General features: G+C 50.5%; 1 protein-coding gene across 10 annotated transcripts; it reads left to right on the top strand.

The window, feature by feature from the left end:
* The first annotated feature begins 76,203 nt into the window (after nt 1–76,203).
* MVB12B (multivesicular body subunit 12B) lies at nt 76,204–140,200 on the top strand. Of its 10 annotated transcripts, none has more exons than XM_054083928.1 (11): nt 76,204–76,222; nt 82,186–82,270; nt 83,304–83,426; nt 88,593–88,700; nt 92,233–92,329; nt 95,323–95,452; nt 95,749–95,871; nt 108,297–108,394; nt 129,133–129,188; nt 130,959–131,018; nt 135,493–140,200. In XM_054083928.1, exons 3-11 carry the CDS (start codon nt 83,316–83,318, stop codon nt 135,577–135,579), a joined length of 870 nt encoding a protein of 289 aa, XP_053939903.1. In that variant the 5' UTR covers nt 76,204–76,222; nt 82,186–82,270; nt 83,304–83,315; the 3' UTR covers nt 135,580–140,200. The 10 variants fall into 10 exon arrangements, with proteins under 10 accessions (XP_053939903.1, XP_053939896.1, XP_053939900.1 ...); XM_054083925.1 differs by lacking the exon at nt 76,204–76,222 and adding an exon at nt 76,748–76,888; XM_054083926.1 differs by lacking the exon at nt 76,204–76,222 and adding an exon at nt 76,752–76,888 and having other exon boundaries at nt 82,154–82,270.
* The last annotated feature ends 1,983 nt before the right edge of the window (nt 140,201–142,183 follow it).

The raw sequence follows: 142,183 nt of genomic DNA, 5'->3' as shown, positions 1-142,183 counted from the left end.
CTAAAGCAGCCTGTTCAGAAGAGAACAACTTGACAAGCCTGGTGGTTTGTGATTGACAATTAATAACATTCTGTGTGTCACAACACAGATACTGTGACTTATTGGTGCCAGTGTAATGCAACACTTTTCATCTGAGCTCTTCAAAATGGTACATAGAAATAGGAGAGAAAGAGCCTAATCCAGCCAGCTTTGATTACAAACAAAACGGAGCCAGTGCAGATCTCTCCATCCCCTGCCCAGAGCAGACCGGCAACACTCAGCAAGACAGACCCTCATCTTCCATCCCCTGCCAGAGAAGGGACTTTGCTGTCTTGTTACACCAAACTCCTGTGCAAAAACTCAGTATTAAACTGCACGGTTACAGCAGGCATTCACAGCAGTAAACTACAAATCTGCTTATTTAACAAAAGAATAGAAAGAACCCGTTTCATTCCCTTATATATGAAAATAATTTGTAACTGGGAAGATGATAGGTCAGTCCAAGGCTTGGCTGGAGACTCTTAATTGCATGCTACTGCAAGCGACATCCAATGTCTGTATGTCAGTAGTGAAATTCATTAAAAATACGTAAATTACCTTCTTTGGAAGTGGTCTGGAATGTGCCATTGCAATTGCCTTTGCTAAGCAAAGGTGAAATTCTGACAAACTTTACACTCTGCCAACACTGAAAGAAAGGTCAGCAGCACTGACCGCAGTCCTACCCAGGCACAAACAGTGCTGCAGATCCCAGGGCTGCGTCACAGCAAGCAGAAACACAGGCAACTCCGGTGAGCAGCAACCCAGACCTCGGCAGATCCAGCAGACCCCATCCAAATGGGTCCATGTCATCTTTGATTCATTTATTGGAAACCTCCCCAAACCCTACAGGGCAATACACTCTTTGCTCAGAGGCAGCAAAAACGCACAACTTCTGTGGATGGAGCAGGACAAGTGCATTGCCTATGCAAAGGTCCCCTCACACATGGGTGTAAAATGCCATTTTCATGGACTGGGGCATGGGAATTTTCTCCTGGAGAAGCTACTGAGGCACAGCAGGGACCTCATCCCTCTCCAGCCAGGCACTGCCATCCTGGAGCAGCCTGTGCCTTCGCCACATCTCCGAGCATTGCCGTACCTGCCCAGTCCCAGACCCTCCCACCACAGAGATCGCTCGCTGCTCCTGCCTTCAGCACACAACCAGCTGCTGTCCCGCTCACTCCTGCGCCCAGAGCCCTGTCCCCAACAGGCTGCTTCTCGCGGCTGCGTGTGGCCAGGCTTGCTGGGCTGTGGAGCGCGGTTGCAGTTCCATGCTGAAGTAATGCAAACACTTTCCCAGCCCTAATGCAGTAAGCAGGGGAAATAATTACAGATTTCCAAGGTTCAACAGGGAATACTTCTGAGAAATGCGTCCTCCACTGGGAGTTTCATAACCATTTAATCTAATTTTTCTTGATGTTTTGATCTTCCTTTTAAACAAGGCATTTGTCATTAGCTTTCAAGGAGACAAGTTGCTAATACATTACACTCTTAAAAGGCCCACAGTTAGTGTCAATGTCTTCTGATGGCTGTTCACTAACAGCACATGAAAGAATTGCCAGTGTCAGTTCTCCTCCACTTGGCTGCAGCAGCAGCACCATCCCCTGACAGCAGCGCTGGCAGGGGCACCGGTCCAGGGGCACGAGGTCCCAATGCTGCCTTCTTCCCTCCACCCTTCCTATCCCGAGTGCTCTTAGCAGTTCTTTTGCCACCTGGCTTGTGCTTGGCTGACTCTGGGGTCTCCTGACCATTTCTAAGCAGACATAAAGCAAAGATTTATTAGGAAAATGAAACATGAGAATAAATCCTCTCACACAAAAGTCCTACTCTCCCATCCATCTCAAGAGTGAATTTCACCCCTAAACCATAGACTCATAGAATGGTTGGGGTTGGAAGGGACCTCAAAGCCCATCCAGTCTCACCCGCTGCCATGGGCAGGGACACCTCCCACTGGATCAGGGGCTCCAAGCCCCATCCAACCTGGCCTGGAACCCCTCCAGGGATGGGGCAGCCACCACTGCTCTGGGCAACCTGGGCCAGGGCTTCCCCACCCTCACAGCAAAGCAATTCTGCCTAAGGTCTCATCCGAATGTAAAATGAAGGTGAGAGTCTGACAATTTCACCTAAAGTGAGTTCAATTACTAATTAGCTCCAACAAGGAGACAGAGACAGAAGCCACCAGAAGGGAGGACAAAAACAAAGAAAAGGAGAGGTGCCCCAGGTGGTGTTGCTGGGTTGGGTCACTTGGTAGCACAGAGGTCTCCAACACAGCAGCACCCTGCAGCCGCCCCATGGCCTTAGGCAGCCTGGAGGAAACACAGTCAGTTCTTGGGAAAAGGGATTTAAAGTCGGAGAATAGGAAAAGCAATCAGAAGCCCATCCCAGGCTGGAAGGGGACAATCTCTTCCTTCAGTTCCTTTCCCAAAGGGCAGGGGCATGAAACCGCAAGGGAAGCACCATGCATGAGGCCCACCACAGCCATTCGTGCCCTCCGGCACACTGTCCTGCTGCCTTCCATCAGCAGCACCAGAAACCAGCAGCACCCTCTGTGCCCTCTGGCAAGGTAGAGGAAAGGCTGGGCCAGCCCAGGCAGAGGGGCAGAGCCCAGCGCTGCCGCAGGGACGCTGGGCCTTGCCTCTCCGCTTCCTCTGCTCTCTGAAGGGTGTGAAAAAATATTTTGTTAACTTCTTGGATGACATAACTTGCATATTAAATAATGAACCAATAAATTACAAGAAACTGAACAACCAGAAGAATATGTATCTGGAGTTTGGAGTATTTATAAATGAATAAATCATTCATGATTTATAAACCCCATGTAGCTAAACGCATCATTTACTGAACTTCAATGCATTTCACAACACATCCACCCCTAACTAGCTGTTTTTAAGAGCAGGCATGCAGCTTCACAGAAATATCTGTTGATTAGTGAATTATAGATATTAGCAAGACTCATTTACTCCAGCATCAGTAACAGCAGCAGCACATCTATGGCCATTCTCAGCATCAACATCTCCATAACATCCCATGGGGCACCACACACTGATTTTCCAGGCAATTCCTGAGATGGGCATGGACCAGATGGAGTTCACATTCCTTGGACACCCTCAGACTTCAATGGAGCAGCCCAGGCTTCAGGTGGGGCACAACCACCCTATACCCCAGAAGTAAGAAACCAGCAAGAGGTGATAAGTCCAGGAACTGTAACTGGTGCCTGGGGAGCTGTGCAATCAGTCCTCTGTTAGCTCCGAGTTCTTCAAACCTTTCAGTGTTTGTTCCTTACCTCACAGCCCAGGCTCATTTCGAGCAGCCTCAGCCTCCTCTGCAGGATCTGGAGAACATAAACCTGTTTGAACACCAGATTCTTACAGAAGTGGTTAAGATGGATTTAAAATTGTGACCTGAGGCTTCCCTGCTGAAGCCCACGAGCTGTGCTGCCACCAAAGAGGCTGGTCAGAGTGTCTCCACTGGCTCACAACGGCACCTGTGGCAGGGCTGCCATTCCTTATGCGTGATGTGCAGGTGGTCACACGTCTGCCACCATGTCACTTCTCTGGCTGCATGACTTGTTTAAACAAGATAACGCTGAATAATGCATAGCAGGTACATCTTTTTCAACAAAGAGACATTTCACAAAGGTGTTTTTTAATTGGGAAGCATCACAAACATTTCTAAGCACCCAACAGCCGCTGGAATACCTAATGCTGGGGCAGGTGGCAACCCCTCCATCCTCAGTAAAATCTACTTCTGTCTAACACACCTGGGTCCTGTTTCTTAACCTCATATTGACCTCTCAGTGTAGAAACCTAAGACTTCTGCCATCACCCTCACAGCAATGGTCACGCATAGATAATTCCAGCCACTCCTGCAGGCTGCGCTAAGAACTGCTGCTCAGACACAATCCAGGAGGAGAGAGGCAGGTGCTTGGGAGGCAAAGACATCTCCGCTGCTCTAATGAAGGCCAGAGTCATTAGAGAGACCTCGGTGACCAAAGTCTCCACCCTCTGGGGTCTCATCTCCCAACAGCACAAGTGCTGTCCCATTCCCAACCAGGCTGACTCCGGGAACGCTGAACGGGAAGGTTTGCCTCCATCCCAGGCACCAAGCCTGTGACAACCACTGTGGCATTAATCATAGAGGAACCGAATGGCCAGTGCTCATTGTTTTAAGCACCACACCTGTCATATGGTAATAAATGGGTGTGGAATTCCTTTTGACAGGAATTCAATGGCCTGGAACAGACTTTGTGCCATTCTTTTGTGCCTCAGGCAAAGTGCTTACTAAGTAATTTTATAGATACCAAGCTCAAGCATTTTACAGTTAGCACTTCGTTTGCTTTAGTTTTGAAAGGCAGTGCCTTACCTCTCCCTTTGTGGCTGACAAACTTCAGCTCCAGAAAAGCTGTCTTCCCCCAAAAACTATTTTCTGATATTAACCTGGGGAGCAGGCTGGATTTGAGCTGCAGATAAAGGGAGGTGGCAAATGCCCCCCAGGCAGGGAAGAAGGCTGAAGGCGTTGCCTGCATCCCACCTGAGAATGCTGCGACACACCTCTGGCTCCTGAGCCACCAGGAAGACACTGGCAGAGACCCCAGGGCAGCAGCTGGTGCAACAGGCAGCTTCCCCCACCAGGGCTGCAGGTGTGTCTTACAAGCCCAGGGTGGAATCAGACCCTGCCTGGAGGCAGAGCCGGTGCTGGGATGGCAATAGCATGGAGACTCCCCACATCTCACCAGGAGCAGAGCCACCAGCCTTCCTGAGCCTCCTCCGTCCTTCCACCATGGCATCTCACACCTGCTCCTGTGTCTGATAGATTTAAGACTGGGCACAGAACCAGGTTTGCTGTCAGAAGAAGTGGCCGAGGGGCTTCCAGCATATTGCCCCTGGGTACCACAGGCAGAGGGGCTGCTGGGGAGCCGCTGCAGCAGGAGCCTTCCCCAGGAACCTCAGCGCACTGAGGAGGGCAGAGGAATATCTTAGAGTAAACAGAATATTGTTTTATATGAAACCATTAAAAAGGTCCCTGAGGGCAGCCCTAAGTATATATTATATTTTACTCTGAATCCCTGTTTTGACTTGACTTTATAACAAACCCCTGTTTTCCGTGTTTAAGCAGATGCAGTAAAGGAAAGGTCATGCCTGGTGCCGACATGGAAATCTCATTTGGCTCATGGGTCCCCTTAGGGTCTTTATGCTGTGTTGTTCTTTAAGCATATTTCAAAGTACAACACTAAATGTCACACTTTAATAGACAGAGGCACTCCAACTGTTTCTTGAGTTTCCTTGGAAAGTGTTTTCCCAAAGCCAAGGGCTCAGTACTGGTTTGCTTCACACCCAGCACAGCACGGACACCTCCACGGCAGCCAGGGAGCAGTTCCTTCTGTAAGCACCAAGAGCAGCACCGCAGGGCTACATCTGCCCCTTTCCCTGGGGTTAAGCCTGGTAGGGGCTTCTTGGAATAGACAAGAATGAGGAAGAATTGCAGAAAAAATAAAGTAAACAACCCAAATGCCTTTCTTTGTCACATTTGCCATATTTTGAATTAACTTCCACCTCTCCCTTTCCTCACCCTGTTCTTCACAGTCATTCATCAGCTCTTTGGGGACATTAAAAAGTAAAATTAAATAGTGTTTAAGGTCTAACAGGGTCTTTAAAATCCACTACAGCCCAGTCCTCAGTCCTGAAGACCCTTGAAAGGGCAGTTCCCACTGCCCAAAGGCTCTCATCCTGCTGCCCACCCCAAGATGCAAGGACAGTGAGTCACTGGCCAGCTGGCTGGGAAGTTTACTTGAGTTTCAGAGAATTGATTTAGTTGAATTCTTCAACAAATATGGACTCTTCAATGAATTCTGAGAGATGGACACTGGTCAGGAAGAACTGAACTCTGAATAATTTCTGTCTTGAAAAGTAGCTAAAGCACTGAAAAATATAATTTCATGTTGGCAGTCAAACTGGACTCTATTTGAAACTGGACATTTTCATTTACAGTTTATCCTACAAGGGGGAGAGACTGATGCTATGTAAATCTTCAGACACCCTGATGGCTCCTGCTCAGCCAAACCCATCCTGCTGGGCTGAATCAAAACCAAGGCTCTGTTTCCCACTTTTCCTTCAGCACAACCAAGAGAAATCTTTTCAGTTTTTCAGTTTATTCAAGGAAAATCAAGAGAAAGCAAGTGGGCTGTAGCTGTGGCTGGCAGTGAGAGCCACCAGCTACAGGCAAACAGCCTGGACAGGGATCAACAGGCTCCTCTGTCACTCTCCGCAGAGTTGGGATTTACAGCCAGTTTATGTTGTGCGTACAGTATGCAAGCTTATTTTTCTCTTAGCTGCAATAAAAATTAAAGATTTAGGTATATACTGCAAAAAGGTACTACCAATTTTATGTACTAGCATTTCTCTCCTATGATCAGGGTATAAATTCAGCTTTTCCAGCACATCTATAAATTACTCTATCAACAGGGCTGCTGCAGGTCAGCCGAGCAGAGCCAGACAAGCCTCCTATAACTTCATGCTGTGGCCATTGTTACCATAAACTCCACGAACACTTCAGGACCACTTTGTCATCTGTCCTCAAGATCAACCACATCTTCCCCATAGGTGTTGGAAAGGTCTCTTAGAACATTTTCTTACTTCTGAGCAGACACTAGTGCTTTGGGGCTCATTGGAGCCAGTTCTGCCAGAGCCACGCGGTGGCTTCTTGGGGTGGAGGTGAAACTCGGGGACTTGGAGTTTAAAAACAGTTCTGAAATTTCACCTGCTAATTCTGTTCCCTGCGAGGGAGGCAGCGGCTGCCTGCACGCATGTGAGACATGGGCTGTTGCTGTCACGATGCTGCCGGAATCACCCCATGAGACATCACAGGAAAACTAAGGGATTTGTCACCAAAAACAGAAAAAACTTTAACGTTCTTGCCCAAAGAAGGACACTAATCATCCAACATCTCTGCTAATCCAAATTCCCACTCTGAAATCTCCAAGTGGGGTGAGTAGGAGCACTCTCACCCGAACAGCCACCTCTTCAGTTATAAGAAGTTCCCAAGTCGCATCCCATGCCTGGGCAGAGGTGAAGGGCCAGGCCCCTCGGCACAGGCTGCCTCCTCCTCTGCACCAGGCAGCTGCCACCACACAAAGAGCCATCACCAAAATGCTCATCAAGATTCAGGCACACATGCGGGCAGCATTCACATCAAAATGGTGCTGCAGTTTCAGAAGACAAAGTGTGACAAAAAAGTCAATAGGAACCTCCAGTAGAGCTGGGGCAGGTTCAGCCCTACCAACCCTACTGAAAGCATCACTGCACAACTCCCACTCTCCATCACTGTCCTGCCTGTCCTCAGAAGTCTCAGTTATTATCCTTGTGAAAAACAAAATATTTTTTCAGTGTAAATGGAAGCAAATATTTGAAGTCACATGGTGCTTTCTTTGCATTAATTAGCAATTTGCTGAACAAATATTGCTGTGTAAACCAACAATCAGTATCTTGTAATTAAAAGCCTGTTCATGTTTATCTGTAATCTTTCCCCGAAGATAAAACCCTCTGAAAGCCACACTCTACAGATGTTCCCAAAATGGAAAACATGTCAATGTAAAGAAACTCATTGAAATAAGTAAAATATTGTCATCTATGTGAGGTACCAGAATAATCTGACGGAGCTCATGGCCACCTTTGCAAGCCTTTGTCCAGCCTGGGATATAGACAGTGGGGAGGAATGCGTGTCGCCAGGGCCTGCTGCAGGTACTCAGCTGCAGACACTGCATGCATTGCTGCCTCTGCTCTGAGCAGCGCTGGCCTGCCCAGGAATTCCTGCCTTCAGGATTCAGCCCGCGGGATCTCTCCAGTCAATCTCATTCCCTCTCAGGTTCACACATAGCACAAGGTTAACACAAGTTCTGTTCCTGCAGGAAAATCCCCCAAACATTTGCCAGTACATCCATGCCCTATTGAACATCCAACCAGCTGCACTGGCAGTTTGCAAAGGGTTAACTTTAGGATACACTTCCACATTTCCACAATTAATTTTCCCCAGTGGAAAAATTCCTGATGCTGATTAATATTTAAGAATGAAAACACTGAGTATTCTCAGTAGAATGAGACACAAGGTCAAATTAATCCGCAGGGTCACCACCGAACTCCCCAAGTTGCTCCAAAGATAGGACTCCCCGGTTCCTTCTGATCAGAAGTGAGGGTAGAGACCAGGCTGCAGGCCCATCCCTGGCATTATCTTGCACAACTCCCCACTGATCCCTGGAGGGGTTTGCCCACAGGTATTTCCGTCAGGATTTGGAGCAGGTGTGACCACTCTCTAGCCATCCCAGCTGCCTTTTCCTGGCCACACTTCAGGTCCAGGCTCTCACCCACTGCCAGGCATCACCAAGCCCAGGCCAGTTGCATGGGACTTGCTCTCCTGCTGGAAGGTGAAACCAGCCTTTAGCTGGTAAAGGACCTGGGAAGGTCTTTCTGCCCATCCTCTTCTCCTCAGCCCCAGGGACAGGCAGAGAAATCCCCACGGGAGGCTGCTGGCCACACATGGATGAGAAACCCAGCAGATTTAAGTGTTAGTAACAAATCCTTCCTAAATAGTTATAAGCCTAAAGGTTTGTTTCATTTTCCCTAAATACAATGCAGGGCTCCCGTGCATTCACATGCCTGTGGAATAGCCTGTAGCAGGGATTTCTCTGGCTTTCCTGGGGTACCAGACATCCTCAGTTGATCAGAACAGGGGGGAGACCTCCCAGTATGAGCAACCACCACCCGAGGGGGGCAAAGGCTCAGGGGTCCTGTCCCACCTGACAAAAAACAGGCGATTGCTCCCTCCAGCTTTTACGCACAGAACAGCGCACGCTCTGGCTCTCAGGCACCAAATAATGCAGCACAGTTATAGATGGGTGGAGTGAAGATTAAAAACCATGTGTCTTAGCTTGAAATAAATATATTCCAAAGGCACAGCATAATGAATTGAGTCACTGGGATTTGGGAGTTGCTTTGTTCCTGTTTAAAGGTAACCACACTCTGGTTCTGTCTGGGCATGTGCAACAAAAGAAAACCCTTCTTTAAATCTGTTCCACATTATTTCCAAATGTGGGATTCTCCAGCCCTGTGCTTGGTTATCAAGAACAGTTCCCTCACAACTTTCCTCCCAGGGTACTCGCATTCTACCAGTTAATGGTTTGCAGAGTCAAACCATAAAATCCTTATACTTTGTAGAAGTCAGACATCAATAAAAATAAAAATTTGAGTCCTGGTCCATTTTGACTTTGACCCATTGCTTGTTGCCAAAGCCCACAAAGATCTTCAGCCTCTAGATTTCCCATGGTCAAAGAAAATAAGGTCTGAGTGGTATTAAATATCACTTTTGCATTACACACATTTTTCTTTCATATGGAGTGTCATAAGTGGATAAAACCCCTGATATTCTGGGTACAACACAGCTTCTGCTGAAGGGACCTTCAGGGATCAGAGGCTGGTGCGCTGTTAAAGATTAAAACCCAGCCATCTGCTTTTATGGTTGAGAGTCCTTCGCGACTCCCTGGTGACATCACATTCATCTCACTGTATTTGAAAAATGCATTTAAATGTCAAAACTAAAGTACCCAAACAATGGCTCCTTAGCACACTAACTGTTAACACATTGCTTAGCCAAACGCCTTCCCCAAGACATATGGGGCCAACTCTATCCATAAAATATACCACAAGTAACACAGAGTCCCAGAGGAAATAAATACTCTCTGCTGTACTCTGACCTGCTTTTTCCTCCCAAAACACACTCCTGAAGATGTGTTTCACTGCAGAAATTGGCATCAATTCCAAATACCTTCTCCTGGCCGATGCTCCCAGGTCAAAGCTGCAGGGCTGCAGTTGCCAGGGGGAAGCATTCATGGAAGGGCTTTGGCTGATCCCACTCCTAAGCCCCACTCTGGCAGGAGCAGTGGCTCCACATCTTTTTATCTCAGGAGGAAAACAGGTTTCTGACAGCAAGAGATCCCAGAGAAGCCGCAGAGCACCGGGCTCTGTACCTGCTCCCAGGTCCCTCAGACCTCCTTTGCTCACCACACAGCCCTGGCAAGGCACAGCATCTCTCGGAAGTGCTGGCACACCAGCACCAGCCTCCCAGCAGGGCTTGGTGGGTATGGCCATCATGAGCATGCTGGATGCACAGTTCCTTCGGAGGCCACCTGCTGGGTGCGTTCCATCCCAATTGAAATAAAACTGTTCAGATCAATGAACTCCATAATTTACTTCAGACAGCCCTAATCAGAGCAAGGTAAGAGAGAGGCAACTTTGCAAAATGTAAATGACCCTGAAGGCAGAGATGCAAGTAATGGGAATTCAATGGCAGCCTGTGTCAGAGCAGCAGAACCATTAGCTGCCCTTAATTCCAGCTGCTTGGAATAGAGAAAGGATAGGAAGTGGGCAAGAAACAAGCTCCTTCCTCTGGCCCTGCAAAGCTATGAGAGCAGGATGCTCAACTTGGTGGTTTGTTAGAGGCAGCTCTGCCCTGCCTTCCCTTCTCCCAAGGGCTGGCCAACACCACACACAGCCCTGACGTGACCAACACTGACCTGCCTGGATCATTCTCCTCCCTGGACAGGACCCAACACCTCTGAAAGCACAGAACAAAACCAAGCAAGAGCATCCTCAAGCCCAGCTGGGAAAGAGAAGCTTCTTGCAGCAGGGCTTACTGAGCAGCCAGCACCCGTGGGAAGTGCGGCAGCAGAAAGAAACCCATCTGCCCAGCGGATCTTGGTTCATCAAGCTTGGCCCCGAGTGGTGCAAATGCCGTTTTTCTGCCAGAATGGAGCATTTCCCTGGAGCAGGGCTCACCCCTGGGCAGGGCTGTGTGAAGGCGAGCAGGCAGCTGGGTCCAAAATGCCAGCAGAAGGCTGACACCAGGGAACATCCTCCTATCAGGAAAATAGCACCAGTGAATGCTGGGGAGACCCAGCATTGGTCAGTGCCCCAGGGATTGTGGGAGAGAATAAAACCCGTGTGCTCTGGGAAACGGTTTTCCTTGGGCGATGTGGAAATGAAGCTGGGGATGCAGTGCTCAGATCACAGCACTGGCCCCACTGAGAGAGCACTGGCTCTGTCAGAGGAGAGCATTCAGGTCTTCATAATGGACTGCAACTTTCTAGAATAATTTAATTTTTTCCTACTGTTACGATGCCAGAATTTCAATCAGACTAAACCATATAATGGATTTCTTTTGCTGGGCATGTTACATAAATTGCATATTCAAGTACTATAAAATATTTGTAACAGACAGGTACTTTTCTAAATTGGGTCTGACAGTAAGCAATAGTGACTGGAATATTTATGTGACGGCACCTATGTAATGAGGCAAAATGCAGGGTGTGGGACTCTGAACATGCCAGCAGGAATCCCACGCAGAGCTTTGCAGCTTCTCTCCCTGCCACACGGATCCCAGAGCAGCTGAAGCTGTGATCTCTGCCATTGTGGGACTCCTGTAAAGCCCTTAGGCAGAAATTTGGACCAATTCTCCCTCCTCTTTGCTAAGTTTCATCAAAACCTGGCACAGTTATTTCAAATCTTGGAGCTTCTGTGCTGGAAACAGCTGTCACCACCTCTTTAGGTGGATCACAAAAGCTGGCCATGACCAGCAAGCCAGGGCAGGCTGAGCAGGCTGCTCCAGGGGGCTTATTTTGCCTTGGATGTCCTCCACAGTAGGGACGCCTGGGAACACCCCTTCACTGCTCTGGGCTTCCTCAGCCTTTGGAAACGCATTCATCAAGCACCCCAGCTTCACCAGATCATTTTGACTGCATGGTGACAGTAGCAGTTGGCCTGACTTGCTTCTCCCATCCATCACCATCCCAGAGCCCAGGACATTCCCATTTCCACACCGTGCAGCCTCCACACGATGGCCAGTGTTTTGCCTCTATGAGAAGCTGGACCTACGTCCAGAGTCCCTTGGTACCAGAGCAAGGCCCAGCCACGAGCAGCATCTCCCCAGCACAAGGTGGTTGGAAGGATGCTCCTTGTCTAGTGCAGCTTCCCGAGTCCTTGCCCAAGGACTTGCTCTGTTGACAGAGCCTCCCTGAGACTAAACACTGATTTTGGTAACATTTTCTTGACAATCACAGTTGGCAGGGCCATATTTAGCCTTTTTACAATTAAAATATTGTATTGATACAAATAGGCTCTGGCAGCCGCTTCAAGAGGTTTTTAATTGAATGATTATTGTATTAAATAACTGTTTTTAATGGAGCATGAACTTGTCTAACTGATGACTGTGGAGCTGCTGAGGGTCCAAAGACTTCCACAGGTATTTCCAACTTTTCACAAATAAATATTTGTCTCACCAGCAGCAGGGTTTTCAGGCTGACCACTGAGGGTTACAGGTCAACGCTCTCCAGAAGCGGAAGCCCAGCCGGGGTCTGAGCTCTGGAGCTGTGGATGGCAGCTCCTCCAGTGTCCGGACCCCAGCCCTGCTACAGGGAGGCTGAAGCCAAGCCACTTACTTTGCTCTCAGTCACATCCCTTCTCCATTGAGGCATCACAGCAGATGTGCTGGAGGAACACACATCTTGGCATAATACCAGTTTCCAGAGTAAGAATCTTTCCCCTTGGAAGGGCTTTGCAACAAAACCTACCCAGCAAGAGCAAAACTGCTCAGTATGCAGAGCTCCCGTTGCAGGGGAGGGCTGCAACCTCTCCCACATAGGAGAGTTGCAGATGCCTGTGGGCACAGGGAAGCAACAAGGCACAGGGTCAGCCTCCATGCAAACACTCCTCTTGAAGCACAAGTGCTGAGTGGGCAGCAGGATGAAAGGAAAGCAGGACAGCTGCAGCTTGTGCACACTGAAGTGCACCTGAACCACCAAGCCTCAACACAGACTGACCCACAGCCTCACCGGATTTCATCTTCTGCCCCAACATTTGTAGTCACCCCAGCCCATCATTAAAAGCTCCTTTGGTGCAGACACCTCTGCCTATCTCCCTTCAACAATAGCTCACGTCAATTCATATTATGCATGAACAGCAGAAGCAAACATGAAGATGAACCCTCCAGAAAAGGCTTGCACAGTTCTTCAGCATGAGCAGGATTAATCACAGCTAATAATTACCATACTGAGTGATAATACTTCCAGCAGAGCAGCCTCGCCTCCCAGCTCCCAGGCAAACAGGACCTATCGAAACCAGGGGAAACAGCCATTTTGGTGCATCCTAGCATGAACACCCCCCCCACACACACACACACACATTTATTAAGTCATCACTCACAATAAATCCAGATTTCAGGATTTATCAGATCAGAAGCATGGCACCAAGCCAGTAAAGCCCCAGCCCTGTTCAAGGCTTGGCTGCCTTGAACCTTCTGCTCCCACTTACAGCAGTACCTTTGCAGTCGCTTGCGGCCGCCCCAGGCTGCTAAGCCAGGGCCCACTCTGTCTGCAGAGCACTGAAACCCTACCAGATCAGCCAAACGCTCTGGGAGAGCCCTAACAAGACCTGCAGGAGACATTCCATCAGCCGTGCAGTATTTCAGACCAGCATGTTTCAGATGAGCCATGAAATCCTCAGCAGCAAATCTGACTGCAGAGCAAGACAGGACCCCATGCACAGGAGCTTTGTGCCCACTGGGTACCCAGGTGCTGCCGGCAGAGCCCCGGGTTCACTGCAGGGTGGCCACCACTGGCCACCTCCTTTGCATGCCAAGGCAGGCTCACTTAATTACTCTCCCAGCTTATGCGGCTGTGTGACAGCCGTGTGCACAATTGGTTTATTGCCTCCATTAAGGCTCCAATAACTTAACAACAGATCAATAAACCATTATCACCCTCCAGCCTTGAAAATCCAGTCACCCCCAAATCCACCCAGCTCAGATAAGTTCAGTTCCTCACCACTAAAGAGCAGAGGCAATTTGTTAAAAGAATCCACACCATCAAAACACCCCATCCTGCGTACAGGTGGAAGGGGCTGCCCCGACCTCCAGCCTGTCTCCCCCAGCATCACCTCTCCCAAGAGTCAGTAAGTATCCCAAGACAATGGGGTCAGGTTGGAGGTAAAGTCATTCCCTGTGCACCCCTCCAGAGGGGACAGACCTGCCAGCAGAGCCCCATGCCTGCCCCTGCCCTCAGCCCACAGGCACCAGGGGCGCATGGGGCATCAAAAGAGCAAATCCCACATCAGCACGGCCACACCAGCCTGACGCCCACTCCTGATCACCGCAAGATGAAAATCAATATTGCTACTTTAGCTGTTCAACACCTGTACAGTTCTTGCTTTAAGAGAGAATTTGCAGTTTGAAGTGCTAACAATTTACTTTGCTAAAAAATTAATACAGGAATTTTCCATAAATTATACGCAGCTCAATAACAGAAATACCATTCCACATTTGGATGATTTCCATTACCGTGCCTGTTTGTCTTCAGAATAAAATAGCTTTTTAGAAACAGTACTACCTAAAAGAGTGTTCTGAAAAACGATATTGAATTGATACATCAGAGGAGAAAGCTGGGCTCCTTATGTAAGAATCATATATTTCATAATAGTCTTAAAGAAAGTTGTCTCTGAATGCAGTCATTTAGTCCTGGAAAAGTGACAAACAAATAACTCCAACTAAACTAGAGAAAGAAAAGAGTGACTTCTAATTATATAATCTATTTTGATGAATTTATTTCTGACAGTTTTATAGGCTGACAAGAGAAAGTATTTTATATGCAAAAAACATTATTCAGTCTCAGCTGTTAAAGCATTAAAATTGTCAAATGATTTTAATACACCTTTAAGTTTAATGTTTGTTGTCAGAAAAAAGTCCACCACAATTACCCAGTCACATGGCCCCCATCTTTGTGTTTCTGACAGCAAAAACAATAAGATATGGTTTTGCCCAAACCTTGTACTGTACAGATTTATGAGGCTTAAGAGACAGCTAGTTTTCCTATTTTGCCTTAAAGAATCTAAACTTCCAGCCTTTTTCCAGCATGAGCAAGTCTTCCCTCCTAGCTGAGCCAGTAACAGTCCTGCCCCTGCCCCACCTGCGGGGCTGGGACTCCTGCACCACACGTACCCTTGCCCTCCACAGGCAGCAGGATCAGAGCCACCACTTGTGGAAAGGAAAGCAAATTTACTTCCTAGCAAGCAGCCCCGCTTCTTCCTAGAAGGGTGTTCTGCTACAGAATAAGGCCATTTGATCCTCAGCAATTTTCCTCTGTCCCAAATGCTTCAGAAGGTCAAATATCTTTCATGGAGAGAGGGGAAAAGATTAAAATCTGCAACCTCTCATTTGCCAGTGATAAAATTCTCACTGCCTGCGGAGCTGGGATTCATATGAGAGGCAAGGCAACTCAGAGTCAGATGTTGGGGGTTAGAAGCAGTTCCATCTTTTCTCATCCAGAGCATTGTCAGAAACACAGATGTGTCCCCCATTCACAGTGTGGGCCAGGGGTGCTGAGGAGGGAGGACTTTGCAGCCGAGGTGCCACCAGATGCTCTTGCCATGCCCTGCCAGTCCCAGGGGCTTGCTTTGTTTTGCTGACAGGAAAGCCTGTGCCCAAAAGGGCACATTAAGGCCTGCAAGGGCTAGGAAATGGTACATAACTAATGATTTTTAATATCAGAATAATGAAACCAAGCTGCGAAATATTAATCTTTTAAAAAATGTAAAGAAATAGGGCTCTGTTTCCATGGCAAACCACATTCTGCACATTATCTATCAACTGGGGATTATGGAGCATGGTAAATAGAAGGGGTAAATACAGGAGAAAGGCGATGCTTTTCTATCTGCAGAAATAAGCCGTGCTGCCAGTATCAAAGCATAACAGTATTTTCTAGAGCAGATAGCAAAGCTCAGCAAAAAGCCAGGGTTCTGCCCACCCTCCCCTGTGCCTCGGCTGGCCAAGCAGCACCGCCAGCCCTGAGACCCCATGGACCCATCGGTCAGTGCAGGACCCAGCTCCACAGCCAGCAGGTGACTGGATTACATGGGTAGCTTGTTTTAGAGTTTTTCATGTCCCCACACCCTCACCAGCTAGGCAAAAATCCCCCACAAAACCCCCTCCAAACTTCCAGGAGTTTGCAAAGCCCTGCTATAAATAGACCCCTAATAGGAGGCTGTAATAGGATACAATTTATTTCCAGATCTGATGGGCTGACCTTCATCATCACTCGAGGCTCTACTTGTCATGAATTATGGGCAATTCACTCACTAGTGGAAATAAATTGTGTTACTAGTGCTCAGCATCGTGTCCTCTGTACCAGGCACGCAGATGGGCGGCAGCAACTCGCCAGCACTGCTGGGGAACAGCTTCCCATCACATCACTGAGACCTCTGGGGAGCTGCTCCACTCATTGGACAGGACAGGAGCAGCCATGTGTATAAGGTATTTCTGGTGGTGCTGCACGAGGGTCCTGAGCTGCAGCTGGCGGGGCTGGTGTTCATCTCGCCACTTGAGGACCAACCTGAGGCACTACCATCCACAGCATCACTGCAACCCACAGCGGCAGCGCCAGCTGAGACGCACACTACTGCTCACCGCCACTTGTCCAGCCCTGTGGCACAGATCCATCATACCAGTTTCAGTGGGGAGTTTTGGACACAGTGGGGACTAGGTGGAACAATTTTGGCCCTTCTTCAGCCCTCATTCTCACATCGATCATAAGATTCTGGCTACCACCACAGCAGGATCAGCTACCAAGTGCCACAGCCCCTGCCTCACTCCACCTCCTCCACACCAGAAATGAGATCAGGAATCATAAAAAAAGAGGTCATAGTGTTAATCAAGTGCAATTAAGACCAACATAAACAAATCCACAATATCAAGCAAAGCCATATAAGTGCTAGAAGTAGAGGCTGGCACAGGAAGTTCTGCTGGCCCCAGGTCACAGAGCCCTTGTACCAGCCTCTCCTTCCTAACCACCCCCTCGCACTTAAGCATCTGCTCGTGTTGTCATACACTGCTTAGTGGAGGAAAACAGATGTACAGAGTGCTTTGAGAAGCTGGCCGCTGTCATGCTGTCTGTCCAAGGCCCTGCACAGCTCCCTGACCCTGCTGCAGCTCCAGTAGCAACACAAGTTTGACGCCTCACACGGGGCATGGCAGAGCAAGACACTCCAATGTCATCAGGCTGGCAATTAAGTGTGAGCCTGCGGGTGCCCAGCAGTCAGCCCTGCACTTCAATGGGTTGAAAAACAGGGTCAGGGGCTCTTAACAGCTCTGCTGGAAATAGCAGGAACTGGAGTTGGATCAGAGCGTCCAAGGGGCTTCCTGGGCAGCGCTGTGAGGCACTAAAGGTGAGCGGCACAGAAGAGCTAAAGATAGGCCACTGCAGTGTGTGAACAAGAAAGGGAGAACAGCAGTGCCCTGAGGAGCCATGGGCATCCAAGTGATCTAGTGCCAAAGAGCTAGACCAGTGGAGTCCCAGGTATGAGATGCGGGTGAACAAGAAGTATAAGAACAATTAAGAGCCAACACAAGGATTTCTTACAAAATAAACCCTCTTCTTCCTTTTACTTTTTAACAGTCAAGTGGATAACTCCGAACCAAAACAAGTTTGTGCAGAAAACCACCTGTGCCATCCTGCCCCAGAACAGGGAGATGATCAGAAGCTCTCCCCCAGCTCTCAGAACCGCACCCCACAGCAAAGATGTGGCCCAGAGGTGAGAGCTGCCTTCACATAGCACGCAGCCCCTCTGTGGGCTGTCAGGCAGGCTGGAAGTTATTGCCAAGTTCTATATTCATAATGTGCTTGTCCATGCATATACAATAAAGGATTTCTTGAGCTATGTGGTGATGAGCTCCCGTGTAGCTCCGCTTAGAGAGGAGCTTGTGGTTAGTATTACAAAAGGAACACACCAAGCAGGACCTTGCTAAAAACTAGCAATCCCTCTCTTCCCTGTGAATATTCCCAGTCCCTCTTTCTCCAATCATGGCCTCATCCTTGCCTGCAGGTGCTCAAATGGTCAGCCCACACCACAAAAATTCATTAAAGGCAGCAGCCTACATCACAATTCATCAACAATTCATCAAGGCCTCGTCCAACAGCTGACCAAACACAAGCTAAATTATAAGCTCCAGCATCAAGGAACAACCCATCCATTAGCAGGAGAATCCCTGTGGCCCTGCCAGGGGTACAGGGGCATGGCAGAGGTCCCTCTCCAAGGAGGCCCTCCCCACAGCATCTTAGCCCCTTCCCTGCAGAGCTGGGGCTGTCCTGGCAGGACAGCTCAGGGAGGGCTCACCCATTGCTTCCAAGCTCCCCACAGTAAGAATGTCTTGAACTTCAAAGTCTTCAACTCCCCTGACTTAGCTTCCCAGAGCCAACTAGTTATTGAGCTGGCAGCTGTCTCATTAGCTGAGGGGAATCTGCTGTTCCCTTTTGGATGCACAAAGGTGAGCTCTCACAAGCAGCCCCTCCCTCACCTGGCTGCCCCACAACTAAGCCTGTTTTCCAGGTATGAAGCTGCTGGTGGGAATAGAGACCCCACGCAATACTTCAGCACTCTCTTGCAACCTCGACTTGCTGGTGAATTAGCCAAGCAACAGAAGCATCTTCTGCCTCTTCTGATAGAGGCACAGAAAGCCTCTGCAAGTCAGCAGTTCAGTTTCAACCTCAGGTCAGGAAGATTATCCATGCTCCTCTGCTCCCTGCGCCCTGCCAGCTCTAGGATGAGTGAAGTGCTCCCGCTACCAAAGCCTGGGCAGTAAGTCACAAATTACTTACACAGAGTCTAAAACGGAAAGGATTTATTAAAAGTCAAGCAGCAGAAGAAAACAAGTTTTGTACTACAGTTTGTCCTTACACACTGCGAGGAGCAAGGCTGCAACAATGACAAAGTTGGAGAGTGGATGCTTTCTCTACAAAGAGATTCAACAAAACAGAGTCTTTATCCTCCCTAAACACAGGTGGGGGTTCTTTGTCTTGAAAGGTGCTCCAAACACAGGCCTCAAAAAGTTCCAGCTGCATCCACCTCGGAGTAACTTTTGGAGGTGGAGGTGGGCTGCTGCTGGGCGACGGCTGTGTGAGTGTTCCCTGCTCTTACTAGAACCTCTTTTCCTGGCTGTGATGCTTTCTGGGCAGGGGGTACTGCTGTGAGGTAGGGACAGGATTCTCTCTGGTGAATGGAGGTTTAAATGCTAAACAGCACTAAATACTTATTTCTTTCTCTGTCCTGCAGCAGCCTAGTGTGGGTTTCACCTTGCCCTGCATTAGTGCAACCTGGAAGCTATTGGGTCTTCTGGCTATGGCCCTGAGGGGTCTGTGGGGTGCAGGTAACCCAGTGATGGGGCTGAGCCGTATCCTGAGGGCTAACTGACCTGGCTGTTCTGGGTGACCAGAGCTCCCATTCCCACCCCAGAGAGGTGAGTCCCTGGGTCCTTGTTGCAAAGATCTCCCTTTGTCTGAAATAATTTAGTTTTAAATTCAGTAAAAATAACAGTTTACTTTTAATAGTAGGGTTTTATTCTTTACAAGACAAAAAAGCGTCACTCCATTGTTTTTGCAAAGCTTCTTTCCTGATATGTGTTTTTCAAACAGTGAGACAGTACAAGGATATTTCTCCTGTTTTCCCAGCTGCAGATGCAGAGTGAATCCTAATTAAAACCTTTAAGTCTTACTCCAATTACAAGGAAGAGTGCATCATTTTTCTTTTAGCTTTTTTTAAATACAGGGTCTCAATGCCCATTACAAAAATTCCAATGCATCTTTGAAGTTAGCAGATAATTATATTTCTCCAAGTTATATATCTGGAGTTCTAGATGGGGAAAGGCAATTACTTTTTTTCTCATTTAGCATAACAATCTGCAAAGCTTTATTGGAGTTCCAGTGAGTCACGCTATAGATCAGAACCCAGGCTGGGAAAAGGAGGAATTTGGGGGGAAGGCAGGATGCTTACTCAGCTCTGCCTGGCTCAATCCCTTGTTAGTATGCTGTCCTCACCAAGACACTCTCTAATTGTTTGGTGAATGACCGTGGCGCTTTTTGCCTCAATAACTTTGCTTGGTAGGTCATTCGACACATTCATTACGGGGAGCCTGCTAGTGCTGCTGCAACGAAGGGTCTGTCAGCATTTTACAGGAGTTTATAACTTGGCTGTAAATGTTTGTGTGGAGCTAAAAATTGTTGCATGATTCCTCCCAGGCAGCAACCAGCTCATTCAGCCCATTTGTTACTGTGTCACCTTGCCCAGGTGCTGTGGCGGCGGTCCGAAGAGCAAAGCTCCTCCATGGCACGTGAAGCCCTGTCCTGGGACAGCACCCATGTGTGTAGGGATGCTGGGGCTGTGGTTTCCTCCAAAGGCTGCGAAGAGAAAGCCACCCTAGCTGTCTGCAGCTCGGGCAGCTGCGATGGCTGCAGGGGGTTTGGTGGTGCTGTGGGATGGAGGGCTCTGTCCCAGCTTGGCAGATGCAGGGAGTATGATCTTGGAAAAATACACTGCTACAAAACCCCATGCAGTGACTCATTGTGCTGGGGTACAGCTCTGCAAAAGCCTCTGGGGAGCAGGGTTGGCTTAGGGTGGCTGGTCCTGGGGAGAAAGCCTGGTGAGCTGCTGGCCAGGCAAGCCTTGCCCTTTGTTAGCTGAATTGCTGTGAGCTCTGCTTAAATGCTCCTTAGCCATATTTTCCAAAAGCTCTATTACGCTTGGAGCTTCTTGCCCCTTTTACAAAAGTGAACTTGATGGTTCCAGAAATGCCTGAAATTTCTGCATCGGCCCAAGGAGTTGTGTATTTGGAGAAGTTGTATCCTGACCATATGGGCATGATAAGTAGTTTTGCAGGTTTTCTTCTCATCAAGACTGCACTTGTGATAATGTGTAAAAAAAAAAAAAAAAAAACAGAAATAAAAAAAATCTCTAGCACATGCTGGAACCAAGGGAGAGACTAAAGCCAATTTCCAGCTGGTTTACAGCTCAGCCCCATATTTCTGCCCCTAGGAGAAGTAACTAAGGAGCCGAGTCCCTTTGCACTAACCCGCACCGGCAGACAGCATGTTTACCCCCTCCGGCAGCTGATTTATTCCCTCTGCTTGCATGTGTTTTACTGCTGGGGCTGTCCCAGACCACTGACTGTTTCTCCAGACTTGTATGTGACACCGAGTGCAGAGCACTGATACCAGGGATGAGTTCCCAGAAGTGGTTTTTGGAAGGAAAGAGATGGAAAAGGACTCAAATTGAAGGAGACCAAAATTGCTCCAGGCAGCTCTGTTGGCATCTGGATCTCTTTACAGTTTGATCTCCTGCAGACTCTTACCCTCTTGGCTAACTGAAGAAATATTGGTGGCTTCAGGAACAGGATCAGGATGCCAGGATTTCCCTGCTAGGGGCACAGAGCCCCAGCTCCCTGATACACCCCTGGTTGCTGCACTGGTGGAACCGCTCTGCAGCTCCTGCTGGGCTGCTTTGCTGCTGGGCTGAAAGTGGTCCTCAAGCTCTGCTCTCCCATGCGCTGCTCTGTGTGCTTAGCCCAGACTGCCAGCTGTGCCGTGACAGGTGAACATCACCCTCCAGCACCCTGTGTCAGGCAGAGCTGTCTCCCATGAAGGCCAAGGCCCTCTCTAGAAAATGAGAACAGCGTAGCCCCTTCCCTACCTGCTCCCCCCACCCCGTGGGTGATGGTGTGGCTGTGGCCACTGGGTTGGAGCTGTCAGCGCGTGTAGGACTGTGGCACGGAGATGCTTCTATGCTGGGGAACCTGAAAGAAATTAAATTCTCCACTTGGCTGGTCAGGTTGACTCGGCTCTGCTCTGCCGACTTGTTCCTTCATTATTTTTTCGGCCGATCACTGACTGCAAGCTTGTCTTGTCTGTTTAATACCAGCACAGTGGCTCCAGGAGAGGCACGGGCTTGTCAGTCTCGACGGGAGTGCACTGTATCACTCTCCCTACTTCATTTACTTTGTGGACAGGAGGGGAAAGCCTGAGGCGCTGTGGATCCTGGCAGTCGGGACGTGGGCTTGCTCTGCAGGCTGGGTGCAGCCTCCCCAGCACAGCCCTGCACAGGGGGACGCTGGCGTGTGTGGGGACACATGTACACATGCCATGTCCAGGGGACACCTGAGCTTGGGTCCTCTGTGATGGGTCTTTGGAAGACAGGCTGCCTGGGATCTGCTACAGGGACACTGCTGCTGACCCTTCAGAGCAAGGCTTAGCAAACACAGTAGGCTTTTGTTTAATTAAGAACAAGCAGGGAATTTAAAGATTGGGTTTTCTCCATCCTGTGATAAATTAACCTCCTCCTTGCTCAGGAGGACAGGTGAGAGCTCCAGATCAATGATCTTACTGATGCCTGGCCTCTCCTCCTTTGGAGGGAGAAAGGAACCAAGTGTGTCAGCCTCTGCCCCTGCTGCTGCCTTTGGGGCAGTGAGTGGAGTGACTGCAGGTAATGATGATGAATGGCATGATTAATGCTGAAAGTTGGGCCTAAAGCTGAAATTTTAGACCCTGTTCACGGAATAATCTGGCTCCTGCTGTGCTATTTGGTGGCACTTGGAGAGCTCCAGGTGAGCCCCTGGATGGATGGACTTGTTCCTGCCTTCCAGGGGTCACAGGGCTCCAGTTCCAGTGCCGGACTTGGTTTGGAGCTGCCTGAGGGGAGGCTGTGGCCAATGACTGCCAGCATCCTGTGCTGGCCATGGCAGGGGTGTGGGGCACCCGCAGGTGGGATGTCCCAAACAGAATCAGCTGGACAATGGCTTTTATCTCCCCAAGTCCCAGACAGGAGAGATTCCTGGGCAGCCTGCCCTTGCCAGCCCACTCGCAGAGCCTTGGCACGGGAGTTTAATTACCAGGGGAAGCAGGAGACAGTGAACAGTGCAGGGCTGTCTTTGTGCTGATGGCAGTGCTGCTGTTCCGAGCAGCTCCAGCTCCACGAGGACAGCTTGTGGTGCTCCTGCTGGCCACGGGTCAGTCACTAGTTTTATTTTGTGCTAGCACTGATCACCAAGAGCAGTATTAGCTAAACTGCATCCAGGAAAAAGCTGCTTTGGAACAGCGTGTAATAATGACAGAGTCTGGAAAACATTGATTTAAGCATGAGGGAGCTGGCACAGTCGTGTGCTGCCTTAGCAAGAACATGCACGTGGGCCAGCAGCATCGGGCTGCATGTGGACTGCTCTTCTGCTTTGCAGCCACAGTCCTAGGACACCAGGGATGTGGCGAGCCTTGTGTCTGGCTCCCTGTCATAATCCTGATCCTCAGGGCACCTCCAGGCAATCATGAATGTGGTTGTGCTTCCACACAAGGGATCAGGCAGAGTCTGCTCCTGTGGGTCCCTGGCACCCCGGCTTGCCAGCACTGGCCAGAGATGGCTCCAGGGCTCCGCATCCCTCGGGAGCTGGGGCTCTGTGGGGATGGGGTCCCTGCTGCCTGACCCATGGCTCTGCAGGTGGCTCAGTCACCTCCTGGGGCTTGAGCATCCATGCTGGGTGCGGGGGTTTGTGCTGGCCTCGCTTTTGCTTGGAAAACCTTGTCTGAAGGAGCAGTGTCTGCTAAACCCAAACCTGCACCACCACACAGCAATCCTCGTCTGCATCCCATCGCCGAGGAAAGAAGCTAACAGAAAATAAGGCTCTGACTTGAGCTTTTTAATTCTTGAGCATTTAAAACAAAATAGTAGATTTATAAATTTCTCCGGGGTTGCTGGAGAGAAGGAACACCTGCAGCTCTGCCCAAACAGTGCTGGTCCTTATCTGTAGTTTTCACTTTTCTAAACTCCATCTTTAAATGTATTTTTATACAGCAGTGTTGACCTTTTCCACCAGCCCCTGTGGAGCGAGGTTGTATCTTGTGTAAAAGTCATATCAAATGGGCCACAAAAAATCACTCTTGCCTGATTAAAATGAATAGTCTAGACAACGTGTGCATTTTCCTTCTGTGTCGTTAGCTTTGTGTGAGAGCTTGCAGCAATCAGGGCTTTTAGGGGAGAAATACAGCTACAGGTACTGCCGGCTGCCTTAGCAGATACTAATTACAGTCCTTGGAAGGATTGATTTGCAAAGAAAATGTCTATTGCCTCAAGGACAAACGTTTGTGCAAATTATATTATTGTGCATGGAGAAATTGGTAGCACTTTATGAAATGGTTCATTTATAAATACTTTACCATTTATTAAATTAAATGGTATTATAACAGTTCTTTTGCTAAGTTAAAATATAGGAAGTCTTCTGGTTTGGCATAATTTCTGCGCAGTGGAGCAGGCTCAGATCTCAGTTGCCATCACCCATTTTAGAGTATGGTACCACTATTTGAGTTCCTATGGTGATGGCTCTGTGTCCAAACTCACCACTGTCCGCCTGACCATGTTTCCAGGATGACAATCACCCAGTTGTTCTGTTTCTATTGTGTATTTCGCCCAGAGAAATTAGAAGCGGAAGATGCGTGAGTGAGCTGCACTGCAGCCCGGGCAGATCAACGAGTGTGGTGGTCACCTCTATCAGTGACCACGCTTGTGTTCATTCTGCACATCAAAGGTGCTGTGCCAGTGCTCCCAGGCTGACTGGCCCTGTTCCTACTTTGAGAAGTTGACCTTGCCTTCTAAAATTCTTGTCCTCTCTGGAAAACAACCAGACAAGACATCTTTACTGAGCTAGAAATTTCTCTTGAATGTACCCTCTTTAATTTATGTTCCCTCTCACTTCATTGCCTGCAGCAAAACCCATTAATGGTGGCAGTTTGTGACACAACTGAAGGCTCCTCTAATGGGCAGCTCTCCTGCAATTCCACCACGCTCTGGCTTCTGAGGAATTTGCTGGGGTTGTGAAGCTCGGCTTCTCCCCCTCCATTTCCCAGGCCCCAGAGACTAATCCTTCCTTCAGCCAGCGCTGCGGCTGCTATGGCAATATTTTCTCCCCCATTGTGGTAATCATGCAATGGTCTCTGTGAACAGCAGGAGCAGCAGTGCCTGTTAGATGCATAAAAGGTAAGATGAACTACATGTCATAAAACTTTTAGAAGTTCCTTTTTTGTGTTTGTGCGGGGGTTATTTTATATGGCTTTTGATATGAAGCTAAAATTGCACATCAAAAAGGATAATGCATCTTTAAGCTGTTACAATGACTTCTAAATTTTTCATTTAATGTCAGTGAGGAAAAAAACCCCTCAGTTGGCTGAGTTACGTTGGTGAGATGGCTGTTTCATTCCATAAAGTGTCTGCGGTGGATTTGAACAGTAGGAAATCCAAGGGTGATAAATAGCTATTTCTAAGTAAATTTCATGCAATTGCCCTTTGGTTAAAGTCTTTCCTCTCAGCACTTTCCTGTGCACATAGCCCAACTAATAATATTCAGGAGCAAGTGCTTTCCAGTGTGACAACTGATTGCACTTTGAAGCAGTAAATGGCTGATTTCATAATTGGTATAATTTTTCACAAGTACCTGAATGTCATATACAGAAAGAATAAGCAACCTGGACTTAATACGGGAGCTTTTTCAATTCTCCTAAAAATCAATAATGTATTAAACCCCTCTAACTGATTAAAATAATGTGAACCCTGAGTAGGTTTTGTGAGGAAGGCAGGTTTCTTCAAGGGTGGCAGATTTATGGCAAAAGGGTTAATACATGGGGAGAGTGGGGATATGTTACAGATGGAGCCCGTTTTCCTAATTAAACTTTTATCAAGATTTTCCTGGTTTGAATTGTTTCACTTAGCGCGATGGAAAAGAGCATTTCCTTTAGTGTTCAGGGCAGCACTTGCGGCGCTCGCGTGCGATGCCGAGAGCGCTCTCCTCGCAGGAAAGATCACAACTGAGAGAAGAAATACGGTATCTGTTCCAAAAATCACATGCTGGCTCTGGAGCATCCCTCTGCCCGTGACAGGAGGCACAGGGCAGTTTTCCAGAGGATGCCGTGGTCTCCACATGGAGCAGAGCCTGTGCCCAGGGTGCAGGATCAGCTCTGCCTGGGGAGGAGGCTGCCACGGGAGCGAGTCTGGTGGGCATGGGGGCAACTATTTGCCCAGGGGCCTTTTGGTATTGAGAAGTTTGATTAGTGTCACAGCGTCATGGGTGTTATAAGCAGGGACACGAGAGAAAGAGCCTCTGCCGGGAGGTGAGCGGTAGGTATTTTTTCCCCAGGTTTTTAAGATTTCTTGAAATCTTTTAAGCTGTGGTGGGGAAATGTCTGGCAATCTATTGGGAAAATCTTTGTAAAGATAAAGCAAAGGGTGGACTGTTAGCAGAGACATGGAGGTGGCAGGAGCATCAGCGGGGAGAAGCGTGCTGGGGCTGGTGAGGAGTGTGGGCTCCCAGTGCCCAGGCTGGGGTGTTGGAGCTATGGAAGCACCCCCTGACCCTCGCTGGTGGCACCGCATTTGGCAGGCAGATCAGGGGGATGCGCGTGGATGCCTCAGAAGGAAAGGTTAAAATCACTTGTGTTAAAGCCTGGGCAAGCTGCTAAATCCCAGTAGCGCATCGGTTCCCATGGGGCATCTGCCAGTGCCCGATGAGCTGTCACTGTCCCCTCTCCCTGGGGAGATACCTCCCCACCTGCCCCTACACCGGGCAGCCGGATGGGAGTGTGCGTCGCTGCCAGACCTGCAGAGCATCCCTGGCTCTCCCCAGGAAGGGCGCTTTCCTCCCAGCATGGTCACATGCAGGTGAATTGAGGAATCTATTTAAACTTCACTTCTCGAGATCAAGATCAGACATCTTAACCTCTGTATTACTCACATTTGTCTGTTGTTTCTAACTCATTTCCTATTTTCCAGCTGAGGGACTCTGCCAGAAGCACTCTTTGCCAGAGATTAAAACAATTTAGGAAGCAGACACCCAATTCCTTTCTTTGGATAGTAGGCAAATTGGATGTCTGTGAGAAGCAAGCAAATTTTATTATCAACAGATAGTTTGCTACTTAACTATCCTTAAGAATCCCCTAGTATTTACCAGCTTTTCTTAGTTGTCCTGAGCCAAAAGGCAAACACCATGCCTGCCTTGCAGAGGTGCCCTGGCTGCTGCGGCATTCGGCCCCGTGCCTGCTGCCTGGTACCCCTGTGGGACTGCCGGCAGCACTGGGGGGTGGCATTTGATGGGAGCAAAGGTGCTGGAAAATGAACCCACCTGTCGGAGGGGAAGAGCCTGAGGTTCTCCCCTCTGCATTGGGTGCAGTGCTCCCTGCGGTGGGACCAGCCCTGGGAAGCTCTGCACAAACTCTGGCCCCACGAGCGCCAAGCACCAACTGGTAAAGTAGGAGCAGGTCGAAACAAAGAGCAGAGAAGAACTCTGACCACAGAGTTAAGGGTGGCCGTGAAGCATTCGTGGTGGCCCCATTCTGGTTTAGACTGTGCAGCTTCTGCCCACCTCAAAAGCCTTTTGCTTGCAGTCTGCTGGAGGCGCTGCACCACTGCCCGATGCAGTTTGTGCTCCGCATGCCTCCTTCCACATCTGTAATGAGGCCAAGGGACATGCAAAATAGCATTTATGTCATTAGCCGTAGCTCTCATTGATTCGTATCAAAATAGCTGTTTTAAATGTAATTACCACTAATTTGTGAAAATGTGCCATTAAATATGTAAATTTATTGGCTAATGCATGCACGTGGCAGATTACAGTGGATGGGGTGAAGTGGGCTAATGTGATCAGGATCATTCCTCAGCTTGTGAAGCATGTTCCAGCGTCTGGTTTGGGTACCTGGACAAGCTAGGAGTCTCCCAAGCACCGTTCCTGCCACCCTTCATGCAGGGTGGAGGCTCCTTGGACCTGGATGTTTCTGCCCAAGCAAAGATGCACATCTTGCATTTCCCAGCGTGCTGGGGGTGTGATGGCAATTCCGCAGGAGTCCAGGGAGACAAAGGCGACAGCTCTTAAAATTATACAAGGATCAAAAAAAAATCACGGAATCATTCATCAGGATTGCTGTAGTTCTTGACCACACAGTCAATGATTTATTTAATCTTAATATATTCCATAAAGAGTCCCCATATTTCCATAAATATGTCATATCTACCTAATACATAGTAATGAACCTGCTCCAAGGGTAAATAAATAAGATCTAAGCTCAGCAAGCCAATGTTTATCAAAGGGAGATATACAGATATTGAGTCCTTTAAAGTACCATTCTTCACAGCAATCACAGCCAAGTTAGGCAATTTATAATGTGTCAAGTCAATTAGAAATCCCAGTGGGCCCAGTGTGCGCCGGGCACAGGGGGCGGCTCTGGCGAAGCGGGTATGTCCGCGCTTACGCAAGTGGGTGTGAGTGCGTTGGTGTTCGGCTGCTGCATGGATGAGCGCGATGCAGCACTTCAAACCCTGCAGGGCAGCACCGCGCACCACTGCTGCTCCGCCAGCACTGCGGAGCTGCTGGGGAATCGCCTCTAAAGCATTATTCCCTTTACACGGACGGCTTCGTGTTGGTGTTCGTACGGGGGACTTCTAGGTTTTGGGTACAGAAAAATTTCTTAATGTTCGATTTGAGGATTGTTTATCAAGAAAAAGTGAAAGAGTTTCAAACTGTAAATGTTACTTGGGCTTTTAATTTTTCTTATTTCATTATTTCATGGAATTGCAGTAGCGGTGCATAGCATGATGTAGCACACCAGTCTAAATATTTTTATGCAAATACATTGAAAACACATACAATTGCAGTAGCAAAGGGAAATAACTTTACTTGTTATAGGTTGCACCTCTTTAATCTTATTTTCTAGAGCAAATTATTTCCTGTCGGTGTTGTAATTAGTTTGACAAAGTCAATAATAATAGAATATTCTGATTATGCCAATATGACATGTAACATTATGCACTGCTTCTACTCTTATGCATATTATGACATGACTTGACATGATATGACAGGTCACATTATGCACCACTACTGATGTCATAAAATAATGTAAAAGCAATGAAAACAAATTTTGAAACAAAAAAAAATTTAAATGAATTCATGACTTTTTCCTAAGGGAAATGCCCAAGAAAATCTTTTTCATTTCTACTTTTAAAAGTTTGTTTCATTCTCAGCCAGAAGGCAAATGGTTTCTGAGGAGCTCGTGTTTCCCACAAGGACGGAGCCATGCTGTGCTCCTCAGCATTGAGCTCGTTCATGGTCCCTGCACGCCGTGTGCCCACAACCCCGCATGTGGCAACACATCCGTGTCTCCGCCCGGGCACCACGCGCCGTGATCCCAGCTGCACGCATCGGGGTGCTGGGTGCTATGCACTCCTGCATCCGTGCTGTGGTGCTTCGACGGCTCATGGTGAGCAGAAAAACACAGGTCCCACTGGTCTCACAGGTATGAAAAACATTCGGTGTGTTAAAAGCACGATGAAAGAAAATACAGGTTTTTTTGCTTTAAAAATGAAAGCATCTCATCCTTTCAGTAAGGGTGCTGGGGCATTAGAGCAGAGGAGGGTGTGTGGTCTCCGTTTCCATGGAGGTGCGGTTCCCTGCTCTTCCCAGTCCTCTGCCTGGTGCCTCCAGTCCTGATGCCGCCTTCTGTGGGGGTTGCAAAGGAGGGGATCACTCTGCTTTTTTCCACAAGTAAAACATTTTGTCCTTTATCCTTTGCTTTGCTGCTGCTCGCTGCTTTGCTCACTCACAACAGTCGGGTTCTGTGTTGGCTTTTAAAAATTCTCAGAAGGAGCATGCGGAGAGCACAGAAAACCCTGGAGAACGGGGGTTCTCCTGGCAGAGGACGCAGGTGATAGTGACGCTGGCTGACACCAGGCTGGCAGGTGTTTTACATGTGAGCTCCTCATGTGAAGTGTGCAGCATGCTGATCCTAATTTATAGTCATTTTTACAGGGATACGATGAAAATTCTCACTTCCTGGAGACACAAGGCAGTTTGGAAAACATTTATGTCAGGCCGCTGGTGAGCTGGATGCTCCCAAGCTCGAGTCTGTCCTGTGTTCGTGTCCGATGTGGCTGTGAAGGTAGGAATTAGCTCTGCAAATCATTAAGAAAAACTGGTGCTAGCTGGCCGGCCGGAGTTTCAGTGGCCTGGAGACTAAAGCGGGAATCAAACATGGGCATCAGGGACCACAGACTGTGCTCAATGTTCTCCTGCCTGTGAACCAGTGAGAAAATGCAAGGGCTGGGATTCAGATTCATTTTTAATGAAATACTTTTTTGCAACAATCCTACAGCAGCCCCAAATGGTGGTTGATAAGAGGACTGCCAGGTGGAAGATCTCCTGCCTCTGCTGCTCCACGAGCGCTGCTGTAAGCGAAGCGCTCGCAATGGCCGCACCGTGTGGTGACAGGGCGCTGGGGACAGATGCCGGCAGCAGTGGCCGGTGGCTGGTGACCAGCGGCAGCCACAGAGGAGCTGTGTTGGTGCTGGTGAGTGGTGCGAGGACAAGGGTGACAAAGGGAGGAAGGGGGAGTATGGGTGCAGTGGGGACCCCCTGACCCACGAGTGCCAGAGGACAGGGCAGGGAGCCAGCCTTCACACCTCTCGCCCTGTCCCTGCCATGGTCCTGTCCTCAGGATGGCACCCGTGGCATCGGGGCAGAGGCTGAGAGGGTGCTTTCAGCATACTGCCCACAAAAAGAGGGCACCCCTGCCTCTCGCTTGGCTGCTGCCACCTCTGTGGTGCCCATGCAGGACTCTGCCCTGTCCCACTGGCCTGGAGGGGTGGGAGGCGCGAGGATCCCTGCAGCCCACAGCCACTTCTGTCACCACTGGACAGACGGACATGGCTGCTGAGCCCACAGTGCGGCTCTCTCTGTGGAGCTGTCACGGGGCATAGGAGGCTTCGCATCTCCAGTGCTTGGAGGAGATGGAGACTGGAGCTGCATCCCCTGTGAGGGGGTGTGCCTGCTGGCGGCTGCCGCCCCTGTGGCTCGCTCACTGCCCGTCCTCCCTGCCACGCCATGCCTCGCTGCAGCTCTGTCTGGAGCACATGGGACAGGCAGCGCTGCTGACAACTCCTCCCAGGCACGAGAGACCCTGGTGATATGAGAAGGGTCACCCAGGAACCTCAACAGCATCGCCTTCAAATGGAAATGTCATTTTCTATTATTTAGTGCTGATAGAAGTCTCAGAATAAAGGCAGCTGGGAAAGCATCGGCTCAGATGGGCTCCGGCCTCTGCCCCCAGCCCCGTCCTGCACACACCATGGCACGGGAGCTCCTCTGAGCTGCCCTGCTCCTCCTGCGGCCTTCCCGGCCGGAGCAGGGCTGTTAGCGAGGGGCGAGCGGCTGGGTGGGCACCTGAGTGCCCGGAGCCGTGCGGGAGCTGCTCCTCGCCAGCCCATCTGCCTGCCCGGGCCCCAGGCAAGCGCGCGGGAGCAAGGGGACCTGGGGGTCCTGGGCACCACTCCGGGCACGGAAACGCGGTCTCAGAGTAGAAGTTATCTTGTGTTACAGACTTTGTGCTGGAGTGCCACTTCCATCTTCATGAAAGCAAATGAAAGGGTTTTGATCCAAATTGCATTTCCTCTTGTAGTCTGGAGTATGACGGCACATTAGAGCCTGTAATATTCCGCTGCTGCTCTTTTGCATGATTTTTTAATTAAAAAACTACGGAGTAAACAAACATTCTGCTCTGGAGTGGCCCTGTGGAGACCCATCCGCGGGCACATTTACATCCCAGCACTTTTTCAAGAAAGTTTATATCTTAACAAAAAAAAAATAATACTAATATCCCCCTCACAAACAGTTAGTATTGGGTAAAAGTTTGAAGTGAAAGGCAACTGGCAACCTTCTCTAGCCGGTGAAATGATATTAACATTTTATTATTCTAAGGTGAGCTTTTTGAAACAGAATTTTAAATGTTACCCTGCTGTTCCAGAACACAAAAACCTTTAATTTTATGCAAATGAACAGCAAGGAGCTGAGCGCTTAATGTAAACCAACACTTTCTTTGTAGGAGAGGTTGGAAGAGAAAAAAAAAAAATCCCAGGGATTCTTTAATTGCTGTCTGAAATTATGTAAATCCCAGCGCTAGGCAGAACACAATTATCCTGTGCCCCTCTCTGCCAGCATTGCTAATGTCTAACAAAATATCGGTGGGTGACATTTAGTTGAGGTAATGCAAATGAGAATTAATTTTTTTCCAAGACAAAGGGCAGCTAAAAGATCACCTCATGCGTACCCAGTGGAGCGGACAGAGGGCTCTGCTGGAGAGGCAAATCCGTGGGGCTCAGGGGCACCGGAATGTTGGACTGGTGGCACTGGGGGCAACTGGGCCCCGGACAGGGTCTATAGGCACTGCTGCATGGTTTTATTTTTCCAAGGGGTGAAGCCCAGGGAGGTGGGGGGCAGGCTGGTTGGTTGTTTTCCTGTTTAATTCATGGTCATTCTGACATGGGGGCAGGGTGGGAATTGTGATGGAACCCCCTAATGGCTCTGCCTGCTGTTGGGTACAGGCATCTCATGATTTATCACCTACTTGTGCTGATAACTAGCAATAATTCTATTAAATATTCAGAGTGAGGCTTTTGCAACACAATTATCAAATGGGATTTGTTAGTGCAGAAATGCTTCACGTGCACAAAAAGGTGCTGCAGGTGTGGGGAAGGGGAAGCTGTGTAAAGAGCTTCGACCAAGGCTGGGGTCACCTCCACGCTTGGAAGGTGAGGGGACAGTTCCTGGTTTTGTAGCATCAATCAGGGAAATCATACAGAATTTTCCTTCTTTTCTCTTTTTGTCTTCCTTTCAGTGTTCTACTTTTGCTTCTTGTATTTCACAGCTCCCTTTGCTTCCAAGGCCACATTGAAGAGCTCATGACTCCGTTTACCTTCTAAAAGAAAGAAGCCTCAGCGGGAGCTGTTGCAAGGCAGGGGCAAGTCCATGTGCAGAGTGACTGAGTGTGTACATCCGCTCAGAAGGCTCCGGATCAGGGTAAGAAGTGCTGGTGGAATTATGCTTTGAAATGTACCCGCTCTGCAGGGAGGCCCCGGGGATCATTCGTGCTGGAGGAGCTGGGCTGAGTTGCACCATCTGCTTGGGATTTAGGACAGGCAGAGCTGTGAAAGTATGAATTAAAAATACAGAGGAGCAGGAAACAGCTTCCTCTTACCCTGTCCTTTTGAAATTATCTCAAGCAAAATGGGATGCTGGTGCCACCTGTGTGCCATGGCGTTCCTGGGACTGGGTGGCTGGTGGCTAGTGGGGACCCTCAGCCCTGCACGGCAGGCTCTGCCAGCCGGCACCAGCCCCACCTGAGTACAGCTGCTCTGGCAAAGCTCAGAAGTGCCCCCATTGTGTGTATTTGGTTCCCCAAAGTCTCGCTAAGGCAGCTGGATAGGGGCCAATGCCCGTGAGGAGCCCCCAGCCCCAGCAGGCTCACCTGGGCAAGCGTTGCCAGCACACTGCATCTTGCTCCATGGTCCTGTTTATGAGCGTAGGTGCTCCAGTGCTGAAAGAGTAATGGATGTATCATCTGTTTCTCATGCATCCCCTTCCCTGGAGCTGCTGGAGCTTGTGTGTTGAGAAATGCATTCCCCTGATGGCCACACCGTGAGCCTTCCCCAGCCCACAGGGGCTGCACACCGGCACACTGCTGCCACGCCGGTACCAATGGGCCAAGGGGGATAAAGGTGTAATGGTGGTGTAACTGCAGGCGGTAGCTGTCCCTCGCCTGCAGGACACTGCTGCCATACAGGCAGAGGCTATCCTTGTCCTCCTAAAATTTATAATCTTTATAATCTAAGATTTAGACTCTTCAAAGCTTTATGCCTGTCTTTAACCTGAGCACATGCATAGTCTCAATGGGATTTCTCATCTGCTAAGAGTTAAGCACGTACATAAATCTCTGCAGGCCAGGGGCCTAAGGCATTCCCACGCACATGCACACACATTCCTCTATACACGTGTCATGGAACAGCCACCATGCACACTCGCACCCACGGAGCTGCCTGTGTCAGTGCAGAGAAGTACACCCGATCCCTGACACTCGCATCAACCTCCTGAGCATTTCTCAAGCATTTTGGATGCCATGAGGGTGTAGAAGTGCTGATACCACCATTGGCAAATTCTCTTTCTGTGTCCGCCCCCCCCCAGGAAAGGGGAAAGTTAGCAGGCAGTAACTGTGCCGGTGGTGAGCGCAGGCGGGGAGCAGTCGTGCACAGTCACAGACAGCATTTAGGTCAAACTGGGAAGATAAAAAAGCTCAGGAAAGCAGTGGCATGCCAGGTACTTGGCATGAAAAGGAAGGCATGTGGAAGGCTAGCTGTGAGCAAGTGTTTCCCTCGCCTCCCCCCCCGCCAGACTGCTCGCTCGCAAACATGGCCAGGGCAGCATGCAGAGGACCCAGGGCTGCACTGCACAGCGGCTCCGCTCCAGCCCAACTTGTCTTGTGCAGCCTCTTGTGCTTAAACACTGTTTGGAAGATTTGTTACCACATTCAAATACACTAGCTTCATTTTCACAAATGCAAGCTGGTCCAATGGGATCCAGAGTTAAATTGATGTAAGAAACCAGGGCAGGTTTTTCATGAACTGGTAGAACTGACAAAATGCTGCACCAGCTGCAGTACGTCCTCCCGATAGACAGTGTTTGTGGGGTGATTCCCTAGCTGCTTCCATTTAGCAGTATTACATTTGCATTGTATTATATTTGCAGTGGTTTGGTCTATGACACTTCATTGTATGCATCTCCAAGCTTTAATTTCCTTGCAGCAGCTTCTACCATCAAAAGACAAAAAAAGAAGGAATACACTTCACATTTAAAATCGCCCCTTTTATTGTCCTTGTGTGATGTTGCTTTAAGTCAGGTGATATGTATGTCCATGAAATTACTCCTTCCACTTCATGTCTGGCGTTTGCCATGGTAATGGACAAGGCCTCTTTAATTTGGGGCTGGAGAATCTAGGCAAAATCATCAGGTGAGAAGCAGCATTTCATAAATGTCTTGTGTTCTGCAGCGTTCACTTTATTACGGACTAAATTGCATTAGTTTCCCTAAAACATCATCTGCACACTACGCAGTTATGGCCATTAGAAATGAATCCCGAGCAGCGGCAGCAGGCACACGCGGTGGTGATGAAGCTGGCAGCGCGCTGCTGGGCCAGGTTTGCCCCTGCGCTGGGGCTGCCTGCGCCCACAGTGGCTCAGGTCAGCTGCAATTTGTCAAGGCAGCCGTGGCCGCAGCCCCAGGCAAAGTGCTGATCGCAGCACAGCACCCTCTGAACTGACCAGGGTGTTTAGCCTTTTCGGAGAAGTATTTACAGAAAGGTCATCAAATGCTTTGTGACAGGATGCCAGCACATCCCCAGCCCACTCAACTCCACTCCCCACCTCGCCCCACGTGCCAGGCACAGAGCAAACTGTGACCAGAGGTGCCTTGTGCCAAGATTTGTCCCCTTGGATGGCGCAAGCACTGCAACAGGCCCCTGTGCAGGCAGGGATGTGTTTCTGTCTGTAAACCCATCTGTTCCCAGAGGATGCTTTTGCATCAGCCAGATGATTTCCCCATGCCCCACAATGGTTCTGCTGCATGGAGCAAAGCCCATCTCGCCGTGCTCTGCCTGTCCTGACCACAGGCTCTGCTACCATCTAGACGTCTAGGTCCCATCCCTGCTTCACCCCCACCTCTGGGTTAAGACTTGGGAGCTATGGTTGAAAAGAAACGTCAGGACCCGCCACCGCAAAATGCTGGCAAGGAGGATGTTGCACAGGGTTATGAGCAGGGTGGCTCCGTGCACTGCACTGTGGCAGCACCAGCTGCCTTTTCCTGATGGCACCAGGTATCCTGGGCTCTGGAGCCAACTGCAGTTCTCCATTCTATTGCCAATGATTTCATCCATCAAACATGCTTTTGCTGTTCCCACTAGGAGTGTGTCTAGGTAACCTCAGCTACCGGGCACTTACTGACCCACCTGCTTGCTTCCCCATCCCACAGTCAGCAGAGTTACTGCTCACCCCGGCAGCAGCCAGTTACTGCCTGCGGTGAGGCAGGCAGACAGACAGAGGAGCAGGAGGAACCAATCACTCTAAACAGATTCACCAGCTAGAAACTTCCTTGCAAGAAAATAGAGTGGAGAGGGACACATGATCCTGAGGAAGCGGCAGGCTTACCATCCCTGAGCCCTCCGTGCCCTGAAATGGCCTGGGTTTCTAAGCAGATCAGAGTAAAAACCTCCTGGAGCTGGGTAATTCTGCCTCTTTCCGATAAGCCAGTAACCCCATTAATAAAGAGTCTGGCATGGAGGGAGCTGTGCTGGGAAAGCACTGCACCTCAACATACACGGCAGATTAAAAAGGACTTAATCACAGTGCAGCCACAAAGTGCACTGCATGGCATTATTCCTCTGAAATAAAATTTATATACAGCCTATCTGAGAGCAGCACAAAATAAATACTTTAAAAATCTATGATTACTGTAGGGTTTTTTTTTTTTATTTTATAGTGGTGGCTGAGTTCTGCTCTTGCTCCAAAGGATTAGAGGGATAATTCCATTACAATTTAGTAACAAGATTAAAGAGCCAGTTATCCATTTATGGGGGTCTATGGAAATGAGCAGTGGCTTCTGGAGGTCTCAGGCTCTGGGTAGGTGTATCACTCACATCACGGACACATCCAAATCAGGTTAAGGACATGCCTGAGGTGAAAAGGTCTCCGGGGCCACCAGTCCCAGCTTTACCAAGAAGTGCTCACAGGTTTGCATGGCAAAAGGATGCAGATGGGGATGACTTTCTAGAGTGAACAGTCATCAGCTGGAGGAGAAAGAAAGGAAGACCAAGGATTGCTCTAGAAATAAACCCGTTCAAGCAGCTTCCCTAGGATCAAAGCGCCAGTGCCACAACTGTCAGCGCTGGGGAACGGTTTCACACAACCTCTGACGCAAAGGTCCCCAGGGCAGGAGGAGCTGTGTCTGGCACGAGAGGCAGAGGAGACCCAGTGCTGACCTATGGGGTGGCTTCTCCCAGGGCCAGAGTGCATCCCCAAAAGGAAAACAGCAGCAGGGTGCAGGGAGGGGCTGGAACAGAGCTTGCTGGATCTGTTCAGCTGCGCAGAGCACGTGACAAGCGCGTATCAGCCAGAGGCCTGGAGAGTGCCAAGAACTGGTACACCAGGAGCTTGGCAGCATTCCTATCTCCACAGCTGGAAGAGGAATTTGTGACAGCTTCCATGGCAAATTTAGTTGCTTCCTATTTAGAGGCAAATTCCTAAACTCTTGCACATTTTTTTTTCTCTCCAAATTCTTTCTGATTTTCTGCATTAACAAAACCTTGGTTCTACAGGCCAGGAGAGCCCGGGATCAGCAGTGGGAATTCCTGCAGGGTGGTGAGTTTTCTGCAGGACGTGTGATTTGTTTCTTATTCCTCCTACCTCACACAGGTAACAGCAAGGACACAGCCTTGTAATTACGCCTCTGAGTGTCGACTTCACCCTGATGATTTGTTATGTGATTATTAGGATATCTGAGCATTTGAGTTTAAACAGCACTGTCCAGGAGCATTTACTGAATTGCCCTTGCATGGATATTGGCTGAAACAACCACAGCAGAAGATGCAAACACAGGCGGCAGAGACAAAGGGAGTTATTTAGCTGTTCTAATGAGAACATGTAGGAAGGATTTGCAGCGCTGATCCAGCTCTGCCCCGCAGTTTGGGAACCCCACTGCCTGAAATTCCCTTGCCGAAAATAATGTACCTGTCCATCTGCATACCTGGAACCGGCATGAAACACTCGGAGTTAGAAAGTAGCCATCACTGTCATTGCTCTGTGTATCCTCTCTACTGATTAATTGATTAATTGATATTTAATTGATTGCTCCGTCAGAGCAGGACTTTAGCATATGCTGATTGCCTCGCTGACTATTGCTAACAAGTCTGAAGTGCGTTTGGTATAAATTCTTAGGAACTGTGCATACAAAAGATACATAAATGGCTTTGGTCACAACAAAGACCTGAGTCCATGGAGCCCAGTCTGTGAGCAATGTAATTGTTCTTTCAGACAGAAAAGTCTTCTTGCGTCTGAAATAATTGTTTAGGGGAATTTAAATTTAGCTGATGGGGTGGGGGAAGAAGTGGCCTCGTTCGGTTGCCCCAGCATCTGCTGTGCTCTGCTCTCTGCTCAGAAAGCTTTGTGCCATTTTTGCTTTCTCCCGTTTGTCCCAGGAGGTGCATTCCCACCGCCGTGGGGTACCGGTGCAGAGCGAGGGTCTGTCCGTGTGCCACATGGATCAGCCGAGGAGGCAGGTCTGGGGGAGCAGCCAGGACGGGGCTCTGCCCTCCCCTCCAGCCCCGAGCGGGGAGGACAGGGTCCGATCCCGGTGGGTGAGCTCCCTGCCCTGGGAACGCTCCTGTGCACGCGCTGCGCTTCTTTGGCTGTTTGTCAAGAGCTTCTTTAAAGGCCTCTCACTCAGCAGAGTTACAGCCTGCAGCAATCTGTCCTTTTCTCCTCAAACCCTTTATAGGCTTGTTCTTGTGAAATTTATGGGTTCTTGGGTGAAACATTAGGAAACATTGCATCAAAAATGTAGAATGCTTTTCCCAGCCCGAGCCAAGGTCTGTGGCAAGCGCTGGCAGCCGAGATAGGCTCCGAGGAGCCCGTTCTTCACAGCAACCAGGGCTCCCAAGCAATAACCACCTGCCCCGGCGCCGCTTGCTCCTCAGCCCCTGCCAGGGCGAGGGGCCGCGAAGATGCCCCGCACGCCACGGGCCCGGCTGCTCTGCAGCTGCACATTCCGGTGTGCCGCGAGCCCCACGGTTCGCCGGGGGAGCGGGTCTCGAAGAAACACGGGGGTCTGAGAGTCCCGAAAGGTTTTCAGAAGAGCCACCGGACGATTCTAACAGCGCTGTCTTGCTGTATTCGTTTAACGTCCACTTGAATCACTGCCCTTACGGGCTGAAAAGGACTAAATCTAGAAACAGATGATTTTTCCCATGCAACATGACAGAAGGGCTGTGGCCGCCCCTAAATGCAATTGTGCGTTAGCTTATGGAAATGCATTGTTCCGGCTGCTCCCGGAGCGGAGCCGCTGGGCAGGGGCAGAGCGGTGCGGAGCCTTTGTCTGCGGCAGCGCCGAACCAATGCTACCCCCTGGTGACCGCCCCGCGATGATCCGCGCTGCTCCGAGCTCCTCTGCCCTGCTCCGAGCTCCTGTGCACTGTTCCGAGCTCCTCTGCCCTGCTCCGAGCTGCTCTGCCCTGCTCCGAGCTCCTGTGCACTGTTCCGAGCTCCTCTGCCCTGCTCCGAGCAGCTCTGCCCTGCTCCGAGCTCCTCTGCCCTGCTCCGAGCTCCTGTGCACTGTTCCGAGCTCCTCTGCCCTGCTCCGAGCAGCTCTGCCCTGCTCCGAACTCCTCTGCCCTGCTCCGAGCTCCTCTGCCCTAATTCAGGCTGCTCCAAGCTCCACCACGCTGCCCCGACCGGGCACCCTTGCACTGGGCATCCCTGCTCTGGGCATCTCTGGGATCAGCATCCCCACACTGCGCAGCCCCTGACTCTGCACCCCCCGGGCTGGGCACCTCTCACCCCACGGGCTGGTGGGGAGGGCACCTGCAGAAGCCAGAGCATCCGTAGGGACCATCCAGAGGTGCCTCAGGGAGCAGGGGGTGCAGGAGCCCACTGAAAGTGCGGGGAGTCAGGGCTGGGGCACAGACAAGGCCAGGCAGAGAGGCTTTGCCAGCCAGGGCACCACTGCCAACTCTCCCACAAAACTTCTTGGGAGAGTCCCCAGGACTTTGCCGGGCATGGATGGCCCCGGACAGAGCCACGGCAAAGGTGCAGCCAGGCCTGGGGTGCCATCCAGCCTGGATCTTGCCTCTCTCTGCCTTACACTGCTCACTCTTTGCATCTTGTTAATGAAAAGCATGGATGTAATTTCAATTAAAGATAATTACATATTTAAACTTAACATTAAATTCTGCACTAAAACAAAATTACATGAAATCTCAGTGTGCAGCCGTGCTGCAAGGCAGCATGTGAGGCGAGTGAAGGAAGAAATGCTGTTATGTAAAGCAAGCTGATCCTTTACACGCATATCTCCTGCCTGTGTGATACTTCCCTGTCCAGAACGTTCAATCTGATCCATTCCCAAATGCCACCATCAGAGGTGGTTCCTCTCCCTTGGTTTGCTGGGCAGCCCTGCACTACTCACTGTAACCGTCACTGCACTGTGTGATGCAGACAATTTAAATACCCCATGAGTGAGACTGTCCATCCGCAGGGTCACAAACCAGTGAGGTTTCCCATTCCCAGATGCTGCCTGGACCAAGTAGCCAGGTCCAAGCGGTCTCTCGCATCCATGGGAGGAGGCTGAGGGACGCTGCTGTTGGATAAACTCTGGTGTTAACCTGGGCTCTGGGTCCTCAACAGAGCTGGGAAAGCATTTGGGATTATTGGTGGAAAACATAGTTCCTGGCCTATTGAATTTTGGTGCAAAATCCAACAGATTTGCTCACTTCAGAAGCAGTTTTCTGAAAACTGTAAACTTTTTTATTATTCTTTCCAATTCCCACCAAATCCCAATCACAACATTTCCTTCTTCCAATAGCAAATGCTTTATTTTCTGTCCCCAACATACTGAAAATCACTGGTGTGAGATGGCATAAAATTGCTTTTTGCTCTCCCAGCTCCCTGTTTGACCAGCAAATTCAAACCCCACAGCTATTTGTCCTGGCCCGTGATGGGCTCAGACCCCAAGCACCGCTGGTCCCAGCTTTGAGGAGAGCCAGGGCCCTGCTTTGCCCCTGCCGCGAGACCTCCACGGGGAGGGGACAACACTCATGCATTGGTGGCTCCACTTGGAGACCATGCAGGGATAGTTTTTCCCTAGTTTCATACACTTGCTAAAAATAGATGGCCAGAGGATGAGCAGGTTAAAGCCAAGCTAATTCCAACCAGCTTAAAGCCATGCTAATGAGCCCTGGAACTCACAGGCACAGCTGAGCGGGGCTCCTAGCCTGGCTGTGGACAGACCCTTCTCCTGGCTCAGCTGAAGGTGGTGGCTCTGGCCCCCGAGTGGGTATAAGCCCCTCATCCTGCCCGAGCTGTCCCCGTGCACTGCAGAAACTGGGAGGAGACACACAGGGTGAATGTTTGGGTTGTCCTGTGCAGGGACAGGAATCAGACTCGGTGATCCTTGTGGGTCCCTTCCAACTCAGGACATTCTATGATTCTATGGTCGGCTCACCTCTGCCAGAGGAGCCCAGTGGTGTCCCTGTGCCTGACTGGGGTCCATGCAAATCCTGCACGCAGTGCAGCCATAGGAAAATGGAGAGGGAAACCAAGGGCATCCATGCCCAGTCCCTCAAGAGCAGGCTTGTGCTTGGGTCTCGTGTGATGCCCTGCTTGGCAAACCAAAGACACTGTGGCACTACCCAACCTCTTCAGAGAGAGGCTGTTGTTTTATTAAACATGAAAATTATTAATTGTATGATTTAATTTGATAGGGAATTCATGCTGCTCCTGTAACAATTATTATAATTATTGATTATTACAGTGTGGCTGAGCAGCCGCAGCCAAGGGCCAGAGCCCCACTGTGTACATTGTGCCAGGGGACAGACCACCCCCACGGACACATTTGTGACACTTCTTACCCTCAGACAGACACAAATGGGATGTTGAAATTGTGCATTTGTGCTGTGTGGTGGTAGAGCTGCCAGCAGACTTCCGAGCTGCACCAGGCAGTGCAGTCTGAGGGGGAGAAAATCAAGACATCAACTGAGCAGACGTGGTACGTGTGAAACGCTGAGCTGTGCCACACTAGTGCTGCTGTCATTAAGCTTCAGTGTGAACGTCACCTGCAGAGCCCTCTGCTCCCCTCATTGGGCTGCAGTTGTTTTCCAGCCTTAGAAGATGTCTGTTCCTCAGCACACACCAGGATGGGCCAATTTGCTGCCAGGAGGGAGGCACTGGCAGGGTTTGCTTGTTCCCTGAGTGCGCATGGCGAGCGCAGAGGAGCATCACCGTGGGCATCGCGGGCACTGCACACGGCACAGCCGCCACACTCCAGCACTGGGGTTTCTCCTCCTCTGTTAAATGATTGCAGTTATCAAGCACTGACAAGTGGCATTAAAATTTATTAGCCAGCATAAAGTTTTATTTAAGGGATGGCTAGAGATTTAGTGGGCTCTGCAAGTCCTTACTTAGGCTGCTTGTGTCGCCTTTAATAACTGCTTGCAAAGTGTAGGAGATGGGGGGGCGGCCATGGGTGCCCCAGCTCCTGCTCCCCAGGAGCTGTCCCCTCTGCTGTCCCCCATGGCACCTGAACTACAGCAGCCCCACATCCTACTGCAGCCAGTGACGTGTGCCCTGCATTGTTGAGAGCGCTCCTCTGGCAACGCTTCCATTAATCAGTTTGGCAAACGTGAAATACGCGACATGCGTGCTGGAGTTTAAATCCCAGACTCACTAATGGTTTACTGCCCACTAAATCCCCCTTCATGTTATTTAACTTTTAAACCCAAGGAATATTCCAAATCAAAGAAGCTCTGTGTCGCACTTAGTCCATCTCAAAGAGCCTGGAATTAACATCCCTTCATGGCTCGACAATGCCTGCTGCATGGAGCCACTGCTTGCTCCTTATTAATATCTATGATGGGGAGAGAAAGTTGCATAAACCTTGGTTGATACTGAATTAAACCCCACTTCTTTTGATTTCTTCTCTTTTGGCTTCTCTTACTGTGGACTGTACAGCCATTAGATGCTCATCCTGCAAGGAACAGCCGTGGCTCCGGGGGGTGCAGTACCTGTGGTCCCCCCCACTCACCACCCCAGGCACCCCCGTGCCCCTCGCTGGCCTTTGCCACCCTGGCCTGGTCGGTGTGGCCGCGAGCAGGAGACCACAGAGTCCCCATGGGGCGCTGCGAGCCTCGGCCAGGCAAGCACCGCTGGGCTCCAGCCCCGCTGCTTTGGTTTATCTGCACCTCGTGTCTGATTTTGAGCGTGATTCATAAGAAAACAGTTAACACACAGCTGACATATCTGTGATACGATGCTCATACCGAGGAAGCAGCTTGACCCCCGCAGGCTCCCACAAACGGCGGGATTGACACTTCACATTGACTTTGCTTCAGGCTTATCAACAAATCTCAGCCAATTTTATTAAAGAGCCGTGTGTGGCATGTGGGACGCGCCGGGCTCCGACAGCTCCATCCAGCCGCAGCTCAGAGACCAGGCAAGGGCTCAACTCGCTTTCTCCTCATTCCTGTTTTCACTTTGGTGGTGAATTTAACCTTACAAAGCTCCTCATGGGTTCCAGTGATGGCTGGAGAGCTGGAAAAGCCTGTGACACTTCCTGGCCCTTCATGAAGAGGAGGGGGAGAGCAGGTAGGGACTGGCTGGGGCGGTGGGGGCTGCAGCGGGCAGGCAGTGCCTGGTGGGACAGGCGAGCGCGGCAGCGTGGTGTGCGGCAGTGCCTGGGCAGCGAGTCCTCGCGGAGGCTCCCACGTGCCAGCTGGACTGGCGGGAGCCACTTGCTTGGCAAAGCCTGCCTGCCATGACGGCTGGCCAAGGCGTGAGCGGTGCCAAGGGATGGTGACGAGTGCTGGCAGCAGGGCAGGGACACCCCGGCATTCCTGGGGCCATAGCCCCACACCCTGGGCTACCCGGGCAGCCTCTGCCCATCCTGAACTACAGCCCCGGGAGACAATTCTAAAATCCCACCCAAAGCCCAGCCAGACTCGTGCGGGCCATGTGGATAGTGCATACTTTTATAAACTGGTTTGCCTGATTTAGGGTGTATTTTTTAGCTCAGTTTAATGTGTATGTAGTTTCTTTAGCACTAAAAGAGGGCTGGGGCAGGGTCTCCCAGGACAAGAATCAGGGCAGCAAGCAGCCTGCAGGATCCACTGCTCTGAGGCATCGTTTGAATTATGTCTCTTTTTACAAATGCAAATTTCATCAATATTATTTATATATTCAAAGCCATTTATAAATAATATATACATTTATGCTAAGGTAATTGCCTCAACTAGATTATTTGTCCCAGTTTTCATTGTCTATCCAGATGCTGAATATTAAAAGTATGTTTTCTTGTGTGCATCAGTAGTTCAGGGCTGGCTGTCTTGTCACAGGAACAGCCCTTCTGCATCTGCGGGGTTGGTGGGAGAGGCAGAAGGTGGAAGATGGAATTGGTGAAGACAGGGAAGGGAGAGGGGGATGAGGCGAAGCACAGAGGCGAGCCTGGGGCTGGCGGCGCCCTGACCCTCGGGTGCCAGAGGCAAGGACAGCGGTGCCACTTTGCCCCAAGCCCCCCCCGCAGGGCAGCAGCCCCCTCTGAGCTCCTGCCAGGAGGAGCCAGGCTTCAGGAGCGACTGTGGGAACTGGGCCCTGTATTGCTCACATCCCATCCCACCTCCCACCTCTTCACTTACCAAAACTTGACATCGCAATGAAAAAAGATTAGGAGCATTGACAGGCCTGCAAAGGTGACAGCTACAAAGAAATATGGAGCAATCACATTGTCAGAGCGCCTATTAGGAACCTAAAAAAATCTCAGTTCTCCTGCACAAGCAAAACTGATTTATTGCACAGTACAGTTCATGAACTCATCAGTGGTTTTGCATGGAGAAGAGATGGATTTTCTTTCAGATGTTTATGGTGTGAGTAGACTGTCCTGAAAGTTATTGTTTGATTTTATAAACCAGCAGTGCTCGCTGTGGTGAACTCACCATGGGCTCTCCACCCAAAACTCATCCCAAGGCCTGAGAGAACACCGTGCATTTCTAGGGTGGTTTTTCCTGGGAATTCTCGGCATGGCCTTGCTGACTGGAGGAGTGCTCACACGTGTCTGGGCTGTGGTGTCTCCCGTAAAGCCAACACAGGCAGCTTTTTCTGACCAGCTTCCAGATCACAGCACAATGTCCCTGCACGTTCCTGCGACGCGTGGCACCAGCGCAGAGGAGCAGTGCTCCGGTGGCCGTGGCGCGCGGCTGCCTGGAGCTGGGTGCTGGGTGCAGCAGCCAGCGCCGGCTCCCAGTCAGAGGAGCAAGAGGGGGTTTGCACATGCAGATGCAGGCTCGGCTTTCTGACAGTCTTGTACTTGTGTTGAACATGTAAATGTTTCCTCTCCGGCACAGGATTGCGCCTCAGATGCCCTGGGAACAGCTGTGGTTTATGTAGATTTTAAAGGTGAACTTTCATGCTCAGTGAAATTTTAAAAGCAGCTGATTTACACATGAATCCATTTCTCGGGAGCGTCTATGTAGCTGTTTCTCCTCCTTAATGGTTTGTGACTGAAGAGCTGGGCTGTAAACAAGCAGCTCCTGCATGGAGTAGGCAGCCAAGACCACCCCGTGGGCAGAGCCTGCGGTCAGAGCCAGGGTGGCTGCAGGTCATGGGGTGCAGCCCTGCTGGGACACGGTTGACATCGGGGTGCGCAGACGGGGGGGGGGGGGGCTGCTGAGAGATCGGCACTGTCCAGTGAAGAGCATCCTCAGAGGTCTGTAATGGGCTGCAGGAGTGGGGATATCCCGCTCTGCCACTAGCGGAAGGGACATCCTGGTATCCCACCTCCATCATCCCAGTTACTCGCCCACCTGCACAGCCACTGGAATCAAGGATCTGTGGGCTGACATTGTTGTTTAATATGCTTTATAGCAAAGAGTTCATAAAAATTCCTGTCTGCACCCAAGCTGCTCTGTCCCTTCACACGCTCCTTCGGGGGATGCACCTCCTGCCTGGTTTGGGCACTAATGGATGTGACCACACACCCCTTTGCAGGGACCCCAGCCACGCGTCCTGCTGGAGCCCCGCCTCGAGGCCAGCAAGTTGCAGCACCCAAAGTGTGGGCAGGATCAGGCACCCATCTGTCCTGCCCAGAAACCCGCCCTGCTCCCGGGCCCTGCAGACCCGGCTTCAGCAGGGGTGGCCACTGGCACATGGAGCTCCCACGGAGCCCACGCTGCAGTGGCCATTGTGTGAGCAGTGGCCAAGGCAGAGCGCCGGTGGGAGCACCCAAGGCGCTGGTGAGCCTCGGCTGCCCCCGTGCCAGCATCCCGCTCGGCAGTGCTGCCGGCTCACCCATCCACTGGCCCCAGCAATCCCATTTAAACCCCAGCATGGAGCACAGGTCCCCGAACCCTCTCCAGCCCTGACCCTTTAAAGACTCTCTTTCTTTTTCCTTTATAAATGCAAACTTTAAATGGCTCTGAATAAAATAAAAGAGAATAACTGAACTGTGAAGGGTGATGATTGTATTTCTTTCACTTGTAAGAGAGACCTTTATAACTCTCTTGGGAGGAAAAAAACAATAATGGTCCTTCATGGATGAAGTGCTCTAAATATGGTGTATATTTTTTAAAATATCAGTTCTACAGTTATTGAAACAAATTATTGTTAAATGCATTTACAGCATAATAACTGTGCTAATTTGCTGATAAAAAGCATCCAGCCTTAAACCCCCCATACATTATTTTGTCATTAGCATTTGTTAGCTCCTCGTAGGTATTTTCAGACAGAAGGCTTTGTTCTGTATTTAGCACACAGGCCTCACGATCCTCGCACTCCCCTCCCGGTGGGAATTGCTTGTGTGCAGAACTGCAGTTTTTTAAAAAACTTCATGTTTAAAAATGGAGAATTTATTTCATTTCATTAATGGGCAAGGAAGGAATGGAGGGGAGGGAGGAGGGTGCGTGATTTAGTGAGCAGTGCATCACGTGCCGTGTCAGTGCCAGCACCAGCCGGGCCAGAGATGTGCGTGGCCCCAAGCCAGCCCCGCAGATCCTCAAGGGGTACAGACCCCATCGGACCATCCCATCCCACAGCCTCCCGTGGGCTGGGCTCTGCCGCCGGCCACGAGCAGGACTGTTGTGCTGGGGTAGGACTGGAGGTCCCAACCAGCTCCCACCTGCCAAGACCAAGGGCCACCAAGGATGCCGTGGGCCACAGACCCCTCCCAGCTGCATCCGACGTGCGGGTGACACGGCAAAGCCTGGACCCTCTGGGGATGTGGAAGGGGGCCAGGGCATGGCTGTGCCCTGAGGGCAGCTGCAGGGCTGGACTGGGGGCTCTGTCCCACGGTCCATCCCATGGTGGCTGCCTGGCATCCTGGCATCTGTGGGGGCTGCGCAGGGCTGGGGTAGTGGAGGCGGTCCAGGCTGGTGAGCAGGGGATGGGGCGGTGGGCAGAGGATGGAGTGGTGTTGGGGGACAGGTCAGTGGGCAGGGGATGACGGTGTGGGCAGCAGTTTGGGGTGCAGGCAGTGGATGGGGTGGTAGGCAAGGGATGGGATGCAGACAGGGATGGGGTGGTGGGCACATCCCGGCCTGGGAGAATCTGGCAGCCAGCCGCTTTCTAGAGCCACCGTTGCCATAGCAACCCTGCTCCGATCATATCATCCCAGGAAAAAAGCAGCTTTATTATCAACAACGATCTTCCCAAATTAACCCTCACATGCCCACTTGGCTCCAGCCCAGTGCTCCCCCAGCCCAGCACCGCTAGTCAGCTGGTGCCCTGCTACACCGGCCGAGGCTCACAGTGGGGCTGAGCGATGAAGCCTGTGTCCTCCCACTGCCCCAGAAGATCAGGAGAATCTCCAGGGTTCTTTCTAATCATGGGTACTCATTTTTTCCATGCAAGTACCAAAATTTTAATCCATCCATATAACCAGCCCCAATGGAAGTGCAGGTGGAGTACAGTGTGCATCTCCTGTGCCACACGGTGCTGGGGAAGCCATCGAGGTGACAGGTGGATTGAATGGAGGGAAGAGTGGGGAGCTCAGGCTCAGCTCCCAGCCCATGTACCTCTCCTAGCTCTGTTTAAACCAGGAGATATATATTTTCCCCTGAAATATTACCACCAATTCTCTGTACGAATGTTCCCTGACCCTTCCCATGGCCTCCAGATGCATCCGTAACAGATAAATAATGATAATGAGCAGCAAGGAGGGGGGGGTCAGAGCAGCAATGGGCAGTAGGGACCGAAGGAGGAACCTGGCAGAGGTGTTTATAAAGGGCCCAGAGCCAGTGTTTTCCCAGCACCCGGTGCACCTTGCCTTGTGGGGACGCCTTGCACCCACTCCCCTGCTGCACCCACAGCCCTGTCCCTCCTGGTAACTGATGGTCTGTGGACTGAAGGCCTTGGACAAATCAATTAAGATAGCTATGGTATATCGACTGATACCCCTAGCTATAAAAATATAATTGATTACCTGGAGAAGAGCAGAGGTAATGTACAGAACAGACAGAAAACCTGCCTGAAGAGTGATCAATACTTACATTCAGGAAATTTGCCCAGGGGTATAATTGGACAAAGCAGAATTTGGGCCAAATTTTGCTAACAACAAGCCATTAGGAAGCTCGCAGGCTTGACCACCATCTATCCAGGGTGGGTTTACAGCCACGTTATCTGCAGTAGCATTTTTTATTTTTATTCCTTTTGGTGAAGGAATCAAAATGCTGTTTTTCTGCCCAGCCTGAAGACTGTAGCTGAACTGAGCCACCTTCCACGTCCCAGAACTTCCCACAGGGATGTGCCATTCCCAGGGACATTTCCCAGCTGTCTCTGAGTCCTGACAATGTTTTGCTTCTGACTCCCGGGGATGCTCTGACCCAGCCCTGCCTGGACTGAGCAGTTTGTTCCCCTCTCCTCATACACATGGGAAGCACACACTGAGACCAAGCCGGCTGGTCTGCAGCGGAGCTGCTGCCCCACCGCAGCCACAGCCCGTGCGTGGGACAAGCATCGCCCTCACCGCCCATGTGCTGGGGTCTGCACTGGGGCAGATGTCGGGCACCCCCCTGCGCTCCCCAAGACCCACAGGAGAGATCAGGTTCCACCACGATAGCCGAGCACCCGAGGTGGGGCATCGGGACAGCCTGTGCTGGCAAACCCCCTGAATTCTCACTCCCCGAGAAAAAGGTGCTCATCATTTGTGGGGTGTTTGCTGTCTGGCCCAGGTACCAGGCACGCTCCTGCTGCACGGAGGGCAGGGCGATTAGCAAGACACGCAGCAAGATTACTAAACGCAATGAAATACTTAAAATCTGCCCTCCAGACTAAAGTAAATCAGACATGACTTTGACAAGGTGAAACCAAAGTGATGAAACCAATCCATTGTGCTTGGGGAATCGATCTCCCCAGCAGGGAGTAGAGAGGCCATCGATTCACAGCCTCAGCAGTCAGGAATGTCAAGCTGCCTGATCTAAATTTCTATATGCATCACTCCAGATTAAATGATGGAGGAGCACGCCGTGTGCAGGCATCCACCTGCCTGGCCTCACCGCGTGGCACTGGCACAAACCTGCCAGGTGTGGGAAATCTCGAGAGGGGACATGCAGGTGTTGGCGGTGCCTCTCTTGCCACAGTGGGTGCCCACTCATCTCTTCTCAGACCTCTGCAGCGCAGACCCCAGAGCAGTGGGCAGATGCTGGGGGGGGGACATTGCGGCGGGGCCGGGTGGGTGCAGGGACCCCGGCTGCTGGAACATGGGGAGGGCACCAGCATTGCAGCTTCCCTGTGAAACCTGGTGTAGTAATTAAGATTTCATTCTTAAAAATTAAATATTTATCTGGAAACATGATCTCTTGCTGCGAGACGCCTGGGCCTGTGTCAGCATGTGGACAACTTGGGCAGAGAGCCATGCCTGAATCAGGATGGGGGTCTGACCACATCACGCGTAACACCACGTTGGTGGGGCCAACGCCATCGGCCACTCTGTCACTGTCGGACCCATCGAGGCCATTAATTTTGTCAGTGTGAGAATAAAGAGCCGTCTCTGGGGAGAGATGGAAAAACTCAATCCAGCTCCCAGCAGCCCTGAGGGTGTTGTGTTTTACCATTTCTTTACGACTTACCAGCTGGAACATGAGCAGGCTTAGCCGTCGCGAGTGGCAGGAGCATTTTCTGCTTCCAGCTCCCACAGGGAGCCTGTGACAGAACATCAGGGACTGGTGCAGGAAGCTGAGAAGCCAGGGAACAGATTGAGGGAGGGAGGGAAGATGGTCATGCTCTGATGTGCCAAATCCAAAACACTTCTGGTGCGTGCCTGGCCCGACACATCCCACGCCCTCTCTCTCCGGGAGCATTACTGGGATGGGCACTGCAGAAAGAGGAAAACCTATGGAGAATGGTCCATCTGCTTGATGCTGCCTGCGGAGACATGGCCATGCTTAGGATGGTCCAGGTATGAGGTCTTGAACTGGTCTCGGATGACAAGACACCTCCCAGCAGCTGGGACAGCTGCTTTCATGTAATGGGTGCAAACCTGTGCACAAACAGATTCTGGTCTCTGCACTCAGAAAAAACATGGAACTCACCAGAATAAATATGGTTCGCCTCAACTTCTTTTTTCCATCCATTGAAGGAGTAAATTGCTCTTTTTCAACAGTTCTGTCTCATGACGTATTTAACCATTTTGCTATAATAATTCAACAGTAATGGGGATGATAAGCTAATATACAACAGTAATTAAAGGTGGCCTTGACCTCTGTCCCTGCTGATAGTGGAGCTGCAGCCATCACCGGACATCCCCCGAGTCACCAAACAACCTTTTCTTTATTTCTGTCCCTTTTGATGCTTTCACACACAAATTTGGCACATCGCTGAAGACATCTCTGTGTGAAGAGTGGTCCCAGCTCATCACTGTGTCCCAGGACGTGCCGCCCAGATCTGGGACAGCCTGAGGGCTCTCTCAGGACTCAGCGGGTTTATGGGGCACCATGGAGCTGAGCGCCCCGGGATCCCAGCACCGCCTGTGGGCTGAGCTCCTCAGTGGGGCTCTGCAGAATTGGCTGGAGAGATGTGTCGCAAGGGACTGTCCTTCCTGGGCCTTTTCCCATGAAAAGCCAGGGCAGGATGGGGCTGTGAGGAGTCTGCAGGCAACTGCCAAAAAAGGGGTCTGCAAAACGATCATGGAGACCGCAGCTCTTGTGGGGAAACTACATGTGATGGACAGGGAAAGCAGGCTGGTATCCGTCAAATAATCCCTCTCATTAGTCTTCTGTAAAGCGGGAGATAAGACAGTGAAAGGGGCAGCTGCTCCTGTGGCACACGGTGGGTGGAGGTTCCGACGGCAGATTTGTCAGTGCCAGAAGGGTTTTTGCAGGGAGGGGTCCCTGCAGCAGGCACTGGGATGGCTGCATTGGTGGCAGTGCTCCGTCACCCTGCCGGCGCAGAGGGCACCATCCTGGGAGCCCCAGCTGGCAGTGACAGCTCAAGGCCATGCTGGCATCACACCACTCAGCCCCTTCGTCCTGGGACACGAGGCACCCAGAGCCCCTGGGCCAGGGACCACTGCTGGCCCCAGGGCGAGGCTCAGGTGCCTACAGGCACTTGGAGCCCAAACCCATGGGCAGTGCCTGCTCTGGCTCCTGCTACCGAGCACACGGCGCCCGGCGGCTCAGCTACCCGTCTGCCCGAGAGTCGTGCCCTGGCCAGCAGCCACACGCCAGCACCCAGAATGGCCTGGCATTGCCGGCAAGCTGCCCCTACCACCGCTGGGAGAGGAGAAACAGAAGTCACAGACTGCATTTTTAAATGTAGGTATTTTGTGCATTGTTTCCATTCCAGGATATGTGAATGTCTTTCTTAAAAATGCTTTTCAAAGGACACCATCAAGAGAGCAGTGACATTTACAGCACCGGTACCTGGCTGTGCAAAGGCAACGCATGCACTTGGGCACATCCTTGTGAGGCACCTGGCACCCTCAAAACAGAACCCTTGGAAATGTTGGCAGTTCATTTGTGCCAGCAAAGCACAAAGGGGATCACGAGGACTGTGTGCGACCCAAGCACACAGCGTCAGTACAGCTCTACAAAAATATACGGCTCATGTGGTTGGAGAGTTACCAGTTTGATAAGAGCTTCAAAATTATTTGCTTGTTTTTAACCTCACAAAATCCCTTTGCAGTTATTTATAGCAATTCCAAATGAAACACACTCTGGCAAACACAGCTGAAAAAAAAGAGAATAATCTTGATAATTTGTAATTGTTTCTGCAAAATAAACTGTCAAGCTCATGTTTGGCATTAGTACCCATCTTTGTTGACTATTTTAGTAATGTTCCATTTTCTGTATGAATTATTAAATTTGCAGCAATGAGATACAAAATACCCAGCACCCACACCAACTTCAGCTTCCCACTCTCTCACATTGCAAGATTTTTGTACTACATGAAAGCCAGTTTCTAAATTTCGTGTTGGTAGTTACAGATTAAATAATATTAAGCAGTATTACACTTGAAGGATTTGTTTCCAAGTAGCAAATAGATTCCCCATATTATTCTTTACTGTAAGTAGTTGTTGTTATATCTTATTCATCTGGAAAATAATTTCAAACAGCCATGAAAATAGCGGATTTCTCTCTGTTAAAATGATAGTCAGAGCCTGGGCCGCTGACATATAGTAACATGATTCACTTGGACAGTTACTGACTGCACATCCAATTCATTTCTTCTCTAGAGCACCAAGTTATTATCTGAAATGCACAAGGTGTCTGGGGGTAACATATGATCAGCCAGGGACGCTTTTGACGGCTTGAAGAGCAATCAATAAAAATTGTCTCCAGCAGTTTTGTAGAGTATGGAAGTTGGTGGTGAAATGAAGTGATGGAGATTAACTAGTGCAAGTCAATGCCCTGGTGCTGTGAACCCTGTTTTTTAATTAAAGATCCAAAGCTGCTTTTCACTCAAAGAGGGTTCCCCCCACCCTGTACCAAATCCAGCACTTAAGGGTAACTTCCCTCAGCTCTGTGTATGCAGGAGTGCGTGTGCGCTGCGTAATCGCTGCTGCCTCCATCTGCTCGGCAGCCATACGGGAGTGTCCATGTTGGCTGGGGCTGCTGGTGGGGCTCAGCCCTCGACGTCCCATTGCTTCTGCTGCTCAGGGGGAGGGTGACACTTCACCGTTGTTGTGGATGGCCACAGTTGTGCACTCTTTGGAAATGCATTTGGGGGATAATATTGGCAGTCATATTGACCAAGTTAATATTCCTGCTTCCAGCTCCATAACCCAGCTGTACCCTTACTGATAGCTGTCAGTTCACCCACAATAAACAGGACCTGGAAGCTACTCATCCTAGATGACAATCATTTAATTTAGATCTCATATTTACAGTCTTGCTGAGGTTAAAGAAGGTTTTTCCATTAACATCAACAGCGTGGGACTAGGTTCTGTTCTCCTTGCAAAAACATTTGCGTTGTGGGTAACGTGTTGTGCAAGGTCTGCAGTGCTTTACTGCTCACCTGCACTGCAAGAGGTGTTTGCATCGGTGCAATGGGTGATAACGATAACAGCAGAGGCACCTGCCTGCTCCCAAACAGACAGGGACAGCCCCAATGTGCCAGCCCTGGAGAAATCCATCTGCCCTTGTAGCACTTCTCAGTGGAGTGGGCTTGAAAACACTGTTAATATTCTTCCATTAGACACAACACAAAGCTATGTGGTTTTGATGGTGACATCGTAATAAACACTTAAGGACTTGTTTACAAAGAAATAGTTATTGTTTGCTAAATAGTTTTAATGGAAACCAGCACAGCTCCCTGCTGGGGTTTAGTCCAGGACTGCCACGGGTGTGAGGTGGGCAGTCCCGAAGCAGCATGCTCTTTGCTTCTCACGTACCAATTACTTAAGCACAGAAAAGGTTTTTGTAACAGCTCCAGTGCCCAAATGTCAGATGATTGCATGCTTTACAGCAAATCTTTCCTCCTGTCTATTCAAGTGTCTCTCCTAACAGTGCTGCGTTTAATGATCGAATTTCTGGGGATGGCATCATCTTCCAAGCCTGCCTGGGGAAGGCTGTGCTTCTACAATCAGTGTGTATGTACGTCGGCTCCTGCAACAGATGCAGCTTTAAATGATCCCTTCCAAGCAGGGTGAGGACTAGCTCCTCTCCAGGAGAAGCCCTGAGCTCCAGCCCTGGCCGTGGGTGCCTGGCTCCCCTCTCACAGGCAGCACAAACCCCGTCAGCTTCGGCAGGTACCGGTCTTTAGCAAAGCTGCAGGTTGGCTGGTGCCTGTCTCTGTTTCGGGGGAAATAGAAGCAGGGGACGTGCTCCTGGTTCCCAGGGTGACTTGTCCCACCTCCTTGCTGAACCGACACATCACGCAGCTGCAGGGGCTGCTCCACAGGCTCCCTCAAATCCAGGGGCGCAGGCAGCTACTGAGCCCTGGCTTCCCCTCCCAGCATCCTGCGGGGAAAGCTGGAACAGAACTCAGTTTTAAAATGAAATTAAAAGAAAGAAATTGTTTTAGCCATGAGCCCAATGTAAACATTATCAGGGCCGCATGCAGCTGGCAGCAGCATCCGCATGGGCCAGACCCTGGCCGAACCCGGGTGCTGCAGCCGACAGGGAAAGCCCCAGGAGCGAAGGAGCACGAGAGCGGAAGTTGCTCCGCTGCTGAGCCGTGTCTGAGCAAGCACCGATGCCTCGGCTGGAGCAGGGGTCAGCTGCGCTTCTGCCAAAGCAATGCCAGGCCCCGCGCTGAGGGGCAGGAGGGTGCAGGGGGTGTGCGGCCACTCGGTGTCACAGCATAACCCCTCGCTCTGCGTGCTCGCTGAGATCCACCAGTAAGGGCTGGCTGCGCAGGCTGAGCCGCACCGCTCGGTTTAATAAGAAATGTATAAAAATAATAAAAATGGAAACACATGGATATTATTTGTCAAGTGTGTGCCTAGCAACTCCCTGTTATTTCACATATCGTTCTAGTGGGAACATAAGTAAAACACATTAGCAGTAATTTAAAGTTGCTATGTGCATTGATTATTTATACCCTTACATAAAACTCCAGTCTCTCTGTGCACCACACCAGCCTTGATAAACTGTGTATGTTAAATCACAATCTCCAAATATGTGGACAGAATCTCCAGGCGAATATTGTAGGTTTTTTTAATATATATAGAGAGAGATAGATCCAGTCTTTGGTAGTGACTTGTTTGGTTCAAGAGTATCTCTAAATCACACTATACATATAAATAATAAATAAGGGAGGCTTATATCCTTAATATTATTCTCATGTCTTATTAAACTAATATTTCAAAAAACTTTTATTTTTCCTTTAGTTGCAGGTCACTGCTAAAGTTAAAAAAAAATTACAATCCAGCTCTGATGCTTCCCAGGAAGAAAGCAGGAGTCCCTGGTAAAGCACAGGCATGAATGATTATTCTAATTGCCTGGAGATGCCTTCTGAGAGACGGAATAATTAAGCGGTGAGATGATTGAGACCTTCAGCACCTTTGTCTGAGTTCCCCCTCAGGCCTCCCCCCCACCACAGGCGGGGAAGAAAAGGACCATTTTCTGAAAGCATGTTTTATTTTTCACTTCATCACTGTGAACATTTTATTTGATTTCTTGCCATGAAAATCTTTCACTTCATCTGGGCGATTTCTTACAGCCCTTTGTGCAGGGCTTCCCTGCAGCAGAGGGAGAGCAGCGCCGCCGGCCAGGCTCAGGGATGCGTGCGGGCAGAGCCAGGATGACCAACAGGCGAGCGGGATGCTGACACCTCTGGGAAAGCCAGGCTGTCCACACAGCTGCTGAGGTGGTCAGTGCACGCCTGTGCACACCTGTGCACGTGTGTGCATGCATGTGCATCATGGTGTGTGCCCAGGCTGGTGCAGGGGTCCCTGCAGGCATGAGCCCTCTCCTGCTGTCCCTGTTGCCCTGGTCCTGCTGCAGAATGGGCTGCGGCCGCTGCCCCTGCCCGGGCACCCGTTGAGCGCTGCTGATGCCCCTGATCGCACCCACGGACCAGCTGCTCCCAGCGTGCTGGAGCCCGGCAGCGCTCCCTGCCCCTGGCTGGCACAGCACCCCTGGTTTGCTTTGCTGCCCAGAGCTGCAGGTTATGGGTTGCCCATTTGCGAAGCCCCACGCTTCGTTTGCCCAACACTGTCGGCTCAACAGCGACTGCAATGCTGTGGATAAGCTGACGGCATCGCTGAGGGAACCAAAATGGCAAACCTCCAGGTTGGGATTTTCAAAGAGGCCCCAGGGCTGCGGGCACATGGCATCAGCGGCGCCATGGGGCTATCACCGTGCCAGGGGCATCGCTGGGAACCGTGGAGTGCCAGGAGCAGGAGTGAAAACACCTGTAGGACACAGAAGGTGATTTCTTGGCTCCACAAGGCAGCTGGGGAGGCAGCGGCGGTGCTCAGCTGCGGCTGAGACAGTGGCAGCATGGAGTTTGCTGGGGAGGTGATGCATGAGCATGCCCGCAGGGTTGGGCATGACTCCACCAGTCAAACCAGGAGTAAACACAATGCATCAAAATTTACTGGGAATTAACACCCCCAACATCTGCTGGAGCAGGGGGTGGCTTGGGACGTGGCTGCCACTGAGGGAGCCTGCGTGGTGGAGCCTGCCCTGGCTGCAGGAGAGCTGGGTGGGTGACCAGCGCGTTCTGTGCCGGTCGTGGTGCTCAGAAAGGTTTCACAAACCCCAGCAAGGTGCTGGGTTCCATCTGTTTGCACCTCTGTGGCAAGGCTGAGTTCGCAGGGAATGGTAAAACGTGCTGTTAAGTCAATTGAAAGAGGGGAGATTGAGATGAGATCTTGGGAAGAAATGTTTTGTTGTGCGGGTGGGGAGGCACTGGCCCTGGTTCTCTCTCCACAGGCACTCAGTGATGTGCAGACACCTCCCGCCTCATGGAGCCACCACTAACGGGGATGAGACAGGCACCAGGTGGCATCCAGGGGTGATGTCAGTTGGCGGGAAGGACAGTGTTTGTGGGAATGTGTTGCCTTTGACAAGAATTTGTTTTGAGAGAAAAATTGCAGATGTGGGGGGGAAGTTTTCCTGATAAGGTCAAAACATTCAGCCTCAACCTTTTCAGAGCAGAACATTTCAATTTTCCACATCAGGCCGGCATTTCATCTCAATTTGATACTAAAGATGTAAATAAAATAAAAACTTAGAATTCCATGCTTAAATTTTCCTGAAGCAAGTCCTTCCTGTTAACCTGAAATGGGACTTTTTATACAGCTTTGCTCCACAGAAGATTCCAGAACAGCCTTTCCTCCTCCCGTTCGAGAGCCAGCTCCTCTTCCAGCCCAGCTGCCGCTGCTCGCTGCCTGGCAAGGGCTGCCGTTCTGTTCTGCGCTGGTTTATTGCTCGGTGAAAGGGTCTCCTCCTTCCCATGGGCACTGCTTTTCAGTGTAATGTAAATAACACCATTTATAATATAATACACGACACTATTATTGAGGGACGTGAGCCCCAGTTTGCTCTGCGCTCGTGATGGTGAAACAGGTAGGAGCTTCCAGACGAGAGACTGGTCCCCTGTGAGGTTTCACACCCGTAAATTTCAGTGCACTGCCTGGAGCCCCTGGGACCAGGGGTGAGCGGGGAGCTAGGGGCGCAGGGGGGGCTGTCCGCTGCTGTGCTTGGAGCTCATTCCTGCCCATCCTCCTCCAGCCCAGGCGCCTGGTCCACAGGCTGTCACCTGCTTGAGCAGGAGAGGAATGGCACGTTGGAAGCTTTCAGTGGTGCTTTATGCAGGGCTGTGGGTGCCGCCACGCTGGCTGCGAGTGCCGGGCTCCTCGGGTGCTGTCCCCGTCCCAGCCTGGCGCGGCTGTCTGCAAGGTGACATGACAACAATACTTTATGTAAATAACTTCCAAGCGGAGCTACTCATTATTAATGCAGACAGTTCTGAAGGCGAAAGCAAACAGCATTTGGCAGCAAGAACTTTTAATGAGAATGTCATTAAGGAATTCAGACTGCAAACCACAAAGTGATTCCTGGTGCACTCCGCTGACTTCTCTGCCTGCCCGTTTCTTTCCTGTCCACTAAACATAAAAATGTCATTTGTTTTTATAACCCCAGAATCTAGGCTTTCTCTCTCTCCTTTTATTAACCAATTTATTAGCAGGACAAGAGCAGCGTGCTAGAGTTGGAGGACAGTGCCCTCTGAACCCTTTTTTTGCGATCTCCCTAATTATTTATTGCTATCAGACATGGGGCTTTCTATAAATTAAACCTTCTCTTCCCAAAGCTGCCCCATGGGTTTAAATCAATACGGCGCATATCACATAATACGTGATTATTAATAAGCGATGGTTTGAGATCATTGTGCATAGTGTTACTGCTCAGCCTGGCGTGCGCCAAAACCAGGGGAGCGAGAGGGTGCAAGGGGCCAGCGCCGGGGCTGCGTGACAGAACCCTGCCCCTGGGAAGGGGCTACTGTGCCGCCAGGAACCACGTCAGCCCTAGCCCAGAGTAAAACCTGGGGTCTGAAACAGTCAGAAAACAGCGTTCCTGGTCTATGGAACATACTGGCAATTTGAAATGCATTTTCCTCTTGAATTGGAACAAAACTTAAGTATTCACCACAGAACAGGAAAAAAGAACCCCAAACCTTAATTTAGAAATATCTGAGCTGCCTGTTTGATAATATCAAATTGTTTCATTATGTTTAAATATATATTATCAAATACAATGTGCTATATGTTATGATGCTAAATATTTAATATTATATGCAATTTTAAGCAAAAGTAATTTAAGTAAAAACCGTGATTGTGCTTATTTTTAATCTTGTACCTTATCAAATCAAAATTTTCAACCAAATATAAAAAAGAAAAAAAAATTAATCTTTTTCCCATCAAAGGTGTCATCAAAACCAACATCCCCACGAGTACTTCCATTTCAATTAAAATTATTTCCTTGGTGGAAAACTGCTCTCTTTAAAGGAAAAAGCAAAGAACTCAGCGTTGCTGCACAGCTGCCGGAGGCGCACAGGGCAGGGGTGGGACGGGGAGAGCTGGGGGCTCACCCCGCAGGCTGACACACTGGTGTTTCACCAGAACTTCTGTGCGGCACTTGCACCGGAGGCAGAATGTTTTTTGCCTGCAGAGACGGGGGACAGGATGGCTCACACGACTGATGCAGAGCCGTGGGATCCGGGCCAGAGCGTCCCAAGCCCACCCTTGCTCTTGACATCTTTGCTGCGTTTAGGTTTAATGGCTCACGCGACAGACAGAAATATCATTTTGGTGTCGTTACTGGCAGGGATGCGGCTCAGACACTGCTGATGAGGGCTCAGCCGTGCAGGTATTGTCTGTAAGGACACACCACATCGCACCAGCTCTGCCCGCTGCCGATCGCAGCTCCCTGGGAATGGCCCCAATTCGCTTCGGCTCTCTCCTCCAAGGGCTGCACTTGCTTTTGCCTCTCACCTTCTCATCTGGCTCGTTCCAGAGAAAGACCTAAACGTGAAATACCGCAAGCGTTTGCGCAGATGGGCTCTGGAAACAACGCCGAGCGGGCTGTTGTGCGCCGCGGTGCTGGGGCAGGTGACGCCGCTTGTGCCTCGCCCGGGGCTCGCGTCAAGAAACTCCCCCGTGCTCAAAACCCCATCCACCGGGACACTTTGCTGGTGGACACCGGGAGGCTCCACGGCTTCCCCAGGACCTCTGTAAAATTCTAAACACATCACGGGGCGGACATCGTTAGGATTGGCCTCGACTCTTCAAGTGAAATTTATCCTAAGAAGGTCTCTTCTTTGTCCCATTTCTCTGCACGTAGCTTTTATTCTCCCGTGTTTCAGTGCAGATTTTGGTCTTTTCAGCTGGGATATTTCCATTCACCGGTTTTTATCTCCAGACTTTGAGCTCAGCCCCTTCCCGGCACGGAGAGGCTCCGCCGAGGGGCGCCGGGATGGGGCGGGGGGTGCGGGGACGCGGGGGGCCGCGTCCGGCCCCGCAGCGCCGGCAGCGCCACCTGGTGGGCAGCGCCCGCCACGCGCGGCGCGGGATGCGCGGCGGGGGACGCGGGGGGTATGGGGGACATGGGGACACACAGGCGTGGGAGGACACAGGGGGCACTGGAGCATGGCGGGGACGTGGGGGACACGGGCACGGCTGCACAGAGCTGGGGGGGCACACGGGGCTCGAGAGGACGCGGGGGATGCAGGGCACATGGAGGGATATGGGGACACGGGTACACAAGGGAATGTGGAGCTCGAGGGGACATGGGGGGACACAGGCATGGAAGGACCTGGGACACTGAAGCACAAGGAGGTGTGGGGGAAATGGAGGGATGCGGAGGCATCGGAGGATGCAGGCACAATGCACAAAGGGATGGGGTGGGATGCAGGGCTCGAGGGGCCACAGGGGCCGCAGGGGCACGAGGCAGAAGGGGACATGGGAAGATGTGGTGGCTGGAGAGGCCCCAGGGGGACGCAGGGCACAGGGCATGGGGGCACCCGGGGCAGGCCACACGTAGAACACTGCACGCACAGCCGTGCTGCACACCAGCAATTCCCCTTTTCCCTCCTTTTTGCCTCTTCTGCCTCTCCTCTTCCTCTTCTCTCTCCACTCTCTGCTCCTTTCTTTCTTTTCTTTCTCCAGTAGAGATTAATTAGTGGGTCATTTCTTCCAGGGAGCTGACGGCTCTGCCCAGCCACCGCTTGGGCTGCTGCCAGGGCTCCATTGTGACCGTTCTGCAATCCCATCTGTGGCAGGCTGAGAAAGAAGGGAAAAGTGTCGGTTTGAAACACTCGGAGGTTTTGCCCCTGAATAGAATTGTACAGGCTTTTCAAGGACATCTTCAGGAGTCACAAATATCAGCATAAATGCTACATGCAAACAGAAAAGGAGAGTGTACAGCTCTGCTGCAAGAATTGTTCTCTCCAGCACAATGCATGGCATTATCACTGCTCAGGAACAGCCCCGCATTCAGAGAGCAGTTGAAAAAGAACAACTTTTTCTTGTTAAAAATAATTATGTCTTGTCAAGTGCGGTGGCATCTGCAAAATATCTGTTAATCTAAATTATATGATACTCAAAGAGCAGAACTGGAAGCTGCACTGATGATATTTTTTTTCTCACACTTTTAGAAATGGGATTAACACCATCGTACAGTCCATGCCCACCTCAGGAAGGAGCTGTGGGAGCCAACCTGTCCTCGCAGTTGGTACCGGCCCCCTTCCTGTGTGGCACCAGTCCCAGCTCAAAGCATCACCTTAAATACAGCTGTGTTTTGGCAGAGCCGCCCAGGCTTTGGGGGTCCACGGCTGTAGCCTTTGGAAGCTCCAGGGCTGGCTGATGCTTCCTCCCCCCGGGCTGCCCCCTCATCATCCCAGCCCGAGCTGCCGGCATGTGGGAACCTCAGCCGCTGCCACAGGCGGATGCCCAGCGCTGTGACCCCAAAGTGCCCAGGCGTGGGGTCCTCCCTGGGACGGTGGGGCTGTGTTTGTTCATCTTTGGCAGGCTCAGCAGCTTAAATATGAATCTCCTGATTTTTGCAGACCGAGTAAGGGTGGACAATGGCAAAATACATTCTGCCTCCTTCCTGCTGTGCAGCTCACACTGTTCCCTGCCCAGGCCTGTGCATCTGTCGGTGAGAGTCTAAATATCAAGGAGGGCTCAAGACGTGAGAAGAATCCTTTGGGAAGCCTCAGCTCTCTCACCTTCTGCTTCTGCTGATTGGGGAGAGCCAGGATACGCGTGAAGTCAGGGTGCCTGGAACACAGAGGCTCCAGTGGTGGCAGGAATGGATGAAAATACCTGGTGCTACATCACGAGTCCTGCTGAGCCTGTGCACGCGTGCCAGGGAAGCAGAAGCTAAGAAGAACCAAACAGAGGAATGTGGCTACAAGCAGATTAGAAACACAAAGCCGCCTGAGCCACGTGCTGCCGCTGGGACTGTGCTGCGAAGAGCAAGCGTGGCTGCCCCGAGCGGGCTGCAGCTGATTGCCAGCGACACATCTCGAACTGCCGTGGTGGCAGCGCAACGAGCCCTGGCACAGCCGCCAGCCTCCTGGCACCTCTGCTCCACGGCTCTATCTGCACTCACACATCTGTGCCGCCACCAATGCGTGCCAGCTGGGAGGAGAGACAGCCCTGCCAGCGAGCAACACCCGCAGCCGTCGTCCTCCCAGGCTCCTACTATGCACAGCACACTGCTTAGCACCCGGGGGCAAAAGCTTTTCCTGGTCTGAGAGGGTGGGAGAGGTTTCGGAGCACACTACATCGAGGTGCCCATCTGAGCGCATGGGATGCGTGTAGCACCTGTGCAGGCCAGAGCCAGGGAGACGTGTGGGCAGGGGGAGCCGGCTTTGGCTCTGATGTGCTGCTCATTATCAAAACCTGTGAGACATTTGTTAGCTCGTTAGCGCGCCTGCTCTGGACGGCTGCTCACAGGCTGGCGCGAGGGCACAGGCGTGCAGCTGTGGCACTCTGTAAGCGTGGGCTGCTCCACGTGCAGCAGTGCCAGACACCCAAGCTGGGGACACTTGTCCGCTCACAGAGCTTCAGGTGCAGCAGCTTGGGGCCAAGCCTGCTCTCCTAACTTTGTGGTCATCGCCCACCAAGGAGCAGAAAGCAGAGCCAGCTGCTCTGTTCTGAAGTGCCAGAGATGTCTGAGGGAGGTGTGGAATTTGGGTGCGCCTTTTGAGTGTGCTCACCACGAGAAGAACCCGAGGAGAGCCCTTGCCCAAAGGTTCTTGCAACCACCAGTTTTCTCTGGTCCTTTTTACAGTCTGAGTACAGCCATGAGATGTGCTGCTCCCGCTATGCCTGGTGTGAGCAGAAGCCAAATTTGAGGCATGGTGCAGCTCTCTAGGCGTAAAGGATGTGTGGTCAGAGGATCCTGGGGTTCCCTTAAATGCCTCATTGATTGCTCAGCTGTCTCAGAACAACATCATGGGGAAGCCTTCCCAGTGAGTGCCAAGACTGTCCCCTCATGCCAGGGATGGCTTGGCCTCAGCTGCTTGTGGCAGCGCCTGCAGCTGGATGATGGCCAATCCGTGCCTTCGGCCCATGCAGTGGTGCCCAGCTGCGAGGCAGCAGCCTGACAGCCAGCACAGCTGCTCCCCTCCACGTTGGCACCCCATGCATCCTCGGGCTGGCATCTCCCAGGTCCCACCCAGCACAAAACACAGATCCCAGCACTTGGCACATGTGCCCACCCTTGAAGAGAGGGGGAGACATCAGTGATGCCATCACCTGCCACTGCTAGGGTGGTTCAGAGTCAGACTGGAGAAGGACGAAGTTAGGAATTCTTGTTGGACAGGAGAAGGTGCTTTGCGCAGGACATGGGCTGGGCTTGACACTGGGAAGCAAAAGCATGGGATGTCCGTGGGATGGAGGTGAGGCAGGGCTGGGCAGGCAGCCCCCAGCACCGTGAAACACCAGTTTCAGGTAGGGCTGCCTGAGGGCATTGGTGTCACCCACATGTGGCTGCCAAGATGAGAAACAGGTCCCCAAGGAGCCAGCACCAACATTTGGGCAGCACGATGCTGGGCTGAGCTCTGCGCAGAGCTGCTGACAGCGAGGAGGCAGCGCTGCCCGAGCCCCACAGCAGCCGTCGAGGCGGCGGAGAGTGACACCAGCACCAGTGGCAAGAGGCAACGCGGGCTGTGACAAACACTCACTAGAAAATAATAAAGTGGCAAAATAATTCTGCATCGGACACACTTACCAGAGCATAAAGAGTCTGAAAAGGAGAAAACATCTTGTATCATCTATCTTCCTTAAATACCCAAGCTGTGACAAAGTGGAAAGCAAAATTATGATGAATGATCGGACATATTTAGTCAGTACCTGTGCTCTTTAACTAGGCCTGGTGAAATGGGTGCTAATGAAAAGCAGAATACCTACCAAAAAGAGGAGATTTCATTGAAAACAAGTCTTTATTACAAATTGGCACTTCGTTTTCATAAAGTGCATAATGAAGGTGCATATTGTGACATAAATTAAAACAGGCAAGTGATGGGTCAGCACTGCAAAACATTACACAAAGACAAATCACCAGTGAGCCCTCCACAATGGCTGTATCTCATTTACAATTTTTCGAGTACATTTTCAGATTGTGAGGGAACACGGCTCGGTTTTGTTCGTAAACGGCATGCCATCATTTATTTTACTGCCTCATTTGAATATGATGAATACTGTAGCCCTTTATTTGTTCACAACAACCAAATAATTGTAGATCCATGGGTTTCTGGGCAATTAATCACATTTTTTTCCTCCAACAATCCACTATAAACATGACATTGAACAATAAAGTACATTAACCTCTGCTTTGCACAAAAACTTTGCTTATTTAAACACTACAAGGGTATCAGCTCCCGTTCTCCACCAGCATGCATCTTGATGTGCTGCCGTGCACTCTGCCTGTGGGGCCCCGGGAACAGTACCTGCCTGCAGCCCCCGGCACGAAGCAGAGAGGTAAGCATCCTGCCCTGGACCACTCAGGGTTGTGCCTGTGTCCCACTTCCAGCACCCTCACGGCAGTGCTGTGATGCTTTCTGCCATCTCTGAGCAATGATGAAAGTGCCTCAGCCTCATCGGATCAGCTGGGGGCTCACTGGGTGTGAGTGGGACGGGCAGAGAGCTGGGCATGTGTGAGGAGAGGCAGCTCCCTGGTGACGTACCAGGTGCTGGGGGGTTTTGACTGGCACCCAAAAAATACAGCTGCACTCACTACTTGGGAATCCCTCAGTCCCTGGCAAGGAGCTGATTCTTCCTAACTGCCCGTTGATGGAGCCGCAACTTCCTTCTGGCAATGGCACACAGAGGGCCACAGCAAAGCCAACCTCGGCACCAGCTCCCGGCAGACGTCCGTGTGCTTCTCTGGCAGTGGGACAGCCATGGGGGTGGCAGCCCATTTGGGATGCAGGGGATCGTGTGAGGCTCTTCCACTTTGTGTGATGAAGGCTGTTCCTTCAGGTCGTATGTTAGTTATGGACAGGATCGTTTCAGTGAACTTGCTGACTCCAAAAAAGTTGGCAAAAAGTTTGTCAGTGATTCAGACGTCTTCTTTTTACAGAAACAATCCTGAATTTTCGGGAAATTAGAAGGTTTTTCAGTGCACAGCCCTGGCTCAGGTGGCCCAGGAGGGAACCGGAGCATCACTGCCCCATGGCAAGGCCTGTCTCAACCCTCATTCCCACTATGGTTGCTGCCAGGTGAGGAGTCCCCATTGCCATCTCTGTGTGTCCAGGTGTCCATCCCCCTGTCCTGCTGGATTTCAGCTGCTCCCCATCCTGCCCCAGCAGTAGCACAAGGGGCTTACGGCAAGGGGGAGTTGCCTAGAACCCCCCCACTCCACCATGTTAAACCAGAACATATTTTTCTTCCATGTTGCTGTTATTTTTAACATTTTGAAAAATCCTGTTTGTGGTTTGTAGTTGTTGTTGGTTTTTTTTTTCTCCTAAATCTACCACTGGGGATGGAGCCTGCCTGGAAAAAATGGGAGTGCAGCCACTGTTAAGCCATGAAAAGCAGTGGCTGGACCGTTACCTAACACTGTTGTAAGGTTACTATTTATCTAGAGCAACTGAAGTTGGCACTCACATCTGGCGCCTGGTACTTAGTGCAATTATTTATGATTTCCACCAAGATTTAAAAGCTCATCGCCGGCCTTGTAATGCAGTAACTGATTGCACTGCTAATGTAATTAAGAAAAGATTATGATGTCCACGTGGCACACCAGATGGTGGCATTCATAGCAATCGGCACACACAACTGGCAGACAACTGCACAAGGGCAGCGAGGAACAGGCAGCTGGAGCGCTTCGGTTTGTACCCTCTGCTCGCCGGCTTCTTGCATGGGACCCATGCCCACCGTGGGGTCCAAATTGTGCAGAGAATCCATGCACATTTCTGCACTTATCTACCCCTGCAGGGGTGTTTGCGGGGGTAAAAAACAGGGCAGCCCATGTGCAAGGAGGTCCCTCTTGGTGGGTGCATCTTTCCTCTGCTAACACATTCCTACCACCCTTGTTATGCACAGGAAACCATTTGGTAGGAGCAGTCTCCAGTTTGCTGCACATGGTTGTTTCCATCATAGCTGTCTCCTGGGACATGGCGACTCTTTCAGCTCCCCGTGGTGTGAGGGGAAATGAACCTGCCTTTTTCTTGATAGAGTGTGGACAGAATAGTAGAATCATAGAATTGTTAAGGTTGGAAAAGACCTCTAAGAGCATCAAGTCCAACCATCAACATACTACCAACATACCTACTAGACCATGTCCTGGAGCAGCACATGTACACCTTTTTCAAACACCTCTGGGGACGGTGACTCCACCACTGCCCTGGGCAGCCTCTTCCAGTGCTTCATCACCATTTCAGTAAAGAAATATTTCTCAATATCCAGTTTAAACCTTTCCTGCCACAACTTAAGGCCATTTCCTCTCAACCTATAACTTCTTACTCGGTTGAAGAGATCAACGCTTACCTCACTACAACCTCCTTTTAGTTGTAGAGACCATCATGATTCTGCTGTGGATGGAGAGATAGAGGGATGCACTTCACTCTTAAGAGAGAGGTAGTAATGTGTTTATTGATGTAAAGCAGAGTTTTAACAAAGTTTGATAATAAATGTGACACATTTACAATGTTCTGTGGTAAGGGGCACTTGATTATTTACTGCACAAAGGGCAGGGTCCTACAAAACTGTCAGGGAGCCCCTCCTGTTGAGTGACATGGTTCACTTAGAATGGTTTGGGCTGGAAGCCCATCCGGTCCCAATCCCTGCCATGGGCAGGGACACCTCCCACTGGATCAGGGGCTCCAAGCCCCTTCCAGCCTGGCCTTGAACCCCTCCAGGGATGGGGCAGCCACTGCTGCCTTAGCCAGCCTGGGCCAGGGCCTCCGCTGCTGGGAGAGGGAGTTTGATCCTGTAACTCCAGTCATAACTCCTGTGCTAACAGGGACTGGCCCAGCTCCACACCAGTGCAACAGACCAGGGCTGGGTCCAGTGTTTTTCCTGCCCAAATACTCAGTAGGCAGGAAGTGTATGTGCTGCTCCCAAAGCTCTCCTTGGCCAGGGACCCTGCCAGGCTGGGCCAGAAGCGCCTGCCTTCTCCAGGATTTTGCATTCCCCACAAGCGGGAGAGGCTCCTCTGTCCCTGACACTGCTGGATCCATTATTCAGGATTAATGCCCATTTGCTTGTTGCACCTTCTGTTATGGAAATAATGCTGCAGCTTTGACTTGCTTCCAGCAGGGCAGTGGAAAAAGCGGAGTTAATATTCTGTCAGAGCAGGGAGTTTTTCTTGGAAGCAGTAATGTATGCGAGGAGCTTGTGTCACCTACAGCCCATTCAACATCATGCATCGCCTTCCGTGCTATTGCGTGTGAATTTAATAAAGCGGCTGTGACTCATTCACTCTCGATAGTGAAGCTGACATAAGTAAATACGCAGGCTGTAACCTCACTGGAGATTTTATGCCATCTGTATTTATAATGTGAATATTTCAGTAAATTTGACATTTTGGAGACTTCTGTCTTCCAGGTTTAGTGACGAGTATCTGGGTCAGGAGTGCTGCAGGTTCACAAGCAGCATCCTGTCAATAATTTAATGCTCTGAGTGCTAAGCAGCGCTAGCAGGACGCACGCCTGCACTGCAGGGTTTGTTGGCTCATTGAGCCGACACAGCTCTGAAGCGACATAAAAACAGTTTTTGATCTCTTGCTGCTGGCCTCTGCCTGAAAAGCATAAAGCAGGAGGCAGCCCTGTGGCAACTATTCTGCTAATGTCACCGTAGTATGGATGCTGTTTTACTGTCACTCTTAAGATGAAAACAGCCATGCGTGGGGTGGGATAGGACGAGGCATTTCTCAACCCTTTTTCCTGCAGTCCAGGTAGACAAGGTGCCCCATCGAGCGCTGGGACGTGCAGCACAGCCACATCCTCTGTTAAATCCCAGGAGAGATCATGCGTGGCAGCTCCTGCCCTGGCACAAGGGCAGTGGTGCAGGCTTGCAGCCACCCAGGCTCTCTCCTCCAGTCTCTGCCCAGACCTGAGCCGGTGCTGCCGAAGCATAGCAGGATTCCCATCCACCAGAACGCCCTGGGAACTTCACATGTTTTTGTCTCCGATTAGTTTAGGTGCTTTTTACAGGCACAGGGTCAGAGTCTGCAGTCTCTGTGAGCAGGGTGCCCTGAGCACTGAGTGACTGGGGTTCCCTCAGCGGGCTCTCCCAGCCACTCCCAACAGACTCTGTCCTGCTGAGAATGGGCACAGCTCATCACACCCATGGGAGATGGCAGCGTTTCCGAGTGGAGCTCCACCTGGAGTTGATGCACTAATTGACTTGATGGACTCTCCAGACCCCACCCCTGCCCGTGGGCCCATTTAAGCTCAGCCCTGGTATTATCTGAGCTCTGCTGTGGGGTGTTCAGGCCCTATGGGTCTAGCCCAAACTAGCTCCCTGGCCCCACAGAGTGTCCTACAGCAGTGTCTTTGGCAGAAAAAGAAGAATCTCTGGCAATGGGCTTTGCTGTTAAACTCAGGTGAGGTGGGTTTTTTTTTTCCCTCTCTTACAAAATGCGGTTCTTAAAATATTTACATTGCAAAAATGCACCATTTTCCATATGAAAGCTAGGCTTGGCACAAACATCCTCTGGCTAGAAAGGAGCTGGAAAAGCTTTTCTCTTTCCTATGTCAGCTCATTATCACGATATTGAGGCATCCTGTACACCCTGAAAGGAAAGCCCCTCTTCACTGAGCCTTCCCTCAGTTGGCAGAACTGAGAAGTCTGGCAGCAGGGGAGTGATCCCACCTCAGAAGTGGTTGCGCGCTTGGGATGCGCTTTGAGGGAACAGCAGGCCTGTAATTGTGGAACAAAAACCTTAAAATTTACACAGGATAGAGTGGGATGTCACATCATCGTGTATTCAAAGAATGGCTTCTCATTAGCAATGCCAGGCGATCTGCAGATTCGCACCATACCCACTCCTGTACTCCCTAGCAAAGCAAAAGTCTTCCAGAAGCAACTGGCTGATGTGCTTTGTTTTGGTTTTATCTCCCCCTATGTAGGATCGCAAAGTGTGATTTCCTGAAGGAATCCTACAGATGTGATGTTTCAAGTACCAGTAAAGCTGGGAGGACATTGAAGTGGTTGCTGAACATGCAGCCTCTTCCCTGCCATTGCTGGCACCACTTGTGCTCGTGGTTCTGCCTGCACTCGCACATGGGGGGGCTCGGTGCTCAGCAGAGTCAGGGCTTCTGCTTCAGTCACTGGCCCTAGTGGGGTTAGGTTTTTCCATGGAGACCCCATTTCTGAGCTCATCCCCCATTTCTAGTCCTGAGCCTCAGTTTTGTAATGCATCTGGCTGGATTCTGCCCTTACACGAGGGTGCTGTGACAGCCGTGGGCCAGTGATGGTGTGTGCGAGGGCAGCCAGGTGAGGCTGGGGAGGCTCTCACCGCTCCCACTGGCCCTTCATTAAGGGTGTTTGGATTACAGTTTTTCAATCTCTCAGCGATACTGTAATTGTCCAGTTATGACCAACTTTGGCATCGTTATCCACTCTAAGTCCTGTCAGACGGATGGGAAGCTCGCTGGGGTGCTAATATGCACAAGCTGCAGTAGCCAAGGAGCCGAGCGACAGTGTGTAATGGTGCCAGCTGGCTGGGGAGCTGCGGTGGAGGGAACTGGCATCCTCTTGCAGGAGGAGATGGGCCCCCAGTGTTACCTGGCACTGGTGGGAAGCAGGGCAGGGAAGATGGCTTGGGGCTGCAGCTGAGAGCGCGGATTCCCTGGCTGCAGCAGCTTCACCAACAAGTGAACCATCTCTTAGGTGTAAAAGAGGTGAACGAAGGGTGTGGGCTGTGGCCATACTTCAGGGAGTCTGGAGAACAGAGCTGTACTTTTGGGGTCCTGCATGGCTAAATGGAGAAAGGGCTGACCTAGAAAAAGTCTTGCAGAGGCAGCTGAACTGTGACCAAATTCCTAGCGCTGACTGGTGACCTATTAACTGACTCATGGCATTCCTTCATGCAAACACCCTGTCACCTGAACGCTGTTTGCTCCAGCATCTTCCTGGGGCAGCAGCTTCACAGCCCTGATAGCCACCATCCATGGGTTTCCTCCGCACCTGGAGCGAGAAGGTGAGGCAAGCGGCAGCATTATCAGAGGAGGGGTGCAAAGTAAACATTAGTTCCCCAAATGTGTTCATCATTCAAAATTATTCAAGCAAAGGTTTCCACCTTGCTGTGGCTGCTATTCATCATCTGAATACCTGGATGTGTGGTTCTCCTTGGTAATTAAGCCACATGGAGATTTTCTGCCCTCTTTGGGCAGAAAAGAGGGCAGTCCTGGGGTGCTCATGAGAACAAACTGGGCTGGTCCCCGCTGCCGGGCCTTGAAGCGAGGCTCACAAATCCAGATTGCAGTTTTATGCCATTGAACAGTGCCAGTCCCCTCTCTACACCTTGGGCCAGCAAATACAGGACAGGAAAGGAAACAGGAAAATAAATCAAGAAATAGTGCTTTTTTTCAGATCACTTTATCTCTTCCAGAGTGGCTCTCTGGAACAGCAGTTCAGAGCAATTTTCCACAAAGGCTATTTTGGTATCTTTCCAGGCACTGCTCTGTCATGCCCTGTGAGTGTGATCCTCCAGGTGGTGAATACACTTAAAAACAATATTTTCCAAAGCACGCATGTGGGGTGAGTGGAGGAAGTCGGCTGCCAGTGAAAGATAAACATATAAAATATAGAATTTGAAGCAACTTAGAAGCGTTATAGAGTTTGATTCTGCAAAACACCAGCCAGAGCTGGTTCCAGTGCAAGGTCCTGGGAACGTGCTTGCAGGGGCCAGCAAGGCACTGACCTGTGCAAGGGGGTAAGTGCCTCCCCAGCAAATGTGTTTAGGACACCTGATCCCCCTGTCAGGGAGATGTGTTGGAGCCTGCAGCCCAGAACCCTGCTCACCTCTACCCAATGTTCACCCAGCTGTGGTGAGGGTGCAGCCCCACAGTGGTGTGTGCCCCATGTGGAGTCCTGCCCTCTCTGCCAGAGCCAGCCAAAGCAGGGAGGCAGAGGTGGCTTCTCTGCTGCTGTTGAGGCTGTCTGCCTGCAACAAGCAGACATGCAAGTCAGTCCTTTGGGGCTGCCATCGAGTTGCTGACCCTGCTGCTCCTTCTCTGATCCAGGAGCTGGTTATGCATGTGCTTGAGACTGAACACTTGGGTATAGTGCTTTGCTGACCTGGGGCTGAGTGAGGGGCTGATAACACTAAGCACTGTATTTTCCTCTTGCACGCAGGCTTCTGCGTGAGATGTGATATCTCCTCGGGACTTGGTGATAGCTGCAGAAGGAGCTGCACACAAGCATAAGGGATGGAGCTATTCCCATTCTCCTGGAGGTCGTCTCATCCTCGAGATCCAAGGTGGTGCTCCTGCCCCTAGGATACGTTGTCTGCCAGGTAGGACAGAAGTTGGAACAGAAACACCAGTGAGGACATATCACTTGACCAGCAGGGCTATTGGTTCTCTGTGCTGGTGTAGAGGTGGGATGATTCCCCTGCTGGGAAGGGCTCTGCCTGAGCTCGCTCAGTGCCTGGTGGGAGCATCCCTTCCCTGGGCTCCCCCAGCTCCCAGCCCAGGCTTGTCCCAGGATGCAGCCAGTGCCAGTGTCAACTTCTGTGGCAGGAGAGGGATGGGTGGCACCCGCCAGCGCAGGGGCTTGGGGAGCAGCACAGGGGTTACCACTGCTGGGAAATTTATGAACAATGCATAAATGTGTTTTACAGACAGCTGTTGGTACGTGCTGAGGAATAACCATGCCGTCAAGGAAAACTAGTTACAGGGTTATAGCCAGGCCACTTAAATATTATGATCCATAATATATAAATAGTGGGTGAGCACTGCTGCTTTGTGCTGTGGAGAGCCCTGCTTGTGCTGCAGTCCCGCACTGGCTGAAGGCACCTGCAAGCCATAAACCATGCAGGCACTTGGCACTTCTAAAAAATCACTTTGCCCCATCCTGAGGTCTCACAGGGGAAGGCGAAGCCACGGCTGGCAGAAGCTGTTGTGGACAGCGGTCCTGGGAGCTGCATCATCACCTGTGGGCTCAGGCCTCTGGGCTGCCACTTGGGATTTATGTGCATTGCCCCAAACCCAAAGATGTGGTGATGCTGTGTGCAACGCCACTCTTCAGCTTAAACTCAGAAATAGTCTTTTAACACTGGCTGGAGCTTCAAGCTGCTTTGGTGTTGTGGCCAGACCAAACCAGAAGGGACAGGAGGAAGAGCTGGTGCAGATGTAGCAGGGAACCAAAAGTGCAGCTCGGGGCCAAAGGCTGATGGACTCTCAGCAAAGTGTCTGCCTGGTTGTGGTGTGCCCTGACAGGCTGGAGAGGAGCTCTGCTTTGCCTGGGGCCTGGCCTGCCAGCAGGAAAGCGCACCCAGGTGCATCAAACAGGCAGCCAAAAATGAGGATTGCAGTAGTAAAATAGTGAGCTATTTTCCCTGCAGGAAATATTACATAGCTTTGTTGAACAGGAACAAAAGATTAAACTCGAAGTAAAATGAAATGCAAAAAATGCTGTGAAACCTGGTGGGCCGTCTGGGGTTTTGACTACAGCGAGCTCCTGAAATACCCTTGCATCTTGTCTCAGGATCATGTTGCTACCTGAAATGCTTCAGGACCTCTTTATTAAAAAGCAACCCCCACGCCTCCCAAAAGAAAGCAGAGTGTGCCGCAGTGTGTGCAAATCTTCAAAACCCTTCAGAGGGGCTTGCTTGCCACTGTTCTCAAGTGGAGACTTGGCTCTACCACTGCCAATCTTCTGCCCCAGGCTCAGAGTATTGCTGCGGACAGAAGGACGGAGGTCTGGTAACTCTCAGGGTTCCTGGCAGGCCCTGCCTGGGTTAGAGACAAAAGCACACAGAGGCTCCTCAGACCAGACTTGGGCCACAGCTGCACAGTTCCCGCATACTCTCTGCTGTTCTTCAGGATGCTCTGGTGACCAAGGCTGGATGTGTACAGACAGCTGTACCCTTGTCACTTAGTTGTCTGAATTAAAACATCTGCAGGAGATATGAATTCCTTTTAGAACAGGAGGTATAAATTCCTTTTAGGTTTAAAATGGAAATACAGAAGCGAAGTTGTAGCTGCAGAGATATGTTTTGGTGCACTAAACTAGAGGCAACAGCTTACCTCAAGGAAACCCTAGACCCAGGCAGCAGCTGAGCCTCAACTGCAGCCATTCCAGCATGAAACTGAACTCTGGGCTGTTTTTTCTGTAATGCAGGCATGGAAAAAATGGTACATGCAGCAATGTTTCACTGCTGTCCTAAATGTGGTGAGAGAGATCAATTCCTGCAGCACAAAGGATTTTAAACAATAAGGTCTTGAGCTTACAGTCAGCACGAGGATGCTTTACAGTCTGTCATAGTGTTTCCTCCTGCAAAGTGGGATCTTTTGATAGTGAAGCTTGACCAGCGGTCTCCAGGAGTTTCTGCTCCCCCTCAGGAGTGAAGGACTGTGTATGTGAAGAAGAGCTGGGCCAGTACCCCCTGTACCAGCCCCTGGTGTCGCACACCCCCATCTCGGCAGCAGTGCACCCTTCCAGCAGAAGGAAGCTAACGAACCCAGCAATGTGTATGCTTATTGGGAACAATGTTTTGGAGGATCAACTGTTGGCGTCCACCCACTCAAGGATGAGTGAGCCCTGTTTGTTCAGCCGCAGCTCCAGCATCGTAGCCAAGATTGACTTAAATTCCTCCTATTCAGCATCCTGAAAACAAGACGGTGGAATGAACTGGACAGCACGTATGTGACTGCAGGATGCATGAGAAAAGACACGCTCTGAATAAACAGAAGTAATTAAATGTGTTTTGAAAAAAAACTATGTAAATTATTCAGAGGAAGACATTATACTTGCAAATACCTATGCTTTTGAGTAACTTTACCCTGGCAGATTAACCAGCTCCAGCACAAACACTAGTTATTCAGGCACCCAATACCAAGTGTGCAAGTATGTGCAGATTCAGAGCCTGTGCTTACGCTCTGTGGAAGCGCACAGTGGTGCATTTCCCAGCCTCAAACCTCTGCCAAAGTTTAAAGGCCTCCCTTGGCAGAAGGGCTGAGAGTGGGCCTTGCACCGTGCACGCCTGCCCAGCCACAGCAAAGGCATTTGCTTCCCTCGCACAGCCCCATGCTCTCTTTGGGCAGTTTCTCCCAGTGCAAAGCTGCAGTAACATCTCTGCTGCCATGGAAAGTGACTGTCTCTTCGGGAAAGATGTTAATGTGCATCATGCCACAGACACACTGGGATATATGTTTGCAGTGTATCTTGGAATATTTTGTGGATACTAAGCAGCAATTAGAGCCTTCCTTTGGAATCAATTCATTTCCTACCACTGTGGTAGCAGGGAGGATCTTATTGAAACTCTAGGATTTTTAATATTATTACACTAAAGACTCTCTCAGTATCAGCATCTCCGTGGGGGAGCATTAGCACACTCTAATGTGTAACAACTTCTCCACTTCAGGAAATCTCGTTGTATTTGTAATAGGGCATTTGGGGCATATATTATGTATGGAACATATATTTCTCATTTCCACCAGGCATCATCTTTCCTTCTCTCTAAATTATTCTCCAAATCAAAAAAAAAAAAGTATTGTATTCCTTATTGCTCAAAATATATATATATTTTTAATCTTTGGGCCCAGAAGCCACCCCCAGCCATGAGGGCTGTAGGCAGAGACAGAAAGCCTTGGTTGGACAGGGAGGGAACAGAGCAATAGTTAAGACTATCCAGTTATCACCACGGTTCAGTAAGCACCAGTCTAACATGCTTTACTAGAGAAACACCAGCCAGAACCAGAAGGGGGTTTGCTCCCAAACCAGGGCTGCATCCAGGTGAACATGGAACTGCCGGATTCTGCTGTTGCTTTACACTTTGCTTTATGGACAGGAATACAAAACCACTAATGTGTATGTTCCCTTTCAGATAAGCATCTCAAGCACTAATAAACCAAAGCATGCAGTGTTTCTCTTTGCAGTAAGTCTGACCATACTGCGATGAGCAAGGGGCTGGAGCAACCCTAAGGATAAAACCCAAGAACTCCTCTGGTCCCCAGCAGCACCCAGCTCTGAAGGCACCTCGGGGCTGTGGGAGGCTTGGCCAGCCGAGCTCCTGTCACCTCGGTGAGAGCCAGATCAGTGCAAAAAGAGCTTGGGGACACCCATGGAAGGAAAGAGAAGGGCTGTCTGCTCAACTGCTTCTGCTCAGTTGAGCAGGGCTAAAGGCATTTACACAGGCAGAGAGTACAAACAGGATGGAAGGAGCAAATGGTTATCCAGGTGGGAAAAGAACAGACTGAGCAGAGCTCCAGGAGATGACCAAATTGGAGCAAAAAAAAAAAAAGGAAATGGAAGAGAGGAAAAAATCGGGACCATTTGAGAATTAGTGGCTCGCTTAAAGGCAGAGTATCAGAGGAGGGCTCGCCCTGCAACATCGTAGATGGGCCATCCATGAGATGCACCAGCCCTTCAGGCTGTACCTGATTTTGTCAGGACAAGGCAGAAGTGGGAGGAAATTTGGGTGACATCACCCGAGTGAGATCTTTCTCCTCTTCCAAGTCACGGGGCCACGTTTTCAGCACAAAGGAAACCGTGGCTCCAAGCAGGCAGCTATCATGGAAAGCAGTCACGAGAAAAAACCTCGAGAAAGGACCTGGGAGACCATCCTGCCTGCTCCCTGCCCCGAGGGAATGACTGAGTAGTGTCCGAGAAGTGCTTTTAGAAGACCTTTCAACAGCCATAACAACTCTCCAGCTGGCCTCCCTCTCTCTGCTATTCTTAAGCTTTTTACACCCTTTGCAGAATCCCTTGTTGCACTTCACACCCATCCCTTCTTAGACCAGCCAGACAGGGCGGGAGAATAGGTTACTGCCCTCCTTTTTCATTCCCCTACAAACTAACGCTTCCTCCCTTCTTTATTTCGTTCTCCACTCCTTTGTTTTTCTTTAGATCAGCAGCTTCCGCTGTTTCAGCCTTGCATCAAAGGCCTTTGATGTCCCCCTTGCAGCAGCCTCGCTGCTCCCCGGGGCAGGCTCTGGGTGCAGGGCAGCTGCAGGCTCGGCGCAGCTGATGAAGGCTGCTGCCCTACTGCACCTCCAGGTCATGCTGTGATTTGCATCACCTGCTAATGGAACGAGCGTGTTCTCAATTTCATCACTGGCATGTGGTAATACAGAGTACAACCAGACCTTGCAGAACCTCAGCTCTTCTGTGCTGCAATGGCTCCTGGTTACCCAACCAGCCTGGCAAACCCTGATCTCTCCAAACCATATTTGCTGAATTTCGGGTCATGGTGAGAGAGAATCAAATATCTTATTGAAGGCAAGGTAGCTCCCAAAGCTGCTTATCCCCTCACCTCAGGGAGGCCTTCTCAAGAAGAAAACCAGCTTAGTTTGACGCAATTTGCCCTTCCTCAGCCCACAGCAGCTGCTGCCTATCTGCGAAGTGATTTGTTTCAGAGGGACATCGGGTTTACACTGACTGAATTACAATTGCTCAGCTCTTTTTCCACCTGGCATGGCCCACGTTCCAAGGGTCCGTGTCTCTCGCTGGGGCAGGCCACCAGCCAGGGGAGTCCCAGGGCGGCTGACTTGGAAGGGCCCCCTGAAGCTCGTGCTAAGGCAGGGTCACCTCCAGGGGGGGTTCAGCATCTCCGGAGGACGAGACTCCGCACCTCCGCGGGCAGCCGGTTCCAGCGCTCCATCACCCTCACAGGAGAGAAGTTTTTCCCCGTGTTCAGGTAGAACTGCCCGTGCTCCAGTTCGCGCTGGCGCCCCTCGCCCTGTCGCTGGGCTCCGCTGAGCACTCTGCCCCCTCCTCCTGCCCCTCGGATGTCGATCAGCATCCCTGGGACGCGCTCTCAGCCTTCTCCAGGCCGAACAGACCCAGGTGTCTCAGCCTCCCCTAAGGGCGATGCTCCAGTGCGCTCCGCTGGGCTCTCCCCGGCCGCGGGGAGCTCCGCACCGGGCACGGGGGTAGCCGCCTTCGCCCCGGCATCCCCACGGCCGCCAGGACCGCTTCCCGGTCAGCTCGGCGCCCGCGGGACCCGCTGCCCCGGCATCGCGAGGGGCTGCGGCGGCGGCTGGACCCGGCTGGGGCCGCGGGCGGGCGTGCGGAGCCCCCGGGTCCGGGCCAGCCGGGCGGGGCGGGCGGTGCGGGGTCGCGGAGCATGCGGGGTGAAGCCGGGCGGTGGAACGGCGCCGCGGGGTCGGGGCGCGGGCGGTGTACGGGGGTGCGGGGCTGAGGGGGCGGCGCAGGCGGTACACGGGGTGCGGGGCTCGTCGCGGCGCGGCTGCGCGGGGCCTGCCCGGCTGCGCTCCGCCCGGGCCGCCGCCCCGCCCGCCGGGCCATGAGGAGCTGCCTCTGCCTGCGCCGGGGGAGCCGCGCCGCGCCCGCACCGGCAACAGTTAAGTGTCTGCGGGGGCCGGGGCCGAGACCCGCGCGGGGACCGGGGGGCGGCGGCCCCGAGGAGCCCCCAGCGCCGGGCCCGGCCCCCGCACACCCGCCGGACCTGAGTCCCCGCTGTGCCCTGGCGCTCCTGTCCCCAAGTGTCTGCTCCCCGCTGTCGTGGTGTCGTGTCCCCCCCCTCCCCCGCTGTCGTGATGTCGTGTCCCCCCCCTTCCCCGCTGTCGTGGTGTCGTTGCCCCGTCCCCCCCTTGCCCGCTGTCGTGGTGTCGTCGCCCCGCCCCCCCCCCCTTCCCCGCTGTCGTGGTGTCGTCGCCCCGTCCCCCCCCCCCCTTCCCCGCTGTCGTGGTGTCGTCGCCCCGTCCCCCCCCCCTTCCCCGCTGTCGTGGTGTCGTCGCCCCGTCCCCCCCCCCTCCTTGCCCGCTGTCGTGGTGTCGTCGTCTTCCCCCCCCCCCGACCCCGCTGTCGTGGTGTCGTCGTCTTCCCCACCCCCGACCCCGCTGTCGTGGTGTCGTCGTCTTCCCCCCCCCGACCCCGCTGTCGTGGTGTCGTCGTCTTCCCCCCCCCGACCCCGCTGTCGTGGTGTCGTCTCCCCGCCCCGCTGTCCCCCACGCCGGGCCCGGCCGGCCGGTCAGGTGCAGGCACGGCCAGGGCGGTGGGGCAGAGCCCCCGGCCCCGCTCGGGGGAGGTCCATGGTGGTTGGGAGGGGAAAACTGTTATTTTGGGTTTTGTTAAAATCGCAGTGTTTGGCGTGGGCTTGTCTGCCTGGTTTCCGTACACCCTGGCTGGTGGCACTGAGCTGCCTGGGTTACTGCTCGCCTTCTGCCTCACCGAGGTGTATGAGCTTCCACCGGTATTTCTGGAGGGCTCCTCTGAGATCCACCGAGCTTCAGGGCTTTCTGCGCTGTCTCTGGGCTGGGACGTTCGCGGCCTGCTTGTGGTACTGCACGTGGAGCCCTTTGGCTCCGTAGAGCCTGGCGGGGCTCCAGCGGGTGTCCGGCTCATTGGGCCAATGCTTGGGTTTCTCCATCTTGTGTTTTATTTTCCCTGTGTGAGAACGTGCTTTTGCATACCTCAGCGGAACCCGCACGTCGTGTGGCAGGTTGGCAGTGTCAGCCCTGTAATTTTTAGCTGAGGTGCCTGTACCCTCTAGATTTTCTGAGTGTACTGGGCCAAAGGTTTAGTTTGAACTTCTGGAGGTGTGAAGACATGCAGAATGCTCCAGTTGCATAGTGCATGCAGCTCTAGCAAAGTGAATCCCAGGCACAAGGGTTCCTGCAGCCCCCAGGGACTCATTCACGCAGGTGCCGAGATTGAAATAATGAACCGAATGTCACTTGCATTTTGCTGCCCTGGTGTACGGTTATCTGTGCGTGGAAACCTATTCCGGTTTGAAATAAGACACTGAAATGCGTGTCCATAGTTAGAACTGCAGTGAAGCAGCACAAGATTTCAATTTTGCTCATTCCGTGACTTAATTTCCTGTTTCCACCCGCTGGGTCTCAAACTGTGGAGATGTTGCAGCTGATGTGGGGCAGCTGCCTGGCGATGGGAGCCTGGGAGCAGGGGTGATTCCAGACATACTCTTCAGGGCGAAACATGAAACTGCGATCCTGCCGGCTTGTGATGGAGCCTGGGGCCCTGACCCGGTGTCCTGCTGCAGTCTCCTCGTTTTTGGATTGAAACTATGTCTTATTCCATGAACAGAAATAGGAAACCAGCCAGGGCCGTGTCCCATTCCCAGATACAATGGGAGGACTGGCATGTGGAGGAGTATGCCAGTGTAACTGCTGAGGAGCCCACATTGTGCCAGCCCTGCCTACCACCTCTGCAAAACAACAGGGCGATGATGTGAGCGTGCTTCCATTTGGTGGGATTGTTTCCCACAGGGTACAGGAACTCAGAGAGGTAGCTGGTAATTTTTTTTTTTTTTGCCTTGGCTCATATTTTCCCGCCTGTGGGAAGAGCAGGTCAGTGTCCAAGTGCAGGGTTTGCAGCTGAAGGAGGACACAATAAGACCATTCTCTCTCCAAATCCTGTGCTGTTTAACTGCAGAACTTGACCTGTGTTGCTAGCAGCATGATGCTTCTGTAGCACACGCATCATCAGGCCTGACCTGGTCATGTACCTACCAGCTTTTGAGCTTGCCCAGCTTGTTGAAAAGGAACACAGAGAGGGGGGAGAAAATGCTCTTACATTCATTTCTGGAAATGTGTTCCTTTGCTCTATGTGTGTCCCAGCCAAAGCCCGGAAGTGTGGGTGGTTGGTCACCTCAGTGGAATACTTGAGACGAACAGTGAAGCCAGCAGAAAAGTACGCCTAGGGTAAGCTCTTAAAGGTGGAGGTGAATTAGTGAGAAAATGGATAAGTGTGAGTGAAAAGGCCACGAACAGACATCATGGGGTGCCGGGAGAAGGGAGATGTGCATGACTGCAGACATGGGCTGCAAGACAGCCTGCTCCGGGGTGGTGAGCTGCCCTTGGCTTTGCTGGCTCTGCAGGGCACGAGGCTCAGGGTGCAGAACAGGGCACCCAGCACTGGTCTCCACTACCCGCCCTGTGCGTGGCAGCCTGCAGAGCTGTCACTGCTGTGCTGGAACAGGGCCTTGTGGTGCCGCTGAGGAAGCAGGGTGGGGGCCATGCCATGCACCTGCAGAGGTGCCTGCTGGGGCTGTCTGGGTCTGGCCATGCTGGGTGTGGATGGGGCTCGGGCTGGTGGCACACAGAGCTAGTGGTCCCCCAGATCCCGGGCAGGAAAAGAAGATAAAGCAGGGCCTTGGCTGAGGACAGAGGGAACGTGGCTGTGGCAGAGGCTGGCAGAGTCCCTGAAGGTCTCTCCTGCAGCCAGGCATTCCCAGGACCCCCGCTCCTCCTGCCCTGTGGCATGGCTGGTTCGAGGGAGCAAGAAGCATTTGGGGTAAAGCCAGCAGCGTGTGTGCTAAGAGCCTGTTCTGAGTCTTGTTCAGCAGCCATCCTGCCCCTCTCTGTTGCGTGCTGCTTGGGTCCAGTGCTGGCAGGATGTGCCGTGACCTTCCTTGGTGGAGGCACATTCTTTCCCTGCTGGCTTTGTCTAAGCGTCCCTATGATGTTTGAAACTTCTTCCTGCCCAGAGCTCACATCCGCTTCCCTTCACTGCCAGGCCATACTGGGAGCTGGATGTGGCCCTGCAGTTGAGAGCAGACCTCCAAGGAGCATGCTCCCAACTAATGGGAAGTATGTTCTCCTAATTGTTTTGGGCTGTTCCCAGAATAACCCTACAGTGGGCGGAGAGCAGCGGGCCCTTTGACAAAGCTTGGGGAGCACAGCTCAGCGCAGGATGGGGCAAGGACATTTGCCGGTCAGGGGGTTGGAGTTCTACACCACCATGATGTTAGGTGAGTGCATAGGTCAAACTCGGGTTTTTTGAAGAGAACCTCGTTAAAATAACAAGCTGTCTAATGGTAGTATTTATAGAATCCTTTAATCTGTTCTTTCACTGTTTGTTTTTTATTTTTAAGTTCAAAGGCGTGGTAGAAAAGAAACCAAACAGTGCAGATGCCCTGGGGGAGCAATGGGATGCAGCTGATCCGCTATGTGATTGCCCAGCCAGGCTCCCCTCTGACCTGAGCAGAGTTCACAAAAACATCCATCCGAGTGTGCAGACCCATTCCTGCTTCTCCTTGCCTTTTCCAGATGCATCATTGATGTGGGACCAGTGGGAAACTGGTCTGGAGCAGCAGAACCTGCCTGTGTGGTGATAGCCAGGCGTAGGAGCTGCTGCCCCAGCCCTCCTCCTGTGGAGCAAGGTGCGCTGTGCTGCTGGGAGCTTCAGAGGGTCGTTTTCTGGGCAGTTGCTCTGCTCACCCATTCCTGCCAGCTGCAGGCATGGGTTGAGGAAGGTGCTGGGCACTGCATCGTGGTGGTGAGCGTGGGGAGCTTGGCGCAGCCCTCACTCTGATGGGGTGCTGCCACAGGCCCTGCGCTGGTGCCACATCATGTTTTGCTCTGCATCTTCAGCCTCCCGCCCTCTCCAGATGGAAGGCCCTGTTCCCTATGCTCAGCCACTGCTGCCGCCATAGAAAGGCTTTGTGTGAGCCAGCACAAAGTGAGGATTGATGCCATTTCCCCTCCCCCTGCTATGCTGAGCAGGACTGCAAATGGCTCCAACAAAGGTGCCCTTCTTCCCACACCAAGGATGGGTGCTGTCAGGCTGGGGACTGCGTAGCGGCACCATGCTGCAGATAGAGGCACCCCCACTTCTCATACAGTGCTGCTGGATCCCATCCTTGGCCTTTCCCAGGCCAGTGCTGCTGCTGTGCTGTTCCTGCCATGGCCCTGGGCCTCCCAGAAGCCCCCAGTGTGGGGAGCCAGGCTGGGTGGCATTTGGCAGCAGGACCCTGTCCCTGCCATCACTGTTCCTGCGGAGGAGGGAGGAGTGCCAGGGGCTCCCTGCCTGCCTGAGAAGGGGCACGGCCCCTCTGCTCCCCCCCAGAGCAAGGTGTGGTGCCATCCTGGCCTCCCTTGCTCCCCCTCTGTGGAGGCAGCCGGCTCTTTGTCTGGGTGGTTCAGTGGAGGCCAGAGGTGCTGGGGGAGCGAATCTGTTTCCTCTTGGTGTGGCTGCAAGCTGTGCTGGAACCTGCCATGCCGTGTTAGCATGCTAGGGAATAGCGTCACTTACCTGGATTTCAATTCCAAATGGCCTAAGAGAATCTCTTATCAGCATTCATTATCTCCCAGCTCCTCCCGATGCGTAATAACAAGTCATCACATTATTGAGGGTGGCTTGGAAAGGTTTCAGAAAGCGTGCAATTGTACGGAGAGCAGATTGTAAGTCCTTCGTTAAATTCACATTATATTTGTCCAGTATCATGTGTTTTGGGCAGTGGATTCTGTGTTATTTGTGAGGCACCAGGATGAGCTGGTGGAGCAGTGCTGGCAGTGGTGTGGGATTTGCCTGGGCTATGCTGAGTGCCACCAGCTTTCCTCCGGCTGAGTTCTCTGCTCCTTGTCTGCCCTGAGGATGGGGAGCCTGCCGGGAGGGGAAGGTGAGCCCCTCTGGCTCAGGGTGTGCTTCTGGTCCTGTTTTGGAGGCTTGAACTGTGTTGGGAGCGAAGTGGGTCTGCTTTGCTGTGTGCGTGCTGGATGCTTGTCTAGGTGCCGAATTGAGCTCCCTCCTGGGTTTGGTCCATTGGCAATAGCGTATTCACCATTCCTGGTCACTGGCTACTGTTGCTTTGGACTCCTCAGGTTGTCTGGCTGTTCGTGTGACATTATTATTATTTACATAGGGCCCAGACTTGCTCTTTTTTGTTGCCTGCAGCACGATGTTTGTTCAGACTGGGCATTGTGAAGTGTAAACCCAGGTCCCACTGGCACCAGCACTCACCTCTGCCTTGCTAGAAGCAGTAAGTAACCACGGCCTAGAAATGCTGGGGTGTAATTGCTCTGAGGAGGGAACTGAATTAGGTAGCTCTTGTTCACAGCTTGTCTGGCTGCGCAGCAGTGACGCTTGTTTACACAAAGCACTGCCCTTTTATCTCAGGGTGCGTGGGGGGGCGGTTTCCTGGGGCATTCCTTCTGAAAGCCAGAGAAGACTTGCCCTGACTGGCTGCCTTAGCAGGAGACCACATGTAGAAGCAGCAGCAGCCTTCCCTATCCTCATCGGCGAGTTGTTTAAGCAGCTCTCCTGTGCTCTCCTCCTGCTTCCCGCAACAGCATCTCTCCAAAATGGGTTGATTGTACCTGCTTCTGTCCCCTTTGCGTATCTCCCTCCCTTGAAGTACGTACATGGTGATGTCTCCCTTCTCCTGGAAGATGCTAAGGCCTCTGTCTGCTTTGCATCAGACCGTCCTGTGCCGCTTCGTCTGTGTTCTCCTGGTGTTAAGGCTCTGCAGCAAGCACGGGTTTGCATACAGCGCCAGATACATCTGTGCTGCTCCATGAAAACAGTCTGGTTCAAGAGGGTGCGATGGAGACTTGCGGGGGGGAAACCCTGGTGGGTCTGACACCCATAGTGGATGGGGAACCTCCCAAAGAAGCCATTGCAAGCACATAGCTTGCAGCTTAAAATGGCAGAGCTGCTTCAACCAGCCTGACTCAGGGCTGAGATTTGCTATCTGTTTAGGAGAGAAGGGAATGAGTTTGGGTTTTCCCATCATTGCTGGATGGAGACTAGCCCATGCTAAGTATCCTGGAAACAACAATTGATCTTGGAAGAGGCTGCTGGCCCAAATTCCAGACCTATTGGGCATTGCACAAATGTACCCTCTTATCAAAAGCAAATGAAAGTGCAGAAGGTGTGTCTGGCCTAATCCCGTGTTTAACTTGGCAGTCTGGTGTGTCAGCACAGGCGCTGGGCAGTGCATGCGGGCTTTCAGGGCTCTGTCTTCTGCTGGGGCGTGAGCTGAGCAGCCCTTTAATTCTGCTCCTTTCTTTCAGGATCAGTCCATTATGCCTGAAGTGCGAGATCTTTCCGATGCCTTGCCCGATTTGCCGATGGATCCCATCACAGGTGTTGGTGTGGTTGCATCCCGGAACCGAGCACCGACAGGTTATGATGTAGTAAGTAGAGCAATTCCAGCTGCCGTTGCTAATACCTTGATTCTGAACTAATGAGGCTTTCCTCTGCTGGGAACAGCATCTCTTCCAGAGAGGGCTCGTCTGTGTGTGCTTTAAGCAGTGATTTGATATCCAGCTGCCCACCTCTCAGCCCACAGCACTTAGTGCTTTCCCTCAGAGGAGGTTTGCGGGTGCAGTCCTGCTGCTTCATCTGTGCCACTCCAGAGGAGGGTAATTACCTGGAGGAGAGGTTTTCAGAAACAGCTGGCCACGGTGGCATGCAGATTTAATAATCCTGGTAACATTCATCCTGAAGGAGTCCTAAGTATTGCACAAATTATATCTCTGAATAAATGGATCCCCCATCAGCTGTTTAATCCCACATATCAGCACTGCACAATGATGATGAGAAGCTCCAGAGTGGGAAGCAGAGAGTTTCACATCAACTGAAATTGCAAAGATGATTTTGATGGACAGAATGCAAACCTCTAAAGTAAGCTTTGGCAGGAGGCTGTGCAACAGGAAAAGGCAGCTGGATACAACAGAAATGACTGAATGGATAAAGGGAGGTCACTGTTCAGTGGCTGCTTGGTCCTTGGGTTAGTTGCTGTGTAACTAACAGCACGGTTTCTCCCCCCATGGATTAGTGTCCCAAACAATGAAATACCATGAAATTTTGACCTTGCAGAGCTCTGTGGGAAGGTTTGGCCCATAGTCCATCTGCTCACCTTCTTGTATCCTGCTGCAACCGTTCTACATTGCACTTGGGTTTCAGAGCTGCACAGCTTGTGTGGTCAGGAAGGGAAACCACTTGATTGAGGCTTTGCTTGCACCTTTCCAGCTCTGTATCATTGAGTTACCCTGTTCAGGGTGAGAAGGAAGGAAATGGATCCAGCTGAAGTAAGGATACAAGGGAAGGGAGTTGTGAAGAGAATCCTTAAAGACCTGAAAGGTTTTTTGCATTTAAGTAATTAAGTGCTGATTACCCGTGTGAGCTGGGCTGTGTAATTAGCTGCCTGCCCTGATAAAGGAGCACGGGACAATGTGAGGGCTGTGATAACAGAATTGAGTTCTGCCTAAATGACTGGGCAGAGAGCGCTCACCTCAGATAGCCTGTTCATGGTTTAATAGGGAGCAGAGTCTGCCCTTGGCTTAATCCAATTACGGTGGTGTTGTAATGATGCTTGTGAATGTGGGTTGCTTGCTCCTGGGGGGCACAGGGGAGGCCGCCTTTCTTCGGGTTCCTCTGCCTTCTTCGGTGTTGACACAGAGCTCGTTCTTGACCCTGGGGCCAGCAGTCCCAGCTGCAGGCCGTGGGGAAGTGCCCACTCTCTGCAGTTGTCTTACTTTAAGCATGGCTTCCACACGCGTGCTCCTTCAGCCTTGTGTGGCCTGGGTTCCGTGAGCCGTAGTTCATGTCCTTTCCCCTAGACAGTGTTGGCTGGGATGAGGCGGCTCTGGGTGCCTCCCTGGTGTGGCAGGATGTCCTGGTGCCCAAAGGTGCGGATGGTGGCACACAGGGCTGAAGTATTCCTGCCTGGATGTCTGAGAAGGTGGCTTCTCTCTGTGAGTTGGGGTTCTGGAGCAGTGTGTGAGGTGCCACTTCCCCGTGACCTTTCCAGAACCCAGCCTGTCCTGTCTGAAGGCACAAAGGCAAGTATGCACAAGTGCCCGTAGTGTAGGGGGGAGAGTTGTGTCCCGAGACCAGTGTATGGACTCGGGCAGTCTCGGGCTCCATGTTTTTCCAGATGTGCAATTTCCCTTGAGGCATTGACAGCTGAGTGTTGGTGCAGGGTGAAAAGCCTTGGTGCAGGTGACTGTGGTACCTCTGTGCTGAGAGTGCGCTCCCTAAAGCAATAGGGGTTCAAACAGCCCCTGAAAAGGAGAACTGCCCTTATCTCTTAGGAATCATCAACACCAGTTCATCTTGGGATGTTGTTGTTGTTAGGGTTCTGATCACTTTGCCTTTTACTGCAGTATCCTGAAGGTGGATTCAGAGTTGTGGGGGTGATGATTCCTCTTATCACTGATGGATGCGTGTGGTGTGGCTTTACTGAGGTTTTGAGGTTTGTGCTGAAGTACCCAGTTCTCTTTCTGAGGCAGCTGTGTTATTTGTAGGCTTCACCCAGTTTCCTGTTCGTTCATGTCCTTCCTCCAATAAACAACCCGTGCCATGTTCTTTTCCTTCCTTTTCCCTTTGCTCTTCTAAATTAGCAAGCAAAGGTATGGGTGCTTTCAGCCCAGGTGTGCATTAAACACCATGGGGATGTCCTGCTCCTTTTCCCAGGTTCACATGGAGCACCAGGTTCGGCGTATGGCCCGACTGGAGGTGGCTGTGTGGCAGAGCCCAGGTACCGGAGCAGGGAATCTGGGCAAATGGGTCAGGGATCGTTTTTCCTCAGCAGTTTATTAATTACTTGGAAGTCTTCTGTGTCTATTTAGAAGACAGCGTCTGGCACTGGGAATGCCTCACCAGCTCTTTTAACAGCCAAGCACCAAAGACTTGCTTTTGCCAAAACGCACAGAGTGTCTGAATGTAGATTCCTGAAAATCTGCCCCAACTGGCAGGACTGAGTGCATGGGTGGGGAGCAGAGGTGAGAGGCAGGAGATGTGGTTCCTGTACAGCCATGTTCCTTGCTGCAGGCTGAACGCCAGCTCCTTGGGGTTTGCTCTGGGGCAAGAGCCAGAGTGTGCTGCTCGCCTAGGGCTGTGTTGAAGCAAGGAGGGCCCTGCATGGCACCGGTGAGGCCTGTGGGGCCGGTGGCTTAGGGGAGCAGTTTCCAAGGGCCTGTTCTGTGGCAGCAGTAACGCTGTACCAACTGCTGAGCTGCAGGTAGATCACCTGTTCCAGGGGGCTGGGCCAGGCACACCTTTCTTCCTCCGTGTCACTCCATCAAGTCCATCTGTTTGCTGCATGTACTTAAGGAGAGTTTTGCCCCAGCTCCATGAGGAGAAGGGCCATTCCTTGTGCCTGACGTGCTGGGTGCACATGCCATGTCTTGTGTCCGGCACGTTCCTCACCTTTTGGCCAAGCAGAGGACTCTGTGAGCTGGGGCTGCCCAGCACCTGTCCTGCTGGGCAGGTCTGCTTTGACCCCTCTGGGTTAGCTCCATTCCCATGTTGCCCCACTGAGGGCATGCTGCCATTGTGAAGCAGCGCTGCTTGGGCACGGCTCTGCTTCCAGAGTTGCTGTGGATCCTCCTTGCCTGCAAGAGCCCAGCAGGTGTTGTAAGAAGTCTCCTGTTTATATTGCTCTGTTTTCTTTCCCCATGAGTTTCCCGACAAGTTAATGCATGCTTACATTCTCCAGGATTGGAAAGTGTCTCCAGCAGGGTGGTGCAGAGGCAGAGTGCTTAGGCTGCTGGGATGTTGCCTGTGACTGCTGTGCTTTGCTAGAAGTGGGAATGGTTTTGCCAGTGTTCCTGTTGGGCCCCAGGGCTGATGAGCTTGTATCCCAGCTGCATCCAACAGCAATTAGTGTAGCCAGTCTCCCAGTTGCAGATGAGGCTGTTGCTGCCAGTTGAGTTTTGAGCGTCTTTGATGTGGGAGCAAAGAGCAAAACTGGCTGACCCAAGAAAAGCTGAAGCCATATTAATGAACAAAGTGGTTGAATCTGTTTGTAGTCCCTCAAACTTATTTCTCACAAGGGCTGGGGTTGAAGCTGTGTCTGTGTACACCAACAGTTTCTCTAAGCACTCTGTTTTCTGAGTATCTTTGCACCTGGATGGACTTACCCCTAGGACTGAGAGGAGCACGTGGATCTCATGTATTCCTAAACTCGCACTTTGGGAAACGGTTGAATTCAAGGAATAGTAAAGAAACAAATATCCCACCAAAATCCTGGTTACAATTTTGCTATTTGAAAATGCGATGTGTTTCTGTTTCTCTGCAGAAGCCTGATGGCAAAAGCCGCATGTGTCATACGAGGGCTGAAGCTGCACAGGGGCTTGTGAGCAGCAGCTGTTGAAAGGCAAAGAGCAGCCAATGCACTTTGTTCCCTTTGCCGATCAGACAATAAACATGCTTTTCTCACCTGCACTCAGGATAATTGGAAGGTCTTGTCAGCACACATCTCTTGCTTCCTGTGCCTGCGCAGAGTCTCTGCTCAACAAAACACGTGTGCAAACAGTAACAACAACTGTCAGTTCTTTGTTATCAGGCTGCTCTGGGGCCAAAGTCTTACTCAATTCGAGGAGATTAGACTTGAAGAGCTGTATTGGAGGGGTTTGCCTCCATTGAAGAGGTGTTAGGTGGGAGTTCAGCTGTGCTGATGCGTAGCATCACACCATGCTAGAGCGTCCTGCTGGGAGCCATCAGCCTGGGGAGCTGATCTTTTCTCTGCTGCCCTTCTCCCTGTGTTTCCCTTCTTGTCTCCTTTCTTATTTGTCAAGAAACTTCTTGGGGCACAGGTTCTATCACTTTGCACTGTGCAGGGCAAGTGCCCAGCTGCCAATAGTCGAGCCCTTTCCCTGGTGCAGTCCTGCCTTGTGCCCACTCCTCAAATCACCTCAAAGCTGAGACCTTCTCCCCCCTGTCTTTTCCTGCACGTGCCTCTGTCTCTCTGGTGGAGTGTCCAGGCTCCATCTCCTTTCCCTCTGTGGAGTGCATACTACTGATTGACTGGACAAGGCAGGGTTGCATTGGAGAGGGACATTTGTGGGCTGTGTCCACGTATGTGGCATTGCCACTAAAGTCGGTGAGTGAGCAAGGCTTTCCCTAGCTGCTGGAAGCAGCTTTTTGGCCTTAAGAGCCAGAATTCCTTGCTGGCTTTTCTGTGAAACGGCTGAGCCTGGGCAGTTCGTGTGCTTGGTATGCATGGGCCCTTCCTCCCTGCCTGCCCCACTGCCCTTACGTGTTGGGCTGTAATGAGAGCCAATGTGCTGACTTTCCCAAACTATTGTTTGGAGCCTGAACCAAAGTTGCTGCTCCCTCATTAGAACGGCCTTTGTCAGAGCATCTTTAATCAACAGCTTCCCGAGAGACAGCGTTTTTAGAATGTCTTTTTATACCTCCTCTTGGAAGCTCTTTGCACTGCACCTTGTGAAACTAATGAGATGCTGTGAGAGTTTGGCCTACTGTTAATTAGAGGAGGTCTGAGGAAGAAGTGCTGCACGTATATTAACTTTATCTTGGCTCACGTCTCCTCTCTCCCTCTGTCTTCTATCCAGGTTGCACAAACAGCAGATGGCTTGGATGCTGACCTCTGGAAAGATGGCTTATTTAAATCCAAGGTCACACGATACCTGTGCTTCACGAGATCGTTCTCAAAAGAAAATGTAAGTCCGTTTGCTGAGTGTCTGCATGATTTGCATCTCTGCCTGGTTTGCTCTTACCCATAAGATGATTCATTTTATGGAGCCAATTATAATTCAGGCAGGTGTTTCACTGAGTTTGGGTGAGTCAGGAGGCAGACTGCAGTGACCAGATATTTGCATTTTGTTGGTGTTCTTCATGAAAAGGAGTTGCTGGCAAAATCTGCAGAAAAGGGAATGCTGGTATTTGAGCAGCCCCCTCACGCCAGTGTCTCATGCTGCCTGCACGTGTTCCTAGTGGATTTCTAACTCTAACTACCTAGAGAAGCAAATTCTGCAGGCAATGTTGACGAAGGAGATGTTGGTGTCTGAACCTGGGCATCATAGATATTTTCCTGCAGGATTAGCTTGTCTTTCTTTGTTGTTTTTGATGCTGATTCTGGGAAATATACACATGTTGTGCATATGCTGCCCAGTACTTGTAAGCTTCTAGTCCGGCTATTAAGTATAAGTTAATTTCTGATTAGTGGCAGTTGTCTGCCCACTTCTCTGGAGGAATGGGAGGAGACCACATGCACCAAGAGCCTGATGCCTTCTACTATGTTTTTTAGGTGAAGGCTAGAGTGAAAGCTTCCTCTCTTCTGGAGGAGCTATTTAATTCTATAATGAATGCACTCCATCTAGTGGGTAATCCTGCTTTGTGTTGTGCTTTGGATATTCACAGCAGCTCAGTTGTCAGAAGATGCAGATACCATTTTGTACTTGGGCTTTCACCAATGATGGGAACAGAAAATCACTGGTGACTTTGGGGGCTGATCGTGGGTCTTGACAGAGAGCCAGGGCCTGCTGATTTCCAGCATTTGGCCTTTACTCCATCCACTTCCCTGCCTGCCTCTAGATTAAAAATAAAACTCCAGAGCTCCAGGAAATCTTGCTTCCTGGGGTGGATGGAAAATCACTGTAGTTTTCACCCTGGAGTACCTGCAGTAGCATGGATAATAGCCCCAAAATGGGCCAGGAGAGCATTAACCAGGCAGATTTGTAATGATTTGAGTAATAAGTTTTTCTGTGGCTACCTTCAGTGTAAGGTTGTCAGAAATAATTACAGGATAGCAGCAACTGCTGGCTACCAGAGAGAGTGTAAATACCCTCCGTCGGTGCCTGTTAGGCTTTTGGCACGGATCCTCTGCTCAGCACAGTTTGGGAATGCGTTCCTCATGTTGATGAGTGAATTCAAGGGAGCGTGGGGGAGGATGACTAGTCCCAGCTGCACAGCAGCCTGGCGGATGAGATGTGGCAAGCCCTGCGGCAGAGATGCAGCAGACCCACGGGTGCTGCTGGCAGAGCTGGGCAGGGCTGCGGTGTTCAGGTGCTGGCATGGGGCTGAGGCTCCTGGGGCTCACTATGGCCATGCCCAGTGGAAGGTGTGGAGCCCTCTCTTCTCAGAGAGTGGATATCCCAAGGATGGCCAGCCTCCTCCAGCCAGCCAAGCAAGCTCCCTCCCAAGCACGTGCTCCTGCCCAGATTGAACAGGATGTGTGCTTGTGCTGCTCGATGCCACTGGCTTTGTGTAAGGAACTGTATTGTGAGGCAGAGACCAGGCCAGTGGATTCTGCTGCCAGCCCCTGGGAAGCACACAGAGCTGATCTGTGCTTCTGGTCCTCCAGCTGTGGGAAGATTGAGAAGGGCTGATGGGTTGGGAGGGGACCGGCACAGACCCTTTGTCCCTGGTGAGCCGGGCAAGAGCTTTCCCTCTCCTCTCAGTCCTGTGGGGATACAATGTGCTATCTGACTGGGGACCTCTGGGGGCTAAAAGGCCTCGGTCCTCCCTGTAGCAGTGACCTAGAGCTCTCCTTTGGGAGGGAGAGGCTCCTCTCACCTGGGCATCAATGTGTGCTGTGCTTTGGGTTCTAAGCTTTCCTGTGCAGGGTGGTTTTGTGTTTAACAAACACTGGGTATTGAGGAACACGTCGTAGTTGGCAGTTACTGCTCCTCAGATCCCTGGGTTAGAGAAGAGACAGTCTGCAATGTCTCTGTCAGAGTTGTTGTTCCCAACAGCTGATGATGTTTGGGAGGTGACAAGGACATTGCTGCTATCTGAGTGCTGTGGTGAGGAGGCCCTGAACGGTGTGTGTCTCCAACAGGAAAGTATGATGCCCTTTCTCCTGTGCGTATGGCAGAGTATCCGTGCGGACACTCGGCATGGAAGGGGCTAATGAACTTAGCAGAGACATCTCTCCTACCTGTCTGCTGCTGATGGAGGAGTGACTGTCAGTTCAGCTGAAAGCTGCACGCTGATGTAACACGGCCAGGCAGTTCGGATAAATAAAACATGAAAGATGAATCAGCAGCAACCGCTCCATCTACCATTTGCTGTGCCAGGACTGCATTAATTTATACATGCTGCCTTCATAGCATCCAGCATTGCTCGTGCTGGGTGCCCTGGCCAAAGCAGGGATGGCAGCATTCGGGACTGACCACCCTTGGCCACTTGCATGAGTGAAGGACGTGTGCGAGGGGTCTGTGCGGTGGGGCAGGGCTGCAGGCCCTCCTGGTGAGGTGCTGACTGTGGAATGCAGAACCTCCAAAAGATAAATTCCAGCCTCATCTCCCCTTATTTCAGAGGCTGCAGATTTAAATAAGCTTTATGCTATTTCAGCGTAATAATCGGAGAGGAGGGGTTTGCCCGGACTGCCCTGCCAGGTAAAAACTAAGGTAGGAACTTAGCAACCAGTGATGGTAAAATGTACTGACATGATTTGGTGGCTTAGGATGGAATTTTAATTTTTCTCTATTGCATTTCTGTTTATGAAGGCTGTGCAGTAACTGCAGTGAGTTTTTCTTCCATATACGAATCCAGATTATTGGCAGCAATGCTGGCTGTAACGAGAACTGCAAAGAAAATCTAGTCTCTAAACAATTGTGGATGCTGTCATTCCGAATTGTGCTTTGAGCTCTTCAAGCCTTGATTAATAGGATGAGGCATCAGTTCAGGATTCATAGGGACTCCAAATGAAGTCCTTAGTTCCAAATGGCCTGCTATTCTGGAGCATGCCTGCATTTGGAGCTAGAACCATGTCTGTTCAGTACTAATTAGCTAATGCATGTAATAACTTCTGTTGTGGCTTCATGAACGGTCTTCCCGTAATGCTTTCTGCTGCCACTGTCATGGAAATGTTGTGTTGCCATTGTAGATGTAGAGTGTATGTGAAAACTAAGGTGACCTGCTCAGTGGATGAGTTGATGGTCATAATGCTCTCAGCTGACGTGTTTCCAAAGGGAGAGACTCAGTTGTGCTCTTGAGGATACAGAAATGTGGCAGTAGATGAGATGTAAGAATCTGTAAATGCTGGAAGTTATCTGGCACCTTGTAATCAATCAACGTGTGATTCCTGCAGAGATCACGGCTGCAAGAGTTGGCTGGGTACCTTCTTGCTGTTTTTAAAGGTGGTGGTCAGAAGCAATGACACTGTGTCCAGCGGTTAGGCAGGTGGAAAAGTTGGGTTTGCGTTTGATGACATTGTCATAATCAACTGTTTCTTTCCTCTCTCCGAAGAGTCATTTAGGCAATGTCTTGGTCGATATGAAGCTCATTGATATAAAGGACACTTTACCTGTGGGCTTCATCCCCATCCAGGAGACCATCGACACACGTAAGTTGGTGTCTGTTCTTCAGTCCTGTGCATGGGAGCAGCTGCTCTGGCGGTGCGTGGGTGGTGAGCAGTGTCCCAGATTGAAGGACCCCCTCGGCACTGCTGCTCTCTGGTCTTGGGAGTGCGTGCTTGGGGGCAGATCTGGACTGCAATGGATCAGCCTTTGGTTTCCCTGTACTCTTCAGGCTTTTTAATATGGCTGCCTGCCTGCCAGTGGCTCGGCTGCTGGAGCAGCACAGCCACGGGGCAGGAAGGAGTCCTTTGCTCTTTCATTTTGCAAGGGTGGACTCAGGCTAATGGGAGCAGAGCTGCTATGCCGAGGGACAGTCATAAAGGGGTACCAAAAGGAAGGGGCGTGCTCATGGCATTGGGTTCGTGCACGCTGACTTTATACCTCCCTCTGAACAAGGCCCAAGTCCTGACAGGGGTACTGAGGATGCTGGGGTGTGGCTGTGCTTGCTGAGACAAGACACTGGTGTCCAGGGGAAATACTATCCTTGTTTCACAGAAGGGGCTTTGCTGCCACCTTTAAGCCAGCAGTTCCCAAGCGGTGCGTTCGGCTCCCCCTGGACTCTGGCAGCTGCAGCTGGAGCCACGTCTGGTCGCAGCTCTCTCTGCTCTGCAGCCAGCGTCCAATGCTTCAGGCTTGCAGTGTGGAGGAGGCTGTGATGAGCCTCATGGGAGCTGGGTGTGGAAGAGCTGCAGGACACCATGTGCTAGTGCTAAGTGTACAGCTACTGCTCAGGAGCTGGTGCTCATTGATGATGAAATCCAGCTAATCCAGCTAGTTGTGAGTAGAGAGGGAGATCATTCATCTGGGTCTGCAGCAGAGAGTGGATTTTCAGTCACTGCTTACCTGATTCTGATTTGAAGCTGCGACCTAGAAGTGAAAGGCTGTGCAGCCCATTTCCCATTCTCTGGGTCACCTCCTTCCCAGCAGAATTCCTGGGCACATGTGGTGCAGTCATCAGCTCATCCTGCTCGCCCTTGGGAGTGCTGTGCAATTACCACGTGCTGCTGTAATTTTTGTGAAATCCTGGTGGCAAGGTGAATGGGGACTTTGTACGTAATTTAAAATGCATTGGATTGTGACCCCTGTGATCTTTAAAGCAGAAGCACTGTCTGTGTTAATGAAGTGGTGTACAGCCCTGCTTCTGTGAGTGTGAGTGAACACGTTTCAATTGACTGTTTATAATATGTTACTTAAAATTAACTCTGGTTAGGAATGTGTAATTACTGAATCCAGCTCCTAACTCAGGCTTGCTACATACTGCGGACTCTAGGCAAGTGTGAAAGAGACTGAAGACAAGAGCAAAGAGTCAGCTTTGTACTTGCTGTGAAAGCCAAGCAAGAGGCACTGGTCTTGTTCAGAGTTAAATTTGTGGTTAGAGGTGTTTCTGGGCTCTGTGACCGCTGTCTTGTAGTAAATACATTAAAGATCACACGCCTTAGTAGGTTCTGAGAAAATTTTCAGCTGTAGAAGCCTTGAACTCTGAGCCCCTACAACCCGTTTTAGGGATTTCAAATAAAAGCCCTGGTTTTCCAAAGGAGGAGAAGGCAAGACTTCAGGGATACAGGTACTGAACATCTCTGAAGAGCAGTGCCCTGACTTCAAAGCTGCAGGTGTGCAGGTGCTGTGTTGTGACACACCTCTGTGTGTGTGTGTGTTGGTGCTGGTGCAACAGCACATTTCAGAGGCGGGGATGGATTGCTTTCTCTGAGGTGTGGATTATAAAACACAAGGAGTCTACAGAGACAGGGCTGCTTGCCATCTGTTGGAGTGAGAGTATATATTTAAGCTGGAGAATGTTTATTCATATTAAACTGAAGGGGTTTTATTTTGCAGGCCTTTGTTTGTGGTTCTTTGTTGTTTCCAGGTTTTCACTCAATATCAGCACGCTAGACTTTCAGTTTGTCAGTAGAGTTCTGTCATGTCTTTTAAGTGCCTGATTTCACATATCAAAACCTTGCCTTGCTTACATTGAGGTGCTGGTGAACTCCTTAGGGTAAGACAGAGCAGTGGTTTCCAGGCACCGCAAATCTGTATCTGGGTGCTAGTACTGCCCACTGTCATGCGTCTGCCCCATAGCTGCATGTGGACAGGATCTGCGCACAGAAAGACAGCATGCTTGTGGATGAATTCCTTACACAAATAAACCATAACTCTGATGGACTTGAGGTTTCCTTGATGGAAACAAGTGAAGTTGCTCTGCAGTGCATAGCAGGAAAGGGCCATGCAGCTGATGCATCCACTCTCTGAGCACCAGTCAGCGCAGCGCTGTTGCCCAGAGGGGGTCCTAGCAATTACTGCTTGGTAAATCTGGTTCATCCCTACAAAGATACCAGGGCAAATGCAGTGGGAGTATTGTTTCAGTACTTACTGGCTGAGCCCAGAGAGGTCGCTAACACTTGGAATGTGTGCGGTTTGGGCAGAGAGCTTTTCTGGTTAGCCGCTCTGCATGGCAGGCTGCGTTTCTGCCTGCTGCTCTTCTTGCTTTGGGTGGCTGTTTGGAAGCCCTCGGCAGAATATGCTGACCGGTTGTGTCAGCAGCTTCCAGGTGTGTTCCTAGAGGCGATGCTTGTGGGAAGAATTGTTAGACACGACTGTCCAGGCTAGTAAGGCAAACACTACCTTCGAAGGAGAAGGGAGATGTGAGAAGTATGTGGAAGTGGAAAAATCACCTGCCATTCGTGTTCTGCCGTGCCGTGCTTGGTGGCATACATGATGTCTTATCTCCTCTGCAGAGGGGAGCAAGGAGTATTGGTTTATCGCAGTGCTTAATAACAAATCTCACACAGCATGCAGGGAGCTCCTGATAGAACATTTCTCCAGGCACCAAATGGCACTGCACTGTCTGGTTTGCTGACATATATCTGTTCTTTGGCTCCAGTTCCTGCCATAATTATCTGCCTAATATCTGGAGAGACAATAAATAACATTTATATCCTAATCTTGCATAAAAACCACCCTGTGTCCTGGGTTGTTTTTGCAGAAGAAATAGCTTTCAGAAAGAAGAGGCTGTGCATTAAATTCATCCCTCGAGATTCTACCGAGGCAGCGATCTGCGATATCAGAATCCTGGGTAGATCCAAACAAGCTCCTCCTCAGTACACATTCATAGGGTAAGTACACTCACTCCAGAAGCTGCTGTCGTAAATTCAGTTATACCAGGGCTGAGCGCTATGTTCTGTAATTACTAAGTCGTGGTATGTAAGGGCTGAAGCTCATCATTAGAAAAGTCTACCTAAGTACAACTGTTACTGAGTTTGATGTAGGAATTGACTACTACCCCTGTTTTTTCTAGGCCATTTGGACTGGTTCTTACTAATCAAGGTGTTAGTGAAACCCATCAGTGCTTGATGCTTGTGCACGTGTGTGGCATTCGATTGTAGCGCTCATGTCTGTGTTGATTACACAGGGAGTTGAACAACATGGGCATTTGGTACCGGATGGGCAAAGTTCCACGCAACCATGAATCTTCGCAGCCTGCAACACCTCCTTCTCAAGCACAGTCGTCGACACCAGCTCCAAACCTGCCGAGGTGAGTTTCCTGCTTTCCAGCCCCTTCTGCTGATGCTGTGTTACTAATTGTTAGGAGCCCTGCCTGACAGAGTCAAGAGCAAGGCACCATGTCGATGTGAAAGTATGATGTGGCATTATCCCATCATGGGGGGAATGTGTCATTCGTTCAAGTGGTTACCTTCTGGAATTTTCTTTGCTGCCCTTGTATAAATACACATGAGTGAAGCAGTCAGAAGAACGAAGCAGCCTGCAGAGAAAGGGAAACTGCAGACTAGACCTCTCCTTTGCTTTAAGCAGTGCAGGATGCTGTAGTTTCCCACAGGTACGTGTGGGTCCCCCTTGGAGGGTGGGCCAGAACCATAGCCTAGCGGATTTCCCTCCTTGACCTGAGGGAGGGAGAAGAATTCAGACTGATTTTAATGCATAAGGAGACAAGTTTTGCTCTTTCTCCAGAATCGTTTCACTCGGTTTGAAGTACTGGCCCTGTTTTTAATTTCCTTGGACCCAACTGCTGCACTCCAGTCTTGTGGCTGTCATTGAGCATGCAGAGCACCGCTCGTCCTGCAGGGACTGACAGGAGCAGCGCTTTGGGGCAGGCGCCAGCACAGTGTCTGTCCAGGCTGTTTTCCCTGTGTTCTATAACACAATATTTGTGCGTACAAATGTATGCACTTGTGTGTACACTTGCGTGTAATAGGAGTCTTGCGCTGACAGCTGACTTGCTGGATTTCTCTGGACAAAACGGAGCAATGTTAAGCGACGAACCCAGAGCAAGGTTAAACTGAGCGCTTCATGCTCCTGGCATTCACTGTGAGAGCACAGCATCCAGTGTGAGACGAGCTCCTCCTGATTAGGCTGATGGTCTGAACTCCAGGCCAGGCTGTTGCCAGGGGCCAGCATGTTCTCTATGGGTCCCTTTGGGCTTTCCTGTAATTAAGTGAACCTGTATTTTTGCACTAGGCATTTGGTGTAGTGCAGCAGTGTTTACAGTAACTGCTGAGAGCTAGAATTTCAACAGAGACAGCAGAGGGGAATTCCAGGGGGAATTCCACACAACATCAGTTTGTGTACAGAGGTCACTGTATCCTGTGGGTGGAAAATCCTCCTGTCCTTCAGAGTTGTGATTTTACAGGTCTGAGAGCGATGTTTTAAGCTGCTGTAAACTGTTCCTGAAAAAGCTATCAGATGTCTTTTTCAGGCAGGCGAGTACGTTTGAGTCCTCACCCGTGACCCAGGATTAAGTCTGCTGTCTGGCGGTGGCTCTGAGCTCTCCTAAGCGTTTGGACATTTCTCACAAAGAGAGCTTTGCTCGGTCACCTGCCGTGCGCAGTGTGCTGCTGGCTGTCCTGTCCTGTCAGCGGTGCTGTGGGCAGAGACGCTGTCTTGCTTCTCGAGCAGAGTTGGAGGCAAAAGAGATGAAAAGCCAGCAGTCTTCTGGAGATTTCAGTCTCTTCCCCTGGGAGCTGGTCTGCTGCTTTGAAGCTCTGCTGGACAGAGCCACACGCTAGCACAGGCTGTGCAAGATCAAAGAAAAAGATGTCTTGATTTTAGAGCACAGACCTTTGTTTTTTGTCTGCAAGAAATTCCCGCCTGGGCAGATTTCCACAGTAAAGAGAAAAAATTATCCAGTCGAGAGCGTGTCGATGGCAATCCTGAATCACTGAGTGTAGAAGGGTCACTTTATGACTGAGCAGGGAAGGCTGCGGAGTAGCATCAGAGCTGTTGGGAACACGGCCAGAATTAGAGCTCAGATCATCAGCGACAGTTGGAAAAGAAGTGTTTACAAGGCTTATATATTTTATAACCTCTTGTTGTACAGTTTATGGTTTACAATGGCTGCAAGGAAATTGGATCAGTTTTGTTTTACTTGCCAAATAAAGCAAATGTCAAAATAGTCAATATAAAATGTATTCTAATTTGGCTGAGTTAAACCAGCCAGTGTGCAGTGGAATAATTGAATGTTACATTAATGCCTCCTAGTAAAAACCACCTGTCTGTAGCCAGCCCTGTGCTCATGCCCTGGGTGTGATTTACAGGTAACTTTTACACCACCAGCCTGATCATTCAAAACATCTTTCATGTCTGTTTTCTTACTCTGATTATTTATTATCCAATATATTTTTTAAGAAATAGAAGTGTATATAAAGGTGCATCCTGCAAATATTTCGTTATTACGGGGAACACATCTGACTTGAAAGCTTACTCTAATACTTTATACACAGTCTGGTGACTTACTTAGCACTTAATGCGTGCGGAAGATTGTAGTCACAAGTAACCTCTTATTTTTACATCACCGTAGAGAGATGAGGTTACACTGGTAGCCACTTTGCTGGTTTATTCCATGCGGATATATCCTGACGTGAGTAGCAGCAAGTTATTCTCATGCTGTCGTGAGTGCTAAGAGAGAATGGGTGAGCAGTGTGGAACAGGGAGTGCTGTGAAGATGCTGCTGTTGGGCTGATCAGATGTTTAACCGATCTCTTCGGTTGCTGAGTAGCATTATAAAATACTTTTAAATCAAGAGGTGGTGCTCGGGTGGTTCAGAACAATTGCTGATGCTGGGTGTAAACTGAACCAGTAAAACACACCAGTGAGCTTCTGCACAGCAAAACCTTCCCAAATGGAATGCCTTCCTACCGTGGGGGACATCCATTTCTGCACTAGCCACGTTTCCTCTTCTGATCTGTGCTGTCAGTCACTGCTGGCCATGCATGGTGGCATGGCAGAGTTTTGTCAGTGTCAGAGGTTTGACCTCCACAGCCTGCTGCATGTCAGCAAGGCTGCTTCCGCTGCTTCTGTCGTGGGGTTATGGTGTGCAGTCGGAACGGCACGAGGGGAGGCTTTGTTTGATATTGGTGCTGGACTGCATATGTTATTTTACAGCCACTTCTTCTCCTCGGTGTTCCCTACTGCAAGCATCTGGCTTAACAGTCTCTAATAGCAGCCCTCGTGCGTCCCAGCGAGGATGACATGCTGTGCCGTGGAGCACAGCCGTGCCATCGTGCAAGGCATCAAGCTGCTTTGCTGTCTTTACTCTCCAAATTCCACGACAGCTTCTTGGCACTAATGGCAGCCTGGAGAAATGCACTTGCAGTTTCCCATCCTAGAAGGCTGCTACTAAAGAACTGCTGTTGTTGACTTGAGTCATCAGTGGGAGTTTAATGTGACTTCCCTCAGCACCTCTGATCTGCGCTAAGGCCAGCACACTCTGGTGCTGCCTGGTGGCATCAAGCAAGAAGGGAGTGCCTCCTCCCCCAAAGAGGTGCTTATACCAGGTAACTTGCCTGGCTCTTTGCATGCTTTGACTTCTCCCAGCCTGTGGATCAATGATTGCTCACGCATGGGGTGGGAACTTGGAGAAAAGAGCAGGACACGAGCATTTAGAGCAGCATCCTGGGGCTCAGCCACTCTGTGCCTCTGACTCTGTCAGAGTAGGTTAGAGCAGGATTTGTGTGCGACGTTTTCCTCCTCACAAGTCCGGCTACAGTCTTTTTGGGAGCACATCCCTTACTTCTGTGAATGCACTCAGCCAGATCTTCAACTGTTTTGCCTTGTGGTTGCCAACGTGGTGGCTTCCATCACAGCCACGATGCTTTATGAGCCCGTGTGGCTGCTGTGGTTCAGGAGTGCATTTTGCGTCCTTTCCTGAGGTGCTGCAGGAGTCTCTACCACTGTCACTCAAACAACCCTTTCACAATTTGTCAGCTGCAAGGAAGATGTCAGTCAGCGCTGCTGAAGTGTGTTTTACAGTGACAGACATAATTGCACCTAACTTTTTGCGTGGATGTTATCAATCTGTGACAGATACTTTGGGAAATGGAGCACTCTGATTGCAGATGATGTGTCACAGGCGTTTAATCTTCCTCTCGGAGAGACCGGGATTCAGTCACAACTTTTACTCGTTGATGTCAGGTTTTGAAAATGTAGATTTGCGCTGACCCTGGGAATCGTTCAGTCATTTAGTTTGTGAGGCTGTCATCTGAAAGGTTAATGGCTTACCAGGAGGAGGAAGATCTCACTGCAACCCACTTGTAATCATAGCATGCATTAGCATTGCTGTGTGCTTGGTGTTCAGGCTCAGAAGGGCAGAACTCCTTGGGGTGCCCGTGGTACATCTGCAAGGCATTTCTCACTGAGAACCATGGCGGTGGGGCAGAGGGGGAGGCAGGCTGGTCCTGGCCAGGGGTAAGCTTCAGACTGATCAGAAAGGCACATGGGTGAGCAAAGTGGTGCCAGCCCTGAGTGCCACCCCTCCCAGTGTGTCTGGTGCCCAGGAGAGAAGGCAGAGCTGGTGGGGTGCCAGGCTGGTCCAGCAGAGGCTGGCTGTTCTGCTGGTAACTCCTGCCTGATCCGCATGGCTAGGGAGCTACAGAACCAACTCAACTGTGCTGCAGCTCTGAGCCCTTGCAGCGGGGAATCTGCACTGTGGCCGACCGTGCCCCAAGCACAGTTGGTCTGTGCCACCGAGTGCTCAGGTCTCAAGGTACTGACCTGGCAGGAGGATTGCATCAGGCAAGTGCAGCACTGGTCTTGGTAAGAGATAACAATTGCCCTGTGTAACCCCTGAAATAAGGGCAGGATGTGTAAATGTGCCTCTGACGCTCCTGGCTACCTTTAAGCAGTGAAGCTGCCCCTCCCTGGAAAAGGGAAATGTTTTGCTCCTGTTCCTTTGCTCCCAGAGGAGCTTCGTGTTTGGGAGTGTAAGAATTTCCTTTGTGGGCAGAGGATTCTGATTTTTCAGATTGTTTTGTTAAGGGTGTTTGAACTTTGTTGTCTAAGCTTTGGCAAGCAATGGGGGTTTCGCTCTGCTGGGGCTGAAGCTGTGCAGTACGCAGCAACTCATAAAGCAGCGCCAGCGCGGTGGGAACCTTAGCCCAGTGACAATGGGCAGTCCCACCCCACACACTAGGTGGACTGAAGGAAGTGGGAAGCCTTTTACCCTCCCTATTTTTAAAGTAGCAACGGTTCTGTTTATAAATATCTCTCTTAATCTTTTCTTTAAGACATTTAAAATAGATTTTGTGGAGAGCCTGTAGAGGAAGAGGCTCCAGGGTTTTGGTACTTTTCTGCTCTGGTGTGGAGCAAAGCCAAGACTGCAGAAAGCTGCTGTGGGCTGGAGGCAGACGCCGTGGGCAGCCTGACAGCCAGGATGCATTCCCAGAGTGGTGGAGCTCTACCTGAAAGTCCCTCATCTGAACCAGATGCTACCAAATACAGAGTTCTTTTGGGATGGGTGTTTTGGGAAGCCACTCTGAGAAAGCATTGCCAGTGGGGTCTCAGACAGTCTGATCCTTTCTGCAAAACACCATCTTGATGTAGCTGTATTTTCTGATTTGTTTTGTCAAAAGAGCTCTAACATAAACCTTCCTGATTTACAACTAACAAAACGTGTTCTTTGGCTTGAATACTCAAATTGCTCGTATTGTCAAATATAGCATGATATTCCTAGTTTTTAAACAAGGCCAGGGATGGCACAAGGGCTGGGTTCATGTCATGGTAGCTATGGATGGGGGAAAAAAGCAATGAGATTGAAATGTGAAGTTAAAGCTTGGAGGAATTGTTTCCATGGACTTAATCCAGTGGGTATGGTAAGAAGCAAAACTTGGGGCTGAGATGTCCATGATGCGTGCACGCTGTGCAAATCTGAACATGATGGTTTGTCTGAGTGGGTAAGGGGTGCTGGCATACATTTATGCAGAGCCTGTTTCCCATAAGGAATTTGTTATGAAGCTGCACTGACCGTCTGGCATGCGTCTAACTGAGCTGGATGAAGATGTGCAAAAATTGGTCGCAGTCCAGTATGTTTTAGTGGTAGAAAATTATGATTAGGAAAAAATGTTTTAACAATGAGTGGTTTCCAGGCACAAAGAATCCCCTGCAGCAGCCGAGGGAGAGAAGTTTGCTGCAGCTAGAAGTTTGATTGATTTAGCTGGTTTTAGGATACATTGAAAAATCTGGGGAGTGCTCTGAGTGAAGAGGCTTCGATACCCTTAGAGTCATTTTTCCTCACAGAACCTTGTTCCTGGAATAGTAATATTCCTGGAGGCATGTTTTCCTTAGGGCATAGTGTATGGTCATTAAGTACAGACCCAAGGAGTTCATTCACAGGAGCTATAGACTCCATTGTTAAATAAGTCCTGCAGGGAAATTGAGCATTCTTGCCCTGAAACTTGCATTGTCTACTTTTTAATATGATCTCTGCCACTGTTGATTTGTTATCTATGCTTTCACCCTGAAGTGCATGTGATTGTGTTCAGATATTTCCTTCTTTAAATCAATCTCTTTCACTGTTTTCCAAAACACTTCTTGAGTTTATTGCTTTTAGTCAAGTGTTGGGACTGTCATTATTTATTACTGGCAAAGTGCTGACAACATGCTCTTCCCAAATGAGTCTTTATGTGGAGTATTTGCTTAACAGGTTTTGCAGGGGGGACACCCACAGTCCCCTCTGCACCAGCCCGGCGAGGGGCTCGCCTCGGAGAGAGGCTCTTCTGACCCGGGAGCCGGGCTTTGTTGTGCTGATTAATTTGACAGAATTTAAAATCCTAACTGACGAAGCTTACACCATGTGTAATTTATCTTTTTGGAGTATTTCTGCTGTTTGGCAATTTTTCCCTACTGCTTCATTATCTGAAAACTCATGACTCTGGAGAGCAGCTTGTGAAGGATGTGGAAAACTGCGCTCTTCCCGCTGCAGCCTCCAGAGACACCGCGCTCATTGAAGACAACCACTTCATAAGCGCTTCGTGCTTGCAGGGTGGGGTCTAAGCTCTTTGCTGCAGTCCTCTGCCTCTGACACTGTAATGGGCTACAGCTCAGACTTCCAAGTGATGTAAATTAAACTGGTTGGGTTTTTCTGTTGTCTGGCAGCTGTTCTACCCTGGTTACTCAGATCCTCTGGATCTCAGTTAATCCTTGTGCAGAGGGAAATGCAGAACTTCATCCTGCATTAAGCCTGATGCTTTGGATGCTGGTCTGCAGCAGATCACGTTCCCTTGTTAAAGCCATCAGGGTTTGCTCTCTTTGGCTGGCTGTTGCCTTAGATGTGAAAGGACAGTGCAACACTGTTCTAACCCTATCCTGGAGGTGCGGGTGCTTCGGAAAGGGCTGCGCAGAGGTGCGATGAACAGTGCATGGTGTGTGCGTGCTGCGGACAGGCATCTGTCCTCCCTACAGCTGGGAAAGTTAACCACGTTCATCCAACAGTGGAAAGAGTCACTCGCTCCTTTTTTCATTCTCTCATGCAATTGGGCTTTTATAAAATCTGAATCTGGCACCGTCAGCTCTCATTGATTTTTGTGAAACAGGATATTTTAGTAGCTTGGACTGAGATGAAATGCTTGCAAAGCCCATATGTTGCTTGTTTTAGGCAAAGGGTCAGGAAGGTTTTAGAAAGTATTTAAATATTTGGTTTACACGATTAGAATAGATTGTCTGGAATGAAGTCCATTACCCGAGGTGATTCTTGCCTCATAGTTTTGTTTTTCATTGCAATTCCTTGGGGTATGAGGTAGGTGTTCTGGCACCACACTGCCTGAGCACTGTAAAAGTTAAGGGCTGTGAATAAATACTATAGATGTGACTCCGGACACCACTGGAGCCATGGATCTGCTGTGGGGTTGTCCATGAGCTGCAGGTTGGAAAGTGCATTCTGCTACAGCGAGCAGTTGCTGAGAAGTCCTCTGATGTCCATCAGTGGAACTTGGCATCTCCTCTCTTAGCAATGGGCTTTTTCCTCCTTCTGTAAGCAAAGTATTCATGTTGGATTACGTTTCTTGAGAGCTGTAGCCTGGTGTTAGCTTCTGGTTGGTGTTTTCAGCTTCCTACAGCCTGGAATGCGATTGTTCTGTCCTTTTCACGAGGCATGATCTTTGCATAATCCATTGATTACAGAAGATCTTTTTTTTTTTATTATTTGAAGGTGTTCCTATGAGACTGCAGGTTTTGTGGCACCACTCTAAGTTCATTTAAGATAAATCGCAGTGGTGACAGTGGTCCCTTAGTGTGCGGGGCAGTCCTGGTCTGCAGCATGCAGCGGAGTTTTCAAGATACTAGATAATACGGGGCAGATCTTGGGAGTTTTGCTTGATCCCTCTGCCACACTCGCCCAATCCAGTGGGAACGCAAACCCCCTTGTTCCCTTGCTGAGTATTGTTGATATTTTTATATGAATTATGAAGCATCCTTTGATATCTGGCATTTCCCCTTCAGATCCTCTGTTGGTTTTTATGAGTACTTGCCTGCTCACTTCAAAAGCAGTTCATCACCTCCCTGCAGACAGCGTTTAATAATGGATTTGGAGCCCCTGGGCGTTCCCAGGCCTGGTTGATGTGAGTTTCTCTCCAAAACCATTCAAAAAGTGGCCATGATGTGCGCAGACCTCAAAGCGGCATTGCTGTCATGTGAAGGATCTCTCATCATGTGCTGTTTCTGTCGCTGTCAGATGTAGACTTACTCTGTAGATTTAAAGACTAAAAGAAAAACTAAAATGAAGAAAGTAATTAAATCTCCCCTGTCCTGAGCTGTGCGGCTGCTGTTGTTTCATCCTGAACTGCCTGGAAATTATTGCATGTTGGGGAAAAGTATATTTTGTTGGAACAGTGTGGGGTTTAACTCCAGCACTGGAGAGAGCAGGCTGGAGCCTTGATGGCTCTAGCCGTCCCTTCTCGATGAAGGACTGGCACCACCAAATGGCCTTGTTGCTTTAATTCATTGGAGAGGAAGAAAGCCACTTTTTGTGACAATTTGAAAGGAAAATAATTGGCATGGGGACAGTTAATGTGAGTTACCACTCCTTAACATTAGAGATTCCACTAAAGTACTAATAATTACTGTTAATATCTTTCAGTGGAAACTTTCAGAGCAAACGAGCGCTGGTGGAAGCAGTATTTAACGGCGTGCTGCTGGCATGATCAGAATGCAAATAAGCGTTATTAGCCTAATGATTTTGCTGTCGCCATGGCTGTGCGGCAGTGGTGTTGTGAATATGTCATGCAGTACCCGTGAATTTGGAAAGTGTGTCAAAACACAACTTCAATTAGTTTGCTCTAATTATGACTCTAGAGAGTTCATAACTATATCACTCCTCATTAAAAGAGATTTTCTTATATGGATTAATACAGCACATAAAGGGATGTTTGAGTGATCGGAGGCAGAGCTGTGTGGAGGGAGAATGCTCGTGATGTGGCAGGATGTGTAGTGGGGCCGAAGCAGCGCTGGGGTCCAGCCCTGTCCCTCCATCTGCCAGGACTGGGGCTGGGGAACCTCCCTGGTAGGACTGGGAAGCCACCTCCGTGTCCTTCAAACAAGGGGAACCTGGTGGGTGGTTGTGATCAGGCACTTTGGTTTAAAGCAAACAAACCAAATCCAACCAAACATCAAAAAAACTCAAGCCTAAACCAAGGAGACAACCTAGGAGCTAGGGTTGGTGCTGGAATGGAGATCTGCCCTGAAAGCCTTGCTCTGATAAAGGTTGAGGGATGTGAGCGCCCATGTTGGCCTGGCATCTCTGAAGCAGCCCTGTCAGGTGCTGAATGCCCAAGCACCTTTCCTGGGGTATTTGTAGTGTCTTTGAAATGCGGTCTTTTCATGTTGCCTGGGCATGTACTTGCTTTGCAGAACTGGGAAAAGGTTCTTGTGCTCACAGGTGAGCAGTTGGGGAAGGGTTAAGGCAGTAATTGTTTAAATCTTTCAGGCTTTCTTCCCAGTTCTGTGGTAATTTGATGAAGAACTTCACCCTAATTAAATATTCAAATTAGGAATAAGTGTCAATATGGCTTCCCATTGCCTGGAATGATGATTAATTGTATTCAAAACTCTAGTGGCCGCTGTAATCTAAACCAAACCGTTGTTCTTGATTATTTCTGCAACACATTTACCATGTTTTTGTTTTAAAATTTCAGCTGGTAATTGATTTGCCATATGCTGCAGAGCTGCACATGCTTTCACGATATGTGTTTAGGTACTTGGGGACTTTGTAATTGGGATTTTCTTGCTTTTCCATGGCAGCGTCTTTTGGTTGTGGGTTGATTTTTTTTTTTTTTTTTTTTTTCCCTACAATGCAAAATGATTTGGCTTCCACAAAACAGAAGGAAAATGCATTATGCAATCAACTTCATAGGTATGAGTTATATTGATGCTGGCCAAAGTTTGCATTAATTTAAAATAAATGAAACTTTGTTTCCCATTCTTTCCCCTACAATGCCTTGCTTTTAAAAAAAGGGAACGGGGAACAGGAGAGCAGAGTTGGCCCTGCAGCTAAATGTTCTCCTTGGGGAAACCTGGCTCTCCTGGATGCAGCTTAGTGGGCGCAAGGGAATACCTATTTGTCCTACCTGGGAGACGGAAAGTGGCCGTGGATAGGGTGTGTGGGAGAGAGGATGCTTCCCTTGTTTCTAAACACTGTCGACACTGCCTGGGTTCAAGCCCCCCAGGCGCTGGCAGGCCGCTCTTGGCACTGGCTGAACTGGTGCTTTTTGTTAGCTGCTTTGGTGCCTCAGAGAGTATTTTTGGATACTGCTATTAAAAAACAAATGAAAAGTGTGTAATGCCTACAGGCAGTGGTCTTCTGTTTTAAAGCATGTTCATGCTAAACCCGCCTCTGCGCCCAGAGAGCCTCGTATGGATTGTGTTTGGAACAGCAAACTGTTAGCCAAACTCGAAAATATTTTCACACCATCTTTTTTTGGTTAGAAATAGCTTTGGGAAGGACAAGCCAACTCAAACTGATGTTTGCTTTTTCTTATTTAATCCATGCTGTTCACCATCGGCCGCATCAAGGTCTAAAAATACATAGTTCTTCCCAAAACTTGTCCTGTTTCTAAAGGCAGATAATTTCCAGATGATTTGCTCAATTGATAAAACCTGCCAGCTAAGAGCGTGGATTTGATGCTCTGCTGGAGAGCACACTGGGCCCTTTCTTGCAGATAGGGTGTTTTTGAGAGGGTGCAGCCGCCTGGTGTTTCAGCAGGAGAGTGATGCCAAGGGTCCAGCTGTGCCCATAGCCCTCATCAGTGTGAAATGGTAGCTGCTGCCTCAGCTCTCGTGCTGCACCAAGCCTCTCTGCACAGCAGGAGCATTGTCATTCTGCAATGGGTCCTGAGGATTAATGATAGTATTAAAAATTCACACCAACCTGGGATCAGCATTAGACCGATATAGATTTGAATTAACAGCGAAAGCCTGAATCTCTTATCAAAGCCTGGAGATCTGTGGGCTCTCAGTAACGCTTGCTGGAATTAAGTCTTCGCTCAGCAGAGCTCAGTGGAGCTCCAGGGCTTGCCCAGGCCAGGGTGCGGTGTGGTGGCAGAGGCAGAGCACTAAGCAGCCTTCCTCATGCTCTCCCAAGTGCTGGGGCAGCTTTCCTGGGCTGTGACCCGCAGGGCTGGGGGAGCTGGGGCTGACGCTTTGCCCCTTGCCCCTGGGGCCGGCTGGTCCACCCTCGGTGCCAGAGGCTGGTGCAGAGCAGCAGTGGCTCTGGATGTAGCCCCCCTCTCAAACCCTAGGGCCTGATGAGCGTGGGGTACACGGGGATCGCATCCCACTCTCCCACACCACAAGGTCCCAGGAAGCTCGTGTGTCTCGTTTTCCAGCCTGTGTCCAGGCTTGCTGTGTGCTCGGTTTTCCTTTGAACAAGCTCTGAGCCACTGGAAATAATTTTAACTTCACTTCCAAGAGCTCTGTTTTTTCCTATTTATGGGAAGATTTAAGGGAAGTTGTACAAATATTCCTTTGCTGCAGGAATGCTGAGCGGAGCGATGTTGGAGGGCAGGCATCGTGTGCCGCTGCAGCTGGAGCGGCGGGGCAGTGGGGCTCTGTGTTCCTGAGGGGGTGCAGGGAGCCTGCAGCCGGCTGTGGTGGGTTTGGAGCAGCCCCTCGGCATCAATATAGTTTCAGAGATCTCATTTATGAATGCACTCAGAATTTTTTGGCATGGATAAATCTAAAGTCCTTGCTGTTAGTGCCTTCTGCCTCGAAGGAAGCATTGTTGAGTTCCACAGGATGTTTGGTTGCACTCGATGCCTTATGTTGAGGCCTGTGTTTGCAGAGGGGGAATTGTACTCACCAGCCGCTGTGTGGGCTGTCAATGGGTGCCAGCACATGAGGAGCCGCCGCGTCCGCCGAAGGGCGGAGAGCTGCTTCTGGTGCTTCAGTGCTCCTGAGCCCTGTGCTCAGCAGGGTGGAGGGGACTGTTGTTAGGGTGTAGAGGCTCTCACTCATGGCTTGACTGAGGAGTAGTTAAAGCAGCCGACTCACCCTTATGTAAAGGCTGACTCTCCACCTCAGGCTCCTCTTGGGATTTGGCACCCATTCCCAGTTTTACAGGCAACGTAATTTGCTGTTTGCTGCTTAACCTGACCAGAATCGTCAGGCAAGAGCAAGGTGACAGCACCAGTGTCTTCCACTCTGTAGTAACGCCATCTCTGGTTCCCATCTCTTCCCTAGGCATATCTCGCTGACGCTTCCTGCCAGCTTCCGAGGGAAGAGTCACAGCGCTCGCCTGGACCTGGAGCACCAGCACTCAAATCTGTATGCCATATCAGGTGAGCTGCCTCACATAATGGTTTCTCTGCTCTTCTGTGTAATAGAGGTGTAGCCAAGCAAAGCAGCCTTGCTGTGCAAACAGCCAGGCGTGTGGTACTTGTGAAATGTACGTCCAGCCCTTTCACAGTGCCAGTTAAGTGTCAAGAGCAAAGAAACGCAGTGAGACCTAGACAGTGCCTGGGCACGTGCCCTGCTGGCAGCATGTTACTGGTCACTGGGGATCACAGCCCTCGAGGAGGGGCCCTACTGCCTGCAGAGCTGCTGGGTGAGAGCACCGGTGGAAAGAACCATGACAAAAACTTTGCTCCTCGTCATTTTCACAATCTGCACAGGTGAGTCATGAGAGATGATGTCTCTGCCTGTTTCGCAGGGGGCTTTGTCTTGCCTAGCAAGGATGAGTTTCAAATACATTGTTCTGTTTCTACACTTGGCATACGCGTTAATAATAGACGAGATCTTTACTCTTTCCCGTTTCTGTATTCTGAGTACTGGCACTGCATAGGTTTGTTTTCCTGGTATTAGGACAAATTTGAAATGAGATGTTAGGAGGTGGAGGGTTCTGCATTATTTTTAAGCAGCCTGCGCTTGTACATGGATGGTCTCTTGCTGCAGCTTTCTCTCTGCTCCCCATCCCAAGCTGGTATGAAAGTGCCGGAGCTAGTGATGGTTTCCAGATGTTAGTGTGGAAAAAAACTGCCAATGAATATTTTAGCTGATTTTTATTATAACTACTACTAGTCTGCAGGGAAAATGCGTGTTTAAATGCAGCGGGGAAGATCAAGTCCATTCCTTCACCCTGCAGTTACAGGTCCTTGTTACCATGCAGCGTGTTCGGTTTGGAGCTGTGTCTGTCGGAGCTCAGATCCTCTAGAGCAGGTCCTGCCTTTAAGGACTTGCTTTCCTAAGGAGGGAGTGAGCTAAAAGGAAGGTAGCCTCATTCTTAGGGCCCAGGAAGAAATGCCTTTGGTGAGAAGCAGGGGTGCTTTTTGGAGCGGCACCTCCTGGGTCTGTCACTCCTGGGTGTGCTGAGAGCCGTGTGGTCTGGAGGCTGGTCCTGAACCACAGCAAGAGGACTTTTTGTTCTGCACAGTAAAGAAAACCATTTGGTGCAGCTGGGGCACAGCAGTGCGTTTCACCTGCCTCTCCTCTTGCCCTGCTGGCTCACATACTGAGCTTCTGCTGAGTAGGGCTGGGGACGAGAGGTTTTTCCTTGGAATTACTTTCTTTGCAGTAACATTACACCTGAACAATTATTGTGATAGGCGTGGCAGAATCATGGCCACAGTTTTTTTTTTTTGTTATGTTGTTTTTGCAAGAGGAGGAAAATATTGGGTTTAAACCTGACCCTGTCAAAATGTAATGGAAGTCCAGTCCTTTGTCTGGCAGAAGGAGAGCGTCAGGGCAGTTTGTAAACCCAGAAGAAGCAGTAGTGGATTTGTGGGCTGTACGATAGAAAGTCCTTGTGCATGATCAGCAAAGAGATGGCAAAAATGTGCCATTCACCAATTCCTGCTATTAATAATGAGTGACACTTCGAACACGGGAACATGGCATTAATTCATGTACCTTAATCAAAGGGTTATTTAAAAGGTAATCTCTGACTGAAACTGCAGCTTCGGGTCCTGAGATAAATGGAATATAACAATTGTGTAACTCTTGTCAGTGCTCGTTTTTCTTGATACTGTCCTGCCCTAATGGATTTAGAAATGTAAGGGAAGGCACATTTCTGTGTTCCCATCAGTCCTGCACAGAGAACAGGATCTGCGCTTTCTCTCCTAAGGAAGCACCAAACACACAAGGAGCAAGGCAGCAGCTCCGTGTGGCTGTTCCTGAGACCGACACTGGTCTGGGCTTACTGGGACTGCCTCTGCCTCCAGCACAGAAAGAGGCCTGCTTTGCAAAGAAAATGCTTCATAACCAGATAATTATAAGTGAAGCACAGAACTGGGCATGGCATTAGTCCTCCAAGTTTACACGAGCACATTCCAGTCAAAGTACAGAGCTCTCTTTTCCTCAAGTGCACACTCTCCTCCTGACGCACTGTTACACCAGTTGTTGCGTGTCCATGTGCTGTAATGGCTATTGCAGCTGCAAATCCTTGCTGGAGAAAGTGTCCTGTCGTGTGGAACGTCCCATGCATTGGCAGGGATCTTCATGCATACCTCCTGACCACTGCTGCCCTTTCAGCAGCTGTGATGAGGTGTTGGGACAATTCCCTTTGCGTGCTCGAACATTGCCGAGGTAGATCAGCCCCCAGACGCACTGTGGAAACCATTCTGAAGTTTCCTGTTACGTTGGTGTAGTTTGCAGCCAGTCTGTTTTATCTGCGCTGCGGCGTGACTGCCTTGCTGCGGTGCCATGACAACGGGAAATTTATTAACACGCTTCCACTGCTGTCCCTAATTGCTCTGCCTGGATGTGGTTTGCGGCGGTGGGCTCCTGACTGCAGTGGGGCCGCAGGAATGGGGGTGTGTGGAAGATGTGTGAGCCGTGGCAGCCAGCAGACGGCGTGGCGGGTGTGGGGACGAGGGCTCTGGCCAGTGAGGGCTCCTCTCCAGTCCCACCAGGGCAACTGCACCTGGAGACGAGCCTGCGGGTTCACTCTCTTGGCTCTCAGCAAAACGGAAGGTGTCCTGGTGCTGCCCCAGGGAAACAAAAGCCATTACAAGTGGTCTCGTATCTTCCAGTTTTGGTATCGCTTCAGCCTGAATTCCTGCAGCGGGGACAGGATGGGCTGTAAGGAAGGGAGAGCTCCAGGGGAGAGCGAAATCGAGAGCTGCAGTCTGGGCTTGGTTCTCTCTCTGTGGACACCAGAGATTTTCTCAGTAGTCAATGAAAAATGACCCTTCCATCTGGAATTCAACCTGTTCATGGAAGGTGAAATGAATTTTGGGTGCTGAGCCTGTTCTGCGTCTGAAAATATGTTTTGGCTGAAATTGCCAGTTCCCCACTGCACTGTCCTGTTACTCCTTGAGGTCTGTAATGTCATTCTTGTCACAAAGCTGGAGTTGACAGCAAAATGGTCCTGAAAGCAGTAATTGCACTGTTTAACCAGCCTTTTGTCATTTCCAGTCTTTGCAGTGAAGCAGTAAGTGAGCAGAAGGTTAGGGAGACTCCGCTTTGCATGGTGAACTAATGAGTCGGTCTTGAAGAGGGGGCACTCGGAAAACTGCTGCCTGCACCTTACAGCGGGAGCCTGCCCAGTGCTGCCTGCGCTCATGCTTTCCTCGCTGGCGCCGTCCTCTGCGCCCAGCAGACTCTCTGCACTCGCCCCATGCCGTGTGCCTGAGGCCAAAAGGCAGGTTTACTCCTAAGCTCATCTGCCAGGCGCTGCTGGGAGCGGGTGCTGAGGGGCTGACAGGTTTAAGATGCACATTGGAACGGGCAGCGGCTGGGAGAAGAATGCCGTGCTCCAGACAGTTCTGTCGACAGGCACTGCTCAGTATTTCACAGCGCAGTCTTTCTTCATGGCCTTCAGCTTAATTAAGATGTTGTTGTGACTACATACTGCCTTCATTTCAGACTTCAGCATCTTCTGCCTGCATATTGCTTTGGCTTATCAGAGCCACAAGGACAGTGAGGGAGAGAGGGAGCCCTCTCAGGCAGCCACAGATAATAACGTGCAGGGAAAATTCCTGAATGAAGTGGAAAATTATTTATAATAATGATACTCAAATAGAAGGGAAATAAGTCACTCTAAGGGTATATAAATTTTTATGATAGTGTATAAACAGCCATAGCTTGCCTTGTCTCCCATCTATCCCTGCAGAGAATGAGGGCAACATCTAGCATAAAGAAAAATATAATAAGAGAAAGCAGAAATGAATGGGAAGAGCTGGAGGATTGATCACTCGCTGCATTTGTATATCCTGATGGAAAAGGTGCTGCTGACAGGTGGCCAGGTTTCTTCTGTATAAAACCATGTGTGTGCTGTCAGGGCAGTGTGAGCAGCCTTGTTTCGATTGATGAATTGCCTGCTTTCTTGATTAAACCTTCCGTCACTTAAGAAACAAAAAGCCTGTGTTTAGATGGCAGAGTGGGACATGTCAAAAAAATCTGTCTGCTCTACCTTTGTGCAGATGTTGGGCACAGACTGTAACATGTATTATTAAAATGAATGTGGCATTTACTGTGCATTATTTCTTTCCTGGGAGAAAGGACCTGTAAATTATATGCTAATAATAAGCTTTAACCCTTTAAGAAATGAAGAGATTAAGGAGTACAAATATTCCTGCAGGCCTCACTAATTGGATGGGCTGGAACACCAGTCTAGCACTCTGAAGTTATTAAACAGCACGTTCCAGACCAGCATGCTGGTGCCTTTCGGGCATCCTGCCTCCCATAAGTTTTCTGCTGTGCAAGTGCCACTGAAATGTGAACCTTTCAAATTACAAAATCTTCCATTGAAAGCCCCCTTCAAACTCTGATTGTGAGCGAAAGCTGTCTCCTGCCCGGAGATGAGGCCAGCAGCATAGCCAGTTATGCACAACCTCCTCCACGGGGTATGGCACTGTGCTATTGAGGCTGGTGGAGCTTCCTCGCGGTGGCTCCAGATGCTGATTTTGCTTTCAGCATCACCTCAGCCTGCCAGTTAGAGATGTGCTCAACTCACTTGTCTCAGGAAAAGGATTAGTGATGGGAAAAAGGCTTAGCACACCTTGCAGAGCATGTGGCAGGATGTTGCGTTGTAGAGACTGTATTTGCAAGATGAGATTTTTACAGTCTCAGGTGTGGTTTTTGGGAACTCATGAGCTGATCCAAGCCATGTGGTTCCCATAGTGTGTTTTTTTTCTGCTGTAGTCTGGTGGGTAAAGCCATTGTTGCCATTGCTGTGTGACCCTGAATGCTGCTGAGCAGACAGCTTCTTTTTTGCCCTGAAATTTCCCTGTGGCCACCTTTGGTGTTGTGTCATGGATAGACGTTTGTCAGTTGTGGCATACAGGCTGATGCAGTTTGAATATTGGACAGTCGGTGGTACCTGCTCACTGGTTGTCCATGCACAGAAACAGAGCAGGACTCAAAAGCACACATTACTGTACTGTATGAAAGTTAACTGAGTAGTGTTTACACTGTGCTTCAGAATCGTGTACCGTTTGAGAAGTGCTCGGTTTGCTGTCAGATCACACAGAAGATGCAGCGATGTTTGCCATTCGTTTGCATAGGAGCAGCAGGTTTTCAGAGCAGTTCTTTGATCCAGTGATGGCTTTGCATGTAGTTCTTATCATAAAAGAGCTGTTTCTTGATTGTCTTTAACCACATTATCAACACAGTTCCCTGTGCAAAGTACTTTTCCCCGAGAAACTCGACTGAGCAGCAAGGAAGGGAGACGCAGCTGGCTGCCACCGTTGACCAATGCGCGTTTGCCAGCTCACTGCAAAGAAGGAGGCTTTTGTGGGCAGCTCCGACAGGTGGTGCTTTCTCCCTGGCTCTGATTTGTTTATTTTGGAATTGTGTGCCGATATTTATTACCTTAACATTTTAACTTAGAGGGAAATATTTACTTAAATCATAGAGTGGTTGTTTATTATTACAATTTCTGTGTAACTGTTCCTTTATTTTATTTAACTATTTATTTCCTGTTGAGGCACTGCGTAGGAAGGCCAGAACAAACACTGTGGTCTGACTGGGTGCCAAGGTGGGTTTGTGGTGGTGCCATGACTTGGGGCGGGCACATGGGCGATGTGGTTGCAAGAGGGAAACGTTGGAAAGTGGAGGTTCTAGTCTGGGTTTGATCTCCATCGCCCAAGCAAACTTCCCCAGCAGGAGGTCAGTTGGAGCGGCAGTGGTGTCCTGGAACCGGGTCTGTGCTGTGGAGGAGACACAGGGCTCAGCCTGGAGTCCAGCTGGGGCATCGAGGGGAGGGCGAACGGGGGGCCATCCGCAGCGCCGGTTGGGATGAGGGGGTGCTCCTGTGGAAACACCCTCAGAGCTGTGTGCATCCCATGCTTGTTTGTAATCCAGGTCTCTGGAGGCAGCAAGGAGAGTGGAAGTGGATGTTAATGATCTGAAAAAACATCAAAGCCAGAGGATTCCTGCAGAGGAAACAGAGTGGATTTTCTGTGTAGGATAGCAGGGAGCATGGTGGGGGGGAGTTGTAATTTGTCTGGGCAGCTTTGCTGGGCGCGTTTATGTCACATGCGGCTCCTATGGCAGCAGTTTGCTTCCAGATTCCTTCCTCTGCTCTGGTGCTCCATCAGTTTATTCGGCATAGCTGTGAGTTTTGCTCTGGAATGCCAGCGTGTGGCTGGGGCGGTGGCTGAGGCCTGCAGCATTAGGGGCTGCAAGCTGGTGTTTCCACGGCTTGGCCATTGCTTCGGGAATGCCTCACTGCTTGGACCCTCTTTTTTTTTTTTTTTTTTTTTTTCTCAAATTACAAAAGAAATCTTTCAGAGGTCATTCTAGATTGGAAGAAAAGTTAAAGATTTTGTTACATTTCAGTGCCCGCCTGTCAGCACCTTTCGTGTGGCAAAATGTCAGGGTATCTGCATCACGGCTGCTGCTCGCTTCTCCTCTCTGTACGTTTCTTTAAAAGGTGGTGTATCTTTTATCTGTATGTAATGAGGACAGACATTTTAATCAGAGGTTAGTCATTTATTTTGGCAAACTATTGTTTTGCTGCTTCATTTTTGCAGATAATTAAATGGTTCACTTGGCACAGTATGTCTGCTTTATTAAAACAGGTAATTTTGAAAAAAAAGAGAGATGCTGTTTTTTGGATCACTGCACAGGAATTGGTTTTATCTTCATCTTCCAGCACAGTTTCTCGTGGTTTTGCCATACCTGCCTATGTTTTTGCTTTTCAGTATGCTCCACTTGCTCAGGGGGAGACCCTGTGCTATATTTTCCTGTCGATCCATGTTCCCATGTGCACGTTCTCTGTGCTTCTCAAGAACAGAAGCAGAACTCGATTTATTTTTTTGTGACACTGAATTTTAATCAGGATGGTCAAAAATGCAGACAACTTGTGACACAAGCTTTATTCTGCATTGAAAGCTCTTTACTGAGGCTGAGATTAAAGTCAGCCTGTTCTTCACCCTATTGCAGTTTCCAGTCTTTGGACTAAGAGACCTGGATAATCCCAAATAAAAGACTCTATTAATATCCAGCAGTTCAGGGAGACTGAAGTCTCATATAAAATGCTGCAACTGCGTATTTCAGAAAGGGAAATGTAGGTGTTACTTAATACTGTATTTAATGAGATTCAGAAAAGTGTATTTCTTATTAAATAAGCTCCTCCGCGGTACAGGGATTCTCTGCCGCTCACTGCTGCTGCGTTCTGCCCTGCGTTACCAGCATTGCGCTCAGGCGGGCTCGGCCCAAGCAGTGAGAGATGAAGCCCTGAGCTCTGCTGCCTCCGTCATTTGTCAGACGTGTGATTTTCTGATTAACCTGCTGTCGTCCAAAGTGGCATTCTTCATCTCCATCATCTCACTTGGGTGTGCTTGTACAAGAGCGTGACAGCTCCAGCTGTGGTGCTGCTCTCCTGCAGCATCCCGGCTGCCCCATGGAGCTGCAGGCCGGCACGGGAAGTCGTGCTTTCTCCTGCTGTAGCGTACCAGGCGTACAGACTTCACCCGTTTCTCTCAGATCGCATGTCAACTTCCAAGGAAGCTGCTTGTTGATCTCTGCTGAGAGGATTATCCGGCTCCTGCCCTGGTGCTGTGAATTATGTATGAGCAGGTGTATGGCAGGGACACTCCCGTCCCGGTGGCGTTGACGCCAGCAGTTCTGAGCTGGCACAGTGCGCAGAGGGCATCCAAAAGCAGCGTGGCCGGAGCAGGGCCATGTCCTGAGGGAGGGTGATCCTGGGGTGACCCCAGCAATGCTGTGAAGCCCTGCCAAGCAAGGGTGCTGCTCAACCCCTGCTCTGCATGCACAGCAGCCATTGGTGCGGGAGCATGGAGGAGGACAAGCCGGTGGGTGCTGTGTCGGCTGCTGGAGGAGCACAACCTTTAGGGCGGGCTGTGCTCTATTTGTTTTGCTTTTCCGAGTGCCATAGTTTAATTTTTTTTAGCTAGGAAGCCACTCTGTGGTTTGGATATTTAAACAGTTATTAACCGAACGACAATTAGCAGATTGCATAGACAGATTTCCTTTTCAAAACCTCTGAAATTCAGTACAGTTTGCAAAACTATCACGGCACAGTAATGACAATGAATTTTGATTTCCCGGAACTGATATTAGACTCCTTATTAAACTATGTGCATCTGCTTTTAATTTACTCCAAATAATTGGAAAATGCAATGAAGCTTTCCAATTAAAGCATGGCTTTATGCTGTTTAATAATACCCCCATAATATTATAGCTTATAAAGTGACAGGTGAGTTGGTGTATGAATAAAACATAAAGGCAGCAATAAGGGACAGAAAACCGGAGACAGTTGTTGGGGATTTTAAATGCTGGATGTAATTTGCATATATTAATCTCTTCTTTTCAGCCTTATCAGGCGTTCTTCAGTATTTGAAGTTAAAATAGCGTTGACAGGCGGGAGTACGCTTAGTTTTTTCAAGGATTTATTACTTGTATAATTTCTGATCTTTAATAAGCAGATATGACTGATCCTCATAGTTCTATAGAAATCGGTTAATTGTTCCAGATGGCGTGTACTGATTATGCAAAATTACTTTTCACACCATTTTTTTTTTCTGATGGAGTTTGGAGTAAAATTAAATTTTTTATAGCCTTATCACGCTGTTTTACAGTGTTTTTTTGCACAGAAGTTGAATTTAATCTACTATATTACATTGACCAGCAGAGTTATTCTAATGTAGCTTTCTGTGATTTGACAAAGAATAATAGAACACATCACTCATTGTTCGTTACTGTGCTGCTAATAAAAAGGAGTTCTAGTGCAGAAAACCAGGCTGTTATTTATGAAGAATGCTTAATTTGCACAGTTAAAAATGCAAAATTGTTACAATGAGATGTTCTCTCTTTTGGATAGAAGACTTGGGCAGAGCAGATGAAAATAGTCTTATTGCGACAGATTCCATCTAATAAAGGAGGATTTTTTATAATGAGCGGTGTGGCTTGGATCTGGTTATGGGGAGGAGCAGCCGTCCAGGCAGCACACACTGACTCCTGTCAGGAGGTGTCACTGGTGTTTTCCCTGATTATTGTCACCTGGATATCTCAGTGGCATCATTCCATAATTGAAAACATTTATAAAGGTTGTTGGGCTTCATTTATCTAATGAAAAGTTGTTTATACAAAATAAACCACACTTAAAGCCCGCTTGCTAATAAGGTGATTGCGATTCATTTTGGCGGTGGCTCAGTGTTGGAGAAAGCGTCCCACTGCCTCTCCGTCCTAGCCATGCCAGGTCAGGTCCCAACTCCGTTCAGGTGCTGCCATGGGTTTGTCTGGAGTAACCCTGGGCCCTGGTTAATTCTGGCATTGTGTTACATCCCTCGTGCTGTGACGCGGGCTGGTCTGAGCTGGCTCCATTCCCCTCCCTCTCCTTCCCAACAAGCAGTGTGCAGCACTGCAGAGCGAGGATTCTGCTCATCCCTTGCGATGGGCTTCATGCTGGGGTCTGGGCCATCATGCTTGGACCTCGTGGAGGGGCTGAAGGGAGAGTCAGGGGCCTAATCCCAACATTTTACTCATCTGGGCAAAGGAAACCAGCACGTGTTTGAGAAATGACCTTGTGGTTAAATGGAATTAAAATCTCCGGCTAAATTAGAGAAGTAGGGATGCAGTAAATGGACTTTTTCAGAGAGTGCTTATTTTTAACTCAACAGAAAAAAGACAGGTAATTAACTCAGCCATTAGAAAGCTCAAAATTTCTGCTGTCTCCTGTGGAACTAGAAAATTGTTTTGTGTGTATTCTTATATATATGAATAACATGTGTGGAGACCACTAATGGTATAAATCAGAAATGATTAGAAAATATTTGTTCTAATGAAGTAATAATTTGGTAGTAATGCTTTTCATCAGTGTAGCTTAAGGCTACATTAAGTGGACAGACTTTATACAGATTCTCTAATTTTAATCTTCAAAACGCTATCTAATGTCTCATTAAGGCTTGCATGTAATGTATCTTAAGTACAGTCATTAAATATAGTTTAGGGAGATTTATGTTCAGATATTGCTTAAAGATGTTTTAATAGGCCCATTTACTCTGATGATATTAATGAGCTCTTAACATATATTAAGCTTCTAAAGCCAGTGGTGTTGCTCTCGCAGTGAGCACAACAACTTAGGGACTGTAAATGAATTGGATGCTCCGACAAGGCTGTTGTTCAGCCGAGTCTTCAGCCACCCTCTCCTGCTGCTCAGCTCCACGAGCGCTAGGCTGTGTCCTTGCTTTGCCACTGCACGCTCCTTGGACGCTTCTCGAGCACGTGGCACTTGGGCCTGGCCAGGACCTTTGGACCCGCTTATCATGCCTCGTTTCCTGGGTGTGCAACAGCTTAGCAGGGCAGAACTCATCAAATGGTGTGCATGGTCCAAATGGCACCTTGAGAATAGCTTAGGCCTGTGTGAGCGTCTGTAGCGTGTTTGGCAGGTTTGGTTCTGCCTCCACTAAAACAAATAACTCAGATAACTTAGGGCAAGAGCCAAACACAGCTGTGCTGTTAGATAAATTCGCTTTCTGATCATCTGAGGTTAAGATGCAAGGATTGTAATTATGGTAATAAAAGCTGTTCATTCCCCTCTTGTCGCTCCAGTTCCAACTCTGAAAGTTATTGCAAACAAAATTCTCCAGTTTCATCACTCAGCTCTTCTTAAAAAATCCTTCTGAGTTCAGAGACTTTTATAATTACTAAATTGGTTTGTTAGAAGGAGATAATAGCAAATTTCTTCTTTTCATAATTGGACATTTCTTCCCTGTAGGCTAATGTATGCGCGGCGCTCGAATACACAATCAGCCGTGCTTTTGAAAAGCCGTAACTAGCTAATAAGTGCTGTGGTGTCATCGGAGAGTAATGGTTTGCTGATTAGCATAATTAATGACAAATGGTGGTGTGGCGCGGGTGGATTGGTTTAGGTGATGATGGATGCGCTGCAGCCGAGGCTGTGGCCTGCCAAGGCGGCTGGGCTGGTTGTCAGCACGGCTCCTTGCCGGGTTGACTTCCATCAGTGCCAGCCAGCCTCGCACCCACCGCCACACCACGGCAGCTCAGGCAGCGCTGTGGCACAGGCCGTGTGCTGTCACGATGCTGGCTCGGGGTGCTCCCCGGGCTGGGTCGCTCCATGTCCCACAGCTGCTGCTCCCTGTGCTCTGAGCCCCTCGGCACTGGTAGGAGAGGAGCCGTGCTGGGCTGGGTGTTCCCATGGTCCTCGTCCTCCCTGGGCAGGAGAAAAGCTCCAGGCAGCCATCCGTGCGAGGAGATGAGCACATTTATCTGTGACTTGATTAATCGGGGCTAATTTGCATTCGCAAATGAGACTGATAAAAATGGAGCTACCTCTTCACCTTTAAGGGGGAGGAGGGATTATTTCTAGGTTGTCTCTTTTTTTAAGTGATAAGCAACTCTTTTACCAATAAGGATGAAAATACTTAATTTGCATTAGCAAAAGAAGCTAATTATTATATAGTTAATTAGCATCTGGAAATGAGGATTATCTTAATTACAAAGCACAATTTCCTTAATAGCTACAAAAGTCTAAGTTTGATCTGTGTGGAGATTGGTGACTATTATTATGTAATTAGTGATCATATTAATGGTGCAGTGTATTTAGATATAATTTGCATATGCAAATGAAATTTACCTGATGAAAATATGTGGCTCCACTAATGGCTATGGGCACTTAAGAATTAAATTGCATTAAGAGATCTGGATCCTGAATGGTTGTGCAGTGGCACAGTGGATCTCCTCCTGCAGAAGAGCTTTTGGCTCTATGGTCTGGTGGTTGGGAGGACGAGGAAACCTCCCAAGCTGTTTCGGTTCCCATTCCCTCACGGGTACCTCCTGCGGCTGGGTGACCTCAACTTTGGGTCCTTGTCAAGGCTCTGCTGACTGGATAAGCGTCACATCCCTGGATGGTAGGAGCTTGTGTTCTGTGTGCCAGTGAGCTCCTGGGCAGAAGATGGGAGTCCCGTGTCTGTTTTTCAGGGTCCTGATGGGTTTCTGCTTTCCATTCACACTTGAGGTGCCTGTGGTATGGGAAATATGGTGCTTTCAGTATGGCTGATCCATCTTCTTTGGTCTCTTCTCCCAATGATGAGCGATAGGATGAGAGCAGATGTCCTCAAGTGGCATCAAGGGAAGTTTGGATTGGATATTGGGAAAAATTTCTTTACTGAAAGGGTGATGAATCATTGAAAGAGGCTGCCCAGGGCAGTGGTGAAGTCACCGTCCCTGGAGGGGTTCAGAAAGCGTATAGATGTGGCACTTTGGGACATGGTTTACTCAGCACAGTGGGGTCAGCCTGACAGTTGGACTGGATGAGCTTAGAGGTCTTTTCTAACTTTAATAACTCCATGATTCTTTCCCCTGCTTTTATTGGAAGCGAAAAGCTGCTGTGTATTTAAAAAACTAGAGTCCTTTAAAAGAAAACCATGTTAAGAGAGGGTGCTGTCCACCCTCATCTCCCCAGGGAGATGTGGGACAGATGTTGGTCACACAGGGCACAGCTGGAGGTCACGCAGTGCTGGTGCCAGGCAAGATCGCAGCCGTCATTGCAAGTGTCAGTGTCTGCTACTGCTTGGTGCCCTGGCCCCTGGCCAGAGAGGTTTTTGAGCCAGGAATCCCATACCCTGGCAGTGACGATGTCCCTGGCCCTGTTGTACAAACTCGCCGCTCTGTAGGTGTCTCAGCAGAGGGAAATGGAAGCTTCCAAGGCCAGATCCCGTAACAAAACACATTGTGTTCCTTTAACGTACCCGGCTCCTGCCCCGCAGAATCGAAATGGCTCAAATGCAGAAAATACCAGCGCTGGAAGGAAGCAGCCGTTACCCAACAGGATGTTTCTCTCATCAAGAGGGAGAAATTTATGGCCACCAGCCAGGGAACACTGCCGCTATTGTGGGTGCTTCCCGAGATGCTTTTTGCAACTGCTCGCTCCAGCCTGAGCCCTGCCCGCCTGTGCCTCCCCGCCTCGCTGCTGCAGACAGACATTACGCGTTTAATGACTTCCATGGAGTCTGTCTGTCATTACAGCCAGAGCTGAAAGTAATTGGAAAGTGTCTGTGTTTCTCTTCAGCGCGGTGGCCCATGCGCAGAGGCCAGAGCAGTGAGAGCCTGCGCTTCGCCGCCCTGTCCACCAGCGAGCCCTGCTCAGCCCTGCCACAGCCCTGCGCGAGGGCCCTGGTTTGTCTCTGCTCTGGGCTAATTAATTAAGGGTTGATGCTTGAAAGTAGCACATGCTTAGGTGTGATCTTTGAAGTTTAGTGTGGTGCAGAGACTTCAAAGGAGATGTTTTATTAAAAAATAATAAAATCAAGAGCTCCTAAACACTTGCAATTTGAGGAGCTCGTTTGAAGTGTCTCCATGTTCCCTGGCGCTGATGCGGCCGCAGTGCTGAGGTACCACTCAGCCACCGCCACACAGCACTTAACCTTCAGTTTAGTTAAAAAAGAATAATCAAAACCAGGAGTATTTTCTCAAGTGTTTTTGTAGCTTGATCTAGCAGTAAAGAATTAATTGAGCGGTGTCATGAGCTGTGCAGGAAACGGAGAAAATCAAGGCTGACAATCAAATTATCAAAAATGAAAATTCAATCCAGGTCTGTTTTTTTAATCAGTCATTTCAAGACGAACAGGAAAGCTGTAAACCTTTCCCATTGTGGAGGTTTCCTTCCACAGCCCGGGAGGCCCTTGCTCTACTGTCCCAAGTGTGGTTTGATGTTGCTAGGGTCTTCCCAGCTGGGCAAGGCTCCCGCTTCCTCACGGCAGCACCCTGCTGCGAGGTCCTGCTCCTTGGGGAGCAGGGTGCAGTGCTCTGGGGGCGTCACGCCAGTTCGGTGGAGCTGGGCAAGGGGAGAGGCTGCGACCCGCAGCCCTGCGCGTGGGCGCCTCTGGAGCCGGGGGCACAGGCAGAGTCTGCGCTGCACTGCCGCTCATGGAGCGGAGCATGAGACCATCCCAGCTGTGCTGGTCTCCACTCATCAGCACGTTCAACTAACGAGGGGCCGCACAGGGCCGGCAGCCCACCAGTCCCCTCAGCACAGCCGGCAGAGGCGGCCTCTGTGGGAACAGCACAGATGGCAAGTCCGTGCAGCAACACAACCTGCAATATGTCCTGGAGCCGCCAGCGGCTGTGGCTGGGCTGTCGCGGAATGGCGGCTGCGCTGGGGCAGCTCTGCATTCCCGCTCCTCACCTCAGAGGTCCTGAGTAGGCTGGAAAGGGGCTCAATGTCTTAGTATTTGGGACTTTATTAACTAGAGAAATGGGTGCGTTTTGGGGGTGGTGTCTGCAGCTGGAGAGCTGCTGAGCGGTCGTGGTGTTCCCAATTGCGACTGGCTTGGCAGGAGCTCACGGGAGAGTTTGCTTTTGTTTCCCCCCTGAGGTTTTGCTATCGCTAGTGCTTTGGAGCTGCCGAGCGGTGGTGTTCCATCTGGGGCTTGGTGCACGGTAGCACAGAGCACACACACATGTTTACTATTCAGGCTGCTGTTTAAATCGCTGTGTACAGAAATACAGAAGTAGGAGGCTTAGCTGTACATTACAGAGAGTGTGGTTTCTTTGGGAAAGCTCACACCCCCTTGATGCGCTGCAGGCTGCTGTGGAACATTTCTCCATGCTCATGCATGACTTCCCCCTGTACTGGGGTCGTATAATGTGCCCAGGTTCGTGCAGGTGTCCTGTGCGCAGGTGGCTGCAAGGCTCAGGTGCGCAGGGCTCGGCACCGGGGCACTGGGTGGGAAGCGGAGAGGTGTTCGTGGTGTGAGGGGGCGTGGAGGGGGAGATGTCCTGGTCCTTGCCTGAGGTGTCCCAGAGCTCCTCTGCACACAGCACCTGAGCCGGTCCAGCATGACACCATCTCACCAGCTGCCCACAGCGAGGCAGGAGACTCCGGCAGAAACCTTAGTCATGAGTGGCCATGCTAGTGTCAGAGCCAGCAGCCTGCAAGGGCTTGAAAAGTCCTGGTCCTGTTCCTTGGAAAGTCGTCAGTGTAGCACTGTCACCCTGAGGTAGCAGCCGTATTGCAGAAGGTGGATATTCCCCATCTCTGTCTGCTCTGGGGTGACTCCATGGCTGAGGCACAGCCTCACCCCGCACAAGGCACCAATTCTGGTGGCCAGAGCTGTCTCCTGCTGTCCTCCTTGGCCTGGGGGACAAGACTGGGCTGCACGTGGTTTGCACTTTCTCACTCACGTGGAAATGTTGGAAGGGCCCTTGTGCCTGCACCAGGCTGGGCTGTGTGCTGGGGCAGCGGCTCTTGTGGCAGGCACCCTTGGTGTCATAATTAGCTCCTGGGTACAGATGAATAGCTTCTTCGGTTCAGCTATTCTGGTGGACAGGGCCGTGCGTCTCCCTCTGGTCTAACCCCAGCTGCCTGCTCCCAGCACTGCTGTGCCCGCACTTCCTGCCAGACCCCATATTCTCACCCACTTCCAAGTTCTTGAGTGAAACGTGGAGATATTTCTCGTGGTTGTCATTTAGCTGAAAATTAAGTTTTCTCTAAACAGGTGAGCGTTGCTGGTTTTATGGCATTGCTGTAGGCTGGTTTATGAGAAATTCATCTTGGTAAAACATAAACACTCTGTTAGCGGTTGAGGTTGGGAAAATCTGAAGGCTTCTGCAGTGCTATTGAAACCATTTCTAAAATCTAGGATCATTTGAATGTTAAAGGTGGCAACAGAACATTTAGCAGTCGGGTTTTTTGTTGGTTTGGATTAGCAATGCCTAATTTTCAAAGTCATGCAGGAAAGTGTTTTGCAAGGCATTTACTTATTTAAATATTTTTAATATCAGCAGCTGAAAATTCAAGTGTAAAAGGCCATGCAATAATAGCAATAAAGAAATCCAAAGCTGTAAAAGCTTATGGTGAGAACTTAAATGCAGAAACAGCTGTTATTTCCTTGGGAGTTGATGTGTATAAACCCTTCTGTAGCTGTGCATCCCCACAACAGTGGTGTGAAGAATTAGCGCTCACTGCAGTGTGCAAACGGAGCTCGCCGAGCTCCGAGGCAGCTATTCATCTGTACCCAGGAGCTAAATATGACAATGTTAGCATTTTTCATTTCCCTGACGTTACCATTAATAAAGCAATGATCCAAAAGAAGCTTTGCTGAGTCTGTTCTTTATGCTTCCATCACTCACGACTGGATAATTTCACTCAGGATCGTTTTTAAATTAAATGACGATAAAAGAGCTCTGCTGTCCTGTGTTCACTAGTTCATAGAAGTCTATCAAGTCATTAATGTGTCATGACAAACTGCTGGTTGGATACAAGAGTAATTAATTATTTGCATAAATAACAGGTTGAACTTCGTGCTTTGAACCGCAATGACATGTGTGTTGCATCATGGACATCTTGGAACCTTGCGCAGACTCCATGGGCGGGGGGGGGAAGGCCAAGCCGGGCGTGTGTGCGACCATGTCCTCACATGGTTCCAGTGGCCAGGAGCTTGGCTAGAGTTTTGATGCTTTTTATGTTCTCAAGTTCTTCATTTAATGGCTGCTTCAAGAAAGTGTATGATCGTTGGAGACTTCAATGAACAATTATACAGATTTTCATAATCACCATTAATCACCACATATTTTTAAAGATAATTACAGCAATTATTATTTAGATTCCTCTTTTATGTGCGCATTGTCGAAAAGAACAAGTGCTTATTATGCTGGGTAGTGTAGAGAACTGTGGTCTGAAGTTCTTTGTCATCCAGAAACTCATTATGTTAGCTGATGCTGCTCTGAAAGTTCATCAGCATGTCTAAATTAGGGGAGCATTGGCAGGTCTGATTGTTTAAATCTGGTAGCTTTGCTAAAAATATAGTTATTCAAGGAAGATGAATTACTAATTTGACAACTGAGATTCAGTTGGAGTCTGCAGCACAGAAGGCGGTGTCTACCGTGTGCTTAGAGGAGGGTGACAGTCCCTTTTCAGATTAAAGGGAGAATTTCTGAGCGAGCTAACCCATTGTATTTGTAGCGCACAGCTTTGTGGCTTGCCCTGTGAGGGCTGAGGGTAACTTTTCGTAAATCCTAATGAAGCAGAAGCCACTGGTTAGAGGTTGGTGGGGTGTTGTGGTGGTCCTGCACCGACTGAGCATAGTGCTGGTGCCCTTTTGGGGTCCAGCCTCCTCCTGGCTGCCGTCAGGGTTTTGCAGGACACTGTCCTTCGGGGTTGGGTTTTAGGATAGCTTTTCTGGCCACTGGCTCCTTTAAACTCTCATATCTAATTGTGGAGACTGAGCTAATTGGGTGCAACCCCAGGGAGGAGCTGCTCCTGGGAGACACCAAGCAGCCATGGAAAACCTCATCCTTTCTGAACTGCCTTTTTATTTTGTTCCATTGCCCCTCTCTGATCTGTTCTGGGTGCTTGGGTGTAGCTGCGTGGGGAGACCCTGCTGCCTTTTGAATTCAGCCCCTCGGTGCCAGCCTTGGTGCTGCCGGCAGTGAGGCTGGCTCTGTGTGCAAAGGTGATTCCCTGTGTGGGGCTGGGAGCTGCAACTGCCCGAGGGCTGGGGAAGCCTTGGGAAGGTGCCAGAGGATGGCAATCCTGCTGAGAGCTGTGCAGGGCAAGAGCAGCTCTGCCTACCTGTGCAGGGAGGCTTTAAGTGAAACCTGCAAGCTGCAAACATTTTATAGGTCTTAACTCTTTAGAAGTTACAGGCTTTTGAAGATGTTAAAGTCTCTGTAGGTCAATGCATGAGGTTACTCATGTCGTGGTGGGAGTAACGCTGCTGGTGGGATTGCTGTAAAAATGGAACCTCGCCCACCTCTTTTGTTCTGAGTCAGTTCAGGTCGCCTTTCGAAAGAGAGCTGTACATTGCCATTTGCCAGCACCTGCTCTGTACATCGCTCTATGTTGCTGTCTGCTCATCTCAAACATAGCACAAACTGATGTCAAGGAGCATCTAATTGCTCTTGGCCATACTAAAGCAAGAGCAGCAGCACTGGGACAGAGCCTGACTGGTAAGCTCTGATGCTGCCCATGAACGTGGGAACACCGGGCGGAAGCTCAGCCCGGTGACCTGCTCAGCAGGGACTGCCAGGAATCCTTCCAAAGCAGAAGGGGAAGTAGACAAAAAAGGAAAAAGGGAGGAATTGGAGGCTGCTGCTGCTGTTTATTTACAGCACAACATCAGAACAGGGGACATGGAATTAAAAGCCTCTTACAGTTCTGGTTTCATTTAATTTTATTATGAAATTAAGTGGCTGCTGCAAGTGGCAGTCCGTGGTGCCTAGCAGATCAAGGCAGGAGCAGTGACGCTTGTGCCCAGAGCCCAGTGCTGGACACCCTGTTGGCCTGCGGTGCAGCGATGGCAGCTCTTCTCTGCCTGTTGCTGGGGATGCTTGGCCCTGGAGATCACTCCCTGTGGTTGCTTCCTTCCCTCTTCCGTGAGGTCTTGGAAAGCTGGTGTGTGTCGAGAGAGTGTTTTTAAGGGCTCAGCCCACACGAGCTCCATGCGTGAGCTTGCACATGTGCAGCCCCACCATGGCACTGGAATTACACTCCTAAAAGGAATTTGTGTGCTTCACCCTTGAAGTCTTTGAGTGAGAGGAAGCCCTTCCTAGGAGGCAGTAGCCTCAAGTCTCTCTCCCTGCGGCTAGTGCTGCGGGATAGCTGGCAGCACCTCCAAGGCTGAGGTGGGAGACATAGTCTCAGAAGTGTTAACTTCAGCCAGGGCCATTGTTCAGCCTGGAAGCAGAGACGAGGGACGAGTGGCCGCTCTGCATGTCTCTCAGACGGGTCCCCACTGTCTGCCTGCAGCCTCTTCATGCTCAAACAGCTCCTGCCTGCAGGCTGGTGCCCGGCAAAAGGGCGAAGGCTGCCGCCCTCCCAGCGCCAGTGCAGGTGGCCAGGGCAGCCCGGCGCTTTGCTTGTGTAAAGTCTTCTGAATTGGTGGGTATTTAATTCCTCGTGACTCCTGGTGCCTGGCTGTGAAAAGAGCCATTGAATGAGTGTGTTGTTTTCTGATTTCTCCCCCTAAAGTATTTTCGCAGCAGCCTGGTGATGGGCCTGACGCTGGTTCCTCTGCGCGCTCCTGCGCTTGGGGAGTGCAGCATTAATAACACACTTCCATGCATCATGCCACTTTTAAGCATGATCGTTATGATAAAGGGCATATACTTAATTACAGGCCTGCTTAATTACAGCTCTGTTGAAGCTCGTTTGTTTAGGAGAGTGCTAATTGCGCTGCTGAGCCTTTGGCACACCCTGTTTTCATCTGCTGCTTAGCTCTGTAGTTTTGAGCTCCGGGAGGGCTGGAGCGGGTGAGGACCAAAGGACGGCTGGAGGCAGGCCATCAAGGGGCTGCCGGGGGAACGTACGCGCTCGTTGTGGCGTATTCTTTAAATTGCTTTACAAAAGACTGTGTGTGACTGATCAAAGCAGGTTTCTGTCAGGATAACAAATGTCTTTCAGGTTCAAAACTTCCTGGATTTGGTGATGTTGCTTTTCATCTGTTTCCTTTTGTTTCATGTAGTGCTGGGACTGCCACATAGCACCTTTGATAATAAAATAACTTCAATGGAGGGGTTTTTTTAGGTCAATGATACACAAAGCAAATGTAAAATGCTAAGTATTCTTAAATAACCCTTGTTAAATCACTAATGTGGTAACTCACAGCTGCTGGTGGAAGTTAAGTACAGCAAGTAGAGAAATGCTGGGTTTGTGGGTTCAGATGCTTTGTGAAGGAAAACCCTGTTTGAGGATTACTTGAGGGCATTTCAGGGCTTAAATTTGATCTAGTTTGAAAATTTTGTTTCTTTCAGAGCTGAAATTTGAAGACTGAAAGTGTGTAAGGTGTAACTGAAATAAAGCTAGTGGGGGGGGGGTTGCACTCGCCTTGGAAATGTGCCCTTTGCAGTATTCTGTGGAAATCGCTGAGTTACATGTTTTAAAAATAAGTGTCTCGCTTGTACTGATACACCTTGTGGGAGGCTCTCTGTGATGGCATGTCAGAAATACTGAACATCATTACACTATCTAAGAAGAACACACAATACAATATGAAGGCAAACAACCCTCTTGACATGGTTAAGGTTGTGCTACAGAGCTTGGCCCAATGACACGAGGCTCTGCCACGTGCCATCGTGTCCTTGTGTCTGTCCTCCTACTCTGCTGGTTTCTGTCCTCTAGATGTGGTTTGCTGTTGAGTTCAAACTGGCAGCACCCAGGGCAGGGAGGGAGCTCGGTGCCCAGTGTGTGTCCCATCCTGCCCAGGCACCACATCGGGGAGGTACAGCTCCTGAACAAGGTGTGCTCTGTGTCCTGCTCAGGTACTGCCAACTTCATTCGGATGGTTCTGTCTGGCCATGGTACATGAATGTCGTTCTTATTACACTGTTTGAATTTGTTTTCGGTTTCATATACTCTCCTGTGTTGGCAGCTGAACTGAATTGGAGGACTCAAAATTGAGACCGTGAAATTGTATATGGGTAGAGCAGGGAGGGTTCATTGGATTCTGGGTTTGGTTTGGACTGACCCAGCTGTGTCTCCAGCAGAGAGAAACCACTGGCAGGTTAAAGGAAGGAAAAGGCTGGCAGTAACTTCTGCGATCTATCAGTCGTGTGTTAGTGCCATGAGCGCTTGATCGGTCTCTGGGAATGTGTGAAGTTGCATGTGAGAAGTCAGCTAGAAATGTGACATGTCTGCTCATTTTGTCCTTTTCAGCAATGGATGGAGTGCCTTTTATGATTTCGGAGAAGTTTGCCTGCGCTCCTGAAGGGGTGAGTTGCCTTTGTTTTTCTCCCAGGATCTGAAATTCAATCTTTTTGTAGAGAGCAATCACAATGCACCAGCACAAATCACCTACTTCAGGGAGATGTTCTGTTGTGGGGCCTAATACATGTGGGTGCTCCAGACAGTGCTTGAGAAGATCCGAAGAGTGGGAGTGTTTTTTGCCAGTTTGCTTCTAAAACTGAGTGCTTTATCACCATCACAATCAGAAATGCTAATGTGACTGGTGCTGGAAGCATTCCTAATTTCTTAGCATAGATTGCAAAGAAACTGTAACTGTACGGCTGTCCTAGCTTTAACGTGCCGTGGCAATGGTGTAGCGCAGTCAGCTTCACTGCTTTGCTTTTGCATCCCAGAAGTTCAAGGCTGTGGTAATGCATGGTGCAGGCAGTGCGGCAGCTGCTGTGGCTCAGCAGGCAGCCACGAGACTCCTGCAGCTCCACACCCTGTGCTGGCAGAGCCAGGCAGCGGCCTGGGAGTGAGAATCTGCCAGATCTTACAGAGCTACTTGGTCCTGGTGGGCGCTGGTGGCTTTGCAGGAGAATCATGCGTGGCTCTAGCTGACTGGGGGTAGCAGGGCCACCATGGCTACGCTGCCCGAAATCCAGTCTACGGGTAGGCTGCGCTCTCCTGTTTCCAGTTCTATCTGGGACAGTTTGGGGAGGTGGCTGTGGCCTAATGACGCAGCAGCTGGACCTCGTCTGGGTTCCAGGGATCAGGTGTGAGGATGGAAAAACAATTTTAGGATTTTTGTTGCCCTCTGGCAACAGGAGGTTATCTGAACTAGTGTCTCAAGTGCCACAGCAAAGTGGACGGGGTTATTTTCACATACAACATGTTTCTAAGCAAGATCACTCCTCAAGCAGAGTCCTGCTTGGCATCCCTGTAGTGCTGGCAGTGTGGCTCCAAGAGGAGCACCGTGTCCTGCCTGACTGGTGCCAAGTGCTGCGTTGCCAGCAGAGGGTGCTGCCAAGAGCCTGGGCAGGGCAGGTTTGCTCAGCCAACACGGAGATCCCAGTACTGATTCAGAGTGACTTTGCAGCATCCCTGAGGCAGTGGTGGTTGGTGGCCCCAAGCTCAAAAGCTCAGCATCCCATTACTAGTTCCCTAACCCCTTCCATCCTAAACCAATGTCTCTTTAAAAATGAATTTACAAGAAGCTGTTAAGGCAAACCGTGAGCCGTCAGATGTATCTGATTTTTCAAGTTGTGCTCCCACTTTGTGCTTTCTTCTTCCTGCTGACACAACCTGTGTGTGCAGCCGGACACGGTTTTTCACAACCATTGCTTTCTTGAAAGTGTTGTTTATGGGCCATTATTCCCAGAAAGCTGGAGTCCCTGCTGCGAGGACAAATGCAGAGATTAGGTCATGCTAATCCTCCCATCGGATCCTTTGGACACCATTGCCACCATATGGTCAGTTTGGTTGGGGCTCTGACAGCTGGAGCTGCTCACAACTATAATCTGTATATGGGATCCACAGGGTGTTAAAGCCACAGCCGTCCTGCGCGGGGAGGTGCCTGAAGATCTACCTGTGCAAGGTGACCCCAAGGTGTCAGCTGTCCCTGCGCAGGGAGAATGGTGTTAAAGCAGTTACCCCAACCTGCCTTCTGCTTTTTCACTTGTGTGGTGGATGGAGAAACAGGCTTAGATGTGTTTTCACAGATGGTGCTACCACATCTGGTGATGGAGTATTCGCTGACTTTAAACTAAACCAAAAAATCCCTAAATTTGAACTTCATGTTTCTTTTATTTCCCCAGATGCAGCCGGTTGATCTCTTGGGCATCACAATCAAAACCCTTGCAGAAATCGAAAAGGAGGTAGGTAGCCAGCCAGGCACTAAGCAAAAGCGTCACAAGAGCTGTGTTCACTTTGTTGTGAGATCCCTTCCCTATGGAAAAGCCCTTCTTGTCTTTCCCAAGTCACTGCTGGTGGGTAACATAAACACAGAGTGAAACAGTAAGCTCAGAGTTAGGGATGTGCTCTGTGATCTGCGCTAGGTGAAGAAGCTTTAGGTGTTGCATCTAATGGCGAGGTCTGCTGCCTTCCGTTTAGTTCCAGATCTCTTTCTCATTTAACCTTTCTTATGTATCAACAAAACACGTTACAAACAGGACTCTCTGTTAGGTTGCTTCTTGCGTCTCAGGAACCTTTGACTAAACAATGTCAGGAAACTGCTTCATCGTTTTGCAGTTTGATGGTGCTGGTAACTTGTTAGTGGGAAAACCAGGTTGCACTTGCAGAGTGAGTGTGGGTTCTCCAGGAGTTTGGGGAGGAAATGGCTATCAAACCGAGGGTGGCCTTGTGTTCCTGAGGAAGTGTTTTGATGCATACATGACCTAGGCTGTGCAGTGCGGAGGAGCTGCCCGTTCTGTGAGGGCCTCTCTGCTGAAGTCTTAGACCAGGAGGAAAATTCTCTCAGCAGCACGTGCTTCTTCAGGCACCGTGGGTCACAAATATCTCTTGTGCCAACCAGGCACAGAGAATAAGAAGATGGCATAGCAAAACTTCAGGCTCCTTGTGGCCTCCCCAGTTGTGAGTCCAGCTTCCTAAATCCATCCTCCTCTCCTGTCTGGAAGTTTTGTCTGAGTTTGAACAGAAGGTGGATGGTGACCATGGATTTCCAGTTAGCCAGTGGACCAGGGGAGCAGCGGTGGTGGCTCTGAAGGTGCTGCCCGACAAGGGCAATCGCTGGCAGAAGCACCCTCTGCCTCGGCGCTGCAGTCCTGCTGCGTGGCACACATGCCGTGCTCCTGTTTGGTACTGCCTGCGTCTGTTCCGAGGGCCCTGCGTGCTGGGAGCCGGGAGTGCTCACAGCTGGTGGCCCTGGTGAGTACCTGCCAGAAGTGGGGCAGCAGGTCCATTGTGACAAAGGGGAAGTGAAGTGGCTTTGGATTTGCTTCTGCAGCCCTTTGCCTGGCGTGCGAGTGGTCCCGGCAGCTCGGGGCACTGCCCAGAGGAGTGGTTTGTGCAGCCCTGCCCCGTGTCCCTCACAGGCCTGCAGAGCGCAGGAACGCTAGCACCAGTCTTTTGGCCTTGGGAGGAGAGGTTGATACCTGTGGGCTCTCCCCACACCCTCCTGTTCCGTTACAGACTTTTCAGAGTAATGAAAGGTATAATTATGCAGCCCATATTCCTTGATGAAGCATCTTGTCTGCACATAGATAGCTGCGCATATAAATATTGTGAATATCTGCATGGCTTTATTTCCCTTGCAAGCAATAGCGCCATTACAGCAAATCTTCTGGATTTCCAAAGCAGCAAGAACGTTCTCCCTGGAGCTTGCAGAAGATATTCCCAAAGAATTCCAGGAGTTATTGTTCCCTGTTGCCATATTTTCAGATATGTGCACCCACCCTCCAGGCTGCCAGGCGAGCAAAGCAGGGGACTCTGCCTTTCCCGGAAAACCGATGAAGGCACAAATCCTGTCCCGCACACTCAGCTGCTCCTGGAGTCGGCATCTCACAGCAGTGGGGTGCGAAGCCGTGCCCCAAGGAGCGCAGGCAGCAGTGGTGGATGGAAGGCGGCGCAGCGTTGCGGGCGAAGGCAGGCGCGAGCTGAAGGCGCAGCTCTCCTGCGGCTGTTTGGAAGGAGCGGAGCCCCGGCAGCGGCACTGCTGGCTCTCCCTGCGGGGCGCAGGCGTTCATCCTCGCACCAGGGTAGGGAACATCGCAGAGTGGGTGGTGGAGGCGTGGGGCCACCGGTGGCTCCGTCAGGCACCCTGTTGCCTGACGCCACAGTCACCCGTCAGGTGGGCACAGCGCACCCCGCCTTTGGCTCAGCTGGGCAAAAAGTCTGGAGAGAGTCTGATTAGTAAAGAGAGAATAGAATCTAAAATTAATCGCTGCTTTTAAGGGAAGGCAGCCATTCACTTCACTGCGAAAGTTTTAATGGGCTGCTCTTTGCAAATATCTTTAATGGAGAAGTTGTAAATCTAAGAGAGCTTAAAATCTTCATTTTATATAGAAATATTTCTCCTCGTTCTCGTGTTTGCAGCCAATCCCCCCGAGTGCAGTCGCATGAAATGTTCTTTAAATGAACATATTTGCTAACTGGCATGATTTCAGTTTTTAAAACATTGGTTCCAGCAATTAGGCGTTTTTTCAGTTCCCCAATGACTGGAGAAATTCGTCTTGATTATAATTGCTCTTAGCCACGCATATCTAATTTGTGTCTTTTTAAGTGTTAATTAGTAAACAGTTTGAGCTGACATCTTTATGTGTTTGTGTGTTGAAAAATGAGGTGATCGCGTGCTCGGCTGGGCTGGCGCTGCGCGGCCCCGGCGGTGGGGGCGCGGGGCTGGGGGGACAGGCGGACCGGCGGCGGGAGCGCCGGCGGCGCGGGGCGCGCGCGGGGCTGGGGGCGCGCGGCGGTGTCCGTGCGCCGTCTGCCGGCCGCGCGCCGCGCTGCAGCCCTGGTGGCCCGGGTGCAATCCCCGGCGCAGCCCCGGGGACCCCGGTTCGATCCCTGCCGCAGTCTACAAAGGGGTTCTGCTCCCACCACCCTTGCATCCCTCCTGGTGCAGTAGGACCAGGACGGTGGGGCTCTGGCAGCTCAGCCGGTGCCGCCTTCACGCCACGTTTGCAGGAGGAGCCACTTCTCCAGTGATGATGAGGTCAGTGGTCTCATCCACTGCTGCTGGACACATGAAACCAGGATGGAGAGGAGGTTTCGGCGTTGGAGCAGAGAAGGCCAAGTCCACATCAGCCAGGATCCAGCTTGAGGAGTGCGCCCAGCTCATCTGGATTTGATGGTGGATGAGAAGCTCATCATGAGCCAGCAAAGGACACTCACAGCCCAGAAAGCCAGCCGTGTCCTGGGCTGCATCCAAAGCAGTGGGACCATCAAGGCGAGGGAGGGGATTCTGCCCCTCTGTTCCACTCTGGTGAGATCCCACCTGGAACCCTGCGTCCAGTCCTATAGCCCTCAGCAAAGGAGGGACATGGATCTGCTGGAGCGAGTCCAGAGGAGGCCACGAAGATGTTCTGAGGGCTGGAGCACCTCCCGTACGATGACAGGCTGGGAGAGCCTGGGGTTGTTCAGCCTGGAGGAGGGAAGGCTCCGGGGAGACCTTAGAGCAGCTTCTTATACTGGAAGGGGCTCCAGGAAAGCTGGGAAGGGGCTCTTGATCAGGGAGGGCAGGGATAGGACAAGGAGGAATGGTTTTCATCTGAAAGAGGGGAGATTGAGGTGAGATGTCAGGAAGAAATATTTTCCTGAGTGTGGTTGCCCAGAGAGGTCCATGATTCTATGATCTCTCCGCAAGAAGCATGCAGACCTTGCACAGTTTGGAGGGGTCTTGGCACCATGGACAAACCTGTGGCAACCCCAGCATAGCCAGCCAGTCTGGATCCGTCCCTGCACATGTGGCTGGACTCAGTCTCCAGCAAAGTCACTGAGTTCCTGGGGACATCTCACTGTCAACGTGTCCCATGCCCCAGGCCAGCTGGAGAGCAGTGGTGCCAAACACACTTGGCCCAAGGAAATAGGGGAACATGTTGGTTACATCTCAGGAGCCACAAACAGGACTCTAGGAGACAAGACTGAGGGAGGACGACCCATATCCAGAGTCATTATAGTGTGCGTGCCGGCACTGTGTGCTGCTTCTGCCTGAGGAGCCCATGGCAGCCCCAGTGCTTAACTTGTGCCAGGAGAGCCACCATGGCCCTGGCCTCACTGGGGGTGCCATGGCACAACAAGGGGTCACAGCAGCACCTAGGGTGGCCTGGGGCTGTTGGGATGTGGCCCATGGCGTGCCACGAGATGGCACTGCGGCAGCACGCTCTGTGCATGCTGCAGCGCCCACCCGGGCTGGTGGCAGGGATGTCCATCGGCTGTAGCAGTGTCCAGCCAGCTGCAGGGGCGTTTCTGGGTGCAGGGACAAGTGTATAGGAATTTTCACCCAACTTGCCAAACAAAAAAAAGTCAATTATGATGGTACCAGCCTGCGTAAATGAGGCCTGCATAGCGGGGCTGTTCTGGCAAGCTGCTTTATGTGCAGGATGAATGCGGTCAAGTTGGTGTTAATGCTGGGTTTTAGGGGAGGAAGGCAAATCCTACCCGAGGTGATTACTCGGTGTTGGGCAGTGCTGATAGGCTCAGCCAGCACAGCCCTGCCTGGGGTGGGGAGACGAGGTCACAGCTTGGGATGCTGTCAGGCCCATCTCCTCCTGCTGCTTGTGTTGTTCTGCCCCAAGCGCGGGCCGGGGAGCCTGGCTACGTGGCCGCGTGCCCTGGCCCACATTGCCATAGGACAGTGCCCCACGGTCCCCTCTGTCTCACTTTGCTCTACAGTACGACTACAGCTTCCGGACGGAGCAGAGCGCAGCGGCCCGCCTGCCGCCCAGCCCCACCCGATGCCCACCAGTCCCGCAGTCCTGAGAGGGGCAACCGGCGCTGGAGCAGGTGTGTGCGTGCATACTACTGAGCGGGACGCGGGACGTGGTGCCAGGGTCATCGCGGCAGACCTCTGCTCCTCCAGCCATCACCGCCCGCCCTGCGCTGCACCACCTCCTCCTGCACACGCTGCTCCATGCGTTGGGACTGCGCAACCCTTCGGCAGCTGTCCACCCTACCTTGTTGCTGCAGATGCCTCTCCACGTGAGTACGGAGCAGGAGCCTCCTGACAGCCCCTCTGTTGTCCCCACTTTGTAACCCCTGCTGCAGGACAGTCACAAAAATGAGAGCCGTAACAAACTGCAAACAGCAAGCCCTGAGCTCGCAGACCCTCAAGAATTCACAGCAGCAAGCGCTAAAAGTAAGGAAGAGTAAAAGATTTGGCAGATTAATCCGCATTGCACCCCTCAGGCATCCCGTCGGAGCTAGCATGGAGTTGCTGATGGGCTCTCAATGCCCTGTGGCAGGATGCCCTTGTGGTGCTTGGCCTAGCAGGCAGCACCAAGCTGTTGCGGATGCCCTGCCTGCCTCCACTGAGCTCTGGGCATGCAGCAGCTCCTCCACAGCCAGGATCAACCCCAGACTGTAATCGTTTGATTTTGCTGTGAGCTGGCAGAGTCAGGGCCACTTGCTTGGACTTGCAGAGAGCCCATGCTGCTCTGCGGTTCCTGAGGTGAAGCACCTCTGCTTTGTGCAGGGTGACCAGGTGCCTGGCAGGTCCTGGAACAACAAACATCCTGTATTTCTTTCGGGGCTGGATGCTGGCAGCAGCCCCGGCAGACCCTGGCAGCTGATCTCTGCCCGCAGCCACCTGCGGAGCTGAGGACACTGTCACCTGCCTGTCCCTGTTTTCTAGCATTTGCCCTGCTGGCTGCTCAATCCGGAGATGTGCCTATTCCCTGGGCACTCCCAGGGAAGCACTGAACTCTAACGTGGTGCAGGATGAGAGTGGGATGCATTAAACCCTGACCTCAGCCTCCTTGTGATCGCTGACCTTCGCTCAGTCCCGAGCCCAGTGCATGTCCCGGAGAAGTCTGTTGCTGTATAAGTTATTTAGAAGTGCCCATCTGACTCCATGCTGCTTTTTCAAGTCTCTGCTGTAGAACAAAGATACATCATGGTAGCAAAATGGCATTTTTTAAGTAAGTGTTAAAACGTACAACTTTTTATATTGTAAGATACTGATGACCTAACCCTATTGAAATGCAATCCCCATAGTAACAAATAACAGGATTGCCGCTCGCAGTCTGGGCTGTGTGGATGCCCTGACCTGCTTTGCACTGCTTTGGATTGATCTTGCATTTTCTAGTCAGACAGAATGGTGACTAACAGTGTGGTTTGTACTGTCAGCATGTATTTTTTGTTTGTACATATGTAAGATATTTCTTGTACAAAGATTCGTTTCTGGTTTTAAGGCACCATACTGCATTGCTGAGATAATGAGCACAAAATACTGTAACATACGAAAGGCGTATTCCAAGTCTTTGCTCCAACTCCTTCCAGTCAGGTACATCACCTTCTCCAGCTGCCTCTAAGGCAGGGCTGTGCACTTGAAAAGCAGAGGCCGCTCTGGGTGCAGGTGTTAAAGCGGCAGCTCTGCAGGTTTGGGTGACCCCCTGGAAGTACTCATTTACTTGGAGGTTGCAGCACCATTTTCAGTTCTTATTTATCCTGCAGGAAAGCAAAGCCAGACCTTGCTGCCAAGCTCCACAAAGGATAGATTGATGATGCCGACATCGACAAATGAACACACCATGGCAGCCTGGTCATTCGGCTCAGGTTCATTTGAAGTTCAAATCCACTCCATACTGTAGTGCTGTGCCCGTCTCATCCATCTCTTGTCTTTCTATTTTTCTGCTTGTAATTTGTTGTGTAGCTTTCCGTGGCATCCATTCATTGCTTCTCCTGTGGCTTACCGGTCACTGCAGGTAGGTCGAAGCAGTCTACAGTGGTGTATTCCTCGTAGCCATGGGACGAAGGAGCTGTGAAGAGCTGGTGGTAGAGGAGTGAGGGCTGCAGACTGGTGCTGGGCAGGCAGCGCAGAGTTAGCAGAGCTCCCGGGGCACTTCCAGCCACCAGGAGATGGGGAGAGGGCTGCAAGGAGCACCTCCTTTAGCCATGTCTTCCCCTGCCAAGGGCAGGGCTGACTGCAGCCACTGGAGCACTCGGCAAGGAGCAGGTTTGTTTGCTGCTGAGCCCCGTGTTGAGCGGGGCACTCCTGGGGTGCGCCTTGGAAAAATGGGCATGTAGCTTTGAGTCTCTTCCTGTGAGATTTAGCTTAGCGAGCACCAGTAGATAAAATCGGTGCTGTTATATTTATAGCAACAGTTATGTTTGCTCGGCCTTGTTAGAAATGGTGAGCTCAGCTTTCTCTTCAGTGACCTGAAAGAAACACTTGATGGCTCAAAATGCTGACTGGACGTAAGGCTGAGAGAAGCACCTGAGAAATCTCCGCGGTCTGTTTGTGTAGTCAGTTCTTGCTCTTCCGTCTCTTGCACTGGGCGAGCAAAGCTGCTTCAGGGGTGCAACTGCAAGAAAAACTGAGAGATCAGGTTGACTTGTGCAGTGCGTTTCAGTGCTGCACACTGCAAGGATGCCCTGTAGTGAAGGCATGAACAGTACAAGTGCAGCTCTTGTGGTACAAACAAAATGGAAGTGTTTTGAGCAAAGAGCTGAAGCTGCTGAGAGCCAGCTGAGTGCTCAGACCTGCTATTGGAAAGCTCAAAAACCGGGCATTTCCAAAGCGGAGAGGGCTCAGAGCCAGTGCTTGGAAGCACAGCGAGACACATGGCGCAGGGTGGTTGACTGTACATGTTGTCTTCTCAGTCCACCAATTATAGGAAGCTCTTTATTGCACCTCTCAATTGCCAAGGTCTTGATTGTCAGGTCAGCATTTCCACAGGCAGGTTTTATTTGCTGTTGTATAACTTTAGTACTCCCAGAAACTCATTGCAAGGCTGGTCCTTGCATCCTTGCAGCGAGTCCTCCCTATTGGCAAGTGCCAGAGCCAGTACCAGTATCTCTGCATCTTCCTGCCTTGCTGTCCAAAGGTGGCTGTGGTGGTGTTGGCCCAGGCAATAAATATTCATGGAGCCTGAAGCTGATGTTGCCTGGCTGTGGGGAAGCCTTTAGGAGCATGAGGGGAGGGGATGAGTCAATGGAAACAACAGAAGTGGATTTGCAGAGCTTTACCAGATGTGCTTGGCTATCTTGCCTCTATTTCTAGAGCAAAACTGGTCTCTGGGTAGGTTGATCTTGTGGCTGATGGACAATTTATTTGCCAAATTATCCACCAGATTTGTGTGCCTGCAACAGGGACAGGATCACAGCAGTGGGGGGTTTGGTTACTGTAAAATACACCTGATGTGAATTAGTAGTGACGTGCTGCCTCTTGGGTTTCTCGCTGCACAGAGCAGGTCGTGTGCTGAGGTGGCTGGTGGCCCAGCCAGGCCAGGCTGTGCTCTCGCATGTGTTAATGGCGGAAAGGCAAGAAATTAGTCCAGAAAGTAATGTAGTGTGTGAACTTTGTGATAAAATTCAAGTGTGGACAGATGTAGCGGGTGTCTTCCCTGTGGGAGCATCTCGTAGCTGTAGTTATGTAGGAATAAACTTTGCCAGACTTTTTCCCTGTGACTGTCACAGAGTTTGCCCATGGTGTTTGTAGGTGAGAATCCCACGTGAGCCTCCTGCGTAGCGAGAGGCTGTTGTAGGCTGTAGCTGTGGCCTTGGTTTCATACCCACTCCTGCTCCTGCTGCTTTCTGGAGCTCCTAGGACTGAACCTGCGCACGGCACCGCCTGATGGAAGTCCCAGCGTTGGCAAGGCATGGGCTGGGTGGGTGCTAGGGGCAAGGGTGTACATCCACACCTCCTTGTCTTTGGGGCCCTAAAAATCTCCTTAGAGGAGGGAAAACCAGATACGGCACCTTTGGAGTTGACTGGTCCGCCGTTGGCCTTCCTTCTCTGCTGCCCTTGGGCAAAGTGAGATCTGTCTCCCCACATCTGCCCACTGGCCACTTGCCGAGGGCAGCCCTGGTGCAGCCAATGGCAGCGAGCACGTCCCATGGGTGCTGGCAGAGTTGTCCACCAGAGCCAATCCCACTGCTCCCAACGGGCATATGCGTCTCACTGCATTCAAATAATTACCTCAGCCTTTGAGCCTTGACGAACAGATGGGAATCTCTGTCGGCACGGGGCAGCCAAGCGGTGCTGGTGTCAGTTATCCTGAGCCATAAATCCCGCGAGTGTTCAGCGGGGAGGGCGCTCCCCAGCTTGTGAAACAGCTCGGTAAGGTATTGCTCGATCCATCCGACACAGGGAAACCAAACAGTTTAGGTGTTCTAGTCGTTGTGAAATTGTTTCCTAACAGCAACAGTTTTAAATGTTGTCATGCAAATGGAAGAGGGAAACCTTTTATGCAGTTGCAAAATGGTTTTTTAAGATGCTATGCATTTTGTTGGGTTATTGAAAGTGAATTTACTGTGCATTAATCTTATGAATGTTACTACGTTTTATATTTATTTTAGATGCTCCTGTATTTTACAAAGGGAAGTTTCATTGTGTGATAACTTAGCCTGTATCCTTAATATAATTTGTTAAATAAAACTTGTTTTAATCAGTTTATTCTCTGTGCTTTGTGTTTCAAATTTGGAGTTTAGGAAGCTTAAAACACAGCAGCTCTGGCTCCTGGGCGTGGAAAGGGATGTCCCTTGAGACCAGCCACTGTGTTTCCTATGTGCCATCACTGTGTTGACTTTTTCAGATCCCAAACATGGCTGTTTGCAAGGTAGTTAAGAACATCAAGAAGGGTGAGACAGGAATCAGTGCTTTTTTAGAGCTGAGATGCTGTGTAGCCATTGTAGCTGTGACAGCTTGAACCACTTCTGATTCTTGATGTGATTACAGGTTTGCTTGGTACAGATGATGCATCTTACGATGGGGTTGGACTTCAGCAGGCGCTGGGCTTTGTGCCCTGACAGATGTTATGGAATGAGAATGGCACAGGGTCAGCCTTACCAGGAGGCGCAGTGCCAGGTTTGTCAACCAGTGGTGTTCCCACCTTGCCATCCCCTTGGTATCCCTGGAACAGTCCTTGGACTGGAGAGGAGTTGGCCTCGAGTTCCTCCAGTGGAGGTTTAGATTGGAAATTGGAAAAAAAAAAAGTCTTTACTGACAGAGTGGTTGAAGCCCCGGCAGAGGCTGCCCAGGGCAGGGGTGGACTCCCCACTCCTGGAGGGGTTCAGAAAGTTTGTAGACATGGCACTTTGTGACACGGCTTAGCAGGCATGGTGGTGTTGGGCTGATAGTTGGACTGGATGATCTCAGAGGTTTTTCCAACCTGAATGATTCCATGATTCCATGACATGAGGGACAAGACAAGAGGCACCTTTTTCCCTGCTCTCAGGCTTCCCAGGAAGGTGAAGGGTGCTGCAGAAGATGGAATCACACTTCAGGCACTGGAGTAATAAAGAACTGGGAGCAGAGGCATCGTTAGAGTCAGTCCAGGGGCTGCAAAGCCTCCGAAGTGGAGTTGATGAGCGGCAGTGACTGCCTGCAGTACTGGCTGGTCTCAACTGACCTGAGCAGCTACCAAGTGTTCATGGATCTGAAGGGTCAGCCTCAAGAGTGACAGCGTGATCCCCCCTACAGGTAATTTGCTTCTATTTGTGGGTTTTATCCTTGGAAATTAGATACAAAAAGCCTTGGAGAAGCAAAACCAGCTCAACTGAAGCATTTTCCAGAGTGAAGGGATCACATGTGGCATCGATGCTGCCGCACAGGCCATATCCCAGATACGTGTGATGGTAACTGTGTCATTGCAGGAAATGACAACAACATCAGTGAAATATCTTGTTCATCCTCTGTAAAGATTAACAACTCTATCACCCATAATTATCAACTGCAAAATTTGTACTGTGTGTAATTATGAGATTGAGTCAAACTCACGGAGTCAGTCTCAAAGCTGGGAAATGCCAGCACGGGCTTGACTTCTCAGCAGAGGCTTCCTTTGAATTAATCGTTGTTAACATGTATGCACTTGTGCATGGCTGGACCTTCCTCAGCCTTTCCGCAGACACACAGCCCGTGCCAGGGATGCTGGTGCCGCTGCAGCTCAGGGCGGTGATGGCTCTCACTGGGAGCTCCTGGTGTTGCAGCTGGAGCAGAAAGGGACTGCTGCAACCACGCACGGCAGGTGACAGGAATGGGACAACTCCACATGGCCAACTCTCCACGGGGACAACTCTACACAGCTGACTCTCTACGGGGACAGCTGTACACAGGGAGCCCCAAGCGCCAGGTTGGTTTCTTGTTCTCTTTTTGGGAGTTTTGCTGTTTTTTAAACTGAGGGACTTATGGGCACAGCATCCCACTGCTCCAGCATCCTCCTTGGCCTTGAGCAACCAGGAGTGCAGGGAACCAGCAGTCCCTGCCACCGAATAGAGGCCATCCCGGCCTCTGATGCAGCATTTTGTCTCAGAGCTGGCACACTGGGGATGGATGCTGTGCGTGGGCCAGCTGGGAGTATTTCTGCAGGCTGAGAGCAGCCCTGCTCCGCTCAGGCATCACGGTCTTGGTTTTCACAAATGTTAT

This window comes from Cuculus canorus, chromosome 19 (assembly GCF_017976375.1).
Source record: "Cuculus canorus isolate bCucCan1 chromosome 19, bCucCan1.pri, whole genome shotgun sequence".
NCBI classification, from domain to species: Eukaryota; Metazoa; Chordata; class Aves; order Cuculiformes; family Cuculidae; genus Cuculus; species Cuculus canorus.
This window is presented reverse-complemented; position numbering and strand designations above follow the sequence as displayed.

Bases quoted from the DNA above. Each gene is read 5' to 3' on its own strand.
- MVB12B (XM_054083920.1), top strand. From the start codon at position 76,832: ATGAGGAGCTGCCTCTGCCTGCGCCGGGGGAGCCGCGCCGCGCCCGCA. The intron at 83,427-88,592 runs GTAAGTAGAGCA...TCTTCTATCCAG, and splicing joins CACCGACAGGTTATGATGTA to GTTGCACAAACAGCAGATGG. The intron at 95,453-95,748 runs GTAAGTACACTC...TTGATTACACAG, and splicing joins CCTCAGTACACATTCATAGG to GGAGTTGAACAACATGGGCA.